Here is a 139,051-nt window from a genome sequence, read left to right on the forward strand (position 1 = left end):
TGTTATCGCTCCAGCCCTCAATGTAAAATCATTCCATGTAAAATGAAGTTAGAACTAATATAGTCAAAATATAAAAGTTAGAACTAATATAGTCAAAATATAAATTCTGCAAAAAAGTAGTATCTGGAAAATTGGATTTTATAGGGAAATTGTTCCCTCAAACACGGACATGGAAGATAATCAGTTAATAATATACTAAATAAAATATTTTTGTATAACAAAAAAAATTTGAGAGGAGACAAAGAAGGAAAGAAATGAAGGGGTATAGAAGAAAACAAGAACAAATGGATTAACAGGCATCAGGGCTTCAGTTATACCAGTGATATGAATGAGGGTTATAGCTTATATCAGAAACACAGATTCAAAGAACTGAAAATGTGAGATGTAAACTGAAGTCACTGAAACTGTAACTTGCCTGTCATGTTGACAGGCTGTGGTGGGGTGGAACTGGTTTGGGGAAGGAATCTGGGCACACTGGTTGAGGGATTGGTGTTAAAAATTACTGCATGACTAAAATGCAACTATCAAAATCTTTGTAAATAATGGTTCTTTAATAAATACTTAAAAATATATGTGTAGGAAAACGGCCTGACCCCCCTGAGACCTTGACCGGGAGTTGAACTCAGGTCTGGGGATTGACTGCTGAAACGCGGTTATTGAGCACAAGGAACACCTTTTACCGCCCAGATCTGGGAACGACCCTCCGTCTTGTGTCTCTTCATTAGCAGTTTGATGCACCAAGATAGTTAACAAGTTAACTAGTAAGTGATTGCGTGAAATTGATGATAAAGGAGGAAATATATTATGTGACTTACTGTAATAGGATAATTGCCTTATTAATAGTAGGAAATTGCTTTTTGATTATGGAAAATATATTTAACTAATGATAATTTGGAATAAAGACACTGCATGCTGGACATGTAGTTATCAGTCCCTTCCTGAGCGCACTGCGTTGTCCCAGGTCCTGTGTCCTCTTGAGTTGTGACATGTATGTATAAATATAAGATGGTCTAGGGAATGTGAGAGAATATTTTCACATCATAGATCTGATAAGAAGTCAATATACACAGTATAAAATAACATATCTACACACAAAAATAAAAGCAGAACTTTAGACTTTAAATGGGAAGAATTATTGAGTAAACACTTCTCCAAAAAGGATATAACAATGGCCAATAGGCATATGAAAAAGTAATTAAATATCATGAGAAAAATGCAAATTTGGATCAAAATAAGAAATGCAGTTCTGTGAGAATCTTAACCTAATAAGAAGTACTGGAGGGGGTATGGTGAAAAAGGAACCTTCATACACTGCTGAAGTAATATGAATTAAAGCGACCATTTAGAAAATATTGTGTAACTTCCTTGAAAAGCACTTTGGGGTATCTATTTATATAATTTATAAATATTAACAGAAAGGTTGCATGTTTACTGTAGCATTACTTATAATGTGGAAACACTGTCCTTGCCTAAAGATAATTAGAAAATGTATGTGCATTGCCTTTGTATAATGGGATATATAAACTTAAAAATAATAAATTTTGTCATTTAGAAAAACAGACATAAAATGATAAAATGTAAATGAGTGGAGGAAATTGTGTTAGTAAAGTAAATCACAATTTAAAAAGCTATTAGATTCTCTTATCTATGTATCAAATTTTAAAATATATATCTTATTTACAGATAAAACAATATAAAATGATAGTTGTAATTAGTAAATAAACTAAGGTTATTCAAGGAAAAGAAATGAGAAGAGAGATGAGGTGGTTTGGGCAACACAAGTGAAGTCATTGAAAAGCAGTATACATTTTTAAAAGAGTAAATTACATCTCTCAGATTAATATAGTATATGTAAAATATTTATTTATAAAAATAAAACACATGCACTAAGACCCTAAATCCTAGATTGTCACTCCCTTTAGAAAATAAACAGATGCACAATAGTTTTGAATCTATACAATAAAATATATATTGCTAAACATTTATTTTTAGAAAATTAAATTTTAATTGTTTTATTTTTATTTTAATGCTCTATATAACTGACTTTACAGAAATGGAAAATAGTTTTGTTAGAAATAACTTTTACATAGAAAATTTATAAAGTGTTTATCTAAATTAGGAATAGGTTTAGCGTTAACCACAGAGATTATACATTGTAAGGTTTTCTAAAATTGCTAAGTGATTCAGCACTGTGTGATTTTTGTCAGAGATTCACCCTAAATACATATATGGCTGATATAATATGTAATGTATGTCTATGAAAACCTGCAACATAGCATAAGATAAACAAAATTTATATTTCTTTGGGGGGTTGATTTTTGTTTGAAGGATACATATGGCAGTGCTCAGGGGTTACTCCTGGCTCTGCACTCAGAAACTACTCCTAGCGGTAGTCTAGAGATTTGGGGGAGGGGAGCATAACACCCATCGATGCCCAGGGGTTATTTCTGGCTCAGCACTCAGGAATTACTCCTGGTAGTGCTTGAAGTATCATATGTCGGGTTTCAAACGTGGGTCAGCTGTGAGTAAGGCCCCTCACGAGTGGCTCTCTGGCACAGCCATGGCCCCAGAGGTACATGGACCTAATTCAGAACCCAGCAGCTTTGGGAAGAAATGTGAATGGACTAAGCCCCCCACTCCAGAAGGGAAAGGGTGCCTGTCTCTTCTGCCTTTTTCAACCCTGGTGGCAGGGTGGCCTTGCCTCAGAGCTTACTGAATAGTCAGGTATGAGCCGGGGGTGATGGGGCAATTGTGGCCTCATGGGATGGAGGACGGAACTGGCACGTCCTTCCCACCATGCTGAGACCACGAGTTGCCCCCCAACGAGCAGTTCTCTGGCAAGGCCATGGACCAAGAGGCACACAAACCAATCTCAGAACTATGCAGCTTTTGGCAGAAATCCCTCCAAACTTAATTAGTAAAATATCAGAAATCCAAAATCGCTAACCTTCATAGATACCCTGTACTATCGCTTCAGTCCTGGAGATTATTTGGGATTCCAGGAATCAACCCAGGTTGGCCACATGCAAGGTAAATGCCCTACTTGGTGTATTTCTTAATTTAAAATTATTTGTATATTCCTGTTTACTGTCAACTCTATTGCTTCTGTAGTGACAGGTAATTTAGTTGCAAATCTTGAATGTGGCTCAAGTGATAATGTCTTGCATCTATATTGCCTGGTTTTGATCTCCAACAAAGCATTGCTGCACCCTACCACCTCTCATCTTTTTATTGAGCACTCAGTCTCCTGAGCAACACATTTGTAGCCATCACAATAATAAGATATTAATATATATAATTTCTAATTGTTTCAATTTTGGGAGAACTATAGATACTTATTGTTCTGTATTTTTAAAACATTTCTAAAAAGAATATCCTGTTCAACAGGATGATTCTTTATGATTTATACATGTATTAAAATCAAAAATTATGAGACCCAAATTCTAGCAAGAAAAACTTAAAAGATGCTTGTCAAGATGGCAGACTAGGGGTGGGGGATAGTGCAGAGCACCTGGGAACTTTGATGGAGATACATTGAAAGTGGTGCTGGGAATGACGCTGAAACTCTATATCTAAAAATAAACTATGAATAACTTTATAAATCATGGCGCTTTAGTAAAATAACACTTCAGAAAAATGGCTAGAAAAGAAATTGGAAAAGAAATGATGCTATTCTTAGAACTACCTTCAACTGAAATATTTGTGTGTGAGTGTATGCCTTGAAACAAAAATAATGTAGATTCAAGAAGTATCCCCAAAATCAAGTGATACTTCACATCAGGAGAGAAATAACTGATCATGATACCCCACTAAAAATACTGAGTGCAAGATGATGCCAATTCCTGAGACTGAATAAGTGAAACCCAGGTTCGATTCCTCTCCCCCTCTCAGAGAACCCGGCAAGCTACCGAGTGTATCTCTCCCGCACAGCAAAGCCTGGCAAGCTACCCGTGATGTATTCAATATGCCAAACACAGTAACAACAAGTCTCAAAATGGAGATGTTACTGGGCCCGCTTGAACAAATCGATGAACAATGGGAGGAAAGTGCTACAGTGGTTCCTGAATGAGTTGTGAGAAGCTAAATTATACATAAAATTCTGTATAAAAATTCCGCATAAAGTTTTCTTAGATGAATTGCTATATGAGTTTTGCATGTGCAAATGAGATGAGGGGAAGGTGTGCAGAGAAAAAAAGGTTCTGAGTGAATTTTCATATGACAAGGAAGAAATTTCTATGTTAAATAAGCAGAATGAAAGGAGAAATAAGAGATATAGGTGTGCTATAAGAATTATTAATGTATTTAAAACACAGAGAAGTACAAGAAAGAATAAGATGAAAACTCAGTATTTAAGCTTGCATAGTAATGGAGGTTTCTCTAGAAATATTGTTTTTCAAATTAGAAAAAGAAATAAATTAAAACAAAGATTTAAAAATTATAATGGTCAATGTCACAGTATATTTATAAATTTTTACAGATTGCTCTTTCTATTGATCTCTACTGTCGTACAATGCACACACACACACACACACACACATACATAGACATACGCACACATTCATCCACATAGTGAAAGATTTTTACACTTACCTGACTTAATCACCACCATCTGAAATAAGAAAATCCTTTCTTCTGAGGATACACAAGAAATCTCTCTCCCTCCCTCTCTCTCTCTTTCCCTCTCTCTCTCTCACTCTCTTTTCTCTCTCTCCCTCTTCCTCTCTCCCCGCCCCCTCTCCCTTCTGGTGTGTTTTGGGCCACCTTCTAAGTACTCAAGTTGTCACCAAGATACTCAGGTCAAACCGCTTAGTCTTAATCTGCCCATTCATGAAACCAAAAGGGATATGAAAGTAATTCAAGGATATAGACTATCAAGAAGAAAATACTAGAATGAACTTTGTTCGTTCCAATTATATGATTGTAATAAAGATTTCATTTGACCATCATGTTGATTATTACATTTATATGTTTATATAAAGACATGAACTCACAAACATTGAAGAAAACACTCTGAAGAATGACTGTCATTCTTTATATTTTATTGATATTTATTGCTATTTTAAAGACAATTATAGAGACCTAAATTAAGCACTCTTAACTTATCTTTCCTAGGGTTGGATCCCTAGGTGGGATTCTCAAGCAGTGTTGAGGTGATACAGGGGTCATTCCTACTAAAAATCTATTTGCAGGGCAGAATTCCAATGATAATGCCAAGGATTTAGTACTGCTCAGGCCCTCAGCAGCACTAAGGGAACTTAGTGTTTCCTGAGTCACTAGGGGAACATGTGGTTCCAGGGATTGAACAGAGCCTCATGTACACCATCCTTTTGAGTTACCTCACCAGCCTTAAAAATGCAAATTTCAATAACACATATATACATATATTTGTCATATATATACATTTATATGACGCTGTCTCATTTGCCAAGGTGTCGAAAATCAGATGGGCTGGTCATGTAATGAGATTTAAAGACGACCGTTGGACTAGAGCTGTTACTGATTGGATTCCACGGGATGTCAAGAGACCGCGTGGCCGCCCACCTACCAGATGGTCAGACTTCTTCGTCAAGATCATGAACGATCGGTTTGAGGCCCTTCATGTTCCCGGAGCGAACAGATGCCATTGGGCTACACTAGCACGCGACAGGGACAAATGGAGACGTTACTGGCGCCCGCTCGAGCAAATCGACGACTAACGGGAAGTTAAGTGATTAAGTGATTAAGTGATACATTTATATGTACATAAACATACGCTACCAATTCATGTTTTTAAATTTAGCTTTACTAAACCTGTGCTTATTGGAAAATCAACTAAGCATGTTGAAATAAATTAATATTACTTTAATAACATGTCTCACGATGGAGACATTACTAGGCCCCCTCGAGCAAATCGATGAACAACGGGAGGACCGTGATGACCGTGATATGTATCATCATAAATAATTATAGCCTATCCATGCAAAATTTACTTAGGATATCACAAGATTTTCTCAAGAATACCCTTATACATGGTTGGAGATATAGTACATCTGGTAAAGTGCCCAACCTAGGAAATGTTGTCTGCACTTTTTATGATTCTTTGATGGCTCACCATAAATGATCCCTGAGTACAGAGCCAGAAGTGAATTCTGAGAACTTCGAGGTATTCTCCTAAAACAATAAACAAGTTAAAAAAAATCCAAAGAAAATATTCATACATTAAATTATCTTAGTGCATAAAACTTATTTATAATTTTTAAGTATTTTTTATTTGATAAAGTAGTTCACAATATTTCATTACATTTAATATTCAAACACTAACTCCACCACTATTACAGCTCCCCACTGCCATATTTCGGGTGTTTTCATCCCGAACCCCAATCCCTGCCCCAAAGCAGAATCAAAATAACATATTTTGTATTGTTTGTTATGAAAACCCGCTAAAAATGTTACAAAGAAGTATTCTTAGAGGAAAGTGGGTGAAGATTGTTATCCAGGGTAATTAAGCCCTTCTGTAAGAGATCACTAACATGTGTTAGAGGTTAAGCCTTGTGTGCTTCATATATATATATATATATATATATATATATATATATGTATATATATATATTTATGTGCTTCATATATATACATATATATATGTATGTATGTATGTTGGAGCAATAGCACAGCAGGTAGAACGTTTGCCCTTGCACACAGCTGACCCAGGTTCGATTCCTCCATCCCTCCCAGAGAGCCTGGAAAGCTACCGAGAGTATCTCACCCGCACGGCAGAGTCTGACAAGCTCCCCATGGCATATTCTATTCTATATGACAAAAACAGTAACAAGTCTCACAATGGCGATGTTACTGGTGCCCGGTCAAGCAAATCGATGAAAAAATGGGAGGGCAGTCTACAGTGAGCTCTCTCTCTCTCTCTCTCTCTCTCTCTCTCTCTCTCTCTCTCTCATATATATATATATATATATGTAAAAAGATATTTCCCTCCAATATTGGTTGCCTCCTACTTTGAACCCAATCAAAAGTGGTGTGGTACTCTCAGAGTATAGGGTAGGGTGTATGGTATGAAGTGTCCACGAGGCTCGACCCAAGCGTATGGAGTGCAGCCATGAGAATGGCGGTGGTTAAGTTCTGGAGGTTTTAAGCTGCCAGGGCTGGGTCCCTTGAGATGAGGAGGGATCTCACCCACCCCACTCTGGGGTGCCCTACGTGAAACAGTCTGGCAAGTGTCCTGTGGTATGGTTGTGGTGAGCATCATGTTATGCTTATTTAGAATTTGTAATGGCTGCTGGGCACCAGGAGCAGGAACCAATGTACAGGTCCATTATTCTGTGTCCCAGAGTCTAGCATCATGCAGCCGGGTACACCGTTGCTGTTCTCCAAATTCCTCTGAAAAAAGAAACCCTGGCCCTCAAACTTTTCTGTTTAGTCCAACAATTGTTCTAAGATAGACTTCCCTGGCTGGTACTATCCAGGACCTATCAGAATAAGACCCCAGCCATAGCTCATTCATGAGCTACAACTTCTCTGCTCTCATCTGCTCTTGTCACCCATTCCACCTGCAGAGACAGAAGCTGGCTTGGTGGAGGAAGCAGTACTGTGAAAGTGACTCCTCTTGCTTCAGTTTTGGCAGTGATTTCAACATCCAAGATCTCTCCTTGTTTTTCACTCAGTTCCATTCTGCAAAAACAGACAAAATTCCCACAGGCCCAACTATATTCTCAGTAATTAGCTCAGGTGTCTCTCCTGAGCGAGAGACTCTATGGAATCTTATCTTTGCTGTGGCATCATGGGACCACATCTCCAAGTACCACCAATATACATCTTTTTGAGTGCAGGTAGTCATGAAAGGCTGAAGAAATAAAGGTTCATGAATTTTTAGTTCTCTGCTAGCTGGGGCCTGAGACTGTGTTGCTTTGCATATATCTTTCAAACCAAGTCTCTGTTGCCTCATTCTGGGCCTAATGAGCCTTATGATTGGTGGAAGGGATTTGAATAGCTACTCACTTTTTAGTAAATTGTGTTTTCATTAACTTCAATCTTTCAGATCCCATAGGCTTTTAACCAAATTTAATAGATGTATTAAAGTTAATTCCTTGTATTTTAGTAAAGATTCCAATTGGTCCTATAGACTCTTATTTCCTCATATTGATGTCACTTTTATGAACCTTTTGGTAATTATGTAAAACATTCCATGATTGTGGATATCCTATAGAAGTCTCCCTGTCATGTGAGAGATTTAGAAGTATTAGCAAGAAAAGTTTCCAAGCTGCCTTCTCCTCATGATTTTAGATAATATGTGTAAAGAAAAATTTTAGCTGAGAAACAAGGAACTGTGAGTTTTATATTATACAGATTTAGATTAACAAAGATGATTAAGAACATAATTTTATAGTTTTTCATGCACAAGAGATAATAGAAGGTAGAGTTTCTCTAAGAACATTTTCCTTAAATAAATTTAAGGACTTGAAGAAAATTGTGCTTTGCAACACACACTATCATTATGCCCTAGTGAAATTGTTTACATTTCATTGAACTTATAAGCTTAATCATTTTTTATAGGGGTTACACCCAGCAGTATTGAAGTGGGGATGGGGAAGGAGTGGCACTACTGTTCTGACCTTTAGTTTTTGGACTTGTGCTCTACTAATTGAACTATTTTCACTGCTCTTAGTTAATTACTAACTGTTCAGACTAGAAATATCAAAAAATTTAAAAAATCTAAGGCACAATGTGATATTAATGACCTACCATGAACATTTTATTAAGTATATCATGAATTTCTATTAAATAACAACTGTAATTCTAGAGTTTTCCAAAGGGTGATATTGAGTTCTGCTAACTGCAATAATAAAAGTTGATTTAGTAGGAAAGTCAGGGGAAGGTCAGAAAAATTCATTCATGACAAAAGAGTCTCTGGATTTCTTCATTTTAAATTTAATCTAGTTTGATAAAGAAACCAGTCTCTCATTTTATAATTTAAGGCTTTGCTTAAATAAGCTATATCTATATGAATTGTTTGGAATTTCAGTTAATTTCCCTTTTTATGCTTCAGATTTTCCATTTGTATTTTTTTTAACTTTGACACTCCAATTTGACCTGGCAAGTATCAATTAATTCATCACACCTCTCAATGAAGCAGGTCAAAAAAATACCAGGACATGAAGATTTTCAGATAAGTTCTATGATCTCAAAATTTATTCCTAACAAAATAATTCAATCCCAGCAACCAACAGAAGATGGTTGTGTTCATCTCTTCTCGTGCTCCAGGAACAATTTTCTGAATAATTAGCTTATTTTAATTTTAGAGTTTTTTTGCAAAGAGTTAAAAACTAATAAACAGTCAAAAGGAAAACAGAGTCAAATTTACTAAGCAAATACTAGTCAACAGTGGACTAATAAAAAGAGTAAATAGATTAACAGAGTTAAATATGTCTTCATGATCCCTTAAATTTATTGGTCTTATGGATCATACTTTAGATGTGATTGATGGAGAATATTGGTACATATTTTCTAAGATTTTCAAATTTCCCATTTACATTTGTTTTCCATGAATTATATATTGAGTAAAATAGAAAGGAGACTTTTTTTCACTTTCTTCCTCTCTTTGATCTCTTCTAGTTATGTTGTTGATCTTTGAACGTACTACTTTAGATAATATAAAATGTCTTGCTTAGATTTTATTACCTGGATAAACATGGTTACAGCTGCAATTTGCCTCAATAAAATTGACTTTGCATATCTATGTTGGAACAAAACTGGTTAACCTTTGTTGCCTAGATTATGGAGTTTAAAAGGGCAAGTTAAATTTTTATTGCTGACAAAGTAATTGGATTCAGTGGATTCAGAACCTTCTTATCTGATTCAGTGTTGAAAATTGAAAGAATATACTAGAGGTTTTATAGCAATAAAGTTATGTATAGATTGAAATATTTTAATGAAGAAATAATATAATTTAAAATATTTTAAAAATAGATATTAAGAAATTTTAAATAGAATGTTTTGGTGAAAATGGCTAGAGGAACAATTAATCACCTGGAATTTCAAATAGAAACCAAGAAATGGATATAAAGGGGTAAGAAGAGTTCTCAGAAAACCTGAGCACTGTAGCACTGTCTTCCCATTGTTCATCAATTTGCTTGAGCAGGCACCAGTAACGTCTCCATTGTGAGACTTGTTGTTACTGTTTTTGGCATATCGAATACACCACAAGGAGCTTGCCAGACTCTGCCATGCAGGTGGAATACTCTTGGTAGCTTGCCGGGCTCTGAGAGGAACAGAGGATTTGAACCCGGGTCAGCCGTGTGCAAGGCAAATGCCATACCTGCTTTGCTAACGCTCCAGCCCCAGAAAACCTTAAGAGCAAATATTTATGTAATATATATATATATATATATATGTTAAAGTTATATCCTAGCATGTGCTCTGTCCTGGAGAATGCTCCAGGTATACTAGAGAAGAATATGTATTTTAGTTTTTTATTGTTAATTATATAATTGTCATGGTTAATTCCACTTTTTCCCATTCCTCTTGTATATTTACTGATATTTTTCCCATTAATTTGTCTAATAGTAAAATCAGAATGGTGAAGTCTCCCACTATTAATGTGTTTTGTTCAATGTGTTTCTTTAGGCCTTTGATCAGGATCTTTATAAATTTTTTCACCCCTTCATTTGGCATAAAAAATGAATTTGGTTGATAAAAGTCAATAATTTATTTTTCCTATAACCAAAAACATTGTGCCTGTCTACTTTCCTTGGATTGAATGCAATTTGATCTGACATAAATAAGGCTGCACAGGGCTGGAGCGATAGCTCAGCAGGTAAAGCGTTTGCATGCAACCAACCCGGCCAACCCAAGTTCAATTCCTCCCTCCCTTTTGGAGAGCCCGGTAAGCTACCAAGAGTATCTCGCCTGCACAGCAAAGCCTGGCAAGCTACACGTGACATATTCAATATGCCAACAAGTAACAAGTGTCACAATGGAGACGTTACTGGGCAAATTGATGAACAACAGAAGAACAGTGAGAGTGACATAGTATTCTGAATATAATACTGGGGCTGGAGCAATAGTGCAGCGGGTAGGGGGTTTGCCTTGCATGTGGCCGACCCGGGCTCAATTCCCAGCATCCCATATGTTCCCCTGAGCACCGCCAGAGGTAATTCCTGAGTGCAGAGCCAGGAGTAACCCCTGTGCATTGCAGGTTGTGACCCAAAAAATAAAAATAAAAAAATAAATAAGGCTGCCCAACTTTTATTTTTTACCATTGACTTGCATGATTCTTTTTTTTTTAATTGTTATTAGTGAAACACCATGAGGTACAGTTGTAGACTTACAAATTTTTGTGCTTGGGTTTCAATTATACAATGATCAAATACCCATCCCTCCACCAGTGCCCATTTTCCTCCACCACGGGACCCAGTATCCCTCCCACTCCCCATCCCCCCACCCAACACTGCCTCTGTGACAGAGCATTCCCTTTTGTTCTCTCTCCTTTTGGGTGTTGTGGTTTGCAAAAGAGGCATTGAGTGACAATCATGTTTGGTCTATAGTCTACTTTCAGCAACTTGCATGATTCTTTTTTTATTTTTTATTTTATAATTTTTAAAATTTTTTTCAACTTTTTACTGAATCACTGTGATAGACCATTTCAAAGCTGTTCCTGATTGAATTTCAGTCATACAGTATTTCAACACTCATATCTTCACCAGAGTACATTTCTCAGCCTGAGTGTCCCCAGATTCCCTCCCATCAACCCCCACCCCACCACCCCTTGCCTGCATCTGTAGCAGTCACTTTTCTTCTCTATCTCTTTCTTTATCCTTTTGGATGTTTTGGTTTACAATACTGATACTAAAAGGTTATCAAGAATATTCCTTACCTACTTTTAATTCTTGTCCATCATGATAATTCCCACCTCTATTGTCATGGGGGTCTCTTCTCTATGTTACCTACCGTCAGCCCACACACACTTGTGGTTAGATCCAACCATTGACCAGTACTCCTTACCCCTGTTTTCCCTATCCAGGAATATTAGTCTTCTAGTATAGATAATTTTATATACCACAAATTAATGTGGTCATTCTATATCTGTCCATTTCCTTATGAATCATTTCACTCAGCATGATATTCTCCACTTCCATCCATTTATAGGCAAATTTCATGACTTCAGTTTTCCTGATAGCTGTATAATATTCCATTGTATAGATGTGCCATAGTTTGCTTATCCATTCATCTGTTCTTGGGAACTCAGGTTGTTTCCAAATTCTGGCTATAGTGAATAGTGCTGCAATGAACATAGGAGTGCAGATGATGTTTCTGCTCTGTGTTTTTGGGTACCCAGGGTATATTCACAGAAGTGGTATTGCTGGGTCAAATGGGAGCTCAATTTATAGACTTTTGAGAAATGTACATGTTGTTTTCCAAAAGACGTGAAGTGATATCTAATTGTTGTTTTGATCTGCATCTCTGTGATGATTAGTGATGAAGAGCATTTTTAAATGTGATTTTTGGCTATTAAAATGTCTTCTTTTAAAAAGTTTCTGTTTATTTCATCACCCCATTTTCTGATAGGATTGGATGTATTTTTCATATACAGTTAAAATAGTGACTTGTATGTCCTTGATATTAACCCCTTAACAGAGGGTACTGGGTGAATATCCTTTCCCATTCTAGAGACTATCTTTGTATCCTGGTCACTGTTTCTTTTGAGGTTCAGAAGCTTCTTAGTTTAAAATAATCCCATTTGTTTATATCTGCTTCCACTTGCTTGGTCAGTAACGTTTCTTCTTTGAAGATACCTTTAGCTTCAACATCGTGGAGGGTTTTGTCAAACTTTTCTTCAATGTATCTTGTTCATTCTGGTATGATATTGAGGTCTTTAATACATTTTGATCTGACATTTGTGCATGGTGTTAGGTAGAGGTCTGAACCCATATTTTTGGATGTAGCAATCTAGTTTTGCCAGCACCATTTGTTAAAGAGGGTTCCCTTGCTTTACTTTATATTTCTAGTTCCCTTATCAAAGATTATATGATCATATATTTAATGGTGTATTTAAGCATATTCAATGTTATTCCGTTGGTCTGTGGATCTGTCTTTGTTTTAATACTATATTTTAATTATTACCTCTTTGTAGTACAGTTTGAATTTGGGGAAGTTGATGCCTTCCATATTTTCCCCCCAAGAATTGCTTTAGCTATTTGTTGGGGCTTTCATTCCATATGAATTTCAGGAGTGTTTGATCAATTTCTTAGAAGAATATCAAAGGTATTCTTATAGAGATCACATTGAATCTGTATAATGCTTTGGAGAGTATAGCCATTTTGACAATGTTAATCCTCCCAATCCATGAGCAGCAGATGTGGTTTCATTTCCTCATGTCCTCTTTTATTTCTTAAACTAGAGTTTTGTATTTTTCTTGATACACGTCCTTGACCTCCTCAGTTAAGCTTATTCTGAAGTACTTGATTTTCTGAGGCATGACTGTGAATGGAATTTTTTTTCATATATCTTTCTTGTCATTCCTTATTTGCATATAGGAAATCCATGGACTTTTTGAGTATTCATTTTATAGCCTGCGACTTTATTAAACAAATTTGTTATATCCTGGAGCTTTTTGGTAAAGACTTTAGGGTTCTCTAAGTATGGTATCATGTCATTTTCAAATAGTGAGAGCTTGATTTCTTCCTTTCCTATCTGGATGCACTTAATATCTTTTTCTTGACTAACTGCTATGGCCAGAACTTCTAGCACTATATTGAATAGAAGTGGTGAGAATGGACATGTTCTCTTTTCCCCTTAGAACAAAGGCTTTTAGTTTCTCCCTATTGAGAATGATGCTTGCTGTGGACTTGTGGTAGATGACTTTGACTATATTGAGGAAAATTGCTTCAATGCCTATTTTACAGAGAGTTTTCATCATAAATGAGTGCTGGATCTGTCAAATGCTTTCTCTGCATCTATTGAAATGATCATATATTTTATCTTTTCTTTTATTAATATTATGGATTATGTTGATTGACTTGCAAATGTTAAACCATCCTTACATCCCCAGAATGAATCCCACTTGCTCATGGTATATGATGTTTTTGATGAGTTGCTGCATTATACTCACTAATATTTTGTTGAGGATTTTTGCTTCTGCGTTCATCATCCTGTAATTTTCTTTTGTTGTGGTTTCTTTGTCTTATTTTGGTATTAGGGTTATGTCTGCCTCATAGTAACTGTTTGGGATTGTTTCTGATTATTCACTTTCCTGTAAAAGTTTGAAAATCACTGGCAATAGATCCTTTTTAAATGTTTGGAAGAATTCGCTAGTGAAACCATCTAGACATGGACTTTTGTTTTGGAGAAGACTTTTAATTACTGTTTCAATTTTCTTGATAATGATAGGTCTATTTAGGTATTCCAAATCTTCTTGGTTCAGTCTTGGGAGGTCATAGAAATCCAGAAATTTATCCATTTCTTCAATTTCTCTTTTGCCACACAGACTAAGTAATCTCTGATGATCTTTTGAATTTCTTTGGCTTCTGTTGTGATGCCCCCCTTTTTATTTCTGTTTCGTTTTAATAGGGCACTCTCTCTCTTTTCTTGTTATTCATGCTGGGGGTTATCAATGTTGTTTTTTTTAATGAATCATCTTTTTGTTTCAGTGATCTTTTAGATTGTTTTATGGGAATCCACCTTGATTTCTGCTCTAAATTTTATTTCTTTCATCCTGCCTGTTTGGGGCTTCTTTTTTTGTCATTTTGTAAGATTGTAAGCAATGAAGACAAGTTATTTATGTGGACCTTTTCTTCCTTCCTGATAAATGTTAGCAGAGCTATAGATTTTACCCTTTACACTGCTTTAGTTTTGTCTCAAAAGTCCTGGTAGCCCATGTCATCATTCTCATTTGTTTCCAAGTATCTTTTGATTTCTTCTTTGATTTCCTCTCTAACTCATGGTTTTTCCGCATTCAGATGTTTAATTTCCAGTTGTTTTATTTGATTCTCCATTTCTGTGTGTGATCAACATCTATCTTCAGTGCATCATGGTATGAGAAGATCATTGATACAGTTTCTATCTTGCTGATTCTAATGAGGTGTGTTTTGTGGTCCAGCATATGGTTTATCTTGGAAAATGTTCCATGTGCACTGGAAAAGAATGTGTATTCGGTTTTTAAGATATGAAAAGCACTGTATACATCTACCAGCACTCTCTCTTCCATTTCTTCTTTCAGAGCCAGAACTTTCATACTAAGGTTTAGCCTCGTTGATCTGTCAAGAGATGACAAGGCACCGTTGAAGTCTCTGAGTTCTATTGGGTTGCTACCAGTGTACTCCTTGAAGTGTATTAGCAATTGTTTTATGTATTTTGCTGGCCCTTCATTAGGTGCATATATGTTTAGGAGTATATATGTTTTTGCGAGGAACGCTAAGAGAGAGATAGCCACAAAAAGACGACTGTCATTGAAAACTCTTGAGCTTATTCGCCAACGTGGTTTGGCGTATACCTCAGGCAACCGCAAGCGAAAATCCGAGCTCACAAAGCAATGCAGAGATGCCATCAAGGAACTCCTCAAAGAGAGTAGAGCAGAAGTACTGGTAGATGTGGCAGAAGCTGGGAAAAGCATTTGTAATGCCCGCCTGTCCTTCGCCAACTGCAAAACCAAGATGACTGCCCTCTGATGTCCTGATGGATCTATCACATCTTCCAGAAGGGCAATGGAGAAGATTATTCATGACTTCTACTAAGATCTCTTCTATAACCATGTCCACCTGCCCACATACCAAATTCCACAGGATGGATATGTCGTTCCCAATGTTCTCCCTTCCGAAACCCAATATGCCATTTTGTCAGTAAACAAATGAACAGCAGTCTCCACAACCACCCAGGTCAGTTTTCCCACCGCCTCTTGAACCCGGGACGTGGATTTCACTGTGCAAGCCCCAAGGCATCCCCCGGACGCCGGGAGACAAAGCAGCTCTGAGCCTCTCTGCCTCTCCCTTTCCGCCGCCCAAGTCCAGCTGGTCTCTTCTCCCCACCCAGTCTTTACTCCCCGGACACACACCAGGTATCCGTGGGGGGGTGGCCACTTTAGTAGTGGGCGTGGCTTTTAAAAGTGGACGAGACCTAATTTCCTGCGGGCCAATGCTCACGCGGCCGCAAGTACTTTACTCAAACCAAGACATCTAAGTCCTACACCTACACACAAACATGAAGAAACAACGCAAATCCCCGCCACAGGGAGACGACGAGGAAACAAGTACAGAAGCCTCAGTAGGTGCTAGCCACCTTAGGGACCTCTCTGACAAAGAATTCAGATATGAAGTCATTAAGATGTTCAATCAACTCAATGAAACAGACAGATATCCAGTAAATTGAAAGAGGACATGAAAGAAACAATTGATCACACAATCGACAAAATACAGCAAGAAATAAGAGCGGAAATTGGAAAGCTTCTCACAGAAATGGCACGGATCAGAGATTCCATAGATGAAATCAAAAACTCACTCTGTGCCCTCAAAAAATGAATGACCACAGCTGAGGAAAGAATTAGTGAGCTGGGAGATCAGCTGCACCAAGCCAACATGCAACAACAAACAGTGGCAAAGGACCTCAAAATAGCTCTACAGAGAATCAGAGTCCTAGGAGACGATTCCAAAAGAAACAACATTAGAATCATTGGACTACCAGAAGCTCAGGGAAAGAATCCCAATGAAAAAACCAATCATCGCTGAGAAATTCCCAGAGCTCCACAATACACCCATTCAGAGTCAAGAAGCCCAAAGGGTGCCAGCTAAAAAAGACACTAACAGAAACACTCCAAGACATATTATAGTTAGAATGATCTATGCTGCCGATAGAGACACAATACTACAAGCAGCAAGGGCAAAAAAAGAAATAACATTCAAAGAAGCACCCCTTAAATTCACAGCAGACCTATCAGAGGAAACCCTCCAAGCCCAAAGGCAATGGCGAGATACAGTCAAAAAACTCACTGAAATGAATGCTTCACCAAGAATACTCTATCCGGCTAAACTCTCACTCAAAATCGAAGGAACGGTACAATATTTTCTAGATAAACAGCAGCTCAGGAACTTCATAGACTCAAAACCAAACCTAAAAAAGTACTAAAGGGGCAGCTCTAAGACAAGACAAACCCTACAACCACAACACACCCTTACAGAAAGATGACACAAAACCCCATTACCATACTCTCTCTCTCAATGTCAAAGGTATAAATTCACCATTTAAGAGACACAGAGTGGCAAAATGGATACAGAGACAGAACTCAACATTCTGCTGCCTACAAGAAACTCATCTCAACACTCAGAGCAAACACAGACTCAAAGTTAAAGGATGGAAAACAATCCTGCAAGCCAACAGCTCCTGCAAAAAAGTTGGGGTGGCCATACTAGTATCCGACAACATTAATTACATCTTGAAAACGATTTGCAGGGACAGTGAAGGCTATTCTCTCTTCATCAAGGGATACGTACAACAGGAAGAAATCACACTCTTAAATGTATACGCACCTAATGAGAGAACAGCTAAATATTTAAAACAACTGGTAACAGATTTTAAGGAGGACATTGCTAGCAACACAATAGTACTTGGAGACTTCAACATCATCTTATCACCTCTGAAAGGATCAACAAGAACAAAACCCAGAAAGGAATCATTTTCTTTGAAAGAATAAATATAAGAGAAAGGGCTTATGGACCTATAAAGGGCTTTACACCCCAAAAAAGAAAGAATACACATTCTTCTCCAGTGCATATGGAACATTTTCCAAAATAGACCATGTGCTAGGACACAAAACATACCTCAACAGAATCAGGAAGATTGAAATAGTATCAGCCATCTTTTCAGACCATGATGCACTGAGGATAGAAGTGAGTCACACACAGACACGGAGAACCAAATCAAACACCTGGAAATTAAAAAATTCAATGCTGAACAATAAGTGGGTCAGGAACGAAGTCAAGGACGAAATGAAAAATTCCTGAAAACAAATGAGAATGAAGACACGAGCTACCAGAACCTATGGGATGCAGCAAAATCCGTATTAAGGGGAAAATTTATAGCTATGCAAGCATATATTAGGTATATAGAAAGGATGCACATAAAAAACTTGACCTCACAACTCAAGAACTTAGAAAAAGATCAACAGAAAGAGCCTAAATCAGGCAGAAGGAAAGAGATCATAAAACTTAGAGCAGAAATCAATGACATGGAAACCAAAGAAACAATCTGAAAGATCAATGAAACGAAGACCTGGTTCTTAGAGAAAATAAACAAGGTAGATAAACTGCTAGCAACACTCACAAAGAAACAGAGAGAGAGAACCCTAATAAACCGAATCAGAAAGGAGAAGGGGGCTATCGCAACAGAAACCAAAGAAATCCAAAAGATCATCAGAGACTACTTTGAAAGTCTGTATGCCACGAAACAAGAGAATCTAGAAGAAATGGACAAATTCCTGGACTCCTATAATCTACCAAAGCTGAATCAAGAAGATCTGGAGTATCTGAATAGACCTAGTAACATCAACAAAATAGAAACTGTAATCAATAGTCTTCTCAAAAACAAAAGCCCAGGATTTTACACCCCAAAAAGAAAGAATACACATAATTCTCCAGTGCACATAGAACATTTTCCAAAATAGACCATTTGCTAGGACACAAAACATACCTCAACAGAATCAGGAAGATAGAAATAGTATCAGTCATCTTTTCAGACCATGATTCACTGAGGATAGACTAGCGAATTTTTCCAAACATTTAAAGAGGACCTACTGCAAGTCCTTCTCAAGCTTTTCCAGGAAATTGAAAAAACGGAAACTCTCCCAAACAGTTTCTATGAAGCCCATATCTCCTAATACCAAAAGGAAACAAAGACACCATGAGAAAAGAAAACTACCGGCAGATATCCCTGATGAACACGGATGCGAAGATTCTCAACAAAATACTAACAAATAGAATTCAACTATTCATCAAAAAGATCATACACCATGACCACGTAGGATTCATCCCAGGGATGCAAGACTGGTTTAGCACTCGGAAATCAACATAATCCACCATATCAACAAAAGAAAAGACAAAAATCATATGATCATATCAATAGATGCAGAGAAAGCATTTGACAAGATCCAGCACCCTTTTATGATGAAAACCCTAGCCAAAATGCGGATAGAGGGGACTTTCCTCAATTTAGTTAAAGCCATCTACCACAAGCCTACAGCAAGCATCACCCTCTATAGCGAAAAACTGAGAGCCTTACCTCTAAGATCAGGGTGAGACAAGGATGTCCACTCTCTACACTGCTGTTCAATATAGTACTGGAAGTACTTGCAATAGAGATTAGGCAAGAAAAAGATATTAGGAGAATTCAGGTAGGAAAGGAAGAAATCAAGCTCTCACGATTCGCAGATGATATGATAGTATAATTAAAGAATCCTAAAACCACTACCAAGAAACTTTAAAAAAAAAAATAGGCTTGTATAGTAAAGTAGCAGGCTATAAAATCAATACCCAAAAGTCCATGGTTTTCCATATGCAAACAGTGAGAGAGAAGAAAGTGACATGAAGAAAACAATCCTGTTTACAATTGTGCCCCAGAAAATCAAGTACTTAGGAATTAACCTTAACTAAGGAAGTAAAGGACCTGTACAAAGAAAACTGCAAAACACAACTTCAGGAAATAAAAGAGGATACAAGGAAATGGAAAAATACCCCCTGTTGATGGATCGGGAGAATTAACATTGTCAAAATGGCAATATTTCCCAAAGCACTGTATAGATTCAATGCAATCCCTATTAGGATACTCAAGACATTCTTCAAAGAAATGGAGCAAACACTCCTGAAATTTATATGGAACAATAAGCCCCCACGAATAGCTAAAGCAATTCTTGCGAAAAAGAAAATGGGAGGAATCAACTTCCCTAACTTCAAATTCTACTACAGGGCAGTAATAATTAAAATAGCATGCTACTGGAACAAAGGCAGAGCTGTAGACCAATGGAAGAGGGTTGAATATACTGACATCTCCCCCCAAGCATACGAGCATCTAATCTTCGATAAGGCGGCAAGAAAAGTGAAGTGGAGCATGGAAAGCCTCTTTAACAAATTGTGCTAGCAAAACTGGACAACTACATGCAAAATACTGGGCTCAGATCTCTGCCTAACTCCATGTACGAAAGTAAGATCTAAGTGGATTAAAGACCTCAACATCAGACCGGAATCCATAAGGTACATTGAGGAAAAAGTTGGCAAAACCCTGCATGACATTGAAGCTAATGGTGTCTTCAAAGATGTCACACAGCTGGCCAAGCCAGTGAAAACAGAGATAGACAAATGGGACTATCTTAAACGAAGAAGCTTCTGCACCTCAAAAGAGACAGTGACCAAAATAAAAAGCCAGTCTACAGAATGGGAAAATGATATTCGCCAAATACACATCAGATAAGGGGTTGATGTCAAGGATTTACAAAGTACTGGTTGAACTCCACGAAAAGAAAACATTCAATCCCATCAAAAAATGGGGGGATGAAATGAATAGAAACTTTCACAAAGAAGAAATCCGAATGCTAAAAGGCACATGAGAAAATGCTCCACATCATTTATCATCAGGGAGATGCAGATCAAAACCACAATGAGATATCATTTCACACCACAGAGACTGGCCCATATCCACAAGAACAAAAGCAACCAGTGCTGGCGCGGATGTGGTGATAAAGGGACACTCCCTCACTGTTGGTGGGAATGCCGACTGGTTCAGCCCTTTTGGAAAACAGTATGGACAATTCTCAAAAAATTAGAAATTGAGCTCCCATTTAATCCAGCAATGCCACTCCTGGGAATATATCCCAGAGAGGCAAAAAAGTATAGCTGAAGTGACATCTGCAATTGTCTGTTCATTGCAGCACTCCTTACAATAGCCAGAATCTGGAAAAAACCTGAATGCCCGAGAACAGATGACTGGTTAAAGGAACTTTGGTACATTTACAGAATGGAGTACTATGTAGCTGTTAGAAAAGACGAAGTCACGAAATTTACATACAAGTGGTACTACATGCAAAGTATCATGTTAAGCAAAATGACTCAGAAAGAAAGGGATAGACATAGAAAGATTGCATTCATCTGGGGAACATAAAGTAACAAAATAGGAGACTAACAAGCAAGACTAACCGAGATTAGTACCAGGAATTTTACTCCATGGCTTGGAGGCCAACCACACATATTAGGGGAAAAGGGAGCTCAGATAGAGAAGGTAACACTAAATAAAGGTGTTGGGAGGATCCTCCCAGATGGGAGAATTATGCGGAATGTAAACTATAGACTAAACAATATTGTTACCCATTGCCTCTTTTGCAAACCACAACACCCAATAAGAGAGAGAGAACAAAAGGTAATGCCCTGCCACAGTGGCAGGATGGGATGGGGGGTGGGAGGGATACTGGGATCCGTGGTGGTGGGAAATGGGCACTGGTGGAGGGATGGGTATTTGATCATTGTATAATTGAAACCCAAGCACAAAAATGCGTAAGTCTGAAACTGTACCTCATGATGTCTCACTATTAAAAAAATGTTTAATAAAAAAATTGTTATGTTCTGTGAGAATAAAATGTCTTGTTATCTCTGTAAAAAAAAAAAAAGAAGAAGAAACGAACAGCACCCAGCCCAGCAAGGTCAGACCTGAACACCTGAAGAACCTGCCATCAGTACTCATCAATATGCTGGCTCACCTCTTCACACCCTACCTGTCTGAATGCAAGGTTCCATCCCAATGGAAAACCAGCAGGACTGTACTACTGTACAAGAAGGGAGACATCCACGATATTGGCAACTATCACCCAATTTGCCTATTGTCTATCATCTACAAGCTGTTCACTCGAGTCATGCTGAATAGGATTGGCAGAACACTAAATGAAAGATAACCATGCAAGCAAGGAGGGTTCCGAAAAGGATTCAACACCATCGACCATATCCACACGATAACCAAGCTCAATGAGATTTCTCGGGAGCTCAAGATGCCACTCTGTCTAACATTCATTGATTTAAAGAAAGCCTTTGATTCTGTTGAGAGGGAAGCAGTCATTGAAGCCCTAGCCAATCAGGGTATTCAAACTCAATACATCAGGATTCTTCATGAACTGTATTACGGATTCACTACCAGGATCTCACCATTCTACAAAGAAGTAATCATCGATGTCAAGAGAGGGGTTCGGCAGGGTGATACCATTTCAGTGCCACCCTTGAGAACATCATGTGATGACTGGAATGGGAAGGAATGGGAGTAAAGATAGATGGTCGGCAACTACACCACCTCTGCTTTGCTGATGACATTGTTCTAATAACACCAAACATTAGCCAAGCGGCACAAATGCTGGCCAACTTCGACCGTGAGTGTGGAAAGGTCAGACTACAGCTGAATCTTATGAAGACAATGTTTATGAGAAACAGCCTCGTTCCTGATGCTCCATTCGCTCTCAATGAAATGACCATCTCCAAATGCAATTCATTATGTGTACCTAGGTCAAGAAGTCAACATGACAAATGACCTGGCACCTGAATTGCGCATGAGGAAGAGAGTGGCTTGGAAGCCTTCAAGAACGTCGAAGAAATAACTAAGAGGACGACGAACTTCCGGTTCCTGGCACATCTCTTTGATTCCACTGTTTTTCCTGCATTAACATATGCCTCAGAGACCTGGGCCCTACACAAACAGGATGAGAACGCTATTTGGGTCTCCCAAAGAGGAATCATAAGAGCTATGCTTGGAATATCACGTTTCACTCAAATGAGAGAAAGAATCCGAAGTTCCTACCTCCGTCGACGATCAAGAATCAGGGATGCTGTCTCGTTTGCCAAGGCGTCAAAAATCAGATGGGCTGGTCACGTAATGAGATTTGGAGACGACCATTGGACTAGAACTGTTACTGACTGGATTCTATGGGACTTCAAAAGACCGCATGGCTGCCCACCTACCAGATGGTTAGACTTCTTCATCAAAATTCTGAACAATCGGTTTCAGGCTCTTCATGGTCCTAGAACGAACAGATGCCACTGGGCTACACTACAGCACGCAACAGAGACAAATGGAGACGTTATTGGTGCCCACTCGAGAAAATCGATGATTAATGGGAAGTCAAGTGATCAAGTGATGTTTAGGAGTATGATTTCTTCCAGATGTGCATATGCCTTGATCATTTAAAAATGGCCTTCACTGTCCCTTCTAATGTGTTTCAGTCTGAAATATATGTTAGAATACTATTATGGCCACCCCGTCTTTTTTCAGGAAGTTGTTTGCTTGAAGGATTATTTTCCATCCTTTGACTTTGAGTCTGTTTACTCTGACTGTTCAGATGCATTTCCTGTAGTCAGCAGAATTTATTTATTTCAATCCATTCATTTCAATCCGTTTTGCCACTCCGTGTCTCTTAAGTGGTGCATTTGGATCATTGGCATTGAGTGAAATTATTGTCATGGGGTTTTGTGCCATCTTTCTATAAAGGTTTGTTGTGCTTGTAGATGTTTTTATTGTCTTACAGTAACCCCTTTAGTCCTTCTTTTAAGGTTGGTTTTCAGTCTATGAAGCTCCTGAGCTGTTGTTTATCCATGAAATAGTGTATTATTCCTTCGAGTTTGAGTGAGAGTTTAGCCAGACGAAGTATTCTTGGTGAAGCATTCATTTCATTGAGTTTTTTTCACTATATTCTTCCTTTGTCTTCGGGCTCAGATGGTTTCCTCTGATAAGTCTTCTGTAAACCTCTGTAAACCTAAGAGAGTTCCTTTGTATATGATTTTCTTCTTTGACCTTGCTGCTTGCAGTATTGTGTCTCTAGCTATGGTGCTTGTCACTCTGATTATGATGTCTTGAAGTCTTTTTGTTAGGTTCTCTTTTATCTGGTACTCTTCAGGTTCCTTGGATCTGGATGCCTACATTCTCCAAGGGCACTTCTCAGCAATATCTATATATGTTTCTACTTCGTTGGGGTTGCCTCCCTGTCCTTCTGGTAGTTCCATGATTCTTATGCTGTTCCTCTTTAAGTCATCCCCTAGGTCTCTTATTCGCCCAAAGCACTATTTTGAGGTCTGTTTCCATTATGTCTTGTTTCCTATATGATTGATGCATCTCATCTTCAACCTCACTGATTATGTCTTCGGCTGTTGTCATTCTAGTGTTGAGGGCACCCACTACCAAGAGTATCTCGCCCACACGGCAAATCCTGGCAATTACTCGTGATGTATTCGATATGCCAAACACAGTAACATGTCTCACGATGGAGACATTACTGGGCCCACTCGAGAAAATCAATGAACAATGGGAGGACAGTGACACCTATCGCCAGTGACACCAAATTCTTTATTAATGGAACTTCTGTTTGTAGCTTTCTTATTTCTGCTCTCATTTCTTCCTGTACTTATTGGCTGTCTATTCCACTGTTTACTTCATATCCTCCTTTAATTTGTTGGATGCCTCTTCCACTGTTTCTTTGAGCTGATTCAACATCTTCAACATTTCATCTCTGAATTCTTTATTAGAGAGATTGTATTTGTGGGTATTTCCTGTTGAATTTTCTGTGCTCTTTTCTCCATCCACTCCTCATTGGAGCAATAGCACAGTGGGTAGGGTATTTGCCTTGCAAGCAGCCAACATGGCTGACCCGGGTTCGATTCCTCCGTTCCTCTCAGAGAGCCCGGCAAGCTACCGTGAGTATCTTGCCTGCACAGCAAAGCCTGGCAAGCTACCCGTGATGTACTCAATATGCTAAACACAGTAACAATCGTCACAATGGATATGTTACTGGGCCCGCTCGAGCAAATCGATGAACAACGGGAGGACAGTGACAGTGACAGTGACTCCTTGTTGTGGGAATTTGCGCTGTTTCTTCATGTTGCTGTAGTAGTATGAAGGTATATCCCTCCAGTTCACTATCAATTTCTTCTTCTGGCTATGAGGGAGGATTCTGGATGAGCTTGATCAATGGTGGTCTCCTTTTTCTCCTTCAAGAATACTAACTTCCTCTTTCGTGCTCCTATGTGACTTACGTGAGACCTCTAGTGAAGCTTCAGGGGACATGTCTTTTATATTAGACTTGTTCAGATTCTTGTGTTCACCATTAGTTTGGTGAATTTGGGGAGTATTTTGATTGGAGTAGGCTAGGAGATTACTGGCCTAATGTGTTTGAGATAGCCAGGCTGTCCTCATAAGTATTAGTAATGAAGGTTTCGATATGAGTCCAAAGTTTTGGAAAAAGGGAAAATAACTTCGGCCACAACCCCCCTCACTGTAATACCTGTGGGGGAGTGTCTGCATTGGAGAAGGGTCTTGTATTAGAACTGCACCAGTTCTACTTCTGGTGCACCTCCAAAACTGCAGGGGTTCCCTCTGGCATAGGTGCTCATTCGTGTACCTGGGCTGAGGAGGAGAGGTTGTAGTTCCTTGTAGCTGCTGACTGAGCACACTGCCCTGGAGGTGTGTGGTTATTTTCTATCCTTTCACTCTAAGTTTATATTTATTTTGTTAACTTGTTTCCTAAAAGCAGAAAATAGATTTTGTTTCTTGATCAATCTAAGTGCTCTATGCATTTAGTTGGAAGATTTTAGTCTATTAATATTAAGGATGATTATTGATACACAATTTTTTCATACTTTTTCTAAGCTGATTATTGTTGCTCATTGGTGTTTGTGGAAGATCTTATTAGTTTTTGCAGGCCTGGATTACATATAGCAAATATCTTGAGTTCTTGGTTGTCAGAGAATATTTTTGTATCTCCCTTTAGTCCGAATGACAGCTTTGCTGGATAAAAGACGAAGGTTGAAATCTTTTCTCTTGCAATTTTGAATATGTCATTTCATTGCATTTTTGCTTATATGATAGCTCTGTTGAAAAATTGATGTTCTTTCCTTTATATTTTATATTTTGCTTATGTTTTGTCACTTCAAGTAATTTATCTGTGTTCTTGCTGTTTTTATTGCAAGATATTTTTATGTATATTTTTCATTTCAGCATATTTTTCTTGGTACTCTTTGGTCCTCCTGAATCTGTGCACTGATATTACACCACATTTTGGGACATTTTCAACTTTTATCTCTTAAAGTTGTCTTTCTTCCACTTCTTTATTTTCTACTCATTCATTTATATTTTTCAAGTACTGTACTGAGAAAGGAGAGGCTGATAAAATCTCAGGGCCGACCTAGACTGCCAAAACAAAGGACAAAAATGACGAACTGTACTTTCAATGCATGTACGCTGGCATCATATGTATTCATCGAGGACCTGATGGTGCAAGCGCGAAAGATCAAGTACAACATCTTTGGTCTGACCGAGACAAGAAGGCATCAATTACATCACGCCATTTTCGACACTGGGGAAGAACTTTTCCTTGGAACATGAGATAAAAGAGGCATCGGTGGTGTCGGTGTCCCTGTCAACATGAACTTGGCCATAAACATTGATTCATTTGAATGCCTAACAACCCAAATCAGACGATTTCACTTGAATAGATGTGACTCACTGCTGGCAGTTTCTATCTTCATTGTCTATGCACCAACATCCAATTATGATAAAGGAGAAATTGAGAAGTTCTACATGGAACTGAAGTTCTATAAAGAAGACCACGCTTTCTACAAGATCATTGTTGGTGACTTTAATGCCAAGATAGGACTGAGAAGATCAGCCAAAGAACTCCACATAGGGACCAATGGCCTAGAATGGTGAGAGACTGAGTTCATCATGTCGACCAAGACAATCCATGGTAACTCACAGTACCAGAAGGCCGAATCTAAACGTTGGACATGGGAGTCTCCCGGTGGACGGTTCCACAACGAAACTGACCACATCATATTCAATCGATGGTTTTGTGTGACCGCTGTCACTGTTGTCCCAAAATTCTGAGCGGATCACAATCTCCTTCATGCAAAATTCTACTTCACAGAACAGGGAGAAAGGGCTGCAAAGCTTAAGAAGAGAACTCCCAGAACGACCACCAACTGGGATCTCTTTAGAACTATTGTGGCAACATGGGAAGATGCTGTTGTTGACAACATTGACAAGGAATACGATCGACTGGTTCAGCACCTCCATGATTGTGCAAAGAATGCCGAGAAAGAGATAGCCAAAAAAAAGACCACTCTCTTCAAAAACTCTGGAGCTCATTCGCTAATGTGGCTTTGCCCAAGCCTCAGGCAACCACAAGGGAACGTCCCAGCTCACAAAGCAGTACAGAGAAGCCATCAAGGAAGACCTCAAAGAGAGAAGAGCAGCAGTGCTGGCAGATGTGGCAGAAGCTGGGAAAATCATTCGCAATGCCTGCCTGTCCTTCGCCAACTATAAGACCAAGATGACTGCCCTCCGATGTCCAGATAGATCTATCACATCTTCCAGAAGGGCAATGGAGAAGATTATCCATGACTTCTACTCGGATCTTTTTGATAGCCACGACCACCTGACCACATACCAAATTCCGCAGGATGAATATGTCGTTCCCAACGTTCTCCCTTCTGAAATCCGACACGCGTTTCATCGGTAAGGAAGTGCACAGCACCTGGCCAGACAAGGTCAGACCCGAACACCTGAAGAACCTGCCGTCAGTACTCATCAATACACTGGCTCGGTTCTTCACATGCTACCTGTCTGAATGCAATGTTCCATCAAATGGAAAACCAGCAGGACCATACCACTGTACAAAAAGGGAGACATCCACAACATTGGCAACTATCGCCCGATCTGCCTGTTGTCTGTCATCTACAAGCTGTTCACTCAAGTCATCCTGAATAGGATTGGCAGAACACTAGATGAATGACAACCGTGAGTGTGGAAAGGTCAGACTCCAGCTGAATCTCACGAAGACAATGTTTATGAGAAATGGTCTCATTCCTGTCTTTCCATTCACTCTCAACAGAACGACAATTTCTGAATGCAACAGTTATGTGTACCTAGGTTGAGAAGTCAACATGACGAATGACCTGACACCTGAGTTGCACAGGAGAAAGAGAGCAGCTTGGAATGCCTTCAAGAGCGTCAAAGAAATAGCTAAGAGGACAAAGAACCTCTGGCCCTGGCCACATCTCTTTGTTCCACTGTTCTTCCTGCATTAACATACGCCTCAGAGACCTGGGCCCTACAAAAACAGGATGAGAACGCTATTCAGATCTCCCAAAGAGGAATCAAAAGAGCTATGCTTGGAGTATCTTGCTTCACTCAAATGAGAGAAGAATCTGGAGTTCCAATCTCCATCGATGGTCAAGAATCAGGGATGCTATATCATTTGCCAAGGCATCAAAAATCAGATGGGCTGGACACATAATGAGATTTGGAGATGACCCCAGGACTAGAGTCATTACTGACTGGATTCTACGGGATGTCAAAAGATCACGTGGCCTCTCACCTATGAGATGGTCAGACTTCTTCGTCAAGACCCTGAGCTATCAGTGTGAGGCTGTTTGTGTTCCTAGAATGAGCAGACATCGTTGGGCTACATTAACATGCAACAGGGACAAATGGGGACGTTACTGGTGCCTGCTCGAGCAGATTGATGAGTAATGGGATGTCAAGTGATCAAGTGATCAAGTCCTTCTTATTGTTGCCCATTAAATATTTTGGTATAGATTTTATTAAATATATTCTCTACAAATTTTCACCCTTCAAATTGAACTTCTAAATTGATATTTATGCAATTTAACAATTATGTAGCCTCAAATATCTTTTTTACTCAAAATCACTTTTTTAATTATTTAGTTTAATTACTGTGTATTCAAGTTTTTTCCAAAATCTATTTGTGATTAATGTTCATTATCAAAGCATGATAGTATGAGAGAATAGTTTATAGAATTTTTATCTTCTTGTATTTTATGGATATATGTTTTCTGACACAGCATGTTTTCTATCTTTTAGGATATTCCTAATGCACTGGATAAGAATATTAACTTTTTGTGTTTAAAGGACCCATTAAGGTGCCCTGGAGGGGTGTGGTGAGACCCCTCTGCACCCCAAGGGACCTAGCCCCAGCAGCCGAAAACCTCCAGAACTCAACCGCCACCCTACTCACTACTGCTCTCCACACACTTTGGCCGAGTTTCATCCATGAGTAAACCTATTCCTGAGCCGCGCAGCTGCATTCCAGGCCGCTCGACAGTTCATACCACACCACTCATACTCTAAGAGTACCACACCACATTTGATGGGGTTCAAAGTAGGAGGCAATCTTAGAAGGAAATATATATATGTATATATATAAATATATGAGCACATGAGTCTCAACCTTAACAACATGTTAGTCATCTCTTATAGAGGGATTAATGGCACCTACATGAAATACAACAATATTCACACTCTTTCCTCTAAGGAAAATTTTTTGTGGTATTTTCAGTGGTTTTCATAAAAACATCAGTGTCCTCCCGTTGTTCATCGATTTGCTCAAGCGGGCCCAGTAATGTCTCCATCATGAGACTTGTTGTTTGGCATATTGAATATGTCAAAGGTAGCTTGCCAGGCTTTACCGTGTGGGTGAGATACTCTCAGTAACTTGCAGGGATCTCCGAGAGGGATGGAGGAATCGAAATTGGGTCGACTAGGTTGGCTGCATGCAAGGCAAATACCCTACCCACTGTGCTATAGCTCCAGCCTGCTATTGTGTTGCGAACAATATCTTCCTTATGTCTAATAGCATTTGCTTAAAAATTTTGATGGACCCTCATTAGCTGCAATTATGTTTAGGTGTGCGAGGTTTTGGTGTATTAAAGAATTGATTTTAAAGTAATAATCACTGTATATATACTAAAGGGGTGCAGCTCTATATCTCTCACTGCCTGTGTTGGGTAGTCTTGCACCACTTCCCCTACTCTGGGGAGGCTGACGGCGAAGTGTGGATGAAGGAGGAAATGAGGGCCAGGCTGGTTGGTGTCAGTTGCAGTTTATTCTCCATTCTCTTCTGATTCTCCCTCTGCTTCTGCCCCCCACCCATGCTACTTCGTTCTCCTTCAGGATCCCACTTCATTCTCCTTCTCCCTCACCCAGCCCACTCTTACAGCCTAGTTAAATCCCAAAGCATGGGAGGTTGGGGTAATAATTACACATAGGTATGGTTATACAATCAAGAGAGGTACAATCCTTCCCTCAGGAGAAGATTCTTCTAGGACAAATACTCATTCAGCAGGATGACTCACCTAAGAGTGGAATCCCATGGTTGTGTTTCTCCTCTCCTTGTCCAGAAAATACATAAACATTCATAATATTAATCATTTTGTATGGACACAGTAAGAGATACATTAAGCTTATAGGAATACTCTCTTGGGGCTATCTCACTATAGATCTTAGACTACAGTGCTCAGGCCAGATTAGTCTTTCCTAACCCTAGCAGGGTCCTTATCTCGTCATTACTTTTTGGATAATGACAGTATTTTTCTATGACCATGATCTTAGCTTTTAGTTTAAGTATTGTGGTGCTTTGGCCTAGCCCATTTTTATGCCAAAGTAGCTCACAGCTTGCCCTTGGTCCATACGGTCCCTCATTGGGCCCCTGCTTTTGGGATACTAGGAACTAAGAGCAACTGAGGCTTAAATCGAGTAAACAGATGCCCAGGAGTGAATATTATTTGGAGTCAACGAACTCCTAAGTTACAAAAGCATAATATTTACTGTCTTCCTTTGTCCATACAAAAGGTACATTGCTTTAAAGTAAACTATTCAAAAGATATAAGGACAGGAGAAAGGCAATATTAACTTACAATACAAACTCAGTGTCCTTAGAAGGATCTGACCTTACAAGTTAACAGAGTCTGATTACAGGGAAAAGATGATAGACAAGTTGGAGAAGAGAGCACAGAGAAGTAACAGATAAGCACGGAGGAATAGAAGTAACTCGGGAGCACTGTTATGGGTGTAACCCGATAAACCTAAGCTCCCTGTGGCAAGGGAGAAAGTATAAACCAATGTTTTCCTACAGTCACCCCGCTTGTGGTGCTTTATAAATTTAAATTGTCTAGATTTTTATTTGACAGTTTTATTAATTTTGAAGTATCAAAATTGACTTATGTAACTTAAAAAGAAACTATGGAATTTAAGTGGAACTATCCTCACTTTTTTTACGTTGTTTAGCTACATTTTGTGCAGTGGGGTATGCTCCCAAGTAGAGATCAGGGATTGTAGGAGTTATTCTGGGCTCTACTTAGTCCACCAGGCAGGAAATCTAGATGCTAGTAGTAGCAACCTGGTCCTATTTTTTTTTCAACTATGCTGGAGCAATCAAGATCTCACCCAGAAATTATTTGCTGTCTTCATAACTACACCCAGTGATGTTTGGGATGTCATGCAATGCAGGGATTAAACTTGGGATCTTGAAAATCAAGGCTGGTATGCCACTTACACTGAATTTTCATAATTCCTTTTAAAGGTACAATGTTTTTGGTTGTTTATTTTGGGCTAATTTTAAGGAAGTCTCTCAAGTGGTACTCAAGAACCTCCAGAATAACTCCTGGTAGGCCTTTGGGATTGCACCAGGTAATGCATGTGAGAAATGTAGTGCTGGAGAGCAAACTGGGGTCACAAGATAAAAGGCATATGCGCCAACTACTGCATGATCTCTAGCCTTAATATATGATATTATTTTCTGGAACCAGATATTTTTTCTTATATGTGTATGCATATAATATATATATATATTATATATACATATATATGTATATATACAGTACCATCTCTAACCTAACAGATTAACAGATTGTGGCAAATTTTCTACTTAGAACCAGTTTTTCTGGACTTTGTTTCTACTGATTTTTTTATATTGTATTCTTTTATTCTGACATATTCTATTGCATTTCTAGTTTGGATTCTAAGGATTCTCTCTTTTTCCATTTGTCAGTCTTGCTAGTGATTTATTAATCTTGTTTAGTTTCTGAATGAACCAGCTCTTGATCTCATTAGTATTTTGTATAGTTTTTAGTTCTAATTTATTGATTTCTAATTTACTGATTTCTATAAAGAATAAAACTAAGTTTTATTATTTCCTTTTCTTGCCTACTTGGACTTCTTTTATTAATCATTTTCCAATTTCTTAAGCTATACAGTCATGTGGACCTTATCTTTCTTCCTGATGAGTTCTATCCCCTTTTCTCTTTGCACCACTTTTGCTTTGTCACACAATTTCTGTTAGTTCATATCCTAATTCTCATTTGTTTCCTGAAATCTTTTGATTTACTTTTTGACCTACTGGTTGTTCAGTAATAAGATTTATAAATTTCCATATGTTTAAGTTACGTATCCATTTCTCTTTGTGAATAATTTTGGTTTTCTGTGCATCATTTTTGAGAAGATAGTTGAGAGAATTTCGTTCTATGTTTTCTTTGTTTTGTTTTTAGAGGCACACCTAGTGGAACTCAGGACTTACTCCTGGCTCTGTCTTTAGGGATATCTTCTGGTGGGCTCAGGGGATAATATGGGATGTCAGAGATTAGACCCAGTTTTACTGTGTGCAAGGCAAAAGTCCTTTCTGCTGTATCAATGCTCTGGGACATAGTTCATATAATTTCTATCCTTTGGACTTTATGGAAATATCTTTGGTGTTGCAATATGTAGTATACTTGGAAAATGTGCATTGGAGAAGAATGTAGATTTAGATTTTGGTGGATAGCACACACACATCTTTATCTTTGTATCTATGTCTTTTTATATCCATTAAGTTCCTATCTTTCATTTATTTCTTCAATTGTAGTATTTCCAGTCTGAGTTTTATCTGGTTAACTTATTGAGAGGGGTAAAGTAGTGTTGAAATTTCCAATTACTAGTGTACTGCAATGCTCTTTGAAATATACTAGCAGTTCTTTTAAGTATTGTGTTGGTCTCTCATTAGGTGATTATAAGTTTAATTGTACAATATCTTCCTGGTGTACATATCCTTTGATCATTAAGAAATGACCCTTTCTGCCTCTAAGAATAATTTTATGCCTGAAGTCTATGACATCTGATATTCCTACAGCCATTCTTGCCTTTTTGAGGAAATTGTTTGCTTGAAGAATTCTCTTCTAACCTTTGAATTTGAGTCCGTATTTCTCTGATTATGAAAATATGTTTCTTGCAGGTAATAGAATGTTGGATTTAATATTCCTTCCACGCTACCTGTCTGAATGCAAGGTTCCATCCCAATGGAAAACCAACAGGACTGTACTGCTGTACAAGAAGGGAGACATCCATGACATTGGCAACTATTGCCCGATCTGCCTATAGTCTGTCATCTACAAGTTGTTTACTCGAGTCATCCTAAATAGGATTGGCAGAACACTAGATGAAGGACAACCATGCGAGCAAGCCAGGTTCCGCAAAGGATTCAGCACTATCGACCATATCCACACGATAACCAAGCTCATTGAGGGTTCTCTGGAGTTCAAGATGCCGCTCTGTCTAACGTTCATTGATTTAAAGAACGCCTTTGATTCTGTTGAGAGGGAAGCAGTCATTGAAGCCCTAGCCAAACAGGGCATTCAAGCTCAATACATCAAGATCCTCCATGAGCTGTATTATGGATTCACTACCAGGATCTCACCATTCTACAAAGAAGTAATCATTGATGTCAAGAGAGGGGTTCGGCAGGGTGATACCATTTCACCAAAACTCTTCAGTGCCACCCTCGAGAACATCATGCAATGACTGGAATGGGAAAGAATGGGAGTGAAGATAGATGGTCGGCAACTACACCACCTCCGCTTTGCTGGTGACATTGTTCTAATAACACCAAACATTAGCCAAGTTGCACAAATGCTGGCCGACTTCGACCATGAGTGTGGAAAGGTTGAACTGCAGCTGAATCTTACAAAGACAATGTTTATGAGAAACAGCCTTGTTCCTGACCCCCATTCGCTCTCAATGAAATGACCATCTCTGAATACAACAGCTATGTGTACCTAGGTCAAGAAGTCAACATGACAAATGACCTGGCACCCGAGCTGCACAGGAGGAAGGGAGCGGCTTGGAATGTCTTCAAGAGCGTTGAAGAAATAGTTAAGAGGACGACAAACCTCTAGTTCTGGGCACATCTTTTTGATTCCACTGTTCTTCCTGCATTAACATATGCCTCTGAGACCTGGGCCCTACACAAACAGGATGAGAATGCTATTCGGGTCACCCAAAGAGGAATTGAAAGAGCTATGCTTGGAATATCACGTTTCACTCAAGTGAGAGAAAGAATCCGGAGTTCCAACCTCCGTCGATGATCAAGAATCAGGGACGCTGTCTCATTTGCCAAGGTGTCAAAAATCAGATGGGCTGGTCATGTAATGAGATTTAAAGATGACCACTGGACTAGAGCTGTAACCGACTGGATTCCACAGGATGTCAAAAGATCGCATGGCCGCCCACCTACCAGATGGTCAGACTTCTTCATCAAGATCATGAATGATCGGTTTGAGGCTCTTCGTGTTCCTAGAGTGAACAGACGCCATTGGGCTACACAAGCACACAACAGGGACAAATGGAGACCTGACTGTCGCCCTCTCAAGCGGATCGGCAACTAACGGAAAGTCAAGTGATCAAGTGATCTGTGTTTCTAACTTGGTCTTGATATTGTCAATAAATGTTATATACGATATTGAATAACATCAAATTCTATTTTATTTAATCACATTTTATTAATTTTCTGGTTAAGGTGAAAATTAAAGTGCAATAGTGCTGATTTTTGTTGAGACACGGGTATCATAATAAATCTTAATTCTGTGCCTTTATCTACACCATTAAAATTTACAAAAAAAAAGAAAATTTAACATTACCCTGGTCATGGGTAATTATTAAAAATATGCAGTCACTCCTCATATTTATTCTATTATATATTCCATAGTCAAGTGTTCATTGACTAAGAAGTAATTAAGATGATATGATACCTGAGACTCACAAATTAATCTCAGAACTGAGCAGGTTGATTCAGGGATGTCTCTAGATCGTGCGCCAGGATTATTTCACCAGGGCACCTCAGATGGGAGCAGGCATTGTCTTTCTCCACCTGCACCAGGTGAACCCTCAAGAAACCAAAACCCGTCATGCTCCTGGCTGACATTTACAGGCTTGTCCTGCCCTCCCCCCCCACCCAAGAGACTAAATCCACTGAAAAACCCAGGTATGCAGGACTAGTGACTGAAAATGCCACATGGTTTCGGAACTGGCTTGTACCTTCCCATCTTCCTGCCCCTCCCTGGTCCTGACTGTCACACCCACGAACTGCAGGTGCTATTTAAGCCCATTAATAGCCATGATCGAGAGACTCGCAAATGAATCTCAGAACTAAGCAACTTGCTGAAGGGATAACTCGGAATCCCAATTATTTAAAATTTTACGTTCCCAGGAGCGAGCAAATGCCGCCACATGATATCTCTTACTTTTTTTTCTCTTTTTTGTTGAATCACTGTAAGGTAGACCCTTACAGACATCTTATACCACTCATAACAAGCAATACAGAACAAATTATCTAGCATCTGCCTGTGGGGCAGGCTTGAGTGATGGTGGGAAATTTCAAAATAATGTTGGTGGAAAGGTGGTAATGGTGGTGGGACTGGTGTTGAAATATTGAATTCAATCAATTATTGTGAACAACTTTATGAAAAAAATTTAAAATTAAATAAAGAAGCCATGATATCTATGATATCTAAGAGTGCCCTGCTTACTTAAATATGCCAGACAAAGAAAAAAATGAGATATTTCTGAAGAAAGAAAAACTAACTGAAGTGCAACAAAAATAAAATTCTGGAATACAAGACCAATTAGTGGTTCTCAGAAGGAAAGGCAGCAATTAGTGGATAAATTAGGGTGAAAATAATAATTTTATAGTCAGAAATAAATTTTATATATTGTTTTGGCTTAGGGGTCAAATGGCAGAGATCAGGAGTTTCCCGAGGCTCTATGCTCTGGAATTACTCCTGGTGGGCTAAGGGGACTTATGAGAGGCCAAAAATTGAACTCAGATCAGCCATGAGCAAGGCAAACTCAAAAGTGCCTTACCTGCTGTACTAACTTTCTAGGCCCTAAAATTGAATTTTCAATGCTTAATTTAATATACCTAATAAGATATGTTGATAATCAATGGCATATACCTGAAACATGTTATAATACCAAGATACATAAATCTATGTATGAATGGAATGAACAGGGTGACAGAGTTCATCATGTTGACCAAGACCATCCATGGTAACTCACAGATCCAGAAAGCCGAATCTAAATGTTGGACATGGAAGTCTTCTAGTGGATGGTTCCACAACGAAACTGACCATATCATATCCAATCGACGGTTTTGCCTGACCGATGTCACTGTTGTCCCAAAATTCCAAACGCGATCGGACCACTGCCTCCTTCGTGCAAAATTCTACTTCATAGAATGGGGAGAAAGGACTGCAAAGCTTAAGACGAGAACTCCCAGAATGACCACCAACTGGGAACTCTTTGGCTCTGTTGTAGCAACATGGGAAGATACTGTTGTTGACAACATTGACGAGGAATACAATCAACTGGTTCAGCACCTCCATGATTGTGTGAGGAATGCCAAGAGAGAGATAGCCTCAAAAAAAAAAACACCTGTCTTCGAAAACTCTTGAGCTTATTCGCCAGCGTGGCTTGGCGCATGTCTCAGGCAACTGCAACGAATGTCAGACCTCCCAAAGAAGTGCAGATAAGTGATCAAGAAAGACATCAAAGAGAAAAGAGCAGCAGTGCTGGTAGATGCTGCAGAAGCTAGTAAAAGCATTCGTAATGCCCAACTGTCCTTCACCAACTACAAGACCAAGATGACAGCCCTCCAATGTCCTGATGGATCTATCACATACTGCAGAAGGGCAATGGAGGAGGGCAATGGGCTATTCATGAATTCTACTAAGATCTCTTTGATAGCCACGTCCACCTGCCCACATACCAAATTCCTCAGGATGGATATGTCGTTCCCAACGTTCTCCCTTCTGAAATTTGACAAGCCATATTGTCGGTAAAGAAACCTAGAGCACCTGGTCAGGACAAGGTCAGACCTGAACACCTGAAGACCTGCCATCAGTACTCATCAATACACAGGCTCAGCTCTTCACATGCTACCTGTCTGAATGCAAGGTTCCGTCCCAATGGAAAACAAGCTGGACCATACTACTGTATAAGAAGGGAGACATCCACGACATTGGAAACTATTGCCTGACTGCCTATTGTCTGTCATCTACAAACTGTTCACTCAACTCATCCTGAATAGGATTGGCAGAACACTAGATGAAGGACAACCATGTGAGCAAGCGGATTTCCAAAAAGGACTCAGCATCATCGACCATATGCACACAATAACCAAGCTCATTGAGGTTTCTTAGGAGTTCAAGATGCCACTCTGTCTAACGTTCATTGATTTAAAGAAGGCCTTTGATTCTGTTGAGAATGAAGCAGTCATTGAAGCCCTAGCCAAACAGGGTGTTCAAACTCAATACATCAGGATCATTCATAAGCTGTACTACGGATTCACTATCAGGATCTCACCAGTCTACAAAGAAATGATCATCGATGTCAAGAGAGGGGTTTGGCAGGGTGATACTATTTCACCAAAACTCTTCAGGACCACCCTCAAAAACATCATGCAAGGACTGGAATGGGAAGGAATAGGAGTAAAGATAGAGGTTCAGCAACTGCACCACCTCCACTTTGCTGATGACATCATTCAAATAACACCAAACATTAGCCAGGCAGCACAAATGCTGACCGACTTCAACTGTGAGTGTGGAAAAGTCGGATTATAGCTGAATCTCACAAAGACAATGTTCATGAGAAAGAATTTTGTTCCTGACGTTTCATTTGCTCTCAACGAAACTACCATCTCCGAATGCAACAGTTATGTGTACCTAGGTCGAGAAGTCAACATTATGAATGACCTGGTGCCTGAGTTGCGCAGGAGGAAGAGAGCACCTTGGAATGCCTTCAAGAGCATCAAAAGAAATAGCTAAGAGGATAAAGAACCTCCAGCTTAGAGCACATCTCTTCGATTCCACTGTTCTTCCTGCATTAGCATATTCCTCAGAGACCTGGGCCTAAGAAAACAGGATGTGAACACTATTCAGGTCTCTCAAAGAGGAATCAAAAGAGCTATGCTTGGAGTATCTCACTTCAATCAAATGAGAGAAAGAATCTGGAGTTCCGACCTCTGTCGATGGTCAAGAATCAGGGACGCTGTTTTGTTTGCCAAGGCGTCGAAAATCAGATGGGCTGGACACGTAATGAGATTTGGAGATAACCGCTGGACTAGAGCCATTACCGACTGGATTCCACGGGACATCAAAAGATCGCATGGCCGCTAACCTATGAGATCGTCAGACTTCTTTGTCAAGATGCTGAATGTTGGTTTGAGGCTCTTTGTGTTCCTAAAACTATCAGATGCCATTGGGCTACACTAGCACCCTACAGGGAAGAATGGAGACGTTACTGGTGCCCGCTCAAGCAAATCAATGAGTAACAGGATATCAAGTGATCAAGTGATACATAAATTATGAAAAGGGGGATGAAACAATGTTTCTTCAATATAATACTAATATGCGTAAAGTTATTAAAATCTTTTGGAAGATTTATATTTCACATCAATGTGGATAATTTTACAAATTCTATTAATGAATATACACTGAAAATATAACAAGTTCACAGCAACTTTATATAAAATATAAAATAATTTGATATAAATTAAGTCTATTGATAAAATCTTAGGTCTATTTTATACATAAATTCATGCAAAATCATGATACTGTTATATTATATGTGCATTTCATCACATAAAATTTAATCAAAGACATCTCAGAAATAACCTCTAAAGAAGTTGTATTTTGGTCATTGTTTCTTTTGAGGTGCAGAAGCTTCTTAGTTTAAGATAGTCCCATTTGTCTATCTCTGTTTTCACTTGCTCGGCAAGTGGTGTGACATCTTTGAAGATATCATTAGCTTCAATGTCATGGAGGGTTTTGCCAACTTTATCTTCAGTGTACCTTATGGATTCCAGTCTGATGTTGAGGTCTTTATTCCATTTAATCTTACTTTTGAACTTGGTGTTAGGCAGAGATCTGAGCCCATTTTTTGCATGTTGCCATCCAGTTTTGCCAGCACAATTTGTTAAAGAGGATTTCCTTACTCCACTTCACATTTCTTGCTCCTTTATTAAAGATTAGATGATCATATGTTTGAAGGGAGATGTCAGTATATTCAACCCTGTTCCATTGGTCTGCAGCTCTGCCTTTGTTCCAGTACCATGCTGTTTTAATAATTACTGCTTTGTAGTAGAGTTTGAAGTTAGGGAGGTTGATTCCTCCCATTTTCTTTTTCGCAAGAATTGCTTTAGCTTTTCGTGGGGGCTTATTGTTCCATATGAATTTCAGGAGTGTTTTCTCTATTTCTTTGAAGAATGTCATGGGTATCCTTATAGGGATTGCATTGAATTTGTACAGTGCTTTGGGAAGTATTGCCATTTTGACAATGTTAAGTCTCCCGATCCATGAGCAGGGGATATCTTTCCATTTCCTCGTGTCCTCTTTTATTTCCTGAAGTAGCGTTTTGTAGTTTTCTTTGTACAGGTCCTTTATTTCCTTAGTTAAGCTGATTCCTAGGTACTTGATTTTCTGGAGTACAATTGTGAACGGGATTTTTTTCATGTCACTTTTTTCTCTCTCACTATTTGCATATAGGAAAGCCATGGACTTTGGGATATTGATTTTATAGCCTGCAAATTTACTATACAAGTCTATTGTTTCTAGGAGTTTCTTGGTAGAGGTTATAGGGTTCTCTAAGTATAGTATCATATCATCTTCAAACAGTGAGAGCTTGATTTTTTTCTTTCCTACCTGATGCCCTTAATATCTTTTTCTTGCCTAATCGCTATTGCAAGTACTTCCAGTACTATATTGAACAGCAGTGGAGAGAGTGATGATCCTTGTCTCATCCCTGATCTTAGACAGAAGGCTCTCAGTTTTTCACCATTGAGGATGATACTTGCTGCAGGCTTGTGGTAGATGACATTAACTATATTGAGGAAAGTTCCTTCTATACCCATTTTGGTGAGGGTTTTCATCAAAACGGGTGCTGGATCTTGTCATATGCTTTCTCTGCATCTATTGATATGATCATATGGTTTTTATCTTTTCTTTTATTGATATGATGGATTATGTTGATTGATTTTCGATGTTAAATCGTCCTTGCATCCCTGGGATGAATCCTACTTGGTCATGGTGTATGATCTTTTTGATGAGTCGTTGGACTCTATTTGCTAATAGTTTGTTGAGGATCTTTGCCTCAGTGTTCATCAGGGATATTGGCCTGTAATTCCCTATCTTTGTGGTATCTCTATCTGCTTTTGGTATCAGGGTGATATTTGCTTCGTAGAAACTGTTCAGAAGTGTTTTTGATATTTCAATTTCGTGGTAAAGGTTAAAGAGGATTGTGAGTAAGTGCTCTTTCAAGATTTGGTAGAATTCACTGGTGAATCCATCTGGGCCAGGACTTTTGAGCTTGGGGAGACTTTTTTTACCATTTCAATGTTCTTGATAGGGATAGGTCTGTTCAGGTATTCCAGGTCTTCTTGGTTCAGCTTTGGGAGTCTATAGGAATCTAGGAATTGATCCATTTCCTCGAAATTTTCATGTTCCATGGCATAATGCTTCTCAAAGTACTCCCTGAGGATCCTTTGAATTTCTGTAGTTCCTGTTGTAATGACCCTCTTTTCATTCTGATTCGGTTTATTAGGGTTTTCTCTCTCCCTTTCTTTGTGAGTTTTGCTAGAGGCTTATTAATCTGGTTTATTTTCTCGAAGAACCAGCTCTTGGTTTCATTGGTCTTTCAGATTGTTTTTTGGGTTTCCATCTCGTTAATCTCAGCTCTGAGTTTTATTATTTCTTTCCTCCTATTTGAGTTGGGCTTCTTCTGTTGGTCCTTCTCCAAGTTCTTAAACTGTGAGGTTAGGTTACTTATGTGGGCTCGCTCCTCCTTCCTGAGGAATGCTTGTAGAGCTATAAACTTTCCTCTTAACACAGCTTGTGCTGTGTCCCATAAGTTTTGGTAACTGATCAATCAAAAAATAAAAAAGAAAACTTCAAGACTTAGAAAGTTTTGCTGTTGAATTTGACTAAACGTTTAAAGAGGGACCAGAGCAATAGTACAGCAGGTAGAGCATTTGCCTTGTGTGTGGTCTTCTTTGGTTTGATCCCTGGCATCCCATATGGTCACCCCCCCCACCCTCGAGAACTGCCAGGAGTGATCCCTGAGCACAAAGTCAGGAGTAACACCTAAGAACAGCAGGGTGTGGCACAAATAAAAAACCTAATGTGCTGCTATCTTTATAGGTAATGTGTACCCTTTCAAATTAACATTTTTGTGTTTGGGAATAAATGCCAAGAAGTGGTATTGCTGTCATATGGGAGTTCTATATCTCTTTTTGGAGTGATCTCCATATTGTTTTCCATAGAAACTGAAACAGACAACGTTCGCACCAGTAGTGAATGAGGGTTTCTTTCTCGCCGCAACCCCGCCAACACTGGATGTTTCCAGATTTTTTGTTATATGCCATTCTCATAGGCATAAAATTATACTTCAATTTTATAATTTATTTATCTATTTATTTATTGAATCACTGTAGGAAAAGTTACAAAGCTTTCAGGTTTAGGTCTCGGTCATGCAAATATCAAACAAATTTCCCTTTACCAATACTTATTTTTCACCACGAAGAATCCCAATAAACCCCCACCCCCACCCCTCCCAATGCCTGTGAGGCAGATGAATTCTAGTTAACACTCTATCTACTTTGACTAGATTCATTGTTTCGATAAAAGATGCACCATTATTATTTAGAGTTTACCCACCCAAATTAGACCTGCTGAAAAAGCATTGTGAAATGATTTGCTTTCTACAGCTGGGTTCAAGAATTAAATAGTAAAGTGGCAGGCTATAAAATCAATACCCAAAAATCCATGGCATTCCTATACGCAAATAGTGAAAGAGAAGAAAGTGACATCAAGAAAACAATCCCATTCACAATTGTGCCCCAGAAAATCAAGTACCTAGGAATCAGCTTAACTAAGGAAGTAAAGGACCTGTACAAAGAAAACTACAAAATGCTACTTCAGGAAATAAAAGAGGACATGAGGAAATGGAAAGATATCCCCTGCTCATGGGTCGGGAGACTTAACATTGTCAAAATGACAACACTACCGAAAGCATTGTATAAATTCAATGCAATCCCTATAAGGATACCCATGACATTCTTCAAAGAAATGGAGCAAACACTCCTCAAATTTATATGGAACAATAAGCCCCCACGAATAGCTAAAGCAATTCTTGGGAAAAAGAAAATGGGAGGAATCAACCTCCCTAACTTCAAACTCTACTACAAGGCAGTAATAATTAAAACAGCATGGTACTGGAACAAAAGCAGAGCTTCAGACCAATGGAACAGAGTTGAATATACTGACATTTCCTCCCAAACATATAATCATCTAATCTTTGATAAGGGGGCAAGAAAAGTGAAATGAAGCAGGGAAAGCCTCTTTAATAAACTGTGCTGGCAAAATTGGACGGCTACATGCAAAAAAGTGAGCTCAGATCTCAGCCTAACACCATGCACAAAAGTAAGATCAAAATGGATTTATGACCTCAACATCAGACCAGAATCCATAATGTTTATTGAAGACAAAGTCAGCAAAACTTTCCATGATATTGAAGCTAATGGTATCTTCAAAGATGTCACGCCACTGGCCGAGCAAGTGAAAACAGAGATAGACAAATGGGACTATCTTAAACTAAGAAGCTTCTGCACCTCAAAAGAAACATTGACCAAAATACAAAGACAGCCTACAGAATGGGAAAGGATATTCACCAAACACACATCCGACAAGGGGTTGATATCAAGGATATACAAGGTACTGGTTAAACACCACAAGAAGAAATCACCCAACTCCATCAAAAAATGGGATGAGGAAATGAACAGAAACTTTCGCAAAGAAGAAATTCGACTGGCAAAAAGGCACATGAGAAAATGCTCTACATCACTAATCATCAGAAAAATGCAGATCAAAACCACAATGAGATATCATTTCACACCACAGAGACTGGCCCACATCCACAAGAACAAAAGCAACCAATGCTGGCGCGGATGTGGCGAGAAAGGGACCCTCCTTCACTGCTGGTGGGAATGCAGGCTGGTCCAACCCTTTTGGAAAACAGTATGGACGACTGTCAGAAAATTAGAATTTGATCTGCCATTTGACCCAGCTATAGCACTCCTGGGAATATACCCCAGAGAGGCAAAAAGGTATAGTCGACGTGACATCTGCAATTGTTTGTTCATTGCAGCACTCTTTACAATAGCCAGAATCTGGAAAAAACCTGAGTGCCCAAGAGCAGATGACTGGTTAAAGAAACTTTGGTAAATTTACACAATGGAGTACTATGTAGCTGTTAGAAAAGATGAAGTTATGAAATTTACATACAAGTGGTACTACATCGAAAGTATCATGTTAAGCGAAATGATTCAGAAAGAGCGGGATAGACACAGAAAGATTGCATTCATCTGGGGAACATAAAGCAACAAAAAGGGAGACTAACACCCAGGAATGGCTGAGAGTAGTACCAGGAATTTTTCTCCATGGATGGAAGGCCAGCCACACGTTCTAGGTGAAAAGGAAGCTCAGATAGAGAAGAGAGCACCAAATAAAGGGTGTTGTGAGGACCCTCGCAGGGTGGGAGAAGCATGCTGAAAGTAGTCTATAGACCAAACATGATTGCCACTCAATGCCTCTCTTGCAAAACACAGTACCCAAAATAAGAGAGAGAGAACAAGGGGGAATACTCTGCCACAGAGGCATGATGGGACGGGGGGATGGGGGGTGGGGGGGATGCTGGGATCCATGGTGATGGATGACGGGCACTGGTGGAGGGATGGGCACTTGATCATTGTATAACTGAAACCCAAGCACAAAATTTGTAAGCCTATCACTGTACCTCATGGTGTTTCACTAATAAAAAAAGAAAAAAAAAAGAATTAATTGATGTCGTGCGGCCACTATTGTGGCCGCGCGGTTTTGGATTTCTACTATTTTACTTATTAACCCTGGAAGTATTTCTACTGAGAGTCAGATAATTAAGAGATTGGTTTCTGTGCTCTGGGGCCGTGGCCGTGCCAGAGAGCTGCTCGTGGGGGGCAACTGGTGACCTCGGCAGGGCATGAAGGACGAGCCGGGAACGCCCCCCTTCCCATGAGGTTTTAGTCGCTCCATCACCACTGGCTCATACCTGGCTCTCCACAAGGCTCCCATGTGGCTGCCATCTTTCTTTCCAGAGAGGAGTAAGTAAAAGCCCTCCCGTTGATCATCAATATGCTCAAGCAGGCCCAGTAACGTCTCCATTGGAGACTTTGTTGTAACTGTGTTTGGCATATCGAATACATCACAGGGAGCTTGCCAGGCTCCGCCGTGCAGGTGAGATACTCTCGGTAGCTTGCCCGGCTCTCTGAGAGGGGCGGAGGAATCGAACTCGGGTCGGCCATATTGGCTGCGTGCAGGGCAAATGCCCTACCACTCTGCTATCGCTCCAGCCCAGAGAGGAGAGATACTTCAATTTGATTGCTTTTTGTTTCATTTCCCTAATCTCCTATTGACCTTTTGCACATCTTCTTTAGGAAAGTGTCTATCATCTCCTCACCCCATTTTTAGGTGTAGTTGTTGATTTTTTGTTGTTGAGTTTTATGATTGTTTTATAGATCTTAAACATCAGCTCTTTACCTGATGTATTATTGTATGCAAATATTTCCATTCAGTTGGATGGCTCTTTATTGTAGATTGGATTCGTTTGCTGGACAGAAGCTTTTAAATCTGATGTAGTCTCACTTATTTTTGTTTTTCTTTTCTTTTCTTTTCTTTTTTTGCCTCTGTGGTCTTCTGAAGTCAATTTCCTGGAGAGTTCTGCTGAAATTTTCTTCAGTGTGTTTTATGAATTCTGATCTAATATTAAGGTCTTCGATTCATTTTTATTTTACTTTTGTGAATGATATGAGGTACAAATCTAATATTTTTCTTTTTTCTTTTTATACATATAATTATCCAGTTTTCTCGGTACCATTTATTGAAGATATTTTCTTTAATAAACATTGAATGCTTATCTCCCTGTCCATAAATTTACTATCCATAAATTGGGGATTCAACTGAGAATTCTCAATTTTGTTCTATTGGTCTGCAGATCTACCTTTAGTCCAGTACCATGCAGTTTTGATTATTATAGCTTTGTAGTATAGTTTAAATTGGGGGGACTTCTTCTTTTTCTTAGGACTGTTTTGACAATTGGAGTTTTATGGTTCCATACAAATTTTAGTAGAATATGCTCCAAATCTTATAAAAACATCATTGTAATGTTAGTGGTTATTGCACTGAATCTGTATAATACTTTGAGTAGGCCAGTCATTTTGACAATGTCCATTCTTCCCATCCATAAACAGATAGTGTCTTTTTATTTCCTGGTATCCCCTTCTACTTCTTTCAACAGTGATTTATAGTTTTCACTGTATAAGATTTCTACCTATGTTATTATATTGATTACCATTTGATGCTTTAGAGCACTATTTTCAAAGCGATAGTCTTTAAAATTTCTTTTTCTCATAGTTCATTATCTATGTACAGAAATTCCATGAATTTTTCTGTGTTAATTTTATAATTACTATATTACTGTATTGGTTTTAAGATTATTTTACTGGAGTCTTTCTTTTTAATGTAAACTTAATGTAATAGTTTCATTAACTCTCAATTTTTATTTATAGAACATGATATTAAAATAAACCTCAGTTACAATAAAACAAAAGTTACAAACAATTTGAAGAGAAACACCATGAGGTGCATAATTCAATTAGGAAAAAATTTAATTTTTAATTATATTTTTTCATATTAGCTGGAAATAATGTTTAGAATTTTAATATATAGTATTATGTCATCTGCAAATAGTAATGGGTTGACTTCTTCATTCCCAATTTGGTTCCCTTTTATATCTTACATCTTTTCTTATTTCCTTTTGCTGTAGCTAGGTCTCCCAAAACTATGTTGAATATGAGTGGTGACAGTGAAGAATGATCTCACTTATCTTTGGTATATGTATTGTAATAAAAAGTGGTTGCCTAGATTACCCTTGACCCGATTGTTTATAAAAGAGAAGAACAGAAAACAAAAGAAATCAAGGGTGGAAGAAGAGAATGGGAAGTAATGGGTGACCAGGCATCAGTTATACTAGTTTATATGGATGTGTGGTATAGCCATATATCCAAAACACAGTCTCAACAGTGAAAACATGAGATCTAAGCTGCAGCCACTAAAACTTTGTGATGTACGTGTCAAGTTGACAGGCAAGGATAGGATGGGGGTTGTGGGTATGAAGGGAATATGAAAACACTAGTGGAGGGAAGTTGACACTGGTGGTGGAGTTGCATTGAAATACTATACGCCTAAAACTCAGCTATCAATAACTTTTCAAATCACAGTTATTTAATTAAAATAAATAATAAATATTTTTCTTTTAAAGAGGAGTGGTGACAATGGACATCCTTGCCTTATGCCTGATCTTAGGGGAAAAGCTTTCAGTTTTTCATCACTTAGGATTAGTACATTGTCAGTGATATGGAAACAACCCAAATGCCCAACTGTGGATGAATGAATCAAGAAGTCAGAACTAAATCATGCAATTTTCTGCAACATGATGGACTAACGGATGTCATGCTGAGTGAAATCAGTATAAAGAAAAGGAATGAATACAGAATGATGCCTCTGATATGTGGGGCTTAATGATACACAGCAAGCTAGCAACAGAGTGCGAAAGGGAACACAATGGGACAAATGATTCACACACTGAGCTTGGTGGGGAGGAAGTTGAAAGAGAGGAGCTATAGAGCCCTTGAGAGAAGGAGGTGGAACACTAATATGGATGTGGTGTTGTAATTATGTACACAGGAAACTATAATTTACAGTATATGATAAATCCAAAACCTCAATAAATGCTAAAAATGTTTAGAAAAAAATAAGGAAGCACTAATGCTAATTTTTCTCAAACCACTCCATGGATATGAGGTTAATTTTTCCAAATGTAGTCTAGGAAGCCAATAGCACCCTATTAGGAAAGCCAGTTAAGCATATTACAAGAAAACTGTAGATCAGGGCTGGTGCAATCACTCAGTGGGTAGGACATTTGCCTTGCAAGTGGCCAAGCTGGGTTCGATTCCCACCATCTCATATGGTCTCCTGAGCACCACCAGTAGTAATTCCTGAGTATGTAAGTCAGGAGTAACCCCTGTACATTGCCAGGTGTGACCCAAAAAGAAAAAAAGAAGAAGACTGTAGATCAAAATTCTTGATAAATAAGCAAAAACATTAACAAAAACATTAACAAACAACTCAAGATCATATTAAACTATAGAAACACCATGACCAAGTGAGATTTATCCTGGGGGTAAAGTACAGGTTCAGCATATGAAAATAAATAAGTATAATGCACCACTTTCCAAAAATAAACTATGAAAACAAAAGTATTATCTCAATAGATCCCAAGAAAAAACACAAAATGCAGCATCCTTTCATGATAAAAGAAAATCCTACAACAGATCAGGTATAGAAGTAGTAAAGGCCCTAAGTATTTACATATATATCAGAATATAATAAATCCACTTACAGATTCATTGCAACCTCCGTAAATACACCAATAGTATTATTTACAAAATAATGCCTTCAGCAGTAGAATGACTACAGCTGAAGACAGAATTAGTGAGCTTGAAGATGAGCAGCAGAAATCGTACAGGCAACAACAAACAATAGGAAAAGATCTCAAAATAACTATAAGGAGAATCAAAGAGTTAGGGGATGACACCAAGAGGAACAACATTAGAATCATCAGAGTACCAGAAGGACAAGAAAGCAACTCAAATGAAAAAGCCACAGTCAAAGAAATCATTGCTGAAAAGTTCCCAGAGTTAAGGAATGCAGACATCCAGATCCAAGGAGCCAGAAGGGTGCCAACTAAGAGAGACCCCAATAAAAACACTCCAAGGCATATCATAGTCAGAATGATGGATGCCATGCATAGAGACACAATACTGAAAGCAGCAAGGTCAAAGAAGGAAATCACATACAAAGGAGCACCCCTTAGATTCACAACAGACCTATCAAAGGAAACCCTCCAAGCCCGAAGACAATGGTGGGATATAGTGAAAAAACTCAATGAACTGAATGGCTCACCGAGAATACTTTATCCAACTAAACTCTCACTCAAACTTGATGGAACGATACACCATTTTGTAGATAAACAACAGATCAGGAACTTCATAGACTCAAAAACAAATCTAAAAGAAAGATTAAAGGGGCTCCTGTAAGATAAGAAGGAAAACACTTATAAACACAACCAACCCCTACATAAAGATGGCACAAAACCCCATGACAATGATCTCTCTCAATGTCAATGATCTAAATGCACCAACCAAGAGACACAGAGTGGCAAAATGGATCCAGACACTGAAACCAACATTCTGCTGTCTACAAGAAACTCATCTGAACATACAGGGCAAACACAGACTGAAAGTTAAAGGATGGAAAACAATCCTGCAAGCAAACAGCTCCCTCAAAAAAGCTGGGGTGGCCTTACTAGTATCCGACAACATAGATTTCAGGTTGAAAAAGATTACAAGGGACAGCGAATGCCATTTTTATTTCTCAAGGGATATGTCCAAGAGGAAAAATCACCTAATGAGGGACCAGCTAAATACTTAAAATAACTGTTAACAGATTTTAAGGAGGACATTGCTAACAATACAATAATAGTTGAGACTTCAACATCGCCTCATCACCTCTGGATAGATCCAAAAGAACAAAATTCAGCAAGGAAACACTGACTTTGAAATAAGAAATATAAGATAAAGGGCTAACAGACCTATAAGGGATTTACACCCCAAAAAGAAAGAATATACATTCTTTGATAGTGCCCACGGAGCATATTTTAAAATAGACCACCTGCTGGGTCACTAAATGTACCTCAATAGAATTAGGAAGATAGAAATTGTATCAACTATATTTTCAGTCCGTAATGCACTGAAGACAGAAGCTAATCACACACAGACACAGAGAACCAAATCAAACCCCTGGAAATTAACTCAATGTTCAACAATGAGTGGGTCAGGAAGGAAGTCAAGGAAGAAAACAAAAGATAACTAGAAACAAATGAGAACGAAGACATGAGCTACCAGAAACTATGGGACGCAGCTAAAGCCATGTTAAAAGGAAAATTCATTGTTTTGCAAACATTCCTCAGGAAGAAAGAATGAACCTACATAGATAACTTGACTTCAGCTCAAGATATTAGAAAAAGACCAACAAAAGGAACCCAACCCTGGCCCAAGGAAAGAAATAATAAAACTTAGAGCAGAAATTAACGACATGGAAACCCAAAAAACAATCTGAAATGTCAATGAAACCAAGAACTGTTTCTTTGGGAAAATAAACAAGATTGATAATAAACCACTAGCAAGACTCACAAAGAGAGAGATTAAAAAAACCCTAATAAACTGAATCAGAAATGAAAAAGGGGACATCACAACAGAAACCAATGAAATTCAAACATCACCGGAGAGTACTTTAAAAGTACGTATGCCCCGAAACTAGAGAAACTAGAAGAAATGGATAAATTTCTGGATTCCTATAATCTCCCAAGATTGAACAAAGAAGACTTGGAATACCTGAATAAACACATTAATATCAAGGAACTTGAAACCGTAATCAAAGATCTTCCAAAAAAGAAAATCCCAGGCCCAGATGGATTCACTAGCGAATTCTTCCAAACATTTAAAGAAGACCTGTTGCCAGTCCTCCTCAAACTTTTCCAGGAAATTGAAATAAACAGGAACTCTCCCAAACAGTTTCTATGAGACACATATCTCCCTAATACTTAAAGCAAACAAAGACAACATTAACAAAGAAAATTACAGGCCAATATCTCTGATGAACATGGATGCGAAGACCCTCAACAAAATATTAACAAATAGAATCCAACAACTCATCAAAAATATCATACACTACAACCAAGTGGGATTCATCCCAGAGTTGCAAGGATGGTTTAACATTTGGAAATCAATAAATATAATCCATCATAACAACAAAAGTAAAGATAAAAACTATATGATCATATCAATAAGTAAGTAAGTAAGTAAAGGCCCTCCCGTTGATCATCGATTTGTTCGAGCGGGCCCAGTAACATCTCCATTGGAGACTTTTTGTTACTGTGTCTGGCATATCGAATACGTCACGGGGAGCTTGCCAGGCTCTGCCGTGCGGGCGAGATACTTTCAGTAGCTTGCCAGGTTCTCCGAGAGGGGTGGAGGAATCGAACTCGGGTCGGCCATGTTGGCTGCATGCAAGGCAAACACCCTACCGCTGTGCTGCCGCTCCAGAAAAAGCATTCAACAAGATCCAACACCCGTTTATGATGAAAACTCTTACCAAAATGGACTTAGAAGGAACTTTCCTCAAAATTGTCAAAACCATCTACGACAAACCTATGGCAAGCATTATCCTCAATGTGGAAAAAACTATGGGACTTCCCTCTAAGATCAGGGCAAGACGAGGATATCCACTCTCAGCACTTCTGTTCAATATAGTACTGGAAATACTTGAAATATTTGTTAGGCAAGCAAAAGATATTAAGGGCATCCAGATAGGATAGGAATAAATCAAGCTCTCAATATTCACAGATTATATTATAATATATCTAGAGAATCCTAAAGCCTCTTGCAAGAAATTCCTAGAAACAATAGACTTGTACAGACTTGTACAGTCGCAGGCTATAAAATCAATGCCCAAAAATCCATGGCCTTCCTATACGCAAATAATGAGACAGAGGAAAGAGACATGAAAAAAGGAATCCCGTTCACAATCGTGCCCCAAAAAATCAGAGACCTCAGAATCAGCTTAACTAAGGAAGTAAAGGACCTCTACAAAGAAAACTACAAAACACTACTCAACAAAATAAAGGAAGACATGAGGAAATGGAAACATATCCACTAATCATGGATAGGAAGAATTAACATTGTCAAAAAGGCAATACTCCCCATGGCACTATATAGATTCAGTGCGACCCCTATAAGGATACCCATGAAATTCTTCAAAGAAATAGACCAAGCACTTATAAAATTCATTTGGAACAACAAACGCCCACAAATAGCTAAAGTAATTCTTGGAGAAAAGATAATGGGAGGCATCACCCTCCCCAACCTCAAACTCTACTAATAAGCAGTAACTATTAAAAAAGCATGGTACCGGAGCAAAAGCAGAGCTGCAGACCAATGGAACAGGGTGGAATATCCCTACACACTACCCCAAATGTATAAACATCTAATCTTTGATAAGGGAACAAGAAATGTGAAGTGGAGCAAGGAAAGCCTCTTTAACAAATGGTGCTGGCATAACTGGACAACCACATGCAAAAAAAATAAGGCTTAGACCTCAACTTAACACCATGCACAAAAGTCAGATCAAAATGGGTTAAAGACCTCAACATCAGACCAGAATCCATAAGATACATTGAAGACAAGGTCGAAAAACCCTCCAGAATATTGAGGTTAACAGAATCGTCAAAGATGACATGCCACTGACCCACCAAGTGGAAACAGAGATAAACAAATGGGACTATATTAAACTAAAAATCTTCTGCACCACAAAAGATACAGTGACCAAAATACAAAGACAATCTACAGAATGGGAAAGGATATTGATCCAAGACCCATCCGATAAGGGATTGATATCAAGGACATACAAAGCACTGGTTGAACTCCACAAGAAGAAAACATCCAACCCCGTCATAAAATGGTATGATAAAATGAACAGAAACTTTGTGAAAGAAGAAATTCGAACGGCTAAAAGCTACATGAGAAAATGCTCTACATCACTAATCATCAGGGAGATGCAGATCAAAACAGCAATGAGATATCATCTCACACCACAGAGACTAGTCCACATCCAAAAGAACAAAAGCAACCAGTGTTGGTGAGGATGTGGTGAGAAAAGAACTCTCCTTCACTGCTGGTGGGAATGCCGAATGATTCAGCCCTTTTGGAAAACAGCGTGGACGATTCTCAAAAAATTAGAAATTGAGCTCCCATTTGACCCAGCAATACCAATCCTGGGAATATATCCCAGAGAGGCAAAAAAGTATAGTCGAAATGACATCTGCACTTGTATGTTCATTGCTGCACTGTTCACAATAGCCAAAATCTGGAAAACACCAGAAGTGCCCGAGAACAGATGACTGGTTAAGGAAACTTTGGTACATCTACACAATGAAATACTATGCAGCTATTAGAAAATATGAAGTCATGAAATTTTCATATAAGTAGTTCTAAGTGGAAAATATCATGCTAAGTGAAATGAGTCAGAAAGAGGTACAGACGTAGAAAGTCTGCACTCCTCTGGGGAATATAAACCCAAACAGAAGGGGAGACGAACACCCAAAATAGTTCTGATAAGTACCAGGAGATCTGCTTGGAAACTGGCAACAGATGCTGGGGGAAAAGGCAGCTCAGATAGAGAAGGGAACACCAAGTAAAGGATGTTTGGAGGACTCGCTTGAGATGTGAGATGCGTTCTGAAAGTAGACTATAGACCGGACACAATGGCCACACATACCTCTATTGCAAACCACAACACCCTAAAGAAAAGAGAGAGCAAAAGGGAATGCCCTGCCACAGAGGTAGGGCTGGGTAAGGGGGATGGGGGGGGGGGGGGTAGGAGGGCTACTGGGTTTATTGGTGGTGGAGAATGGGCACTGGTGAAGGAATGGGTACTCGATGATTGTATAACTGAAACCCAAGCACTAAAGTTTGTAAGTCTACAACTGTACCTCATAGTGTTTCTAATGTACCTCATGTGTGTCTGGGTCTGGAGCGATAGCACAGAGGGTGGGCCATTGACTTGCACACGGCCCGGTTTGATTACCATCATCCCATTTGGGTCACACAACATGCAGTAATACAATGAACTATTTTCTAAAATTTTTTACTAGAATTAATAATGCCTTGTCTTGATAAGTCACAGATTATAGCTATACTATCTCATTTTATACTAATAGTTTCCAATATTTATTAACCACTTACTATGTAGCATGCATTGTATTATGCTTTATTATCTATTCCTAAATAATATTATTTCTATATAGTATTATTTAATCCTCATAACACATTAAGTGTGTAAGTAAAGTTGTCCCCATTTTACAAATAGGAAAATGAAATTTGCTCATCAGCTAATTGAGGGTTCTGAAATCCAGATTTGAACTAGTCTGTCTCTAAAGACCATGATCATTAAACATTTTTCTTGAATCTTTAAATAACTGTGAAATGAGAAGAGCAAACTATAGGGAACGTGAGTTCTTGAAAATGAATGGTATCCCTAGAATGGTACCTAGTTTGATGCCAAAATCAGATGTTCTGACTCAGCTTTAAAATTCAATATTTTTTTCTACTTCTACATATTACAACAAGTTTCACAATTTGTAGTGAGAAGTTACTGGTGCCCGCTCAAGCAAACTGATGAACAATGGGAGGACAGTGCTACAGTGCTACATATTAAACATTAGGCTATTTCAAAGTATATCATGACTCTGCTTTATAGCATAAATTCACAGTTTTCCTGGATATTGTACTCCATTTTTATAAACTTTTTTTTCCTCTTTGGGTCACATCCGGCGATGCACGGGGGTTACTCCTGGCACATGCACTCAGGAATTACTCCTGGTGGTGCTCGGGGGACCATATGGGATGCTGGGAATCGAACCCGGGTATACTGCGTGCATATAGCACAATCACTGTGCTCCAACCCCCATTTTTTTATGTAGGCATACTGCTATTTATTCAGCCACTGATTAGGCTGATTGAATTTTGCATGAACTCCACCTTACTTCATCCCCCCATTTTTTATAATTTTATTTATTGAATCACCACGAGAGCAGTTACAAAGCTTTCGGATTTAAGTCTCGGTCATACAATGAGACACCTGTACCTGCACTAGTGCCCATTCTCCACCACCAAAAACCCCAGTATGCCCCCATCCCACACCCTCCCCCTACCAGTGGGTTAGATGATTTCCAAATTACTCTCTCTATACTTTGAGTACATTCAACATTTTGAAACCACACCCACCATTATTTTTGGTATTTTATCCCAACACTCAGATCAGCAGAAAATGTAACAGTAGACAATTTGTTTTCTATTGCTGGTCATGAATAACATATGATGTCGTGTGACTGCAGTAGTGCAATTTTGAAATTCCAAAATTTTGACAATTAAAAAAGGTAAAGGTAAAGGCCCTCCCGTTGATCGTCGATTTGCTCGAGCGGGCCCAGTAACGTCTCCATTGGAGACTTTGTTGTTACTGTGTCTGGCATATCGAATACTCTCGGTAGCTTGCCGGGCTCTCCGAGAGGGGCGGAGGAATCGAACTCGGGTCGGCCATGTTGGCCGCTTGTAAGGCGAACACTCTACCCGCTGTGCTATCGCTCCAGTAATTTCTGGAGTAATTTCTTGCCAAAACCTGCTAGGTTCTGAGACTTGTTCCTGAGTCTCTGGGATCATGGTCATTAAGCAGCTTAATAAGGAGCCAAGGAGGCTGTTTCTGTGCGGTGACTCATGGTCTTATTGGGACGGGGAGGAAAGGGCCGGCTTCGCCCCCATCCCATGAGGCCCCACGTGTCTTGTCACTGAGGAAGATGGCGGCCACTGAGCCACCTAGAGGGAGCAGGCAGAGGGACAACACATTTTTACCCCTGGGGTAGCCCAGCAACAGTAACCTCCTGCGTGGCCCACACGCATTTCTGCCAAAAGCTGCTGGGTTTCGAGGTTGGTTTCTTAGACTCTGGGATTGTGGCCATTAAGCAGCTTGATCAGGAGCCAGAGAGGCTGTTCGTGGGAGGCGACTCAGGGTCTCGTTGAGATGGAGAGGAAAGGGCTGGCTCCGCCCCCATCCTGTGAGGCCCGCGTGTCTCATCACTGCAGGCCCAAACCTCACTGTCGAATGGCCTCTGGCGGATGGTGGCCACCGAGCCACCAAGGGGGAGCAGCAGGAGGGACAACACCCTTTCTTCCCTGGGGTGGCCCAGCAACAGTAACCTACTGCATGGCCCACACACATTTCTGTCAAAAACTGCTGGGTTTCGAGATTTGTTTCTGAGTCTCTGGGATTATGGCTGTTAAGCAGTTTGATCAGGAACCAGAGAGGCCTTGCCTCCAAGTATCTAGCTGAGCTGGAGGTGGTTTGTGGGTGTGTCTCCCACATACATAACTTTTGGCCATTTACTTTCTTGGTAAACTTTGCCCCAAGTTTTTGGGGTCTAGCCAAAGGCACAGCAGCAATTTTGGGGTATCTGGAAGTCTGAAGGCACCATCAGGCTGCTGATGCACTCGCCTCACAGGTACAGATTGACCTGCTGGCGGCACCATACCCCCAAGCTCCCCATTTTTAATAAATTTATAGAACTAAATCACATAAAAATAGAAGGAAGAAGAAATAGAACAAGGAGATAACAAATTCAGGTTTATTATATCACAAAGACATTGAGACATAGAAAATTTGACTTATCTACAAATGATTAAAAAACATGAAATTTATTTAAGTAAACATATATCAAAAGAAGCAGCCTAGAGTACTGGTTAAAACTAAATTCTAGTGGGATCAAAGTGATAAGCGATAGGGGCTGGAGTGATAGCACAGTGGGTAGGGCATTTGTCTTGCACACAGCTGACCCAAGTTCGATTCCCAGCAACCCATATGGTCCCCTGAGCAACGTTAGGAGTGATTCCTGAGTGCAGAGCCAGGAGTAACCCCTGTGCACCACCAGGTGTGACCCAAAGAGCAAAAAAAAAAGTGATGAGTGATAAGCCTAGCATGCAGTCAACAGGGATATGATTCATGGCAACCCCATATGGTCCCCTGAGCCACCAAGACTAATTCTCTGAACACAGCCAATAGAAGCCCCAAACACCACCAGGTATGGCCAAAACAAAATAAAACAAAACAAAAACCTAAACTCTAAGAGTCTCACTACTCAGGTTCAAATATAGCTCCAATAACTTTGATAATAATCTTCTTCATTTAAACATCCCAGGCTTCTGTTCTTTCATCTGTAAAATGAGGACCATAACAGCATTCAGCCCATCAAATTTTTGTGAGGATTAAATGAGTTAATGCTTATCAAGTTCCCAAAACAACAAATCCCTAGTTTATAAGAAACAATAAAAGTCACATGTATTATTTTTATGTCTGCATAATGATATATGTACTGCAACAAAAAATATTTGAGCTTCCTTTTTAGTTTTTGGGAGAGTGGACACACACCCAGTCATGCTCAGAACTATTCCTCACTCTATGCTCAGGAGTGACTCCTGACAGGACTTAGAGGACTATACATGGTGCTGGAATTCCAACTGGGATCTGCTGCCTGCAAGGCAATCACCTTATCTCCTATACTATCTCTCTAGCCACTTGAGTTCTTTTGTTTTAAGAAACAAATATTCTTTCCACCATTTTTGAAAATCTTATTTCTTTTCAGGATATATCTTACTTTTAGCCATTAATCATTTCTATTTAATTATAATATACTGAACTAATATCAGTTTATATTTATCACTTCATTAATCTTTTAATTCATTGAAAAGAGTCTTGGATATCTGCATACGTTCCACCATTTTTTTCAGGAAAATTTATATTATTATCTATTTCTCAGTTTTAAGACAAACAAAGAACATTTTGGGGGGGAATGTAGTAATAAAGAAAAATACCTGGTATATGCATCATACACTTTTGTTGTCTTCAGTTTTATATCCAGGTTGCAATAACAAAGACTTTACAAAACAAATGGATTCCAAAGCCGAGACCCTAAAAAGTGGAAACAACTTAAGTTCTCAAAGTAGGGAAAAAGAAAGCAGGACAGCAGTTTCATTGACAGATTCTGATAAATTTTTGACACCAATAAAAGAGAGGCAATAGGCAAAGCTAAAATAGTTGAGTTGAAGAAAGATGAGATAAGAACAGAGGCAGATGGTAAGAAAAAGAGAAGTTCTAGAAAACTAAAACAACAGGAAGCCCAAGGAGAGGGGGGTGAGTCTGCAATATTAACAGGACAGAAGACCCATTGAAAAAGGAAAGAGGCCAGAGTTCAGGAGACCCAAGAAAAGGAGAGTGAGGTCAAGATACCAAAAGAATCTAACTCTCTGGAAAAGGAACATGAGACTGGAATACCAGAAGAAGAAGAGGTCCAAGGAAAGAAGGATGAAATCAAGAGATCAAGAAGATCTACAATTCTGCAAAAGGGCCATGAGACTGGAATACCAAAAGGACAAGCATCCCAAAGAAAGGAGGGTGAGGCCAAGATTCCAAAAGTATCTAAAGTTCTGAAGAAGAACCATGAGGTTGGAATACCAGAACAGGAGACCCAAGGAAAGGAGAGTGAAGTCAACATATCAGAAAGACAGGGATCCCAAATAAAAGAGATTCAGTTCAAGAAACCAAAAGAATCTCAATCCCAGAATGTGGGAAGCCAAGAGCCCTCTCATAGACCCTGGCCATGGTTCCCATGTTAGGAACTTCTTGGGACAGACATTGGTGACAGTCTCCCAGGACTTCCTGATCTCAGTTGATACCTGATCTATAGCCACACATCAGGCTGACAGCTTATCTGGCCTTATCTATAGCAACCTCCAGGATGCATCTACTCCCTAAGACCCTTTGATATACAAATGTAAAGCTCAGGATGCACCTGCTGCTACAAGACCCTTTGATGTACAAATGTCTACCTTGAATGTTAGGTAAAGCTCTTGTTGCTGACCTTACCATATATGGTTATATTGCTTCTGCTCCTGACTGAGCTGCCCAGACCCTATATAAACAGCCTGTATCCCTCAATAAAGCCTGTCCCTTTTTCTGTTTCTAAACTGTACTCTGTCTCTTGTGTCTCGTGTTCATTTGGTTGGTCCCTCCTTGCACCATCGGATCAATCCTCGGGCCACCTCCGCGGGCCAGAGAGTGGTTACCGGGGCCCCCTGCACCAGAAAAAAGAGAATGACACTGGAATGCCCAAAGAACAGGAATACCAAGGCAAGAACAGTGAAACCAAGATACTGAAAGAACAGATAGCCCATGAAAAGGAGACCGATATACCAAAAGGACAGAAGGGCCAGGAGAAAGGTAATACAACAGGAAATACAAAAGGACAAGAAGCCAGAGAAAAGAATGTTGAGGTCAAGATAGCAGGAAAACAGAAAGGCCAATAAAAGAATGAAGCCAGTACACAAAAACAACAAGAATCCCAGGGAAAGAAAAGAAAAATTTCTGAGGATAAAGGAAAACAAGGCTTCTGAGGATAAAGAAAAGGAAAGAAAAGGAACATTCAAAGAATGGTACAGCACAAAAATGATGATATAAACAAGATGATGAAGAAAAGGACACTGTTAAAGAAAATGAGGATAAAGTTAAGGATAAGAAGTTAAGGATAAACATGCTGAAGGGAAGAAAAACAAATAAAGAAGTATCCCAAAAGGTGGAAGAGTAGATAAATAAAAACCCTTAAAACAACTGAATATTATGATTCTCGTCCTCCAGATACATGTCAGATTGCAACAATTGCCTAACTGGATCATAACTACAGAATTCCTTTATCCTATAATGTACAGTGTTTTGGAAGTTTCTCCATTTTTAGACCCCATAAAAAACCTCAGATTCTAAATGTTTCTCTTATAAATTGCTACTTATATTCCTAAGTCAAAGAAAGAGTAAATGTTTCTGAAAGAAAGCATTTTTATTTTGTTTTATTAATTGAGATTCTGTAGCTTACAATACTATTTTTTTTTTAATTTTTAGTAGTGAAACACCATGAGGTACAGTTATAGACTTACAATTTTTTGTGCTTGGGTTTCAGTAATACAATGATCAAGTACCCATCCCTCCACCAGTGCCCTTTCTCCGCCCCCATCAATGCCAGTATTCCTCCCACCTCCCAAGCCCCATTGCACCCTGCCTCTGTGGCAGGGCACTCTTTTTGTTCTCCTCTCCTTTTGGATGTTGTGGTTTGCAAAAGAGACATTGGGTGGCAGTCATGTTCGGTCTAGAGTATACTTTCAGCATGCATCTCCCCTCCTGGGCAGATCTTCCCAGCACACTTCATTTGGTGCTCCCTTCTCTATGTGAGCTGCCTTTACCCCTAGAGTGTGCAGCTGTCCTCCAAGCCATGGAGTAAACCTCCTGGTATTTATCACAGCTATTCTTGGGTTTTAGTCTACTATTTTGTTACTTTATGTTCCCCAGATGAATGCAATCTTTCTATTTCTGTCCCTCTCTTTCTGGCTCATTTCGCTTAGCATGATACTTTCCATGTAGTACCATTGTATGCAAATTTCATGACCTCATTTTTTCTAATAGCTACATAGTACTCCATTGTGTAGATGTGCCAAAGTTTCTTTAACCAGTCATCTGTTCTCGGCCAGTCAGGTTTTTTCCTTATTCTAGCTATTATAAACAGTGCTGCAATGAACAAACAAATGCAGATGTTGCTTCGACTATAATTTTTTGCCTTTCCGGGGTATATTCCCAGGATTGGTATTGCTGGGTCATATGGGAGCTCAATTCCTAGTTTTTTTGAGAATCATCCATAGTGTTTTCCAGAAGGGTTGAACCAGTCGGCATTCCCACAAGCAGTGAAGGAGTGTCCCTTTCTCGCCACATCCATGCCAGCACCGGTTGCTTTTGTTCTTTTGGATGTGGGCCAGTCTCTGTGGTGTGAAATGATATATCATTGTGGTTTTCATCTGAATATCCCTGATGAATAATGATGTAGAGCATTTGCTCCTGTGCCTTTTAGCCATTCAGATTTCTTCTTTGAGAAAGTTTCTGTTCATTTCGTCACCCCATTTTTTGATGGGGTTGGATGTTTTCTTCTTGTGGAGTTCAACCAGAGCTTTGTATGTCCTTGATATCAAACCCTTATAAGATGTGTATTTGGCAAATATCCTTTCCGATTCTGTAGACTGTCTTTGTATTTTGGTCACTGTTTCTTTGGAGGTGCAGAAGCTTCTTAGTTTAAGATAGTCCCATTTGTCTATCTCTGTTTTCACTTGGGTGACCAGTGGCATGACATCTTTGAAGATACCTTTAGCTTCAACGTCATGGAGGGTTTTGTCAACTTTGTCTTCAATGTACCTTATGGATTTCGGTCTGATGTTGAGGTCTTTATTCCATTTTGATCTTACTTTTGTACATGGTGTTAGGCAGAGATCTGAGCCCAGTATTTTGCATGTAGCCGTCCAGTTTTGCCAGCACCATTTGTTAAAAAGGCTTTTCTTACTCCACTTCACATTTCTTGGTCCTTTATCAAAGATTAGATGATCATATGTTTGAAGGGAGATGTCAGTATATTCAACCCTGTTCCATTGGTCTGCAGCTCTGCCTTTGTTCCAGTACCATGCTGTTTTAATTATTACTGCTTTGTAGTAGAGTTTGAAGTTAGGGAGGTTGATTCCTCCTGTTTTCTTTTTCGCAGGAATTGCTTTAGCTTATTGTTCCATATAAATTTCAGGAGTGTTTGCTCCATTCTGTGAAGAATGTTATGGGTATCGTAATAGGGATCCCATTGAATTTGTACAGTGGTTTGGGGCGTATTGCCATTTTGACAATGTTTAAATTTCCTTGATGTTAATAGGTCTATTCAGGTACTCTATATCTTCTTGACTCAGCTTTGGGAGATTATTGGAATCCAGGAATTTATCCATTTCTTCTAAGTTCTCTTGTTTCATGGCATACAGACTTTCAAAGTAGTCTCTGATAATCTTCTGAATTTCTTTTGTTTCTGTTGTGATACTTCCATTCTTATTTCTGATTCGGTTTATTAGGGTTCTCTCTCTCTCTGTTTTTTTTTGTGAGTGTTACTAGTGGTTTATCTATCTTATTTATTTTTTTGAAGAACAAACTGTTGGTTTTTATTGATCTTTCGAATTATTTCTTTGCTTTTCATGTCATTTATTTCTGCTCTACGCTTTATGATCTCTTTTCTTCTGTCCGATTTGGGCTTCTTCTGTTGATCCTTTTCTAAGATATTGAGCTGTGAAGTCAAGTTGTTTATGTGCATACTTTCTTCCATTCTGAGATGTGCTTGCAGAGCTAGGAATTTTCCCCTTAATGTGGCTTTAGCTGCATCCCATAAGTTCTGGCAACTCGTGTCTTAGAATCTGTTAGCAGTTGTTTTAAGTATTTAGCTGTTCCTTCATTAGGTGCATATACATTTAAGAGTGTGATTTCTTCCTGTTTTACGTATCCCTGGATGAAGAGAAAATGGTCTTCGGTATCCCTTGTAATCTTTTTCAACTAGTATGGCCACCCCAGCTTTTTTGAGGGAGCTGTTTGCTTGCAGGATTGTTTTCCATCCTTTAACTTTCAGTCTGTGTTTGCCCTGTCTGTTCAGATGAGTTTCTTGTAGACAGCAGAATGTTGGTTTCAGTGTCTGGATCCATTTTGCCACTCTGTGTCTCTTGGTTGGTGCATTTAGACCATTGACATTGATAGAGATCATTGTCATGGGGTTTTGTGCCATCTTTATGTAGGGGTTGGTTGTGTTTATAAGTGTTTTCCTTCTTATCTTACAGGAGCCCCTTTAATCTTTCTTTTAGATTTGTTTTTGAGTCTATAAAGTTCCTGATCTGTTGTTTATCTACAAAATGGTGTATCGTTCCATCAAGTTTGAGTGAGAGTTTAGTTGGATAAAGTATTCTCGGTGAGCCATTCAGTTCATTGAGTTTTTTCACTATATCCCACCATTGTCTTCGGGCTTGGAGGGTTTCCTTTGATAGGTCTGCTGTGACTCTAAGGGGTGCTCCTTTGTATGTGATTTCCTTCTTTGACCTTGCTGCTTTCAGTATTGTGTCTCTATGCATGGCATCCATCATTCTGACTATGATATGCCTTGGAGTGTTTTTATTGGGGTCTCTTTTAGCTGGCACCCTTCTGGCTCCTTGGATCTGGATGTCCGCATTCCTTAACTCTGGGAACTTTTCAGCAATGATTTCTTTGACTGTGGCTTTTTCATTTGTGTGTCTCCCTGTCCTTCTGGTACTCTGATGATTCTAATGTTGTTCCTCTTGGTGTAATCCCCTAGGTCTCTGAGTCTCTTTAGAGCCATTTTGAGGTCTTTTCCCATTGCTTGTTTTTCCCTATGGAATTTCTGTTGCTCATCGTCAAGCTCCCTGTTCCTCTCTTCAGCTCCATTTATACTCCTGCTAAGGGCACTTACTGAGTTTTTAATTACGTCTACTGAATCTTTTATTTGTGACACTTCTTTTTGTAGCTTTTTTATTTCTACTCTCATCTCTTCCTGTATTTTCTTGACGATCTGTTCTATTGTTTCTTTCATTTCTTCCTTTAGTTTTCTGAATAACTCTTTCATTGATTCTTTGAGTAGATCCTTGAAAATCCTCTGCATTTCATCCTGGAATTCTTTATCGAAGAGAGCATAATTTTGGATAACATCAGTTAAGGATTCGGGATTCCTTTCTTCGTATTCTCCTTGTAGTGGAGATTTGCGCTGTTTCTTCAAGTTGTTTTGGTTGTCTAGAGGTAGAACCCAGAAAGTTACAGGCACTGTTCCCTCTTATCGTGGGAAAGGATTCTGGATAAGGTCGATCGATGGTAGTCACCCTTCTCCCTTTCTAGAGTCCTACCTTTTCTCAGTCAGGCATTATTCTTTGGATTATAACGGGCATTGAGTGAAGCTTCGGAGGAGGTGCTCTTTAATATTGAGCTTGTACAGCTTCTTTTGTACTATACCTTTGTTAGAATTGGAGTAGGCATGAACCGAGACCCATCTCGCGGAAACAAAGCTGAACGGCTCCGAGCACTCTCCTCATTCAAACAGGTACTGCCCGCGCCCTGGGCCAGGGACTCTTTCTGGGCATGCGCAGCTAACCTGATCCCCTAGAACAGCCATTTTTCCCCCTGGATCTGCACGGGATGGGGAAATGAGACCGATCTCGTGGAAACAAAGCTTAACGGCTTCGGGTACTCTCCTCATTCAAACAGGTACTGCCCGTGCCCAGGACCAGGGACTCTTTCTGGGCATGCGAAACTAGCCTGATTCCCTAGAATAGCCAGTTTTCCCCCCGGATCAGCGTGGGACGGGGAACAGAGGCCCATCTCGTGAAAACAAAGCTGAATGGCCCCGGGCACTCTTCTCATTCGAACAGGTACTGCCCGGTGCCCAGTGCCAGGAGCCCTTTCTGGAGCCAAGGCCGCTAATGTGGCAGCAAATTATTCTTCCACTACATATCCCATAGGAACCATAAGTTACCCTCTTAGATGGAACCTTCCCTAGGTTAGCTAAACCACTAGAAACACATTAGCCAAGAACTCGTTAAGCCTATCTCAACTCACTCTGCATATCAAGCAGAATATAACAGTAAACATGAAGGACTAAAACACACTGGTCACATTGGTAAAGCAACACAAAAGCCCACCAAACTTTCTTATTGAAGAGGCTATCCCAGAATACACCAACAGTACTGTAGTGTTGGACAACCTCTCTGACAAGGAATTCCGAAGGGAGCTACTTGGGATGCTTAGGGAACTAAAAGAAACAGTGGAAAGCAATGCCAATAAAAGACAAGAGAATTTGAAGGCAGAAATGAGGAAAATGCAAACAGAAATGTCAGACCTGAAAAACCTGGTAGGTGAATTGAAAAACTCAGTGGAAGGCCTCAGAAGCAGAGTAATAGCTGCTGAGAACTGAATCAGTGAGCTCGAAGATGAAGTTCAGAGACTCTCCAGAAAAGAGCAGAAAATGGAAAAGAGACTCACAATTCGGGAACAGGTGGCAAGAGAAGATCGTGATGAAGACAAGAGGGGTAACATAAGAATTATTAGAGTCCCAGAGGGACAGGAAGAAAACCTTGATGAAGAAGAAACTGTCAAAGACATCATTCCTACAACGTTTCCAGAGCTGAAGAAAACTTGTAACCACATTCAGGAGGCCTGAAGTGTACCAGCTAGAAGAAATCCGAATAAAAATACCCCAAGACAAATCCTGATCAAAATGACAAAAACCTTAGATAAAGACAAAATTCTGAAAGCAGCAAGATCGAGGAAATAAATCTCTTACAAAGGAGCATCCTTAAAATTCACAGCTGATTTTTCTTTTGAAACCATCATGGCCCGGAAACAGTGGTGGGATATAGTGAAAAAACTCAATGAAATAAATGCCTCTCCAAAAATACTTTACCCAGGGAGACTCTCATTCATAACAGAAGGAACAACACACAGTTTCACAGACAAACAATAGCTCAAGAACTTCATAGACTCAAAACCATGGTTACAAGAACAACTAAATGGGCTACTTTAAGGGAAGACAGGCCCCTCAAATACACCAAATTTCAACAGAACAATGGGACAAAACCCCATAACAATAATCTCTCTCAATATCAATGGGCTAAACGCACCAATTAAAAGACATAGAGTGGCAGAATGGATTAGAAAATTGAACCCAACATTCTGCTGCCTACAAGAAACACATCTCAATAGTCAAAGGAAACACAGACTCAGAGTCAAAGGCTGGAAAACAATACTACAGGCAAACAGCTCCCATTAAAAAGCTGGGCTAGCCATCCTAATATCAGACCACATCGATTTCAGAGTGAAGAAGGTCACAAGAGACAGTGAAGGTCATTTCTTACTGATCAAAGGTTCTGAACAACAGGAAGAACTTACAAAAATAAATGTATATGTACCTAATGAGGGACCAGCAAAGTACTTAAAACAACTACTCATATTCTTGGAGAAAGACATCAATAGCAACACAATACTAGTGGGAGACTTCAACACCGCTTTATCGCCTCTTGATAGATCAACAAGACTCAAGCTTAGCAAGGACATACTTCATCTGAGGGAAACAATGGAAGAAAGGGACTTAGTAGATATATACAGGACACTTCATCCACAAAAAGCTGAAGACACATTCTTCTCAAGCGTACATGGAACATTCTCCAAGATAGACCACATTCTGAGCCACAAAACATACCTATATAAAATTAAGAAGATAGAGATTGTATCAACAATCTTCTCAGACCATAATGCGCTGAAATTAGAAGTAAATCGCACACGCAAACAGAAAACTAAATCAAACACCTGGAAATTAAACAGTGCACTACTGCACAACGAATGGCTTAGAAAGGAAATCAAAGAGGAAATCAAAAGATACCTAGAAACGAATGAAAATGAGGACACGAGTTACCAAAATTTATGAGACACAGCAAAAGCTGTGTTAAGAGGAAAGTTTATAGCCCTACAAGCATACCTCAGGAAAGAGGAGCGAGCCCACATAAATAACCTAACCTCACAGCTTAAAAGCTTGGAGAAGGACCAACAAAAGGAGCACAACCTGAACAGGAGGAAAGAAATAATAAAACTCAGAGCAGAGATTAACGAGATGGAAACCCAAAAAACAATCCGAAAGATCAATGAAACCAAGAGCTGTTTCTTCGAGAAAATTAACAAGATCGATAAGTCTCTAGCAAAACTCACAAAGAAGGGGAGAGAGAAAACCCTAATAAACCGAAACAGAAATGAAAAGGGGGTCATAAAAACAGAAACTACAGAAATTCAAAGGATCCTCAGGGAGTACTTTGAGAAACTTTATGCCACGGAACATCAAAACCTCGAGGAAATGGATAAATTCCTAGACTTCTACAGACTCCCAAGGCTGAACCAAGAAGACCTGGAATACCTGAACAGATCTATCACTACCAAGGAAATTGAAATGGTAATAAAAAGTCTCCCCAAGCACAAAAGTCCTGGTCCAGATGGATTCACTAGTGAATTCTTCCAAATCTTTGAAGAAGACTTACTCCCAATCCACTTTAAGCTTTTCGACGAAATTGAAATATCAAAAACACTTCCGAATAGTTTCTACGAAGTGAATATCACACTGATACCAAACGCAGAGATGCCACAAAGAAAGAGAATTACAGGCCGATATCCCTAATGAACACAGATGCAAAGATCCTCAACAAACTACTAGCAAATAGAATTCAACTACTCATCAAAAAGATCATACACCATGACCAAGTAGGATTCATCCCAGGGATGCAAGGAAGGTTTAACATTCGGAAATCAATCAACATAATCCATCATATCAACAAAAGTAAAGATAAAAAGCATATGATCATATCAATAGATGCTGAGAAAGCATTTGACAAGATCCAGCACCCCTTTATGATGAAAACCCTAGACAAAATGGGTATAGAGGGGACTTTCCTCAACATAGTTAAAGCCATCTACCACAAGCCTACAGCAAGCATCATCCTCAATGGGGAAAAACTGAGAGCCTTCCCTCTAAGATCAGGGATGAGACAAGGATGCCCACTCTCTCCACTGCTGTTCAATATAGTACTGGAAGTACTTGCAATAGCGATTAGGCAAGAAAAAGCTATTAAGGGCATTCAGGTAGGAAAGGAAGAAATCAAGTTCTCACTATTCGCAGATGATATGATAGTATACTTAGAGAATCCAATAACCTCCACCAAAAAACTCTTAGAAACAATAGACTTGTATAGTAAAGTTGCAGGCTATAAAATCAATACCCAAAAGTCCCTGGCTTTCCTATACGCAAACAGTGAGAGAGAGGAAAGCTACATGAAAAAAACAATCACGTTCACAATTGTGCCCCAGAAAATCAAGTACTTAGGAATCAGCTTAACTAAAGAAGTAAAGGACTTATACAGAGAAAACTACAGAATGCTACTTCAGGAAATAAAAGAGGACATGAGGAAATGGAAGGATATCCCCTGCTCATCGGTCGGGAGACTTAACATTGTCAAAATGGCAATACTTCTCAAAGAATTGTACAAATTCAATGCAATCCCTATAAGGATACCCATGACATTCTTCAAAGAAATAGAGCAAACACTCCTGAAATTCATATGGAACAATAAGCCCCCACGAATAGCTAAAGCAATTCTTGGGAAAAAGAAAATGGGAGGAATCAACCTCTCTAACTTCAAACTTTACTACAAAGCAATAATAATTAAAACAGCATGGTACTGGAACAAAGGCAGAGTTGCAGACCAATGGAACAGAGTTGAATGTGCTGACATCTCCCTTCAATTATACGATCATCTAATCTTTGATAAAGATGCAAGAAATGTGAAGTGGAGTAAGGAAATCCTCTTTAACAAATGGTGCTGGCACTCTGGAGAGCTACATGCAAAAAAAATGGAATCAGAACTCTACCTAACACCATGTACAAAAGTAAGATTAAAAGGGATTAAAGACCTCAACATCAGACCAGAAACCATAAGGTACATTGAAGACAATGTTGGCAAAACCTTCCATGACATTGAAGCTAATGGTATCTTCAAAGATGTCACACCACTGACCGAACAAATGAAAACAGAGATAGATAAATGGGACTATCTTAAACTAAGCAGCTTCTGCACCTCCAAAGAAACAGTGACCAAAATACAAAGACAGTCTACAGAATCGGAAAGGATATTCAATGAATACACATCTGACAAGGGGTTGATATCAAGGATATACAAAGCTCTGGTTGAACTCCACAAGAAGAAAACATCCAAGCCCATCAAAAAATAAGGCAATGAAATGAAAAGAAACTTTCTCAAAGAAGAAATCCGAATGGCAAAAAAGCACATGAGAAAATGCTCTACATTATTAATTATCAGGGAGGTGCAGAGCAAAACCACAATGAGATACCATCTCACACCTCAGAGACTGGCCCACATCCAAAAGAACCAAAGCAACCAATGCTGGCACGGATGTGGTGAGAAAAGGACCCTCCCTCACTGCCCGTGGGAATGCCGACTGGTTCAGCCCTTTTGGAAAACAGTATGGACAATTCTCAAAAAATTAGAAATTTAGCTCCCATTTGACCCAGCAATACCACTCCTGGGAATATATCCCAGAGAGGCAAAAAAAGTATAGTCGAAGTGACATCTGCACCTGTTTGTTCATTGCAGCACTCTTTACAATAGCCAGAATCTGGAAAAAACCTGAGTGCCCAGGAACAGATGACTGGTTAAAGAAACTTTGGTACATTTATGCAATGGAGTACTATGTAGCTGTTAGAAAAGATGAAGTCATGAATTTTACATACAAGTGGTACCACATGGAAAGTATCATGCTAAGCAAAATGAGTCAGAAAGAGAGGGATAGACATAAAAATATTGCATTCATCTGGGGGACATAAAGTAACAAAATAGGAGATTAATACCCAAGAATAGCCACGATCAGTACCAGGAGGATTACTCCATGGCTTAGAGGCCAGCTGGGCACTTTAGGGCAAAGGGCAGCTCAGATAAAGAAGGGAGCACCAAATAAAGGGTGTTTGGAGGATCCTCCCAGGAGGGGAAATACATGTTGAAAGTAGACTATGGACTGAACATGATTGCCACTCAATGCCTCTTTTGCAGACCACAACACCAAAAAGGAGAGAGAACAAAAGGGAATGTCCTGCCACAGAGGCAGGGTGGGATGGGGGGATGGGTGTGGGGGGGATACTGGGATCCATGGTGGTGGAAAATGGGCACTGGTGGAGGGATGGGTACTTGATCATTGTATAATTGAAACCCAAGCACAAAAATTTGTAAATCTAAAAAAAAAAAAAGAAATTGTAGTAGGCGAGTGGAATATTGTTGTATTGTAGTAGAGGTGGTCAGAAATTTTTGGTTGGTGTTAGGTAACAAAGGGTGGAAAGAAAGTCCTGAGTGCTTGAATTGGGAAATATAACTGCAGCTACCCACCCTGGAGAAGGCCACGCCCACTTCTGGGGAGGCCACGTCCCCTACGTAGTGGCCACGCCCCATCCTGTCCAGAGGTCACTCCCACCAAGGAACCTGGAATGGAGGGGTCAATGAGGCAGATGGGGAGTCCCCCGGCGCTCTGGCCAGTGTCCCCCAAAGCGGCCTCTGATTGCCTGGCAGAGGGTGTCCCATTGGGCAGGAAAAGGCGTGCGGGGCTCGGGAAGTAGGAGCAGTCCCGGCTCCCCCTATCCACCTGGAATGGAGGGGTCGATGAGGCAGATGGGGAGTCCCTCCTACAATACTATTAATAACAGTTTCTCATGAACATAATTCCAACACCACACCAATGTACCCATCTTCCCCTCCCAAGGACCTGAACATCTATTGTGTGAATCAGTTCTCCCATTATATTACTTTTGGACCTTTATTACTACCTTATTGTGTAATTTTAAATCCCACATATTAGAAACCATTCTGTAGACCCTTTCCTTCTAATTAACTTCACTCGGTAGAAGGTTTCATCATTGTATCTATCTATTGAAACATCATCTATACCACTCTTTTCTCCTTGGAGCTGTCAATCCCCTTTATGTTCCCATTATAAGAGGTTTATAACTTGTTTTATAATGTCTATCTAAACTATATTTTTACAATTAGATTTTTTATTCTAAAAATACTCGTGTGGGAGCAATGGGTTAACAAGAATCAGAGCTTCAGTTATACTAGAGATATGAGTGAGGGATATAGGTTTATATCCAAAACACAGATTCAACAAACTGAAAACACGAGATCTAAGTGGAAACCATTGGAACTTAGTAATGTGTCTATTGAGTTGACAGGTGGGAATGGAGTAAGGGTTGGAATGAAGAGGGAATCTGGTAACATGGATGGAGTGAAGTTGACTCGTGGAGGAATTGGTGTTGAATTATTGTATGCCTAAAACTCAACTATCAGTAAAAGGTAAAAGGCCCTCCCATTGTTCGTCGATTTGCTCGAGCAGGCCCAGTAACGTCTCCATTGGAGACTTTGTTGTTACTGTGTTTGGCATATCGAATACGTCACAGGGAGCTTGCCAGGCTCTGCCGTGCAGGCGAGATACTCTCGGTAGCTTGCTGGGCTCTCCGAGAGGGGCGGAGGAATCGAACTGGGGTCGGCAATGTTGGCTGCGTGCAAGGCAAACGCCCTACCACTGTGCTAAGAGCGATAGCACAGCGGGTAGGGCGTCTGCTTTGCACGCAGCCAACAACTATCAGTAACTTTTCAAATCATGGCTCTTTAATAATAAAAAAGTTTAAAAAATTCCCTCCAAGAAGATAGAATTCTACTCTAGACTACTTTGAAACTCAAGTGTCAGCATCATCTCCTCTTTAGATTTCCAGTCAACTGACTTGCTTTCAATATTTTGAACTTCTCAGTTTCCACAATTACTTGTCTCTTTGCCCTCTGGCCCCTACAGCATTAGAGGTATAAGTAGTATGAATGACTAATTACCCTAAAAATTAGATCATAAAGCTCTTGACCCTGAGTGAAAAGAATATAGCACATATGGAGATAAATACTGCATACATATCATCCCCACTGATTATGTCAAATTTATTTATATGAGGGTGGTGGAAATATAATTAGAAAATGTATTAAACAAAAAGTGCATGTATATAATATATTTGCTTCTTGTGTCTTAATTCCTTGCAGAAAATATGTAAAAGGTAGAGTATAAAAAAGGCAAAAGTACATTTCTTTAAAAATTAAAACACTAAAAACACATATGCACATTACATAAATAAATTACTCAGTTGCAGAGCTCTGACTTACATTTTTCTGTATAGAAAATATATACAGAATTTAGGGACATGCCTAAATTCTATACAAAATTGCTAGAACAATGGTTTTCAAACATTAGGCACAGCAAGAGGAGGTACTGTTGATATACTAATTAGATTATCATGCCAAAATGAAACCACTATTTGTTTGGGTTTTTTTTAATGAATCACTGTGAAGTACAGTTACATACTTACAAACTTTTGTGCTTAAGTTTTAGTCATACAATGATCGAGTGCCCATCCCTCCACTAGTGCCCATTATCCACCATCAATGTTCCCAATATTCCTCCCACCACCCCCACCCCTTCCAACCCTACCCCAGCCTCTGTGGCATGTGCATTCCCTTTTACTCTCTGTCTCCTTTTGGGTGTTGTGGTTTGCAATACAGGTATTAAGTGGCCATCGTGTTCAGTCTATAGTCTACCTTTAGCACTCATCTCCCATCCTGAGCAGGCCCTCCAAGCATCCTTTACTTGGTGGTCCCTTCTCTATCTGAACTGCCTTTTCCCCTAGCATGTGAGGCAAGCTTCCAAACCGTGAAGCAATCCTCCTGGTACTTATCTCTACTCTCCCTGGGTGTTAGTCTCCCATTCTGTAACTTTATATTCCAGAAATGAGTTCAGTCCTTCTATGTCTGTCCCTCTCTTTCTGACTCATTCCACTCAGCATGGAGGAATCAAACTTGGGTCGGCTGCATGCAAGGCAAACACTCTATCTGCTGTTCTATGGCTCCAGCTCCTCATGTAGCCTTAAACATCAAAAAATACAAAAACATACAGATAAAACAAAGCTGTTCTGTGTGATCAGTGAAACAGGCTGCACAGCTTATGGAGTAAGTTTATACCATTCAGGGCATTTGAGAGGCCAAAGAAACCCAGACACGAAGAAAAACTCCAAGAAGAAAATATCCTCTGTCAGAGCACAAAAACAATGAGAAAAGTAAGTTTATGTGTAAAGTCCTATAATGCAAACAAATATGTTCTCTGCTAAGGTTGCTTTATCATTTAACAATTTTTGGCTTGTCAAATAGGCATGGTTGGGACTTACATTTTATTTTCAAAGCCTTTTAAATATGTGTTGCATGAACTGATGTCGGTCAGAGGCACTAATAAGAAACAAGACACGTGAGAGGAATATAGAAGCATGGAGGACCAAGACTTGCTTAGGCTCGAGGCCAAGAGTGATTGCCAGAGACCTCCTTTTATTTTATTTTCTTTTTATTTTCACTTAATCACTTAACTTCCCATTAGTCGTCGATTTGCTGGAGTGGGCGCCAGTAACGTCTCCATTTGTCCCTGTCGCGTGCTAGTGTAGCCCAATGGCATCTGTTTGCTCCGGGAACAGGAAGGGCCTCAAACCGATCGTTCATGATCTTGACGAAGAAGTCTGACCATCTGGTAGGTGGGCGGCCACGCGGTCTTTTGACATCCCGTGGAATCCAGTCAGTAACAGCTCTAGTCCAGCGGTCGTCTTTAAATCTCATTACGTGACTAGCCCATCTGATTTTCAATACCTTGGCAAATGAGACAGCGTCCCTGATTCTTGATCGTCGACGGATGTCAGAACTCAGGATTCTTTCTCTCATTTGAGTGAAACGTGATATTCCAAGCATAGCTCTTTCTATTCTTCTTTGGGAGACCTGAATAAAAAGGAAGACCTTTTTATTTTATTATCAACTAATCAACAAAGTAGATTGTCAACTACATCTGAATGATTTCATCACGGCAGAAGAAATTATTAACAGGAATTTTGGAATTTGGGGGCACAGATTAAACATATCTCACAAGGACGCCAAAGCATACATTGTCCTGCCGTGTCCATGAAACAAAAAGCTACAATCTGGAAGGAGAAATGCACTCAGGCATGTAGGCTTCGTAAGTCATGACTTCCTTGACCCTGTGGTAATAAGTGGGAGAGAATGTTTACATTTAAAAGCTAAGTTAGGTCTGAGATAAGTGGGAAGGAGAGGACTGCTTCTTTGTATTGCTAGGAGTTAAAGTAAGGCCAAGGCAGCTGAGGAAGACTTGTTAACCCTTTCCAGATTGGTTGGACTCACAAGCTTTAGCTTGCCCACTTAATGTAAAAGTGGGGTCCTGGATCTGCTTTCTGCTTGCAGGGAAGCTTCCAAGGACTCATCCTAATAATCTGGCTAGGCACAATTTGTCTTGTGTGTGTGTGGCGGGGGGGGAGGAATGGAGATTAAGGTTTAAAAAAGACCACAACATGAGTCATATATGTTATAGATCACTTGATCACTTGACATCCCGTTACTCATTGATTTGTTCGAGCGGGCGCCAGTAATGTCTCCATTCATCCCTGTCGCGTGCTAGTGTAGCCCAGTGGCATCTGCTCGTTCTAAGAACATGGTAAAGGGCCCTCCCGTTGATCGTCGATTTGCTCGAGCGGGCCCAGTAACGTCTCCATTGGAGACTTTGTTGTTACTGTGTCTGGCATATCAAATACTCTCGGTAGCTTGCCGGGCTCTCCGAGAGGGGCGGAGGAATCGAACTCGGGTCGGCCATGTTGGCCGCTTGTAAGGCGAACGCCCTACCCGCTGTGCTATCGCTCTAAGAACATGAAGAGCCTCAAACTTATCATGCAGGGTCTTGACAAAGAAGTCTGACCATCTCGCAGGTGGGCAGCCACACAGTCTTTTGACATCCTGTGGAATCCAGTTGGTAACGGCTCTAGTTACGTATAGTTACATGAAATCTCATTACGTGTCCGCCCATCTGATTTTCGACGCCTTGGCAAACGAGACAGTGTCCCTGATTCTTGACCATCAATGGAGGTTGGAACTCCAGATTCTTTCTGTCATTTGAGTGAAACGTGATACTCCAAGCATAGCTCTTTCGATTCCTCTTTGGGAAACCCAAATAGCGTTCTCACCCTGTTTATGTTATAGATGAAGCCATAAAATATATTTTTTGGATCTGAATAATTCAATGGGTAAGGTGATTGACTTGCATACAGCCAACCCACGTTCCATTCCTGGTGCTCAATATGGTCCCCAGAACCCAGATGATCCCTGAGCTCAGTGCCAGAGTAAACTCTGAACACCAGTGTTGAAAAAGAATTCATGACATCTTTTATGGAAATTATATTCCTGGGAGGGAATACAGACTAAAAGCCATAAAATTAATTCAGAAAGGACTTATTTTCTGCATACATGCATATGTTATGCACCACTATTCACAGTAGCAAAAATCTGGGGACAACCCAAGCACCCAAGAACAGATGACTAGATAAAGAAGCTATAGTACATATACACAATAGAATACTACTAGCCTGTAGTATTGATTCTCCTGAAGCTGTTGTCCTAAGCTACTGTGCCCAAGTAGAGCTCAGATGAGCTCAGGGAGACCTGGCTCCCGGGTGCTGTCACACAGCCACGTGACCCAGGCAGGTCTCTTCCTCCTGCTGAGTTTCTGTTCCTCAGCAGTGAGGTGGGAAAGTAATACTCTCCTCAAGGAGTGTAGGATAATTCATATAATGTTCAGAGTGAAATGGTCCAAAGTTATTAGAGGACTCAAATCCCTCCCAGAGATCCCTGGAACCTTGATTACCTGGCTTGCATGGCTGTAGAAGAGTGAGTAATTTCCTCCAGGACATTGACTGGTTCTGCCACATGGCCAGCACTGCTACTAGCTCTGTCCTCATTCAGTGCTTGTGGCTACCAAGGTACATGCCTGAGAGACTCTGGGCAGTTGTGTGTGCATTTGTCATCTGTACCATAAGCAGTATGACTGGAACCCAAGGGACCAGACCCTACATATTCCCCAGTCATCTATTCATTGTCCCTCACGCCTTTTTTCTCTCCACTATTCCTTTATTTAAGAACAGTGGAATCCTGTATTAACATATGCCTCAGAGACCTGGGCCCTACGCAAACAGGATGAGAACGCTATTCGAGTCTCCCAAAGAGGAATGGAAAGAGCTATGCTTGGAGTATCACGTTTCACTCAAATGAGAGAAAGAATCTGGATGGTCAAGAATCAGGGACGCATTCTCATTTGCCAAGGCGTTGAAAATCAGATGGGCTGGACACGTAACTGATTTGGAGATGACCACTGGACTAGAGCCATTACCAACTGGATTCCACAGGACATCAAAAGATCACGTGGCCGCCCACCTACAAGATGATCAGACTTCTTCCTCAAGACCCTGAACGAATGGTTTGAGGCTCTTGGTGTTCCTGGAGCGAGCAGACACCATTGGGTTACACTAGCACACAACAGGGACGAATGAAGACGTTACTGCCGCCTGCTCGAGCAAACAGGATGTCAAGTGATCAAGTGAAGTGCTCAAAGTAACAGAATGGGAGACTATCACCTAAGAATAGTATAGATAAATACCAGGAGGATTACTCCACAGCTTTGATGCCAGCCTCAAATGCTGGGGGGAAATGCAGCTCAAAATGAGAAGGGACCACCAAGTAAAGGGTGCTAGGAGAGCCTATTCGGGATGGGAGAGGGGTGCTGAAAGTAGACTACAAACTGAACATGATGGTCATTTAATATCTCTATTGAAAACCGCAAAACCCAAAAGAGGAGAGAGAACAAAAGGGTGGGGGATGGGGTGTGAGTGGTGGGAGAGACGCTGGGACTATTGGTGGTGGAGAATTGGCACTGGTGGAGGGATAGGTACTCGATCATTGTATGACTAAAACACAAGCACGAAAGTTTGTAAGTATGTAACTGTACCTCATGGTGATTCATGAAAGAAAGAAAGAAAGAAAGAAAGAAAGAAAGAAAGAAAGAAAGAAAGAAAGAAAGGAAGGAAGGAAGGAAGGAAGGAAGGAAGAAAGAAAGAAAGAAAGAAAGAAAGAAAGAAAGAAAGAAAGAAAGAAAGAAAGAAAGAAAACTGTGTTCTAGACTACTATCAGCCCTGAATCGTTTCAGGGTCCTGGAGGCAGTACTTCACCCCTTGGGAAAGCACTGATCCTCCCTGCCAGCCTTACTCAACACAGCCACCTCCACAACCCCTGCCCAGCTTGCTCTTATACACAGACTACAGCACCTTTACCTCCCCAGTCCCCAGCTGCAGATTGGACTGCTCTGTTGCCCTTTTATTCATAGCATCTGTGAATTAAAAAATGAAAGATTGATCACTGCTTCACACACAAATAAGGCTGTAAAACTAAAAAGGAGAAAATTATTTTTTGATAGCTGACTTTTAAACATAAATGTCTCACTGGACAATTGTCAGTCACATTCTCCTTCCCAAGGAGAATCTTACTCCTCTGAGATTCCCAAGTGGATACAATGGCTGGGAGAGCAGAGTAATCTCTAGAGCCAAGGGCACCGCACATGATCAGGAGCTCAGGGCCCATTCAGAAGAGACATGGACGCACAGCATGGACTCACCTACCAACCCTGCGGTGGGTAGCTGCAGGAAAAGCAGGAAGACCAGCGGGCAGAGCACAGGACACGGGGAGCAATGCTCCATCTCCTCGGGGCTGGGAAGAGACAGAGGGAGGAAACAGCCAGGACCAACAGGCAAGGCAGGGCACCCAGAGTTCTGGGCCTCTGGAGGAGAGCAGGGCTTGGGCTGGACACCCCTTCAGGAGAGAGCATCTCCTCCTGGCTCCCCTATGAGGGCAGGGACCCTCACATACCCTGATGTCAGCTCAGACCTCTCCCAGGTCTCAGAGATCACCCCACTGCAGAGACTCACCATCAGCTTGAAAAAATGTTCCCCTGTTCTCCATTCCTTTCCCTTCCCTTCCCTCCCCTGCCATCCCCTTCCCTTCTAGTTCTTTTCCTTCCCTTGCCTTTGCTTGCCTTCCCTTCCATTCCCTCCCCTTTCCATCCTTTCCTTCCTAGTAACTTTTCTTTCCTTTTCTTCATACCCTAACAGCATGCCCAGTGCACCCCACTGTACCCAGGACTTCTTGTCAGCATTTGAGCCCCAGGAAGAAACCATCCTCCATCTCTCCATTGTCACACACCATCTGTGACTCAGGACAGAAACCCAGAAAGGTCCTCACCATGAGGGACAGACCAGTTCCAGCTAGTGTCTCTCAAATGCCTAAAATAAGCTCAGTACAGACAACAGGGCGATGCTCCTGTTGACTTGTTCCTCTCACCTGCATTTCAGTCCCACCCCGGACCCTGCTGTGAGAAACCCAGGACATGACTCTGCACTCCACTGGAGCTGTCAGGTCACACCCATCTGACACATGATTCCTTTTCCTCCTACCTTCTGTGTGCAATCTGGGGAGCAGGCAAGAGTCCCAGGAAGGACAGGTTCTGGGAGCCGAGAGCTGAGTGTCCCGGACTCTCCCTCACTCTCTGCTGTCCACATAAGAGATTTCCTACCTCAGGTTTTCCACCCAGAAAATGGGAATAGTAATATCATATGCTTCCCCAAATGAACTGATATTTGTAGACTCTTTGCATTTACTAAGATCAGGGCTTACACAGAAAAGGCCACTTATAGCCCCATTATGGGTGACAGTGAAATAAAGTAAAACTCTCAATGTCTCAGTCCTGGTCCTTTTTCCAGTCACACTTTTCTGGAGCCACACGACCAGTTCCCCCAACCCTACATCCTCTTCCTCCACCTCATAGCCATATGCTCACCACTTAAGTCCTCCTGGACAAATGTCCTTTGAGGACAAATATCCTCAAAGCCAACATACCTACTCCAAAGTCTCTTCAGGAATATTTTGATATGCAACAGCTTGAGAAGAATCAGGAAGCCAGTGACCCCAAAATCTACCTGTAGACTTTCCACCTGCAGTCAGCTGCTCAGAGCCCCAAACCTGCTTCTGACCCCAAGGATGGGTATGCGAGACCCCTCATGTCTGAGAGGCAGGAGGCTCCTGGGAGGGTGAAGCACAACCTGGTGTAGGTTTCTGGGTGTCCGTAGAGACCCAGGCTAGCACTGCCTAAAATTGTTCCTGGACAGCCAAGTCTACAGCATTCTGGCTCCTTCCTCCGTTTGAAAGTGAAAGCGACAAGATTCATTCCAAAGAGACTGGTTATCTGGGAGGTTATCAGGGAGGAAAGATCAGGACCAAGGCACGGAGGAGGGTTGGCCCAGGTACTTTGAAACAACGCTTCAAGGTCAGACAGACATACAAACATTTGGTGAACAACCACTGCACTCCAAATTGATTTGCTCCAAGACCTCAGCATGAGGAACTGTGTGTGGCCCAGCCAACGTTGATGCTTTTCTAGGCAGAGCTGTATCTGTACCACAGACTCCAGACCAAAATCATCTCCTATAGGTGACACAGCACACTACCTGCCTGTCTGTGCAGTAGCTGCTTTTCTTTTCCTCACAGCAGAGGGCGCAGAAGTCCTCACAACCAAGCTGCATGCAAGGGTGTTAACCAGGGTTTCAATTTTCTTTTCTTTCTTTCTTTTTTTTTTTTTTTGTTATACATATAAAAGAAATTATTTGAATAAATCACCATGAGATACAGTTACAGACTTACAAACTTTCATCATTGCGTTTCAGTCAAACAATATTCGAGTAATCAGGGTTTCAGATAGGCTCTCCCCTAACCTCATTTAACCTGGCACAACAGAGGCCTTTTAAGGGAGTCCCACCTACTCCAGCCCCTCCTCGCCAGGTTCATTCTCCTCCCAAGCCTGTGGCCTTCTCTAGTCAGCTTAGATCTACTCTCTTACTCGTTTCCTTGAGAGATTACCCTGCTCAATCACTTGTAGGTCTCCTCTCTGGCCGCTCCCCATTGTTTTCCCAGATGCTCCCTCCTAATATGCACCAGCACATGCTCAGCTGAATTTGGGGCTCTGTGCTCTCCACCACTGCTGTGATGTGTGTTCATGTGAGGAGCATTTGTGGAATCCACTGAAGGAGGCACTTGTTAGTCCTGCTCACGGAACACCATCTACTAATCATGCCACGCAGACTCCCTCACATTGGCTGCTCAGTCCTGTCCAAAATCAGAAAATAATATTGTCCATCAAAAAATAAGTTGTTAGCGCTGATCTAAATAAATCAGACTCTAAATAAATAAATAAATCAGACTCTGGGTGACACAGTGATGCATCATCTTCTGTTTTTCTTGCTACCTCCAATTCAGTAAATGATCAGATCTGCATACACACTTGGCCACAAGGTGGCAGCAGGGCCTGAAGGAGCCTGGAGAGACCCACCTGGCCCCTTCCACCGGCCCAGTCCCTCTTTCTGGTTGACACCCCCATAGGTGCTGCAGGTTAACTCTGCTAACCTCTCTGGGACCTGCTGCTTTGGGAGTGTTTCAGATGCAGAGAGATGACAACTGGAAAATCACATTCTCTTTACAGGGAATGGCTGGAGTGGTAGCACAGCGGTTGGGCGTTTGCCTTGCGCAGTTAGCCTGGCCAAGCCAGGTTCGATTCCTCCATCCCTCTCGGAGAGCCCGGCAAGCTACCGAGAGTATCTCGCCAGCACAGCAAAGTCTGGCAAGCTACCTGTGACATATTCAATATGCCAAACACAGTAACAGGAAGTCTCACAATGGAGATGTTACTGGGCCCGCTCGAGCAAATCGATGAACAACGGGAGGACAGTGTGACAGTGCTACAGTGCTCCTTCCCATGGTCTGTAGGTCACACATATCTCAAGTTGAGAATCACACTCAGAGATGTGTAGCAGCACACCCACAATCTTAGATAACAAGGCTGGGTTCAACAGAGTCACCCAAGCCAAGATGAGTATATTTGAGCATACACTAGCAACTATTAACAAGTGTTATAACATAAATACAACATTTATGTTAATATTATATTATATATTGACATAAATACAAATACAAAATTAAAAGAGACAAGACTAAAGCTTTTGTAGAAAATGATTTAATATGTTTTGTTTTTTAATGGTGGGGAATAGGTAACATCCAGTGGTGCTCAAGGGTTACGCTTGACTCTGCACTCAGGGGTCACTTCTGGCAGTGCTCAAGAGACGCCCAGGATCAAATTTGGGGCTGGCCACATGTGTAAGGCAAGCCCCCTACCTGCTATACTATCGCTCCAACCCAGAAGTTATGTTTTCCGCATCCCCTTTACTGTTAAATTTTTTGATTCCCCCTGAGGGTGCAGTCCTAACCTAAGGTGCCCCATTAGAGTTCAGCTGTAATTTGGGGGGCATAGCTCCCTGGATGCTGTCAACACAGCCACATGACCCAGGCAGGTCTCCTCCTGCTGAGCTTCTGTTTCTGATCTGTGATGTGGGAAGGTAAGACTCTCCTCAAGAAGTGTAGGAAAATTCATGTAATGCTCAGAGTGAAATGGTCCGAAGTTATTAGAGAACTTAAATTCCACCCAGGGACTCCTGGAACCTTAATGGCCTGGCCTGCATGGCCATAGAAGAGAGAGCAAATTCCTCCAGGCCATTGTTTGGGTCCCCCACATGGTGAGCACTGGTACTAGCCCTGTCCTCATTAGGTGCTTCTGGCTACCAAGGAACCTGCCTGAGACAATCTGGGCAGTTGTGTGTGCATCTGTCATCCGTACCATAAACAATATGGCTGGAATCCAAGGGACCAGCCCCTACATATTCCCCAGTCATCTGTCCATTGTCACTCACCCTTTATTTCTCTCCATTATGCCCTTATTTACTCTTTTCTTTCTTTTTATTTCTCTTTCTCCCTAATTTGGAGAAGTATTTGGGGTAGAGGGTGTCCTCCCAAGCAGTGCTCAAAAGACACGAGTGTTCCTCCCAGAGACTCTTAGCCAACCAGACAAGTAGTTCCGTGTAAAGGTGCTGCTCAGCCCTTTGATGCTGGGGTTACCTGGGTCATCCTGAAAACTTGGGGGAAAGCATTACAATGCTGGAGATTGAACTGGGCTTGGATGCATATAAGGCAAGTGCCTAAAACTCTGTACTATAAGTCTGGCCCCTAAATCTTGAAACATTTTATGATGGTCTTTTGCCCAGGTCTCACTCCTATTCCTTTACATATCATGCCAGGTCTCCTCACTTCCTCTGTGTGAGTTCAAAAAGTGTGGGTGCATGGGACGCATGCATTTGGTGGCTGAGAACCGTTCTTCCCCCCAGCCCATGGTGACAGCAGATGAAGGAATGGAGAAAATGGAAAAACAGGCTGGTTCATAGTTAGGGACAATTGATTCCATTCTCATTCTTCTCTCTTACAGTGTAGTTATTTCTCCTTTCTCCTTCTTTTCTCTTATAGAGTAGTTACATAGAAAATATGAAGTGTGTGGGTGGGGAGATTGAACATTATCATAACAACAAACAGATGTAAAGCCCTCCCTTCAGGGGATGTTCTCCTAGGAGATTAACTCAAAGACAAAATCTTAACTGGAGGTTCAGCACTCTAGATTACCAGGAGATCCATTCAAGGGTGGAGTCCCATCTAGGGCATAATGCTTTCTCCTTTCCTTAGCTAGTAAACAATCATAGTAAATATTCTTATTGATATTTCTAATCATTTGCATGAACACAGTAAGAGATATACTAAGCTTAAAGCTTCCTGGGCACATCTCACTATATATCCTAGACTACAGTCCTCAGGCCAGGCTAGTTTTTCCTTATTCCAACAGGGTCCATCAGTTACTTCTTTTGGGGTCAGAACAGAGTTTGTTCCATGACCTTGCTCTTAACTGATTATATTTCTTATGTTGCTTAGCTTGTTCCTTTTCTTGCCAGGGTAGCTTACAGCTTGCCCTGGGTCCATCCTTGTTTCTTACCAGTACTCTCTTTTGAAGAGTGTTATGAAGGAAGGACAAATGAGGCTTAAGTCAAGTAAATATGATGGATGCTAGGAATAAATATTATTGAGTTACTTAACTCCCACATTACAAAAGCATAGCATTAACTGTTTTCCTGTGTCTATACCAGTCTTCTGCCCCCGCGCCTGGGTGTTCCTTCCCGGGGCCCCTTGGAGGGGAGCAGGTTGAGCTTTCCTCCCCGCCCCGACCAGGGCTCCGGCAGCCGAAGACCTCCAGGACCAGCCACCACCATGCTGAGACCACTCTCCGCACACATGAAGGTACTGGCAGAGGGACAAAGCCACATGGGTTCCGGGGCCGAGACCTCCAAGCCTACTTGGATTGGAGTCGAGCATCTTCCACCCAGATCCTCCAAATTCCAGTAGGCAGGGGTCACACCCACCACCTGGCCCCCTGGCGCCATGTAATCCCATCAGCGGCCAAGACTCAGACTATAAAATCCAGATCCTGGAACCGCGCGGCCACATTCGCGGCCGCGCGACATCTTATCAAAACTTTTTATTTTATGACATCTTATTGTCTCATTCCTACTTTGGACAAACTTGCAGGCTATCGAATGTAGCCTGCCCACAGGGCAGAGTCTGGCAAACTCCCCGTGGCGTACCAAATATGCCAAATACCAGTAACATTGATGGGTCTCATTCTCCTAAAGAGCCTTGAATATAATCTCAGGGCTAGGATGAAAGAGACGTTACTGGGTCCTGCTCGAGGCAATCAACGAATAACAGGATGATGAAATGAAAAAAATGAAAATACCAAAAGGGCATTGTCAAATCATACAAGGGACATAAAGGAAAGAGAAAAGCAACAAAACATTATTAGTGTCTGATGATGGACTGGAGCAATAGCACAGTCAGTGGGTAGGGTATTTGCCTTGCATGCAGCCAACATGGCCGACCCGAGTTCAGTTCCTCCGCCCCTCTCGGAGGGCCTGGAAAGCTACCAAGAATATCTCGCCTGTGGCAAAGCCTGGGAAGCTACCCGTGACATATTCAATATGCCAAACACAGTAAAAAGTTTTACAATGTTACTGGTCTAGCTCGAGAAAATCGATGAACAACGGGAAGATAGTGAAAGTGATAGTGTCTGATGGAATTGGGTGTGCCTCAGGAGCACTGTTGGTGGGAGTAACTCAATAAACCTGAACTCCCTGCAGGAGAAGCAAGGACAACCAGTGTTATCCAGCACTCTGGAATCCTGAGAAGCACGGTGCAGTGCCCACTCAGGATGTTCAGGGACAAAGACCGGGGTTGGGAAAGGGCTCTCAGGCAATGTCCAGGAGGGACTGGGAAGACTCCTCCTGCTAGTGACAGAGCTTTTAGAAGTTCTGGCGCCACCTTGGGTTGGGCATTTCAGACACTTTGGTGTGGAGACTGAGCCTCAGCTTTGAGTCGTGTTCCTTGGGGAGGTGTACGCACAGGGGCTTAAAGGAAAATATTAACCCAATAATTACAAGGACAATTTGTATTTCATCAAGAAACATGAGTGAAGCATGGAAGCATTAAAGCAATAGGAGTAGGAGTCTGCAACGCTGGAGACAAACAGTGGTGGCTGCTCTTCACTGTCATCCCTGCCCCCAGTTCCTTGTGTCCCTTCCAGCCTTCTTAGGACACATTCTCTGGGCCTGGCCTCTGCTCCTCTCTCCTCCCAGAAGGAATTCGGGGCTGGCACTCAGGGCAAGGTCTGCTTTCAGGGCAGGATTGCAATCCTAGGCAGGTCTGAGTCCAAGGTCCCCTTCCTGCTCCCCTTCCCCCTGAGTTGAGAGGAGCTGGGCCAGGGCGGGGCAGTAGGGAAGGGCAGGGCATGCAGGATGCCCCTCCCCCTCCGTGAGGTTCTGGTGGAATGTTCCTGCATTACATGGAGGACCCAGGCCTGTGCATTCATCTCTGTTTGCATTTGTGACAGCCAAGAACTGTCAACACAATTGAGGTAGTGCATCTGGTGGGTATCGGTAAAATTAGATTCACTTCCCTCCATCTTTTCATTTCCTTATATCAAAATTCTCTGTAGGATAACATTGGTTTGTCCTTTCTCCCTTGTCATAGGGAGCTTGGCTTTATCGGGCTACACCCATCACAGTTCTCCAGAGTCATTCCCATTCCTCTGTGCTTATATGTAACTTCTCTGTGCTCTCTTCCCCAACCCGTCTATCACCTTTTTCCCTTAATCAGACTCTGTTAACTTGTAAGATCAGATCCTTCTAAGGACACCGAACTTGTATTGTAAGTTAAGAATGCCTTTCTCCTCTCCTTATATCTTTTGAATAGTTTACTTTAAACAATGTCCTTGTTGTATGGACAAAAGAAGACAGTTAATATTATGCTTTTGTAAATTAGGAGTTAATTAACTCCGAATAATATTCACTCCCGGGCATCTGCTTTCTTGACTTAAGCCTCAGTTGCCCTTAGTTCCTAGCACCCCAACAGCAGGGTCCCAACAAGAGACTGAATGGACCAGGGCAAGCTGTGAGCTACCCTGACATCAAAATGGACTGAGTCAAAACGCCACAATAAGTTAAGAGCATGGTCATGAACAAATTCTGTCATGATCCAAAAGTAACAACGAGATTAGTACCCTGTTAGGGTTAGGAAAGACTAATATGACCTGAGCACTGTAGCCTGGGATCCATAGCAAGATGCCCCAAGGAGAGCAATCCTATAAGCTTAATGTATCTCTTACTGTGTCCATACAAAATGATTAATACTATGAATGTTTATATGTTTGTTGGACAAGGAGAGGAGAAACACACCCATGGGATTCCACTTTTGCATGGGTCGTCCTGCTGGATGAGAATCTGTCCTAGAAGCTTCCCCTGAGGGAAGGACTTTACCCCTACTGATTGTGATCACACCTATGTGTAAGTCCCAACTCCTCATGCTTTGAGATTTAACTAAGGAGGTAAGAGTGGGCTGGGAGAGCCAGAAGGAGAATGAAGTAGTTTGGGTGAGGAAGAAGCAGGAGGAGAATCAGAAAAGAATGGAGATGAAAATGGAATAAATTGCAACTGACACCAACCAGCCTGGCCCTCGTTCCTTCCTTTGTCCACCCATCACCATCAGCCTCTCCGGGGTGGAGGAAGCAGCCCGAGACCACCAAACACGGGCAGTGAGAGAGATAGAGTGCCGTGGACCATTAGTAAATACACAATTCTTCTCTTTTACCTTAGGCCTTGAGAAATCTCCCCACTGTGTAGGATAACATTGGAATGTCCTTTCCCTTGCCGCAAGGAACTTAGGTTTATTGGGTTACAACATTCACAGTGCTAACGAAGCACTCCCATTCCTCTGTGTTTATCTCTAATGTATCTTTGCTCTCTTTCACAACCAGTTAATCACCTATTTCCCCTAAAGAGTACCTATGGCTTGTAAGGTCAAAATCCTCATCAATATCTGATTTTGTACTTGTAAGTGAAATATTGCTTTTCTTCTTCCCTTATGTCTTTAGTTTACTTCAGAGTAATGTCCTTTTTGTATATACACAGGAAGACAGTTAATGCTATGCTTTTGTTACTTGGGAGTTAATTGACTCTGAATAATATTCACTCCTGGCATCTGTTTTCTTGATTTTAGACTCAGTTGCCTTTAATTCCTAGCAACCCAAAAGCAGGATCCCAACGAGGTACTGAATGGACCAGGACAAGCTATGAGCTACCCTGACATCAAAATGAGCCAGACCAAGAGCCATAATACTTAACTATAAGTTAAGAGCACAATCATTGACAAATTCTGCCATGATCCAAAGAGAAACAACTGGACAAGGACCGCACTTAGGATTAGAAAGGGCTTATCTGGCCTGAGCACTGCAGTCTGAGATCTATAGCAAGATATCCACAGGAGAACCACCCTATAAGCTTATTGTATCTCCTACTTTGTCCATACAAAATGACTAATATTATTAAGAATAAAAATTAAGATTAATGTTTAAATGGTTGTTGGACTAAGTAAAGGAGAAACACATCCCTAGATGGTATTTTGCCTCTAGGCGGATCATCTTGCTGAGATGAGAATTTGTCCTAGAAGAAGCTTCCCCTAGGGAAAGACTTTATATCTGTCGATTGTATACCACACCTACGTTTAATTGCTACCCCAACCCTTCATAATTTGGGAATTTAACTAAGGCTATAAGAGTGGACTTGAGGAGAATCGAGAAGGATAAAGGAGGAGTATGGGAGTGGGTAAGACTGGAAGGAGACAGAGAGAGAGACGAGATTGGAATAAACTGCAATTGATCACCAACCAGTCTGGCCCTCATTTCCTCCTTCATCTGCCCATTGCCATCAGTCTTCCAGGATGTGGGAAGAGGCCAAGACCACCAAGCTCAGGCGGCGATAGAGCACCATGACTTGAAATTCATTTTTGAATACACACCACTGAGCAGAAATATCTCAACAGGTGTTACTTGATGCCAGTGGAGTGTGGACTGGAAGCTATTGGATTCTTTACTCATTAGGCATCTTTTGGAGACTTTTTCCTGTCTTATGTTTTTTCGAAGGATCCACGTTGTTAATGATCAGGGGCTACAGTGCAATGCTCAGGGGAGGCTGCAGTGCCAGAGATCAAACCTGAGCTCCATCAGACAAAGCATGCACTCACCCATTAAGACATCTCCTGACGCATTACTTAGCTTTGAATTAAGATTAACTTCCTGCTCAGGAGAGATAATACAGTGGCTAAGGTCCTTCCCTTGCATGCCGTCACCCTGGTTTGAAACCATGACACCACATATGGTCCTCTGAGCAGGTGTGATCCCCAAGTACAGAGACAAGACAAATCCCTGAACACTGCCAGTGTGGTCCAGAAACAAACAAAAAATTAGGTCCCCAGTATCCCTGAGCCAAAGCGAAATAAACAGAAATAGACTAGGTGATGACACAGTAGGGTATATGCAAGGGACACCCAAACAGTCCTGGCTTTTCTCAGAACCATACTGCTTTTGACCCATATTCTATCTAGAAACTAAGTCATTCCCATGCAAATAAGACAACAGATAGGGGAAGCCAGGGAGGCCACAGAAAGGGATGGGATATTTTCCCACCAGATTGATAAAGCACTAAAATATCCAAGATCACTTATAACACTTTGGTGGTAGTGGTGTGCAGTAACTTCCTACATAATTACTATACATTCTGACATTATGATCATATTAACTACACTCTAATAAAAATATAAAATTCAAAACTATCTCAAGAAAATTGAGACAGATGGAAATTACTCAAGACAGTAATATCTATTTTTAAAAACCCACAACCAACATCATACTCAATAGCAAAACACTTAAGTCTTCACCCTGACATAGTCACAGGACAAAAATACCCACTTTTACTACTGCTATTTAATATATTCTTGGAAAGCCTTGACACAGAAATTAGATAAGAAAAATAAATCAGACCGAGGCCCCGGTGGAATGCCTGGCTGGGAGAAGCCCCACCAGCTCCAGGAATACAAGAAGTGAGCACCAATCCCTGCGCTGGCCCTGAGGTGACCCGCCGCTCCCTGCACAGGTAACTTGGCCAGTGGGCATGGCCACCAGGGAAGCGCTCATGTGGCTACAGTTATTTTTCTCTTTCCCAGCATTTTGGACTCACAGCTCAGCCTCAACCTAATTCTGAAGGAGTCATCCTGGCTCTCCCAACCACATTAGGCCAATAGTCTACTGGCCTATTCCAATCAAAATACTTCCAAAAAATACCGAAATAACAGTGAACACAAAGTATTAAACAATCTCAATGTAAAAGAGCGCATCCCCTGATGTGTGGCCCACATAAGGCACAGAGGAGCATCAAAGGGGTAGTATTCTTCATGGGGAAAATAGAGACCACCATCCACTGAGTCCGTCTAGAATCCTCCCTTGAAACGAGTGGTGGTCACTGATAGTATACTGAAGGGACCCACCTCTATATTACCACAGCATCATAAAGAAACAACACAGATCCCTCCCATGAGGAGTGGATTAAGAAAAGAGCCCTGAAGCCTCAAAAGGAAATTTCCACAAATATAATCTCTCAGACAAAGAATTCAGTGATTGGGGCTGGAGAAATAGTACAGCGTTTCCCTTGCAAGTAAGGCGTTTCCCTTGCACGTGGCCACTTGGATTCGATTCTCAGCATTCCATTTGGTCTCTTAAGCACCTCCAGGAGTAATTCCTGAGCGCAGAGCCAGCAGTAACCCCTGTGCATCTCCAGGTAGGACACAAAAAGAAAAAAAGAAGAAATCAGGTATTAAATGATGAGGATGTTCAACGAACTCAAAGAAACAGTGGAACTAGCATCTAATAAATTGAAGAAGTACATGAAAGAAACAGTGGAACATACAGCCAAGAAAATACAGGTAGAAAGGAGAGCAGAAATAAAAAAAAGCTACAAACAGAAGTGTCACTAATAAAGGAATCAGTAGATGAAATAAAAAATTCAGTGGGTGCCCTCAACAGTAGAATGACTACATTCGAAGATAGAATTATGAGCTTGAAGATGATTCAAGCTCACAGGCAACTACAAACAATGGTAAAAGACTTCAAAATAGCTCTAGGGTGAATCAGAGATCCAGGGGATGAATCCAAGAGGAACATCATAAGAATCATCAGAGTACCAGAGGACAGGGAGGCAACCCCAACGAAAAAGTCATAGTTAAAGATATTGCTGAGAACTTCCCAGAGCTGGAGAATGCAGGCATCCAAATCCAAGGAGCCTGAAGGGTGCCAGCCAAAAGAGACCCCAATAAAAATATCATAATCAGAATGATGAGTGCCATAGATAGAGACACAATACTTAAGCAGCAAGGTCAAAGAGGGAAATCACATACAAAGGAGCAACCCTTAGATTCACAGCATACTTATAAGAGGAAACCTTCTGAGCCCAAAGACAATGGTGGGATATAGTGAAAAAGCTCAATGTAAAGAACGGATCACCAAGAATACTTTTTCTGGCTAAACTCTCACTCAAACTCAAAGAAATGATACACTATTTTATGGATAAACAACTGAGGAATTTAAACTTAAAACCAACTTTAAAAGAAGGACTAAAGGGGCTACTATAAGATGAAAAAAAACCATACAAGCACAACAAACTTCTACAAAAAGATGGCACAAAATCCCATGACAATAATCTCTCTCATTATCAATGGTCTAAATGCATCAATTAAGAGACACAGACTGGGAAAATGTATTAAAAAACTCAATACAACATTCTGCTGCCTACAAGAAACACATCTGAATGGTCAAAGCAAATACAGATTCAAAGTTAAAGGATGGAAACAATTCTGTAAGTAAACAACTCCCTCAAATATGCCAAGGTGGCCATACTGTATCCAACAACATAGATTTCAGGCTGAAAAAGATTAGAAGGGACAGTGAAGACCATTTTTTAATAATCAAGGTATATGTACAACAGGAAGAAATCACACTACTAAACATATATTCACCTAATCAGGGACTAGCTAAATACTTAAAACAACTGCTAATAGACCTCAAGGACATTGGTAGCAATACAATAGTAGTTGGAGACTTCAACACCACCCTATCACCTCTTGATATATCAACCAAATTAAAACTCAGCAAGGAAGTACTGGCTTTTAATGAGGAAATGGGAGAGAGAGGGCTTTATTGATATACAAATTGATGTATACAGAGCCTTTTCTTCCCCAAAAACCGAATACACATTCCTTTCCAGTGCACATGGAACATTCTCCATGATGGTCACAAAACATACCTCAATAGAATCAGAAAAATAGAAATGGTGTCAACTCTTTTTTCAGACCATGATGCACTGAAGATAGAAGTTAATCACACACAGAAATAGAGAATCAAATCAAACTACTGGAAATTAAACACTCAATGCTGAACAATGAGTGTGACAGAGAGGAAATCAGAGAAGAAATGAAAAGATACCTGGAAACAAATGAGAATGCAGGCATGAGCTACTAGAACTTGTGAGATGCAGCTAAAGAAGTGTTGAGGGGAAAATTTATAGCTCTGCAAGCATTTCTCAGGAATAATCTGATTTAACAGCTCAAGATCTTAGAAAAAGTCCAACAAAAGTAGCCCAAACCAGGCAGGAGGAAGAAAATAATAAAACTTGGAGCAGAAAAATAATGATATGGAAATCAAAAAAACTATCCAAAAATCAATTAAACCAAGAGCTGGTTCTTTGAGAAAATAAACAAGATTGATAAATCACTAGCAATACTCACAAAGAAAGAGAGAGAGAACCCTAATAAAGCGAATCAGAAATGAAAAGCGGGACATCACAACAGAAATCAAAAAAATTCAGAAGATCATCAAGATTACTTTGAAAGTCTATACACTATAAAACAAGAGAACCTAGAAGAAATGGATAAATTCCTTGACTCCTATAACCTCCCAAAACTGAACCAAGAAGATCTGAAATACCTAAATAGACCTATCACCATCTAGGAAATTAAAACAGTAATTAAAAATCTTCCCAAAAACAAAAGCACAGGTCCAGATGGATTCACTAGCGAATTCTTCCAAACATTTAAAGAGGACTTACTGCCAGTTCTTTTCAAGCTTTTCCAGGAAACTGAAGAAATAGGAACTCTCCCAAAGAGTTTTTATGAGGCACATATTACCCTAATACCAAAAGTCAACAGAGACCCCACCAAAAAAGAAAATTACATGCCAATATACCTATGAACATGGATGCAAAGGTCCTCAACAAAATATTAGCAAATAGAATCCAGCAATTCATCAAAAAGTTCATACACCTCGACCAAGTGGGATTCATCTCAGTGATGGAAGGTTGATTTTAACATTCTCAAGTCAATCAACATAATCCATCATATCAATAAAAGAAAAGACAAAAAACATATGATCATATCAATAGACGCAGAAAAAGCATTTGACAAGATCCAGCACCCATTTTTGATGAAAATGCTTACCAAAATAGGAATTGAAGGAACTTTCCTCAATATAGTCAAAGCCATCTATCATAAGCCTATGGCAAGCATTATCCTCAATGGGGAAAATCTAAGAGCCTTCCCTCTAAGATCAGGGACAAGACAAGCATGTCCACTCTCACCACTACTATTCAATATACTACTAGAAGTACTTGCCATAGCAGTTAGGCAAGAAAAAGACATTAAAGGCATCCAAATAGAAAAGGAAGAAATAAAACTCTAACTATTTGCAGATGAAATGATGATATATTTAGAGAACCCTAAAGCCTCTACAAAAAAAAAAACTCCTAGAAACAGTAAATATGTAAAGTCGCAGGCTATAAAATCAATACCCAAAAGTCCATGACTTTCCTATATTCAAATAACAAGAGAGAAAAAAAGTGAAATGAAAAAGGCAATCCTGTTCACAATCATGCCTCAAAAAATCAAGTACCTTGGAATCAGCTTAACTAAGGAAGTAAAGGACCTGTACAAAGAAAACTACAAAACAATATTTCAATAAATAAAAGAGGACACTAGGAAATGGAAACACATCCCCTGTTTATGGATTGGTAGAATTAACATTGTCAAAATGGCAATACTCCCCAAAGCATTATACAGATTCAATGCAATCTCTCTAAGGGTACCCATGACATTCTTCAAAGAAATTGATCAAATACTTCTGAAATTGATATGGAACAATAAGCGTTGACAAATAGCTAAAGCAATTCTCGGGAAAAATCAGATGGGGGACAGACGTCACCTTCCCCAACTTCAAACTGTACTACAAAGCAGTAATAATTAAAATTGCATGGTAGCACTGTAGCATTGTGTCCTGTTGGTCATCGATTTGCTTGAGCAGGCACCAGTAACATCTCTATTGTGAGTCTTGTTACTGTTTTTGGCATATCGAATATGCCACAGGGAGCTTGCCAAGCTCTGCTGTGTGGGTGGGATACTCTCAGTAGCTTGCCAGCCTCCCAAGAGGGACAGAGGAATCGAACCTGGGTTGGGCACATGAAAGAAAAACGCCCTACCCACTGTGCTATTGCTCCAGTCCAACATGGCATGGTATTGGAACAAAAACAGACCCATAGACCAGTGTAAAATGGTTGAACATCCTTACACATACTCTCAAATATATGAGCATATAATATTTGATACTGGAGTAAGAGATGCAAAGTGGAGCAAAGAAAGTCTCTTTAACAAATGGTGCTGGCAAAACTGGACAGCTACATGCAAAAAATGGGCTCAGACCTCTACCTGACACCATGCAAAAAAGTAAGATTAAAATGAATTAAAGACCTCAACATCAGACCAGAATCCATAAGGTACATTGAAGAAAAGTTTGGCAAAATTTTTTATGACATTGAAGCCAAAGGTATCTTCAAGGACGAAACACCATTGACCAAACAAGTGGAAACAGAGTTAAACAAATGGGACTATCTTAAGCAAAGAAGTTTCTGTACCTCAAAAGAAACAGTGATCAGAATACAAAGACAGTCTACAGAATGGGAAAGACATTTACCCAATACCCCTTGCTTGGATAAGGGGTTGATATCAAGGCTATACAAGGCACTGGTTGAACTTTACAAGAAGAAAACATCCAACCCCATCAGAAAATGGGGCAACGAAATGAACAGAAACTTTCTCAAAAAAGAAATTTAAATTGCCAAAAGACACATGAAAAAATGCTCTTCATCACTAATCATCAGGAAGACGTAGATCAAAACAACTATGAGATATCATCTCACATAACAGAGACTGGCACACATTCAAAAGAACAAAAACAACCAATGTTGACTTGTATTTGGGGAGGAAGGGACACTCCTTCACTACTGGTGGGAATGCCAACTGGTCCAGCTTTTTTTTGAAAAAATACAGACATGTCTCAAAAAACTAGAAATCGAGCTGCCATTTAACCCAGAAATACCACTTCTGGGAATATATTCCGGACATATGAAAAAGTACAGTAGAAATGACATGTGCACTGGTATGTTTATTGCAGCACTATTTACAATAGCTGGAATCTGGGGGGAAAAAACAAGTGTTAGAGAACAGATGACTGGTTAAAGAAACTTTGGTACATCTACGCAATGGAATATTATGCAGCTGTTAGAAAAAAAATGAAGTCATGAAATTTGCATACAAGTGGATCAACTTGGAGAGTATCATGTTAAGTGAAATGAGTCAGAAAGAGAGGGACAGACATAAAAGGACTGCACTCATTTGTAGACTATAAAGTAACATAAGAGGAGACTAACACCTAAGGACAGTTAAAATAAGGGTCAGGAGGACTACCCTACAGCTTGATAACTGTTCTCATGTGCTCGTAGATGCATGTTGAAAGTAGATTATGGACCAAACATTATGGCTGTTTTTTACCTGTATTGCTAACCATAACACCCCAAGGACAGAGAGAGTAGAAGGGATTGTGCCTGCCACAGAGGCGGGAGGTAGGAAGGGGTGGTGGTGGGAGGATGGATACTGGGAACATTGGGGGTAAGGAGTGGGCCCTGGTGGAAGGGTGGGTACTTTAATATTGTTTGACTGAAACACAAACATGAAAGTCTATAGGTCTGTAAATTTATTTTATGATGATTGATTAAAATTTTAAAAATTTTAAAAAGAAATCAAAGAATCCAAATTAGAAAAGAAAAAGTCTAACACGCTGATGGCATGATAATATCCACAAAATCCACAAAAGACACCAAAACACCACCAAAAAATTCTAGAAAAAAATTAATCAATACAGAAAAGTAGAAGGATACAAAATAAATACACAAACAATTGTTGTGCTTCTATACACAATGAACTAGAACAGAAAGCTATCAAAAAGTACTTTACTTAAAATAATGTTTAAAGACATTAAATACCAATGGATCAACTTAACAAAGGATATGAAAGAAATAGAAGAGACCAAGATATAGAAAAATATTCCATGTTCAAGAATTGGGAGGTGTAATATTTTCAAAATATTTATCCTGACTAAAGCACTAAACATATTAAATAAAATTCTTATTAAAATTCCAACATTCCTCAAGGAATCAGAACAAGCACTACTAAAATTTGTATGGAAACATAAAAATAGCTAAACCCGTTTTGGAAAAAATAAGTTGTGAGATATCAAATTCCCTGATTTAAACTCTACTATGGAACTATAGCAATTAAAGTATGATGGCACAAGACTAAATATGAGATGACAGAACAATGGATCAGAACTGGGATCCCAATGATAAATTCTCAGCTATCTGGGCAGTTAACCTTTGAATTAGATGCCTGAAGTGCAACAAGAAAATTTCTTTAATAAATGGTGTTGGGAAAATTGGATAACAACTTGTAAAAGAATAAAACTGGATCCAGAGAATTTCTCTGTTGATGGAATGTTATTCCTGCTACCCAATTTCTCAGGGAGTTGTGGAATTCAGGCTGGGCCAAGGATTTGTTCTTTGCAGAAATAAAGGAAAGCAGTTCTAACCTATTCTCAGGTTCCTTATCCTCGGCTCTGCTGCCTAACCTCACAGGTGAAAAAAAATCAAAATAGTGATGTAAGAAAGTATATTTGGGAAGTACACAGAAGAGAAAGAGTTTAGAACTTAAGGGAATATTCAACCATTCCCAGATTGGAGGGAGTCAAGTACACAATCCTCAGCAGAGATGCAGACAAATGCCCAAGATGGAGAATACAGCAGAGAGCACAGGCTCAGGGAGAGATTCTGGCCTCCTCTGGAGATGGAGAAATGAAGCCTTTTTCTCCTTCAAGTTACTTTATACACAGATTTCTCAAACTAACCCCTAAATTCTCATTCTAGGATGGTTACCAAGAGGCAGAGCTTGGATCTCTTGGTAGTCTCCCTTGATATTATTACAGTTCCTGCAGTCTGAGCCACTCCCCTCAAGGGATCTAGTAATTCTCTGAAAATGAAGCTCTGTCTCTTAAAACTTTTCTGGGCTTCTCAGATGTATCCTATAGTTCAAAGGCCTTTATCCCTCTATGCTGGTTTTGGTTCTCAACAGTGTCTTCCCCTTTAATAAAAGCTCCCTATTTTCCTACAACAAAATCCCTTATATCAAAAAGGTACAAGTTAAATATAAGAGGGAAAGATGTGAATAATATAATAAAATTATTAAAATTCACAAAGGCACCCCAGATACTATTGCTGTAGAGTCTTAGAGTGGGGGGAAATGATTCAGAAGAATGTGGGAGTTTCCATCACCCTTTCCTACATACTATGAGTGGGTCCAGTGCCTCCTACAAACTACATCACAGTTAAGAGGTTGTTATCAGTCAGAGTCCAATCAGAAGAGAGAAACCACCTAAGTCATTTGAAGAGGAAAAAACTGATATAAAGAATTATTAACTAGTAGCAGAATCTCCTGACCCCACACCAGGCTGCCTTCACTGGGACACCTTGGAGAGGGTAGAATTGAGTTTCCCTGCCCTCCCCAAGCAGAACCCCAGCAGCCAAAAACCTCCTGAACCCAGCCACAGTCATGCTCAAGGTCACTCTCTACATAATCGGACAAGCCTCACCCATGAAGGAACCAACAGAGGAACCCAGGTATGAGGGGCCCATGGTTGAGATCTCCAACCTGCTTGGTTCGGAACTGGACCTCCTCTACCCAGGTTCCCAGTTTTCCAATAGCTTGGCAGTCACACCCACAAACTGCCCCTCAACCTCCTCCCCCTCCCCCCGCGCCATGTAATATCAACGGCCAAGATCTAGAGACTATAAAATAAAGCTCCTGGAAGAGAGCGACTCAGTATTTCCTGGAGCATGTGCCCACATTCATGGCCAGGCAACCTCTTATACTCTAGCCCACTGATGTAACTAAAGTAGTACACGTGTGTTTGGTTTTAACATACTTGCTTGTATTCTTGTATTTATGAGCTTAAATGGCCCCAGAATGAAATATAACAACCTTTACACATTCCCCCTTTATTGTAGGAGGAAAATGCTCGCTGGTTGGGTGGGTGCTTGAATATTATCTGTAATGAACTATTGTGAACTACTATATGAAAATAAAATGTATAAAATCGGGGAAAAAAAGAATTATTAACTAGTAAGAGATAGTTTTCTACTAAACAAAGCAAAGAAAGCTTGAAAGAGCACAGAAATATCAGGTGTGGGGAGCAGATACTCCCTCTAGAGCTAAGGAAGAGTCTTCCAATGAAGGGAGAACTTTATGAGATGACACTTAAATTGAAGAATATGGAGCTTTGGCCTGGGGAAGGTCATGAAATTCACTATTATGCCACAGACCAAAGGTGCTGGGCAGAAGCCTACCCCTGTTAATTGACAAGATTCACTCTGGATAACAACTTATGTCAGTGTGAGACATATCCATTAAAAGAGGGGAAATAACAGGCCTTCTGATCACACTGGCATCACATCTGAGGTTCTGGAAGAAAAGTACCAGAACTAGAAGACAAGACATTTCCTCATCTTGAGGCAATCAGACAGATAGGAGAAGGCCCAAGCAATAAAATTTCTGAGAATTAATAAATCCAATAGCTTTGAAGCTGCAAAAATTAAGGCCTAGGCCTGATTAAATCTTCCTGGCATCAGTGATAGACCCTGAGGAGGTTGGATCCCACAAACTTCAGCAGACAGAGGCTGCAACTAAGGTCCTGAAAGGATATTTGACACCTGAATGACCCCCTCCTCCGCCAGAGAAACTCCAGACTTAAACAACACCTTAGCAACCACCCTAGCAATGAACTCTTACCTAGCTAGAAATCCCCACTTAGGGGCAGGTTGTAGGAACCCTACAAAAATCAACTTAAACAAAGGAAGGCCTCTCCATGCTGCCTGAGCCTGTGTGCTGCTTGTGCCCTCCTGGCCAAACATATGTGGTGTCTGAGCACATGTGTTACCAGCATTCTATTGAGATGTGTAATGAGGTTTTCTCCATCTTTGGAGAAGCCCAACTTCGCCCTTGAGTGTGTTTCTCTCTTTCTCCCTTTCTCTCCCTCCACCTTCCTAAAAGCCTCCAAATAAAATCTGTTTTTACTTCATTGCTCATCTACTTCTGAAATTCCTTTTTGAGAGGAAGACAAGTACCTATATACTCTGGGTAAGGCCTAGGGCTGACTCTCCTTTTCTGCAAAGAGCAAATACTCCCTCCATCTTGAAACCAGACCTTCCCAGCTGGTCCCCAGGTGGCAGTGGCAGATCAGGATAAAGTGATCTTCTCTCTCTTCTCTGCCTCACATAAGCCATCCAAGGGGGCCCACCGACTTCAATTTGTGATATGAGTGCCCTATGCACATTGCTGACAAAACCTAACAATTTCAGATAGCAGATAGGAAACAGTTACAACATCACACAGCATGGCACTGCAGGGGAGACCCAGTAGAGGCTGTTAGTTGATAGGAGGCACCGCTTTGTCCACTTAGTCTCTACACACATTATTTACATGCATTTTAATTTCATAACAACCTTACATTTTCTATGCTTCTGTGTTTTTGTTTTTGTTTTGTTTTGTTTGTTTGTTTTTTTGGTGTTGGCAATCAAATCCAAGGTCTCATACATTCAAGATAAACACTCTACCACTGACCTACATCCCTGACACCCAGCACAACATTTTCACCCATCAAGACAAAGTTTACCTTACAAATGAAACATTTCTCACCTGGCAGGGTCCCTGCCTTGCATAGAGTCAACCCAAGTTCCATCCCCAGCACCTAGTATGGTCTCCTAAGCACCACCAAGAGTAATCCCTGTCACTAAGTCAGTAATGGTTGGAGAAATCGTTTGTGAAGGGAGATGTGTGCTGAAAGTAGATAAACAAACATGATAGCCTCTCAGTATGTATATTGCAAACCATAATGCCCCAAAGTAAAGAGAAAGTATGGGGAAATTTTCTGCCATAGAGGCAGTGGGAAAGGCTGGGAAGGGAGTGGGATACTAGGGACATTGGTGGTGGAAAGTGTGCACTGGTGGAGGGATGGATGTTCAATCATTGTGTATGACTGAAACTCAAACATGAAAGCTTTGTAACTATATCTCAAGTTATTTATTGCCTTGCATATGGCCAACCAGGGTTCAATCCCTGGAATCCCAATGATCCCAGGATAGTTCCTGGGTGCAGAGCCAGGAGTAAGCCCTGAGCATCGCTGGGTCTGGCCTAAAATGGAAAAAAAATCTTTGCTAGTAAAGTTAAGTCTTCATCCACTGCAGCAGAGCAAGACTGCAGTCACACCGGGCTCACTCAGAGGCATTTGGAATAGGGTCTGCAGTTCCTGGAAGAGTCACCAAGAAGGGGAGGGACACTGATGGGGACATGACCTCAGGGTTTCAACCAGTAATGGAGATTTGGGCCCTGGGGGAACACCATCAACACTAGAGTCTGAGCTCACAGGCTCCTCCTGAGAAAAAGGAAAACTCTTAATGTGCACAGGGAGCTCAGGCCCACCCACCACGGAGCAGATGGACAGGGACACATCTCCTGAATAAATCATAAAGTACGGAAAGAGGGTGCCAGAGAAGGAAGTCTGAGAGAAGGAGAAAATGTGGGAGCCATTTGTCATGTTATAGAAGGAGACATCCCCTTCCTCAGGGTCCAGGAAAACCCCCACCCTGTGGGGAAACTGACGAAGGGACAGAGCAGTCAAAGGAGTAGTAAAAGCCTTAAATCCATCTTCAGAATTCCCCACAACCCAGAACCCCTTGTGTGGAGATTCTTGGTACCAGCCTGTCCTTTTCACATCTTCTCTACAGACCCCCAGAGCCCAAAGGCTTCTGTCTCCTTTCCTGATTTCCACCTCCCAGCAACAGCGTCCTGATGTGATGCCCTCAAGGCCTAAGATGCTACATCTGCCTTCTGATTCCCAAGCAGTGTCCTTCAAGGTCAGACTTGCTTTCTTCTGACAGACAACAATTCCAGGACTGGCAGATCCTGGATCCAGAGTGACAGGCCCTGCAAAGAGAGGCACCAAACATGCAAGGCCTTCAGTATAATGGAGCACACAAAAACTCACCCCATATACTTAGGTGCATGGGAGACAGGGGTACAAAACCTCCTGAGATGAGGAACACAAAAGCTTATAACCTTTTAAGGGAAAGAAACCAAATACTGATTTTGTTTAGAAATTAGGTAAGTCACAAGGCCACTGAAAGCTAGTTGGACTCCATGATCTGAATGAAGTATCTTTAGCTTCAGTATCAATCATACAGCTGTATAACTATCACCACCACAGCCCAGCCATGTAGTTTCTCTATCACACAGAGACTGATAGAGAGATCAAAAGCTGTGGGAGGAGCAGGAGCACCCAGAAAGAATATAAAATCACTCACAGTTCTGGAACATGTCCTTGCGCCAATCTACAAGAAAACCATTATTCATATGAGAGATTTGTATACATATCAGAGTTGACTAGTATTTTTCTGAAAGACTATAATGAATATTATGAATGTATTCCAATATGATGTTTTGGAAATATTCAATGATTTCCTAGAGAGAGAGAGAAGTCATCATGCTGCAACATTCCCATGAAGGCAAGCCATAACGCTTAATACTCGGGGATACAGCTCTCAGGATGGGAGACATTTTTTGCATCTATAGAGATTTTCCTTATACCCTTTTACTTATTAATGTAAATAATGTATTATCTATTGTTGGATATTAACCCTAAGTGTTTTAGGCTTCACCAGTGAATTGCCCTTTTTCCCCCTTCCAGAGACGTTTGTAGCACCCTTGCTAGCATCCCTAATGTAGTTAATTTATCTTTAACCTTTGTGTTGGATATTAACCCTAAGTGCTCTAGGCTTAAATTCAGTAAATTGCTCCCTTTCCTCTTCTCTGAGAAGCTTACCATGTCTTGCTAGCATCCCTAATTTAGTTAAGGTCTATCTTTCACCTTTCCTTTGTATTTTAACTCTCATTGTCACAGTTCCCCAAGTCAGTTTTGATTACTTAAAAGCCAAAAGTTTCTGGTAATTCTGAACATTGTATTTGTTCTGCTTTGTATTTGAAGTGCTTCATATTTGTACCTGCTTTTCTATTTTCCTATAGCCTTTCTATATTTTACTATAGAGCAATGTTCTTTGGTAAACACACAAAGACCACTAATGCTATGTGTTCCTAATATTTGGGAGTTAACTGACGCTGAACTATATCTACTCCTGGGCATAATTACTTGGTCATAATTACTTGACTCAGGCTTCCATTTCTGTAGTTCCTAACACCCCAAAAGGGAAGTCCTGTCACAGGAGCGAGTGGCAAAGCTAACCCAACATTGAAATAGGACATTCTAGAAAGCATAAATGCATGATCTTAATGCAAGTTGTTATGGGTTAAGAGACTGGATTCCGAAGGGGAAGGACAAGCTCAACTGGCCTAAAGACTTTGTCTGGGATTAATGGTAAAAACCTTGCTTGCTCTCAGAGCCCCTTTCTCTCTGTTGGTCCCCCTTCTCTCTGTTGTGGAGGCCTGGGGAGGTGGGGAGGCAGCTTTTCACCACCAAACTCACACCCATCACAGCAGCAGCTCCCCCCCCCCGGCCACATTTTACTTTGTGAACTAACAATCTATAATAAAATAGCGATAGCACAGTGGTAGGGCATTTGCCTTGTGCGCAGCCAGCCCGGCCGAGCCGGGTTCGATTCCTCCGCCCCTCTCAGAGAGCCCAGCAAGCTACCGAGAGTATCTTGCCCGCATGGCAAAGCCTGGCAAGCTACCCGTGACATATTCAATATGCCAAACACAGTAACAGTCTAAAAATGGAGACATTACTGGGCCCGCTCGAGCAAAATCGATGAACAACGGGAGGACAGTGTTTGTTGACAGTGTTTGTTTAACATAAAAATATTTCTAACATAAAACCCATATTCCTTTTGTAAGATAAAGCATACTTTTATACTTCTATAAACCTATTTAAATCGTCCATTAAAATTTTCTCTAAATCTGTTCTCCTCCCTCTTACTAAATTGTGTGTTAGTGGGATTTATCAATTTCCTGTTAATTTTAAAATGTTAGCACAGAATTACTCTTACTATTTTTAAAATTTATATACTTTACCCAAAAAAGATACTTTTGGGGGGAAAATAAATATTTCCAACTTATCATTGATTTACAATTTTGTGAAATTTCAGTAATTTAGATTTATTCATTTATATGTGTTTAGGTGTCACCAATTTCACAAACTTTTAAAGGGATATCTTTTATATATGGGATATATAATCAAAATATAAGGGGGGGAATAGCCAAAAATATCAGAACTGGAGATTTTGTCTGAGGAAAACTGAGCTTCCATGGGAGCAGGGATGATGAGGAGGGCCTTTAGGACACTGGGGAGGGAAGGGGGCAACATAGTACCCTACTGATGGCTATGCTGCTGGAATGATGACTGCATGAAAAGTATAAATAACAGTATTGTAAATCCCAGTGATTCAAATAAAATGGCTTTCTAAATAAAAGGAAAAATTCAAATGTTGTACTGGAACATAAAGACAGCCAGAGAGCAACCCAGCCATACAGGGAAATGGGAAGTTTTGTGTCAAGAGAAGGAAGCCAAATGCCATATATAACCAGAGACAAGTGACCCTGACCATGGATTCCATCCTGAGGTTAAGTAGAGGCAACCAAAAAAGTCACCAGACAGTTTTATGGAAGCTACCCCTCCTTCACTAACACCAACACAAAGATTTTAATTAAATCAAGAAAGCACCTACACACTTTATAATCAGTCCAGCCCCAATTTTACATTTTTATGTAAAGTGTAAATGATATTATCACAAAATTTTAAAACTTTTTATTTATTATAGGAAACCATGATGATTACCATATAAAACTTCAAGTACAAAAAAATGCAATATATGTTAGCTACCACAGTTGAAAAATTATTTATGTAAATGAGATAAGCCTATACTAAATTAAATCATATTAATTTCTTTATAGGTTAAAATTATAGTAATCAATCATTACAAATTAACTTTTGTAGACTTTTTTCCTAATAATTCCATTTGCTGATCCTTTAAGTTTTGTAGGAGCAGCAATATGAAATAGATTTGTTATATGCCTTCCAAGAGGGTCAGGAGGGGGTGTGAGGGCGCCTGGGAGCATTAATAGAGAGAAGGAGACACTGGTGGTAGGATTGATGTTGGAACATTGTATACCTGAAATAACTCTATAATAAGCAACTTTGTACAACATAATGTCTTAATAAAAATTATTTTTATAATGTATGCATGTTAGGGGACAGAGAAATAGTACAAGAATTAAAGTGCATGCTTCACCTATGAAAACCCAGCACTGTATGGTTTTCCAGGCAACACCAGGTATCTGCCTGGAGGTCCCCAAATACTGCAGTGGTAACCCACCAGGCCACCCACAAGACCTAGACAGCCCCATGTCCTCAGACCCTCACACTGAGTCACTTCTGATTGACCAAGAGATGTCCCTGGTCCTCATGAGCTTGGTGAGCTTGGTAGTCCCTAATTAATTAATTGATTTAAATTGTGTTCTTTAACTCAGCAGACACGGAGAAGATAAAAGACAGCAATCTGATATTCATTTTTGTCAAACAAATTCTGAAAATGAGTCATGTACTTTAATGAAGTTACCTCAGGCTTCTCAAGATCCTTTACCCAATGGTTCAGCCCTTCCTTCCCCTTCTATCCCTGATAGCAACGTGAAACATCAGAGCAGAAAGGCCTCTAACATACTCCAAGAACACACCCAGGACAGTCTTTCTGTACACGAGGAGACCCACGCCACAGTCCTGCCCCAACTATACTAAAAGGTGAAATGTTTCACTATCATTCCAAGTCCATTTTTTGGTTTGATCCAAATGATTTAAAAATAAACTAATCTTTATTGAAATCTTTCAAGGAGCTTGCAATGAGTTGATTACAGTTATTTGACTGACTGACCTGGGTTCAAATAAAGAATTCTACTAAAGTTGGAGAAAGAGAGAAAGACAGAGAAAGAGACAGAGACGGAGATAGAGGGAGATTTTGAAAATGTTCCATATATTCCTGTCACAAATATACACATAGAATTTGGCATATGACTTCAGGTCTTTCATATAAGAAAAAACTATATGAAAGTCCTGTAGCCTCAAGTCCCCCCAGAGGTTCTGAACCTAAAATTCAGAACACAGAACCTAGGTTGCATTAATTCTTAGCCACTTAAAGGAATCAACCCAACTTGCATGAGGAGTCAGACCCCGCTAAAACAGAGGATCAATATTCCAGAGGATCGGGGGAGGGGGAGGAATAAAGAAAAACAAAATTGATGATAAAGTGATTCAATTTTCATTAAAAAAAAGAATTCAGAATCCATAATTAATCAATTTATTAACAAGACCTGAATCCTGAGCAGGCAGGCAGGATTTCTGGAATCAGCAGACCTGAGCTACATAGCTACCCTGCTGCAGTGTCCGCTGCACTGACACTGCCCCACCCCCTCTAGGAAGCAACACTACAAGGAGCTTTCCAAGGGGGCTGCTCACCGGAACTACCTGCAGTAGACAAGGGTTAGAGGAGGCAGATCTGTGTCCCCAAGGACAGTCCCTGCAATCTTCAGATGGAGGCTACAAAAATGACAGGAACAACAGAAATACCAACCCCTTCCTGCCATGGTGTTCTTGGGTACAGAAGGGGAAAGAGTGAGACTGGGGAGGAGCCACAGGACACTCAGAGCACCTACCTGCATACAGATGGGCCTTTCTCCAGGCTGAAAGGGAACACAGAGAGCTCAGTCAAATCAGCCTGCCAAACCCAGACTCTGGCCCAGCACCTGTTCTGTCCTCAATCACAATATTTCTGATCTGTGCTCAAAGGGGGCACACTGGAGAGAGGGGAGCTCCTGCCCTGTACACCCAGCAGGGTGCTGAGTCCCACTGCTGTCCCTCTGCTTCTTTGTGACTTGGCAGTCACTTAGCTGCTGAGTGTCAGATCCTGAAAAATGCCTTTTCTATCTTCACTCACTTTTTTCACTGAGGGTTATAAACTGTACTACATATTCAATTATTTTAAGGAACATAATATAAATTAGGGCATTGTTTTGGTGACACCAAATATAACTAACAGGATGTCATCAACAACTGTAGTCAACGATTGTAAGTGCTTTATACAGGGCTGGAGTGATAGCACAGCGGTAGGGCGTTCGCCTTACAAGCGGCCAACATGGCCGACCCAAGTTCGATTCCTCCGCCCCTCTCGGAGAGCCCGGCAAGCTACCGAGAGTATCTCGCCCGCATGGCAGAGCCTGGCAAGCTCCCCGTGACGTATTCGATATGCCAAACACAGTAACAACAAAGCCTCCAATGGAGACGTTACTGGGCCCGCTCGAGCAAATCGACGATCAACGGGAGAGCCTTTACCTTTACCTTTAATATAAATTATTCGATAGCTCATTTTAAAATGTTGCTATTATACCATTTTTTCTAGCAAAAATAGTTGAGAAATAACTTGAAAGAGGAATAAATAAGGACAGGGAAGGACACATTGTTGGAGATCTGTGGGACAGAATAGTCTTTCTCGGTCTTATATAAAACATCACTATTCTGGTGGGACAGAGAAAGACAACAGGAGTTAAGGTGTTTGCCTTGCATGAAGTCACCTCTTGCTATATCCTGGCAAATGATATCCTGAACACTAGCAGTAGTAGCCCTCAGCACTGCAGGTATGGCCCAAACCTCACTCGAACTCTCCCCAAAAACAGTACTATTCAGCATATTGAGAGAAAATCTAGCATATTCCCACCCTGCTCAGCCTAGTTACTATGGCCCCAATCACTGTAGGTTCAGCACTTTTAGGCACTGGAAGGAACAGAATTCCCCTAAGTAGTGTTTTGGGGCTAGAGCGATAGCACAGCGGGTAGGGTGTTTGCCTTGAAAGCAGCCAACATGACTGACCAGAATTCGATTCCTCCGCCCAAGCCAGGCAAGTTACCGAGAGCATCTCGCCCACACTGCATAGCCTGGCAAGCTACCCATGACGTATTCAATATGCCAAACACAGTAACAGCAAGTCTCACGATGTTACTAGGTCCAGTCAAGCAAATCAATGAACAACGGGAGGACAGTGACAGTGACAGTGTTTTGGGGACAGGAGCAGAAGTCACATGCCTAAACTCAAAATTCCCATTTAGTTTTCTGGCTCCTACAGTGCTTTCAGAGCAGCTTCTTCTGTTTCTAGATAAAGAGTAAGAACTAGATACCCTGAGGACTAGAATCTTGACAATGTAGGGAAAGGGACCACAGATGAAAGAGACTACAGAGGTCTCTGTGACAGCCAGGTCACCAAGTACTGGGTGGGACAGCAGCCCAGGTCTGGGAAAGCATGTGGGCCAGGTGGGGCTCTCCGCAGCTTCTGCTTCAGCTCAGGGAAGGGGACCCATTCCTGCCCCAGAACACACAGGCAGAGAAACACCTGGGCACAGGTAGGACAGAAGACACAGGACACCTGAGGCGTCACTCACCAGCCAAGTACTCAGTCTTCCTCTGATCTGAAAGACAAAAGAAACGGGTGAGCTCAGAACCACGAGGCCCACAACCAAGGGGACCCAGGGAGTTGAAGAAAATGAAAACTCAAGAGATTTTTCCAGATCCTGCACAAGGCTGAGTGATGTAGGGCAACCAGGAGAGAAGAGGGGAGGGCAGATGAGCTCCACATCCACCCAAACAGAGCTCCGACAGCTAAAAACCTCCACACTCCACAATCGCCACCATGTTCCTGGCCCTACTCCACTGCTCAGATGAGACTCATTCAGAAATTTATCCACTGAAAAACTCAGAGTTTTATGACTGAAATCTCCAGGCTTTCACGGAATCAGGGATGGCTACCTCCCACATCTCCCTGTAGTCACACCTGCACCCCAAGGCCACAACCCAGTGAAAAATTTTAATTCAGCTGTATACCCCATTAAAAAAATGGACTTTCTGGAGCATGCATCCACATTCATGGCCATGTGACATCTAAACTCCTGATCACTTGATCACTAGACATCCTGTTACTCATCAATTTGCTCGAGTGGGCGGCAGTAACGTCTCCATTCATCCCTGTCATGAGCTAGAGTAGCCCAATGGCATCTGCTCGCTCCAGGAACACCAAAAGCCTCAAATCATTCATTCAGAGTCTTGATGAGGAAGTCTGAACATCTCATAGGTGAGCAGCCACGCGTTCTTTCGATGTCCCTTGGAATCCAGTTGGTAACAACTCTAGCCCAGCTAGTCTTCAAATCACATTACGTTTCCAGCCCAACTGATTTTTGACAAACAAAACAGGGTCCCTGATTCTCGATCGTTGACAGAGGTCAGAACTCCAAATTCCTTCTCTCACTTGAGTGAAGCATGATACCCCAAGCATAGCTCTTTTGATTCCTCTTTGCAAGACCTGAATAACGTTCTCATCCTGCTTTCAAAGGGCCAAGGTCTCTGAGGCATATGTTAGTGCAGAAAGAATGATGGAATCAAAGAGATATGCCTGGAGCTAGAGGTTCTTCATCCTCTAGCTATTTCCACATGCTTGAAGGCATTCCACGCTGCTCTCTTCTTCCTGCACAGTTCTGGTGCCAAGTCATTCGTCATGTTGAGTTCTCTACCTACGTACACATAACTGCTGCATTTGGAGATGTTCGTTTTGTTGAGAGTGAATGGAACGTCAGGAATGAGACTGTATCTCATAAACATTGTCTTTGTGAGATTCAGCTGCAGTCTGACCTTTCCAAACTCACGGTCAAAGTCGGCGAGCATTTGTGCCACTTAGCTAATGTTTGGTGTTATTAAAATGATGTCATCAGTGAAGCGGAGGTTTTGTAGTTGCCAACTGTCTATCTTCATTCCCATTCCTTCCCATTCCAGTCATTGTATGACGATCTCGAGGGTGGCACTGAAGAGTTTTGGTGAAATGGTATCACCCTGTCAAACCCCTCTTCTGACATCGATGATCACTTCCTTATAGAATGGTGAGATCCTGGTAGTGAATTCGTAATACAGCTCATGGAGGACCCTGATGTACTGAGTTTGAACGCCCTGTTTGGCTAGGGCTTCGATGACCACTTCAGTCTCAACAGAATCAAAGGCCTTCTTTAAATTGATGAACATTAGTCAGTTTGGCATCTTGAACTCTCGAGAAACCTCAATGAGCTCGGTCATGGTGTGGATATGGTCGATCGTGCTGAATCCTTTTCAGAACCTGGCTTCCTCACATGGTTGTCCTTCATCTAGTGTTCTGCCAATCCTATTCAGAATAACTCAAGTGAACAGCTTATAGACGATGAACAACAGACAGATCAGGCGATAGTTGCCAATGTCATGGATGTCTCCCTTCTTATACAGTAGTACAGTCCTGCTAGTTTTCCACTGGGATGGAATCTTGCATTCAGACATTTAGCATGTGAAAAGCCGAGCCGGTGTATTGATGAGTACTGATGGCAGATTCTTCAGGTGTTCATGTCTGACCTTGTCTGGGCTGGGTGCTGCACACTTCTTTACCGATGAAATGGTGTGTTTGATTTCATAAGGGAGAACGTTGGGAACGACATATCCATCCTGTGGAATTTGGTACGTGGGCAGGTGGATGTGGCTATAGAAGAGATCCGAGTGGAAGTCATGAATAATCTTCTCCGTTGACCTTCTGGAAGATGTGATAGATTCATCAGGACTTCGGAGGGCAGTCATCTTGGTCTTATAGTTGGTGAAGGACAGGTGGGCGTTGTGAATACTTTTCCCAGCTTCTGTCACATCGGCCAATATTGCTGCTTTTCTCTCTTTGAAGTCTTCCTTTATAGATGCTCTGCACTGCTTTGTGAGCTCTAATGTTAGCTTGTGATTGCCTAAGGCTCCCACCAAGTCACACTGAGAAATGAACTTGAGAGTTTCTGAAGATAGGAGTCTTTTTGTGGCTTTCTCTCTCTTAGTGTTCCTTGCACAATCATGGAGGTCTGAACCAGTCAATTATATTCCTTGTCAATGTCGTCAACAAGGCATCTTCCCACGTTGCTGCAATAGTGCCAAAGAGCTCCCAGTTGGTGGTCATTGTGGGAATAGTCTTCTTGAACTTTGAAGCCCTTTCTCCCCACTCTGAATTTTGCATGAAGGAGACGGTGGTCTGATCCTGTTTGGAATTTTGGGACAACAGCTACATCAATCAGGCAAAACTGTGGATTGAATATGATGTGGTCAGTTTCGTTGTGGTACTGTCCACCGGGAGACTCCCATGTCCAACGTTTAAAATCAGCCTTCTGGAACTGTGTGTTACCATGGATGGTCTTGGTCGACATGATAAACTCAGAAAGTCTCTCAAGCTGTTCGTTCTATTCTAGGCCATGGATCCCGATGTGGAGTTCTTTGGCCAATCTTCTCGGTCCTATCTTGGCATTAAAATCACTGACAATGATCTTGTAGAAGGTGTGGTCTTCTTTATAGAACTTCTCCAGCTCCATGTAGAATTTCTCAATTTCTTCACTGTAGTTGAATGTTGGTGTGTAGACAATGAAGATAGAAACTGACAGCAATGAGCCACATCTATTCAAGTGTAAGTATCTGATTCAGGTTGTTAGGCATTGAACGAATCAATGCTCATGGCCAAGTTCGTGTTGACAAGGACACCAACACCATCAATTCCTCTATTGTTGCATGTTCCGAGGAACAGTTCTTCTCCAGTGTCAAAAGTGGTATGATGTGGTTGATGCCTTCACATCTCGGTCAGACCATTTACATCGTACTTGATGGCACTTGCACCATCAGGTCCTCGATGGATGATTCCGATGCCAGTGTACGTGCTTGGAAGTACAGATAGTCATCTGTACTTTCATCTCCTCATGGGCGGACCTCCATTAACAATGGCTGCCTCACTCCAGGCCGCTTTCCGGACAATCAGGACGAGTCCCACGCATGAGTGAACTCCTATGGAGCCCAGATAATGCAGAACTTTGTGACCTTAGACTCTGGGCTCAACAGGGCCCAGGAGCAGAGACCCATATGAGACTTCTTATTCATTTTCAATAATTACCACACCATACTCAATGGGTTAAAAATATGTTGTGAACCATATGCTTTACCGCCTCTTCCTGACAGGGGGTGGTAACGATACTGACAGGCGAAGAGTGATCCAGCAGGTGCTGCAGATAGTTACAACATCCCAGTCGACCAAAAACTTGAATTTGGTAGGCCAGAAGCACCTGTAAGGGCAATTGGAGGCCGCTCTAAAAGCCTCCACCCCTCTCAGAGAGCCCGGCAAGCTACCAAGAGTATCCTGCCCGCATGGCAGAGCCTGGCAAGCTACCTGTGGCGTACTTGGTATGCCAAAAACAGACATTCCCCTGACCCTGAAAGAGTCCCCAATACAGCAGAGTTAAGAAGGACGAGAAGGAGAGGCTGATAAAATCTCAGGTCCAAACTAGGTTGCCAAAATGAAGAAAGACTAGAATCTGAACTCTACACACTGATAAACCAGGAGTAGCACACAAGATTGGATGAATTGTAACATAGAATCCAACCAATCTCGATTAACAAAATATAAACACAGAAGGTTTAACTTGTAACAACATTTTAGTAATCTCTTATACAAGAGCTTAATGGCTCCACGGTGAGATAGAACAATCTTCACTAACTTTCTTCTAAGGAAATATTTCAATCTTTTTTTAACAAATTATTTTTAGCAAGCAATATTAAATAAATTATTAACGACCTACTATGGGAGCATGTTTAAGAGGTGGTTGAGAAACTTAGAAATCATGGTGGTGGGGAGGAGTAATGGTGGTGGAATTTGTGTTGGAATACTTAATGTTTGTAACAAATCATCATGAAAATCTCTGTAAATCACAGTGTTTATATAAAGTGTAAGGGGAAAGTTTTAAATACAAAAAAAGAAAAACTCACCCAAACTTGCCTGCAATTCACCTAAAAGAAAATGTAAAATGAAAGCATGAATTCCCTTACTTAAGGAATGAAAAGACTGTGGGCCAGCAGAATGTACCAAAAAAGGATATCTGTATCTTTTTAAATTTTTTATCAAAGCACCATGATTTTAAAAAGTATTCAAAGTTGAGTTTTAGACAAACAATGTTCTAGCACTGATACCACCATCAGTGTCAACATTCCTCTACTAATGTTCCCTCCCACACCTCTCACCCCAGCCTAACCTCTTGACAAGTACCTTTGTAAGTTCAGTTGTTAAATTTAGGGTCTCATGATTTGGGCGCTGCTGACTCTGTGGCTTAAATATTAAGCTCTATCATTCCTTAACACCACCAATACACCTGAATCTCCTTAATCCCTGTACCCCATTGTTTCTCATCTGTGTCTTCTTCTCCCCTCCTCCCTTTTTCTCCCCATACTCTGAACCTAAGGGTGATCTAGGAATTCTCTTATAAACCTTTGCATTCGCTCATCCAGTAATTCTAACTACCACATATAAGTGATGTCATCCTTTGTTTATTCTTTTTTTCTTTGTCTTACTTCATTTAACATGGTGTCTTCCAGTTCCACCCATGTAACCATGAATTGCATATTTCATAATTGTTTACTTCTGCATAGTATTCATATATATCTGCCATAGTATTCATATATATCTCATAGTATTCATATATATATATATATATATATATATATATATCCTTCAGGATCCACTGATCTGTTGTTGGACATCTAGGTTAATTCCAAATCTTAGCTATTGTATTTAGTGTTGCAATGAATAATGGTGTGCATATGCCCTTCTTTTTTTTTAATTTTATTGAATCACCATAAGATAGTTACAAGCTTTCATATTTGAGTTACAATCACACAATGATCAAATGCCCATCCCTTCACCAGTGCACATACCCCACCACCAATGTCCCCAGTATACCACCCCTTTCCCACCCTCCCCCTGCCTCCATGGCAGACAATATTCCCCATACTCTCTCTCTCCTTTTGGGCATTATGGTTTGCAATACAGACACTGAGAGGTTATCATGTTTGGTCCTTTATCTACTTTCAACACACATCTCCCATCACAACCGATTCCTCCAGCCATCATTTTCTTAGTGATCCCTTCTTTATTCCAGCTGCCTTCTCCCCTCCACTCATGAGGCAGACTTCCAACTATGAAGCAATCTTCCTGGCCTGTGTATCTACTATCCTTAGGTGTAAGTTTCATGGTATGTTGTTTTATACTCCACAAATGAGTGCAGTTTTTCTCTGTCTGTCCCTCTCTGACTCATTTCACTCAGCATAATACTCTCCATGTCTAGCCATTTATAAGCAAATTTCATGACTTCATCTCTCCTAACAGCTGCATAGTATTCCATTGTGTAGATGTACCAAAGTTTCTTTAACCAGTCATCTGTTCTAGGGCACTTGGGTTGTTTCCAGACTTTTGCTATTGTGAACAGTGCTGCAATGAATATAGGTACAGATGTCATTTATACTGTGCTTTTTTGCATCCTCAGCATATATTCCCAGAAGTGGTATTATGGGGTCATATAGAAGCTCAATTTCTAGTTTTTGAAGGACTTTCCAGCATATGTTCTTCTGAATGAACATTTTTCTGTTCTGGAGATAAGTACCAAAGATTGGAATTGCAGCTCAATTTTAAGTTTACTGAGAACTCTCTAAATTGTTTTCCATAGGGGTTGAACCAGATAACAATCAAACCATCAATGAGTTCCTTTTTCACATCATTCCTGCTAACTCAGATTGATACCATCATTGTTGATACGTACCATTCTCACTGGTGTAATCTGATATCTTTTGACACCATAGTTTGGATTTTCCTAATACCAAGTGACAATGAGCATTTTATTTTCGTGTGCCTATTGACCATTTATTGGTCTTCCTCAGAGAAGTGTCTGTTCATTTCTACTCTCAATTTTCTGACAGGGCTTTTAGATTGTTTCGGTTTGGGTTGTTCTTTGTGAATACTATTTATATCTCATATAACAGCGCTGGATATCTGAAGTGTTGAGTGCAAATGATTTCTCCTACTCAGCTATCTTTTAGTTTTAGCTCATGTTCCTTGTCCCATAATGAAACTTTTTAGTTTAATAGAGTTCCATTTGTTTTGTTCTGATTTTATTCTGATTCTATAGTTTTTGCCAAGGAAATCATAGCATTGAAATATCACTTGAGGTCTAGATTTTGGAATTTTCTGCCTATAGTTTCATCAATGTATTTTATAGATTCAGATCTAATCTCAAGTCTTTGATCCACTCTGAGTTGACTTTTGTGTAAGGTTTAAGATATGGGCCCATCTTTAATTTCTTACATGTGGTTATCCTATTCTCCCCCAACACTATTTGTTTCAAAGCCTATCTTTGTTCCATTTCATGTTTTCAAATCCTTTGTAAAAAATTAACTGATCATATATGTGGGTGGTTGTCTAAGGAGTCCTTCTTTATTCCAGTACTACACTGTTTTAACCACTATGAATTTATAGCATAGCTCTAATATAAGTAATGACATGCCTCCCAGTCTCTTATTTTTCACCCATCTGGGACTCTACAGTATTCTGGGGACTTGTGGGACACCTGCCCTGAGTTTCTGGAGCTGGAGTCCTGGACTCTAACCCACAGTCCTTGGGCACTGACTGGCACACTCCCAGCCTGGGCCTGTCCTGACTTACCTATAGCCTTCAGTGCTGCCCTCTTTGCCTGCTCATCCTTCTCCTTATCTGGGTGCATCTTCTCTCGTTGCTGCCTCTCCTGCACCTTTATGGAACGTTCTCTCCAGGTGTAATAGGCAGCACCAAGGACCAGGAACGTCAGCAAGGTAACACACACCACAAAGACCAACTTCCATGGAGAGTCCTTGGGGAAGAAGGGCTCTGTGGCCCCCGGAGATCCCGTGAGGGCACATCCAGGACAACCCAGCCCAGCAACCCCAGGAATGCCCGCCTCCTCCCTCCAGCTCCCCAACCCATACGGGAGAGGGCAGCAGAGTCCACCTGGAATGAAAATGGCCATGGCCTTCTCCTGGCCCAGGATGGGGTTGAGGATGGAGCAGGTCACGTTCCCCACAGCGCTGTCTCTCACCACCAGCACCGCCTCCACGCTGAACAACCCCTCAGCGTCCTGGACCTGGGTCTCCGAGAAGGCCAAAGACTTCCCCCCGCTGGAGTCTCGCCACTGCACATAGGGCTTTGGGAACCAGCCCGCCGCCCTGCACACCACGCGGACCCCATCCTCCTCGGGCCCTGTGATGTGCACCTGGGGGGCAGAGTTCACACCTGTGTGGGAGAGGGAGAGCCGAGAAGGCCAAATTTGAGCATGCACACAAGCCCTGGAGCCAGGCTGCATCTGTGCTGTGTGGGAGACCACTTTCCTTCCCCCACACTCTGGGGACAGCAGCTGCCCTGTCTATGGGCTAATGGGACACGGGGGGGGGGGGGGGGGGGCGGGGAGAACTTCTCCCCAGATTTGCAGGAGAAAGGCCCAAGGACTAAACAGAATAGGAAGAGGAATTTCCTCTGGATTCCATCCTCATCCTCCATTTTCCTCATACATCTTCCAAGGCATCTTCTTCCAACCCAACTGCCTCTACTGATAAATCACTTCAAAATCGTGAGAGCCTGATCCTGAACTTCCCTCGAATCTCCAAATATGTTATTATCATTACCAGGATTCCTCTCATATACTTCTCTCTTTTTTTAATTTTATTGAATCACCATGAGATAATTAGAAGCTTTCATGTTTGGGTTACAATCACAAAATGATCAAATACCCATCCCTCCACCAGTCCACATTCCCCGCCACTGATATCCCTGCTATACCCTCCCTTTCCCACCTTCCCCCTGCCTCCATGGCAGACAATTTGCCCCATACTCTCTCTTTACTTTTGGGCATCATTGTTTGCAATACAGACACTGAGAGGTCATCATCTCATATACTTCTCAGTCAAAATTCTAGAACGGACCAATAATATAGCTCAAAGGATTAGAGCTCATGCATAGCATGCATTTGGTCCCAGATTCAATCCACATGCCTCTCCAGCACCACCTTGCCCTAAAGGACCTGCAGCAGCTCTGTGGGAACTCTGAGTTCTGTGGCACACAGTTCTATGCCACAAAGCACTGCCAGAAGTGCCATGGAACACCAAGGCAGGAGTAGCTCCATCTCATGGCTCAGCTCCATCTATAACATATAAGGAAAACATCCCCAGTTCTTCCATCCCCTTTGTATCCTGTTTATCTCTTCCTCAGATATGATAGTGCCTACATGCATTGCCTCTGGTTTCAGTCACGTGGTTTGAATGGACCACTGAGAGAACCTCTGCATGTTTTTTCTGTGGGTGAGTGTCTGTGCCTTTCCTCTGCCCTGTGCTACCTTAAGAACAGTGAGGACTGACCAGCTCTCCTAGATTAGGCAGCTTAAATAAACCCAGCCCAGGCATCCTGATGGCCTTTCCATCTGTCTATAAGATTCAATAAGCCTAGCTTTGTAAAAATTGAAAATTTATTCTGTCTTTACCATCTCCTAGTAGATTATGATTGTATCAAATTCTGGTTCATAATTATTTAATTATAAAAGTGTTTTCTTTATTCACTATGTGAAGAGAATATCAAGAGAGGGAAATTATCTTTTCAATAAAATATTCCCAACATATATAGGAAAGCCAGGTATGAGCTGGCGGTGACTGGGCAACTGCAGTCTCATGGGAAGGGGGACGGTACCAGCTCGTCTTTCACGCCCTACCGAGGTCACGAGTTGCCCGCCATCAGTGGCTCTCTGGCATGACCATGGCTCTAGAGGCAAAAGGACTTAATCCAAAGCCCAGCAGATTGCGGCATAAAAGTGAATGGACCATGCGTTAAACTACAGCACCATGCCTCCCCGGGAGGGAAAGGGTGTTGTTCCCTTCCGCCTTTTTCCCCCGCTGGCAGCAAGGTGGCCACTGCCTCAGAGCTTATAGGAAAGCCAGGTATGAGCTGGCGGTGACAGGGCAATTTCAGTCTCATGGGAAGGGGGACGGTACCGACTAGTCCTTCACGCCATACCGAGGTCATGAGTTGCCCGCCATGAGTGGCTCTCTGGCACAGCCATAACACCAGACACACAGAAACCAATCTTGTAATTATCTGGCTCTTTGCAGAAATCCAAAATCGCGGCTGCATGACATTATATGATTCTCATAACCAGCTATAGAAAACAAGCATTTCACAATGCCTTTTCAGCAATTCTGATTGTTGGGGGGGGGGGGGGAATTATAAACAATAATGGTGCATCTTTTGTCGAAATAATGAATGTAATCAATGTAGAGAAGAGTTAAGTAGAAATCATCTGCCTCACAGGTATTGGGAGGGGTGGGAGGGGTGTATATTGGGGTTCTTGGTGGCGAAAAATGAATACTGGTGAAGGGAAAGGTGTTTGATAATTGTATGACTGAGACAAACCTGAAAGCTTAGTAACTTTTCCCACAGTGATTCAATAAATAAATATAAGAAGAAAAAAATAAATAAAATTATGGGGAAAAAGTAAGGTGGAGTTCATGCCCAATTCAATCAGCTAATCAGTGGCTGAATAAATAGCAGTACTCCTACATAAAAAAAATTCCCAACATAGCCAATGATGTGTGAGAAAAAACCCAGTTAATATTAGCAAGGGGCCAGGATGATAGCACAGTGGGTAGGGCATTTACTTGCACAAGACCAACCCGGGTTATATCCCCACCATCCCATATGGTCCACCAGTGCACCACTAGGAGTAAACCATGAGTGCAGAGCCAGGAGTAACCCCTGAGCATTGTCGGGTGTGACATATATACATGTACATATATACATATCTGCATATATATAATTAATAAAATTCAGATTTTCTGAATTGCAATAAAAACCTGAATTAAATCAATGACTGTAGCTCTATGTCAATGAAATTTCACAATGTGTTATTCAGCATTAGAACAGCAATCAGTGTGACACAGGATTGTCAATATTCTTAACAAACAGACAAGACTCTGGGAGTCTTTGAAGTCCTCTGTCCCCCTTTATACCTCCTAAATTGAATAAATATATTCACTCAGTAAGTTCTCCTTTCTAAATATTACTCCTGCCATCCTCCTTTCTCCCTATTATCACTGAGAGGTCAGGCAACATCCTGTCCATCCCATAACTGCACTTCTTGCCCCCAACCTTGCTGGCCCACCCATTGATCCATCATCCTCACAATTGCCCAAGGGAATAAAGCCACCTCTGTATCCAAATTCTAACACAATCTTCACTACTCCACCAAAACCATTCCAACCTCTCTACTTGCCCTCAACATCCACCACCTACACACCATAAGCCCAGACCAATCTCAGATTGACTAGACTCACTGCTATTAACCACAGTGCCCATGCTTTATGTGCCCCTGCTGTTCTGTCCATCCTCCTCAAGACCTATTGGGAAACTTGTCTATTAAACTCAGGTACCTGCTCAAGAAAACATTCAAAAGCTTTTCTAAATGTCAGAGGAAGCAAAAGTCAACTCTTCTTGGTCTCCACTTACCAGAAACGTCTTTTAACTCTTACAACCCTGATGATCTTGTATGCCCAAACACTCTGGGTGCTCCCCCTTCTCTACACACATCCCCCCATATCCACTTGATTAAATCCCTATTTCATTCCCTTTTGCTCAGATCATCAAAAGATACAAACTGAGCCTCTATATAATACCAAAGACTACCCTCCCTATCTACCCAATTAATCCACTTCCACTATTCTACCTGCTCTTTTTCTAAAAACTTCTTAATATTATCTCAAATGATATATTGCCTTATTTATTTGTTTCCTCTTGAATACAAAACTCACAAGTGTGTATTTGCCATGGACAATGACTTATACCAGGTGATCATAGCATGGTCCTGCATTCAGGAGTTCTGTATTTAGCTGAAATAAATGAATGAGAGTCTTTGTCTATAAAAAAAAAGAGACTAATTGCCCTGATCCCCGAGGTTTTATTTAATATCCACCTTCAAGGATTCTAGAAAGAAGATAAAGTCACCTACCTACCACCTTCAGCTCCAAACCAGCTTCTTCAAAGAAGCCTTCTTTCCTGAAGAAGCAGGTATACTTTCCAGCATCTGAAACCTGGACCTTGTGAATGTGCATATTACCCTCCCCCTGCGAAAGGAGGCCCGTCTCCAAGGAGGTTCGCCCCCTGTACTGGGCCAGCTGCTCCTTCATCTCTTCTTGATGGTTTTGGTAGATGTATACAGCTTCTGAGAGCTTAGAACGGAACCACCTCAGCTCCATGTTTTCAGCATTCATGGCCGGGAACACACGACAGGGCAGTTTAATGTTGTCTCCCACCACTGCAATAATAGGGTCCGAGGGGCCAATCACCAGGAACTCTTCTGTAAACACAAACACAGAGAGAACGACTGGGGAGATGCATGCCCAGGACAAGAGACACACCCACAAAATAGGAGCCAGGAGAGCTGGAGCAGGTCCTGATAAGAAGACCCCAGGCTGGAGGACTGAGTAATCATGACTCTGAATCCTAATAAGGTCTTCTGTCTGCTTTTGTGACCCATAAATTATGACAAAGAGAGTTCTGCCTACGTCCTCTTCCCAGCAGAGCCTTTATATAGGGGTCCATGGGTCTGAGATCGAGTGAGTCTCAGTCTTTCACCTGCATCAGAAGCACCACGAAAGCAATCAAACAAAATACTTGGTCCCAAACCCAATGGAATAAGTAAATCTGTGCATGACCAAGTGTACACATGAAGAAAGTAGTTGTGGCATACAGAGCACACACATTGCAGAGGATCACAGCTATAATCTGGCCAACCCAGGACAGAATAAAAACTGGAGCTGAGGAGATGGCTCTAAAGTCTCAACAACATGCTTTATATGCGGAAACCTGGTTTAATCCCAAACTCCACAGAGTCCTCAAAGTGCCACAGAGGATGTCTCCTGAGTATTGCAGGTATTCAAAAAAAAAAAGAAAATTATTTTTAAAAATGGTTGAAGTGTGGGAAAGAGAAAGTGTCAGGGTTATAAAGGTGTGCTCGCCTTGCATGTGGCTGACTCTGGTTTGAACCCTGGCACCCTGTATGGTTCTTCAAGCACTGTCAGGAGTGATCCTTGAACAGAGTCAGGAATAAACCGTGAGCACCACTGGGTGTGAATCAAAAAATTAAAAAATAATAACAGGAATGAAAAGATATAAAACGATCAGAGGCCACACCTGCAGTCAGTGTGGAAGCCCTGACCTCACAGCAGGAACGTCCCACTCCCACACCTAGCTTGGTCATTTGTGTTCATGCCTTTCTCCTCTGTATAATTATACCTACTAAAATCTAGAGTTAATTGAGTGGTGGAAAAACTCAAAAAAAATGGTAGTGGGAAGGTGTAATGGTAGTGGGATTGGTTTTGAAATATTGAATGCAATCAATTACTGTGAATAACTCTTTGAAAATAAAATTTAAAAAAACTAGAGCTAAATATCATTTCATTAAACGTCTGCCTCACTCTGTCACTCATAGGAGCCCAAACACTGCTTGTTTGGAATCTCCAAACAAGGAGGGTCTCCAACCTGTTGCCCCTTCTAAGCCTCTTAGCCTTCCAAGGCATGGAATGACTTGGCAGGAGCAGCCTAGAATCTCTGTGTCTCTCCTTTCCCCCTCCCACTACCTGAAGCCCTTTCACCTGAGCTAACCATGTCCTTCCTGCACTCCAAGCCTTGTGATGGCTCTGGGGATCCCACATCGCCCACGACCCCATTGCAGTGAACACCCAGTCTCCAGGCACCATCCAGTTCTGTCCCTCTGATCACTCTGCCCCAATCACTGTCCTTAGATACAAGGACAGCTTTGCATAGACCATTCCCTCTGTTGAAGCTCACTTTCGATGGAGACCCTCATACGCTCTGCCCCACCTCATCCAAATCTTTGCTCCTATGTCACTATCTACACCAGACATTACCAAATTTATTCAGCCACTACATATTTTCAGAATATTGTTAATTACACAAAGACCCTGGAAAATTACCTTTTTAGGCTAAATTCATAAAGTTGTTTTCCAGACTAGTATCAGCCCCTGAATAGGTCCAGCATCCAGGGGACGGTACTCCTCCTTTTTGGAAAGCACTGATCCTCACTGCCAGCCTTATTCAACAGAGCCGCTTCCACACACACCCCTGCCCAGCCTGCTCCTATGCATGGACAACAGCACCTTCCCCTCCCCTGTCCCCAGCTGCGAATTAGATTGCTCTGTTCCCCTTTTATTCACAGCATCTGTGAATTAAGAAATGAAAATTTGATCATTACTTCATACACAAATATAGCTGGAAAACAAAAGAAGGAGAAAATTACTTTTTGACAGTTGATGTTTAAACATAAATGTTTCACTGGACAATTGTCAGGCACATTCCCCTTACTATACGATTAAGTGACTCCTCTGAGATTTCCAAGTGGATACAGTGTCTGGGAGAGCAGAGTAATCTTTAGAGCCAAGGACACCGCACACAGTCAAGAGTTCAGGGCCAGTCAGGGGAGGCATGGAAGCACAGCACAGACTCACCTAAAGACTCCGCGGTGGGCAGCTGCAGGAAAAGCAGGAAGGCCACTAGGCAGAGCATGGCGGGTGTGGGAGACCAACGCTCCATCTCCTTGGGGCTGGAGAGAGACAGAGGGAATAAACAGCCAGGACCAACAGGCAAGGTAGGGCCCCCCAGAACTCTGGGCCTTGGGAGGAGAACAGGACTCAGGCTGGACAGTCCCTCAGGAGACAGCATCTCCTCCTGGCTCCACTGTGAGGGCTCCACACAGCCTGATGTCAGCTCAGACCACTCCCAGCCTCTGAGATCAGCCAACTGCAGAGACTTAAGGTCAACTTGAGAAAATGTTCCCTTGCCTTCCCTTTCTTGCCTTCGCTTGCCTTCCCATGCCTTCCCTTGCCTTCCCTCCCCTTCCCATCCTTTCCTTTCTCTTTTCTTTCCTTCCCTTCCCACACGAGCAGTATGCCCAGTGCACCCCATTCTACCCAGGACTTCTTGTCAGCACTTGGGCCCCAGGAGGAAACCATCCTCCATGTCTCCATTGCCACATACCTTCTGTGACTCAGAACAGAAACCCAGACAGATCCCCACCATGAGGGACAGACCAGCTCCAGTTAGTGGCTCTCACACCCCTAATGTGGAAAGCCTCAGTACAGACATCACCTTCCTCAAGGCAATGCTCCTGTTGGTTTGTTACACTCATCTGTATTTCAGTCCCACCCCTGTTCCTGCTGTGAGGGACCCAGGATATGACCCTGCACTCCACTGGAGCTGCCAGGTCACACCCAGCTAACACATGATTACTTTTTCTCCTGCCTTCTGTGTGCAATCTGGGAACAGGCGATAGTCCCTGTAAGAACAGTTTCTGGGGGCTGAGAGCTGAGTGTCCCAGATTCCCCCACTCTCTGTTGTTCATATAACAGATTTCCAGCCTCAGTTTTTTCACCCATAAAATGGGAATAGTAATATATGCTTCCCCAAATGAACTGACATTTGTAGTCTCATTGCATTTACTATGATCAAGGCTTACACAGAATAGGCCACTTTCAGCCCCAGTACGGGTGATGGTGAAATAAAGAAAAACTCTCAATATCTCAATCCTGGTCCCATTTTCACTCACACCACTCTAGAGCCACATAATCGGTTCCCCCAAATCCTACTTCCTTTGCCCCCAACTCATAACAAGTTGCTCACCACTTAACTCCTCTTAGACGAATGTCCTTTGAAGACAACTGTCCTCAAAGCCAACATACCTGCTTCAAAGTCTCTTCAGGAGCATTTCAAAATGCAACGGCTTGAGAAGGTTCAGGAAGCCAACAGTCTCCAAATATGCCTGTAGGCTTTCCACCAGTAGTCAGCTGCTCAGATCACCAAATCTGCTTCTGGCCCCAAGACTGGGTGTCCTCATGTCTGAGAGGCAGGAGGCTCACAGGAGGATGAAGCACAACCTGGTGCAGGTTTCCGGATGTCTGTAGAGACCCAGGACAAGCGCTGCCTAAAATTGTTCCTGGAAAGTCAAGTCTGCGTTCTGGCTCCTTCCTCCGTTTGAAAGTGAAAGCAATAAGATACATTCACAAGGGACTCTGCCCTGCCCTGTGGACAGGCCATCTGGTTATCAGGGAGGAAAGATCAGGACCAAAGCACGGAGGAGGGTTGGCCCAAATACTTTGAAACAATGCTTTAAGGTGTGTCAGACAAACATAAACACTTTTGGTGAACAACCACTGCTCTCCAAATTGCTTTGCTCCCAGATCTCAGCATGAGGAACTGTGTGTGGCCCAACTAATGCTGATGCTTCCCTAGGCAGAGCTGTATCTGTACCACAGACTAGGACCAAAATGACCTCCTGCAGGTGACACAGAGCACACTACCTGCCTGTCTTCGCAGTAGCTGCTTCTCTTTTCCTCACAGCAGAAGGCGCAGGAGTCATCAGAACCATTCTGACTGCAAGGAGGTTAACCAAGGTTTCAATTTTCCTCTTTTTTTCTCTTATGCATTTTTTAAAAAATTTTAATTGAATAATCACCGTGAGATACAGTTACAGACTCACAAACTTTTGTAATTGCATTTCAGTCAATGTTCGAGTAACCAGGGTTTCAAATAGGTTCCCAACCACCTTCATTTCACCTGGCACAGCAGAGGTCTCTCAAGGGAGTCACACCTACACCAACCCCTCCTTGTCAGGTTCATTCTCCTCTCAAGCTCATGGCCTTCTCTAGTCAGCTTAGATCTCCTCTGTTGCTCGTTCCCTCAAGGGATTCCCCTACTCAATAACTTCTAGGGCTTCTCTCTGGCCACTCCCCATTGCTCTCTCAGATATTCCCTCCTAATAGGCACCAGCACATGCTCAGCAGAATTTGGGGCTCCCTGTTCTCCACCACAGCCCTGAGGTGTGTTCATGTGAAGAACGTCTGTGGAATCCACTGAAGGAGGCACTTGTTAGTCCTGCTCACGGAAGAGCATCTGCTAATCATGCCATGAAGACTCCCTCACACTGGCTGCTCAGTTATGTCCAAAATCAGGAAACAACATTGTCCATCAAGAAACAAGTTGGCCTAAAAATAAGTCAGTCTCTGGGTGGACACAATGATGCATCATCTTCTGTTTTTCTCACTACCCCCAACTCAGTAAATAATCAAGGAGCTCCATACACACTTGGCCTCTAGGTGGCAGCAGGGCCTGAAGTAACCTGGAGAGACCCACATGGCCCCTTCTACCACCCAAGCACCTCTTTCTGGCTTACCCCCACTAAGTGCTTCAGGTTAACTCTGCTAACCTCTCTGAGGTCTGCTACATTGGGAGTGTTTCAGGTGTAGAGAGATGACAGCTGAGTCCCACTGATAGTCACATACTGCTTACAGGATATTTTTGCTTTTCTCCTTTCCATGGTCTGTAGGCCACACACATCTGAAGTTGAGAATCACGCTTAGAGATGTGGTAGTAGCACACCCACAATCTCAGGTAACAAGGCAGGGCTCAATAGAGTCACCCCAGCCAACATGAGTATATTTGAGCATACACTAGCAACTATGAACAAGTGTTGTATACATTGTAACATAAATACAAATACTGCATTAAAAGAGAAAAGAATAAAGCTTCTGTAGAAGATTCAATAGTTTTCTTTTTAATGGTAGGGAATGGGTCACATCTGGTGCTCACGGATTACTCCTGACTCTGCACTCAGGAGTCCCTTCTGCTGGTGCTCAGGAGACCATACGGGATGTCCAAAATCAAATCTGGGGTTAGCCCACATCCACAAGAACAAAAGAAACCAGTGCTGGCACGGATGTGGTGAGAAAGGGACCCTCCTTCACTGCCGGTGGGAATGCTGACTGGTTCAGCCCTTTTGGAAAACAGTATGGACGATTCTCAAAAAATTAGAAATTTAGCTCCCATTTGACCCAGCAATACCACTCCTGGAAATATATCCCAGAGAGGCAAAAAAAGTATAGTAGAAGTGACATCTGCACCTGTTTGTTCATTGCAGCACTCTTTACAATAGCCAGAATCTGGAAAAAAACCTGACTGCCCAGGTACAGATGACTGGTTAAAGAAACTTTGGTACATTTACACAATGGAGTACTATGTAGTTGTTAGAAAAGATGAAGCCATGAAATTTACATACAGGTGGTACTACATGGAAAGTATCATGTTAAGTGAAATGACTCAGAAAGAGAGGGATAGACATAGAAAAATTGCATTCATCTGGGGAACATAAAGTAACAAAATAGGAGACTAACACCCAAGAATGGCCGAGATTAGTACCAGAAATTTTGCTCCATGGCTTGGAGGCCAGCTACACATCCTAGGGGAAAAGGGAGCTCAAATACAGAAGGGAGCACCAAATAAAGGGTGTTGGGAGGATCCTCCAGGATGGGAGAACCATACTGAAAGTAGACTATAGACCAAGCATGATTGCCACTCAATGCCTCTTCTGCAAACCACAACAGCCAAAAGGAGAGAGATAAGAGGGAGGAATGCCCTGCCACAGAGGAAGGGTGGGATGCAGGGGATGGGTGTGGGAGGGATACTGGGATCCATGGTGGTGGGAAATGGGCACTGATGGAGGAATGGTATTTGATCATTGTAAAATTGAAACCCAAGCACAAAAATTTGTAAGTCTACAACTGTACCTCATGGTGTCTCACTAATAAAAATTTAAATTTTTTTTTTAAATTTTAAAAATCTGGGGCTAGCCACATGTGTAAGGCAAGCCCCCTGCCTGCTGTACTATTGCTCCAACCCAGAAGTTATGAAGGTATGTTTTCCACCTCCTCTTCGCTCCTTGATTGAGGAGCAAACTACAACTGAGGCTTAAGTCAAGTAAATATGATGGATGTCTGTAGGATAACACTCTTTTGTCCTTCCTCAGGTAGCTTAGGTTTGCCAGGTCACACCCATCTAAGAACACTGAACTTGTATTGTAAGCAATGTCCTTTCTGTGTGGACACAGGAAGACAGTTAATATTATGCTTTGTAACTTGGGAGTTGATTGACTCCGAATAATATTTACTCCTGGGCATCTGATTTCTTGACTCAGTTGCTCTTAGTTCCTAGCACCCCAAAAGCAGGGTCCCAACGAGGGACTGAATGGACCCAGGGCAAGCAGTGAGCTACCCTGGCATCGAAATGGGCCAGGCCAAAGAGCCACGATACTCAACTATAAGTTGAGGGCATGATCATGGACAAATGCTGTCATGATCCAAAAGTAAGTAACGACGAGACTAGGACCCTGCTGGAGCTAGGAAGATTAACCTGGCCTGAGGACTGCGAAATGTATAGTGAGATGTTCTCAGGAAGAACCAAACTAAATTTATATCTCTTACTGTGCTCATACAGAATGACATTGCTAGAAATATTAGAAGTAGATTTATTAAAACTATTTAAGTAGATTACTAACTGAAGGAAGAACACACCCTTGTTGGGATCCCACCCTTGGGTGGATCTCCTAGTAATCTGAAGTAATCTCTGTAGATGAGAGGAGTGGTCTTACCTCTCTTTGTTGATTCATCAGTATTCAACCCACCTTTATGTCACCGCCTTATGTGACTGCTATATAAACTAAGACATAAGCTCGGAAAAGGGGAGAGAGAAGTGAGAGATCTCGGGCTCCAGAGATCCAGAGTCAGAGCCAGAAGGAGAGAGCTTCCAAGACTGGGGCCCAGGAGAGAAGGAGGCAGAGAAAGACAGGAGTGAAGAGGATTGGAATAAACTACTATTGATATAGACCGGCCTGGCCCCCGTTTTTTCTTCCGTCTGCCCTTGGCCAACAGCCGTTCCCATCCAGGCCACACACAGTGGCTCAAGAGCACCGAACGCAGGCAGTGAAACAGTGCCGTCCAGTGAGCCCGTGAACATACAACCTTCAGCGTGATAAGATTTTACAGATGTCCATCACTACCAACACAATAGTACTTGGAGACTTCAACATCGCCTTATCACCTCTGGATAGATCAACACGAACAAAACCCAGCAAGGAATTATTGGCTTTGAAAGAAGTAATAGAAGAGAAAGGGCTTATGGACTTATACAGGGCTTTACACCCCAAAAAGAAAGAATACACATTCTTCTCCAGTGCGCACGGAACATTTTCCAAAATAGACCATGTGCTAGGACACAAAACATACCTCAACAGAATCAAGAAGATAGAAATAGTATCAGCCATCTTTTCAGACCATGATGCACTGAGGATAGAAGTGAATCACACACAGACACGGAGAACCAAATCAAACACCTGGAAATTAAACAACTCGATGCTGAACAATGAGTGGGTCAGGAACGAAGTCAAGGATGAAATCAAAAGATACCTGGAAACAAATGAGAATGAAGACACAAACTACCAGAACTTATGGGATGCAGCGAAAGCTGTATTAAGGGGAAAATTTATAGCTCTGCAAGCCTATCTTAAGTCGATAGAAACGATGCACATAAACAATTTGACCTCACAGCTCAAGACCTTAGAAAAGGATCAACAGAAAGAGCCTAAATCAGGCAGAAGGAAAGAGATCATAAAACTTAGAGCAGAAATCAACGACATGGAAAACAAAGAAACAATCCGAAAGATCAATGAAACCAAGAGCTGGTTCTTCGAGAAAATAAATAAGATAGATAAACCACTAGCAACACTCACAAAGAAACAGAGAGAGAACCCTAATAAATCGAATCAGAAATAAGAATGGGGATATCACAACAGAAACTAAATAAATTCAAGAGATCATCAGAGACTACTTTGAAAGTCTCTATGCCACGAAACACGAGAACCTAGAAGAAATGGATAAATTCCTGGATTCCTACCATCTCCCAAAGCTGAATCAAGAAGATATAGAGTACCTGAATAGACCCATTCACATCAAGGAAATTGAAACTGTAATCAAAAGTCTTCCCAAAAACAAAAGCCCAGGCCCAGACGGATTTACTAGCGAATTTTTCCAAACATTTAAAGAGGACCTATTGCCAATTCTTCTCAAGCTTTTCCAGGAAATTGAAAAAACAGAAACTCTCCCAAACAGCTTCTATGAAGCCCATATCTCTCTAATACCAAAAGGAAACAAAGACACCAAAAGAAAAGAAAACTACAGGCCAATATCCCTGATGAACACGGATGCGAAGATTCTCAACAAAATACTGGCCAATAGAATACAACAACTCATCAAAAAGATCATACATCATGACCAAGTGGGATTCATCCCATGGATGCAAGGATGGTTCAACATTCGGAAATCAATCAACATAATCCATCATATCAACAAAAGAAAAGATAAAAATCATATGATCATATCAATAGACGCAGAGAAAGCTTTTGACAAGATCCAGCACCCATTCATGATGAAAACCCTTGCCAAAATGGGGATAGAGGGGACTTTCCTCAATATAGTTAAAGCCATCTACCACAAACCTACAGCAAACATCATCCTCAATGGGGAAAAACTGAGAGCCTTCCCCCTAAGGTCAGGGACGAGACAAGGATGCCCACTCTCTCCACTACTGTTCAATATAGTACTGGAAGTACTTGCAATAGCGATTAGGCAAGAAAAAGATATTAAGGGCATCCAGATAGGGAAAGAAGAAATTAAGCTCTCACTATTCGCAGATGACATGATACTATACTTAGAGAACCCTAAAACCACTACCAAGAAACTCCTAGAAACAATAGGCTTGTATAGTAAAGTGGCAGGCTATAAAATCAATACCCAAAAATCCATGGCATTCCTATACGCAAATAGTGAAAGAGAAGCAAGTGACATCAAGAAAACAATCCCATTCACAATTGTGCCCCAGAAAATCAAGTATCTAGGAATCAGCTTAACTAAGGAAGTAAAGGACCTGTACAAGGAAAACTACAAAACGCTACTTCAGGAAATAAAAGAGGACACGAGGAAATGGAAAAATATCCCCTGTTCATGGATGGGGAGAATCAACATCATCAAAATGGCAATACTTCCCAAAGCACTGTACAAATTCAATGCAATCCCTATAAGGATACCCATGACATTCTTCAAAGAAATGGAGCAAACACTCCTGAAATTTATATGGAACAATAAGCCCCCACGAATAGCTAAAGCAATTCTTGGGAAAAAGAAAATGGGAGGAATCAACCTCCCTAACTTCAAACTCTACTACAAGGCAGTAATAATTAAAACAGCATGGTACTGGAACAAAAGCAGAGCTGCAGACCAATGGAACAGAGTTGAATATACTGACATTTCCTCCCAAACATATAATCATCTAATTTTTGATAAGGGGGCAAGAAAAGTGAAATGGAGCAGGGAAAGCCTCTTCAACAAACTGTGCTGGCAAAATTGGACGGCTACATGCAAAAAAGTGGGCTCAGATCTCTGCCTAACACCATGCACAAAAGTAAGATCAAAATGGATTTATGACCTCAACATCAGACCAGAATCCATAATGTTTATTGAAGACAAAGTCGGCAAAACTCTCCATGATATTGAAGCTAATGGTATCTTCAAAGATGTCACGCCACTGGCCGAGCAAGTGAAAACAGAGATAGACAAATGGGACTATCTTAAACTAAGAAGCTTCTGCACCTCAAAAGAAACATTGACCAAAATACAAAGACAGCCTACAGAATGGGAAAGGACATTCACCAAGTACACATCCGACAAGGGGTTGATATCAAGGATATACAAGGTACTGGTTAAACTCCACAAGAAGAAATCACCCAACCCCATCAAAAAATGGGGTGAGGAAATGAACAGAAACTTTCGCAAAGAAGAAATTCGAATGGCAAAAAGGCACATGAGAAAATGCTCTACATCACTAATCATCAGAGAGATGCAGATCAAAACCACAATGAGATATCATTTCACACCACAGAGACTGGCCCACATCCACAAGAACAAAAGCAACCGGTGCTGGCGCAGATGTGGCGAGAAAGGGACCCTCCTTCACTGCCGGTGGGAATGCCGGCTGGTCCAACCCTTTTGGAAAACAGTATGGACGACTCTCAAAAAATTAGAATTTGATCTGCCATTTGACCCAGCTATAGCACTCCTGGGAATATATCCCAGAGAGGCAAAAAGGTATAGCCGAAGTGACATCTGCAATTGTTTGTTCATTGCAGCACTCTTTACAATCGCCAGAATCTGGAAAAAACCTGAGTGCCCAAGAACAGATGACTGGTTAAAGAAACTTTGGTACATTTACACAATGGAGTACTATGTAGCTGTTAGAAAAGATGAAGTTATGAAATTTACATACAAGTGGTACTACATGGAAAGTATCATGTTAAGCGAAATGAGTCAGAAAGAGCGGGATAGACACAGAAAGATTGCATTCATCTGGGGAACATAAAGCAACAAAAAGGGAGAGTGACACACAGGAATGGCTGAGATTAGTACCAGGAACTTTGCTCCATGAATGGAAGGCCAGCCACAGACTCTAGGTGAAAAGGAAACTCAGATAGAGAAGAGAGTACCAAATGAAGGGTGTTGTGAGGGCCCTCCCAGGGTGGGAGAAGCATGCTGAAGGTAGTCGATAGACCAAACATGATTGCCACTCAAAGCCTCTCTTGCAAAACACAGTACCCAAAAGAAGAGAGAGAGAACAGGGGGGAATACCCTGCCACAGAGGCAGGATGGGACGGGGGGGGGGATGAGGGTGGGGGGGATGCTGGGACCCATGGGGATGGATGACGGGCACTGGTGGAGGGATGGGGACTTGATCATTGTATAACTGAAACCCAAGCACAAAATTTGTAAGCCTATAACTGTACCTCATGGTTTTTCACTAATAAAAAAAGAAAAAAAAATTATAAATAAATAAATAAATAAAATGAAAAGAAAAAAAAAAGATTTTACAGATGTCCAGAGTAAATATTATTCAGAGTTAATTAACTCCCATGTTACAAAAGCACAGCATTAACTGTTTTACTGTGTCTATACAAAAAGGACATTGCTATACCATACAAAAGAGAATGGAAGGAAAAGGAAAATCAATATAGCATTATTAAAGTCTGATGGAATTGGGTGTGCCTCAGGAGCACTGTTGGAGGAAGTAACTCAATAAACCTAAACTTCCTGCATGAGAAGCAAGGACAAGCCAATGTTATCCAACACTCTGGAATTCTGAGAATCACGGTGCAGCTCCCACAGAGGAGGTGCAGGGACAAGCACCGAGGTTGAGAAGGGACTCTTAGGCAATGTACAGTAGGGACTGGGCAGACTCCTCCTGCTAGTGAAAGAGCCCTTAGATAGTCCTGGCACCACCTTCAGTTAGGCACTTCAGACGCTTCAGTGTGGAGACTGAGCCTCAGCTGGGAGGTGTGTTCCTTGAGGTGGGGGGCGGGGGGCGGGGGGGGGCTGTGCGGCACAGGAGATTCAAGTAAAATATTAGCCCACTTATTACATGGACAATTTGTGTTTCAGCAAGAAACCCGAGTGAAGCTTAGAAGAGGGAGCAGGAGTCTGAAGCTCTGGGGAGACAGTGGCGGTTGCTCTTTGCTGTCCTCCCTGCCCAGTGCACCAGCGTCCTTCCAGGCATCTCAGGAAACCTTCCCTGTGCCTAGACTCTGCTCCTCTCTCCTCCCAGGAGTCCATGGGCTGACACTCAGTGCAAGGTCAGCTTTCAGGTCCAGATTGCCATCCTGAGGCAGGTATGAATCCAAGTCCAAGGTCCCTTTTCTGCTCTCCTTTCCCCTGAGTTGAGCGGGGGGGGGGGGGGGGGGGGGGGAGAGGGGAAGAGGAGATGGGCAGCGAGGGAGGGCGGGCCTGTAGGGTGCCCCTCCCCCTTCGTGAGGCTCTGGTTGAAGTTCCTGCACTACATGGTGGACCCTATGCCTTTCTCTCTATTTGCATGTGTTACAGCCAAGGACTACCAACACAATTGAGATAGTGCATCTGGTGGGTATCAGTAAAATTGGATTCACTTCCCTCCATCTTTTCCCTTCCTCATATCAAAATTCTCCTTTTTTACCTTAGACCTTGAGAACTCTCCCCAATGTGCAGGATTGTCCTTTCTCCCTTGCCACCGAGAGCTTAGGTTTATTGGGTTACACCATTCACAGTGCTTCCAAGGCACTCCCATTCTTCTGTGTTTCTCTTTAACTTCTCTGTGCTCTCTTCCCCAACCAGTTAGTCACCTATTTTCCCTAAGCAGTACCTGTGACTTATAAAGTCAAATTTCTCATAAATCTCTGTTTTTGTATTTGTAAGTGAAATATTGCTTTTCCCTTCCCTTATGTCCTTTTCAATAGCTTGCCTCAGAGCAATGTCCTTTTTGTACAGACACAGGAAGATAATTAATGGTAGGCATTTGTAACTTGGGAGTTAATTGAATCCAAATAATATTCAATTCAGGTCACCTGTTTTCTCAACTTAAGCCTCAGTCGCCCTTAGTTCCTAGCACCCCAAAAATGGTACCAATGAGGGACTTGATGGACTCAGGACAAGCTGTGAGGTACCCTGGCATCAAAACTAGCCAAATCAAGAGCCATAATACTTAACTATAAGTTAAGAGCATGGCAATGGACAAATTCTGTCATGATCCAAAGAGTAAAAAATGGACAAGGACCCTGCTTAGGGTTAGGGAGGGCTCATCTGCCATGAGCACTGTAGTCTGAGATCTAAGCAAGATGCCACCAGGAGAGCAATTCTATAAGCTTAATGTATCCCTTACTGTGTCCATACAAAATGATTAATACTATGAATGTTTATACGTTTGTTGGACAAGGAGAGGAGAAACACACCCATAGGATTCCACTCTTGCATGTGTCGTCCTGCTGGATGAGAATCTGTCCTAGAAGAAGCTTCCCTGAGGGAAGGACTTTACATATGACAATATTATACTTATCACTTATCACTTAACTTCCCGTTAGTCGTCGATTTGCTCGAGCGGGAGCCAGTAACGTCTCCATTTGTCCCTGTCGCGTGCTAGTGTAGCCCAATGGCATCTGTTCGCTCCGGGAACATGAAGGGCCTCAAACCGATCGTTCATGATCTTGACGAAGAAGTCTGACCATCTGGTAGGTGGGCGGCCACCCGGTCTTTTGACATCCCGTGGAATCCAATCAGTAACAGCTCTAGTCCAATGGTCATCTTTAAATCTCATTATGTGACCAGCCCATCTGATTTTCAACACCTTGGCAAATGAGACAGCGTCCCTGATCCTTGATCGTCGACGGATGTCAGAACTCCGGGTTCTTTCTCTCATTTGAGTGAAACATGATATTCCAAGCATAGCTCTTTCTATTCTTCTTTGGGAGACCTGAATAGCGTTCTCATCTTGTTTGCGTAGGGCCCAGGTCTCTGAGGCATATGTTAATGCAGGAAGAACAGTAGAATCAAAGAGATGTGCCTGGAGCCGGAGGTTCTTCGTCCTCTTAGCTATTTCTTCAACGTTCTTGAAGGCGTTCCAAGCCGCTCTCTTCCTCCTGTGCAGCTCGGGTGCCAGGTCATTTGTCATGTTGACCTCTCGACCTAGGTACACATAGCTGTTGCATTCGGAGATGGTTGTTCCATTGAGAGCGAATGGGGCGTCAGGAACAAGGCTGTTTCTCATAAACATTGTCTTCGTAAGATTCAGCTGTAGTCCTACCTTTCCACACTCATGGTCAAAGTCGGCTAGCATTTGTGCTGCTTGGCTGATGTTTGGTGTTATTAAAAAATAACAATGATCTCCCTTGTTGTATTAAAAAATAACAATGATCTCCAATGTTCTCCCTTCCGAAATCCGACACGCCATTTCGTCAGTAAAGAAACAAACAGCACCCGGCCCAGACAAGGTCAGACCTGAACACCTGAAGAACCTGCCGTCAGTACTCATCAATACACTGGCTCGGCTCTTCACTCGCTACCTGTCTGAATGCAAGGTTTCGTCCCAATGGAAAACCAGCAGGACCGTACTACTGTTCAAGAAGGGAGACATCCATGACATTGGCAACTATCGCCCGATCTGCCTATTGTCTGTCATCTACAAGTTGTTCACTCGAGTCATCCTAAATAGGATTGGCAGAACACTAGATGAAGGACAACCATGCGAGCAAGCTGGGTTCCGCAAAGGATTCAGCACCATCGACCATATCCACACGATAACCAAGCTCATTGAGGTTTCTCGGGAGTTCAAGATGCCGCTCTGTTTAACGTTCATTGATTTAAAGAAGGCCTTTGATTCTGTTGAGATGGAAGCGGTCATTGAAGCCCTAGCCAATCAGGGCATTCAAGCCCAATACATCAGGATCCTCCATGAGCTGTATTGCGGATTCACTACCAGGATCTCACCATTCTACAAAGAAGTGATCGTTGATGTCAAGAGAGGGGTGCGGCAGGGTGATACCATTTCACCAAAACTCTTCAGTGCCACCCTCGAGAACATCATGCGACGACTGGAATGGGAAGGAATGGGAGTGAAGATAGATGGTCGGCAACTACACCACCTCCGCTTTGCTGATGACATTGTTTTAATAACACCAAACATCAGCCAATATTATACTACACCTATGCAATTGCTACCCCAACCCCTCATGGAGTATAACTAAGGCTGTAAGAGTGGGCACAAGGAGGAGAATCAAGGAAGATAAAGGAGGAATATGGGAGAGAGGGAGTGAGACAGGAAGGAGGCAGAGGGAGATGAGATTGGAATAAACTGCAACTGATCACAACCAGCCTGGCCTTCATTTCCTCCTTCGTCTGCCCATTGCCATCAGCCTTCCAGGATGTGGGTAGAGGCCCAAGACCACCAAACACAGGTGGCAAGAGAGCACAGTGGCCTCGATTTTATTTTTGAATATTCAGCATTGAGCAGGAATATCTCAACAGGTGTTACTCAGTGTCAGTGTGGTGTGGACTGGAAGCTATTGTATTTTTCACTCATTAGACATCTTTTGGGGATTTTCCATGTATTACATTTTTTGGAAGGAGGCATAATGTTAATGCTCAGGAGCTACCTGTGCAATGCTCAGGGGAGCATGGCCAGAGATCAGACCTGAGCTCCATCAGCCAAAGCATGCACTCACCCATTGAGATATCTCCGGACACTTTACTCAGTTTTGAAATAAGATTAGCTTCCCCTTGGGGGTATGGTGCTGCTAGCAGGTCAATCTGTACCTGTGAGGCGAGTGCATCAGCAGCCTGATGGCGCCTTCAGACTTCCTGATACCCCAAAATTGTTGCTGTGCCTTTGGCTAGACCCTAAAAAATTGGGGCAAAGTTTACCAAGAAAATAAAAGGCCAAATGTTAGGTATGTGGGAAACACACCCACAAACTACCTCCGGCTCAGCTATATAATTGGAGGTATGGTCTCTCTGGTTCCTGATTGAACTGCTTAATGGTCATGGTCTCAGAGACTCAGAAACAAATCTCGAAACCCAGGGGCTTGTGGCAGAAATGTGTCTGGTCCCTGCAAGGTTACTGGTGCTGGGCCAACCCAGGTGGGAATAGGTTTTGTGCCTTGGCCTGTTCCCCCTGGTGGTCCAGTGGCCGCCATCCTCCAGAGGTTTGGCCCATAGTGACAAAACTTGTTGGGCCTCACAGGATGGGGGGGAGGCAGGCCTGTCCTCGCCACCCCAACGAGACCCCAAGTCATCGCCCATGAATGGCCTCTCTGGCTCCTGATCAAGCTGCTTAATGGCCATGATCCCAGAGACTCAGAAACAAATCTCAAAACCCAGTGGCTTTTGGCAGAAATGTATCTGGACCCCACAGTAGGTTACTGTCGCCGGGCCACCCCAGGGGGGAAAGAGTGTTGTCACTCCGCCTGCTCCCCCTTGGCGGCTCAGTGGCCGTCATCCTCCAGAGGCCATTGGACAGTCAGGTCTGGGCTCGTAGTGACAAAACTTGCTGGGCCTCATGGGATGAGGGTGGAGCCGGTCCTGTCCTCCCCACCCCAATGAGACCCCAAGTCATCGCCCTCGAACGGCCTCTCTGGCCCCTGATCAAGCTGCTTAACGGCCATGATCCCAGAGACTCAGAAACAAACCTCGAAACCCAGCGGCTTTTGGCAGAAATGCCTCCGGACTTCACAGTAGGTTACTGTCGCTGGGCCACCCCAGGGGAGAATGGGTGTTGTCCCTCCACCTGCTCCCCCTTGGCAGCTTGGTGCCGTTATCCTCCAGAGGCCATTGAACAGTCAGGTCTGGGCTCGCAGTGACAAAACTTGTTGGATCTCACAGGATGGGGGTGGAGCCGGTCCTGGTCTCCCCATCCCAATAAGATCCCAAGTCATCACCCACAAATGGCCTCTCTGGCTCCTGATCAAGCTGCTCAACGGCCATGATCCCAGAGACTTAGGAGCAAATCTCAAAACCCAGTGGCTTTTTGGCAGAAATCCCTCCAGATATAATTGTTAAAATTTTGGAATTTCAAAATCACATGGCCCTACTGCAGTCATGCAACATCATGTGTTAATCATAACCAGCAATAGAACACAAAATGTCTACTGTTGCCTTTTTAGCAGATCTGAGTGTTGGGGTAAAATCTCAAATAATAATGGTGGGTCTGGTGTCGAAATATTGAATGTGATCAAAGTAGAGAGAGAGTAACATGGAAATCACTTGCCCCACAGGTAGGAGGAAGGTGTGGGATGGGGGTATACTGGGGTTTTTGGTGGTGGAGAATGGGCACTGGTAAATGTATGGGTGTTTCATTGTATGACCGAGACTTAGACCCGAAAGCTTTGTAACTGCTCTCACGGTTTTTAAATAAATAAAATTATAAAAAATGAAAAAAAAGTTTAGCTTCCTGCTCTGGAGAGATACTACAGTGGCTAAGGTACTTCCCTTGCAGGCAGTCAACCCTGATTTGAATTCCTGGCACCAAATATGGTGTCCTGAGCAGGTATGATCCCCGAACACAGAGACAAGACAGATCCCTGAGCACTGCTGGTGTTGGCCAGAAACAAACAAACAACAAAAATATTGGGTCCCCAATATCCCTGAGTCTAAGTGAAATGAACAGAAATAGACTAGGTGATGACACAGTAGGGTATAGTCAAGGGACACCCAACAGTCCCGGCTTTTCTCAGAGCCTTACTGCTTTTGACCCATATTCTAGGTAGAAAATAAGCCATTCCCAAGCAAATTAAATAACAGATAGGGGAATCGGAGGAGGCCACAGAAAGGGAGAGGAGATTTTCCTACCAGATTGATAAAGCACTAAGATATTCAAGATCTCTTACAACACTTTGATAGCAGCAGTATGCAGTGACTTCCCTACATCATTACTATAAATTTTAACATTATCATGATCATATTACCTACACTCTAGTAAAAATATAAAATTCAAAATTATCTCAAAAAATTAAGATAGATCGGACATTACTCAAGATTGTAATATCCATTAGAACAAACCCACAGCCAACGTCATACTCAATAGCAAAAAACTAAAGTCTTCACCCTGAGATCAGGTACAGGACAAAAATGCCCACTTTCACTACTATTTAACATATTCTTGGAAAGCCTTGACACAGCTAGTAGGTAAAGAAAAATAAATCAAAGAGTCCAAATTGGAAATAGAAAACTCAAACTAGTCCATGCAGATGGCATGATAATATCCAATAAAAAACAAAAAATGCCACTAAAAAACTCTAGAAAAAAATTAATCACCACAGCAAAGAAGAAGGATACAAAATAAATACGAAATATTTGTTATGTTTCTATATGCAAACAATGAACAAAAACAGAAAGCGATCATAAAGTACTTAAAATAATGTTCAGCACAGAACAGCCATGATCCCAGAGGCACAAACCAATCTCAGAACTCAGAGGCTTCTGGTAGAAATCCCTCTGGACTTAATTACTAAAATATCAGAAAATCAAAATTGCACAGCCGCTGTTGCGGAGGCACCACATCATATGTTCTTCATTATCAGCAATAGAAAACAAATTATCTTATGATGCCTTTTCGGAAGGTCTGATTATTGGGGGGAAATTCCAAATAATAATGGTGGGTCTTCTGTCGAAAATTTAAATGTAATCAAAGAGAGAAAGAGTAAAGTGGAAATCATCTGCCACACACGAAGAGGGAGAAGTGGGAGGGGAGTATACTAGAGTTGTTGGTGTAGAACATGTGCACTGGTGAAAGGATGGATGTTTGATCATTGTATGATGGAAACTTAAATCTGAAAGCTTTGTAACTGTTCTCACAGTGATTCAATAAATAAATAAATAAATAAAATAATGTTCAAAGACATCAAATACCAAAGAATCAACTTAACAAAGGATATGAAAGAAATAGAAGACACAGGACATAGAAAAAATATTCCACGTTCTAGAATTGGAAGAGTTAATATTTTCAAAATATTTATCCTGACCAAGGCACTAAAAATATTTTTTAAAAAATCTTATCAAAATCCCAATATTTCTCAAGGAATCAGAACAAGCACTACTAAAATTTGTATGGAAATAGAAAAATCCCAAAAATAGCCAAAACCATTTGGAAAAAAATAAGAAGTTGTGAGATATCAAAGTCCCTGATTTAACTCTACTATAGCACTATAGTAATTAAAAGATCATGGTACAAGGCTAAAGATGACAGAACAATAGATCAGAACTGGGATCTCAGTGATAAACCCTCAGCTATCTGTGCAGTTAATCTTTGAAGAGGGAATTAGATGCCTGAAGTGGAGCAAGAAAATTTCTTTAATAAATGGTGCTGGAAAATTGGATGACCATTTGTAAAAGAATAAAACTTAATCCTGAAGATCTCTCTGTCAATGAAAGTTATCCCTGCTACCCAGGCTCAGGCAGAGATTCTGGCCACCTCTGAAGATGGGGAATGCAGCCTTTTGCTCCTTCAAGTTAAGTTATATACAGATTTCTCAAACTGGACCCTAAAGTCTTATGCTAGAATGGTGACCAAGAGGCAGAGCTTGGATCTCTTGATGGTTTCCCTTACAGTTCCTGCAGTCTGAGCCATGCCCCTCAGGGGATCCAGTCACTCTCTGGAAATGAAGTTCTGTCTCATAAGGCTTTTCTGGGGAGTATGGTGCTGCCAGCAGGTTAATCTGTACCTGTGAGGCGAGTGCATCAGCAGCCTGATGGCGCCTTCAGACTTCCAGATACCCCAAAATTGCTGTTGTGCCTTTGGCCAGACCCCAAAAACTTGGGGCAAACTTTACCAAGAAAGTAAATGGCCAAAAATTAGGTATGTGGGAGACACACCCACAAACCACCTCCGGCTCAGTTATATAATTGGAGGCATGGCCTCTCTGGTTCCTGATTGAACTGCTTAACGGCCATGATAATGACACTCAGAAACAAATCTCGAAACCCAGTGGCTTTTGGCAGAAATGCGTCTGGTCCCTGCAGTAGGCTACCGGCACTGGGCCACCCCAGGTGGGAATAGGTTTCGTGCCTTGGCCTGTTCCCCCTGGTGGTCCAGTGGCCGCCATCCTCCAGAGATCACTGGACAGTCAGGTTTGGGCCCTCAGTGACAAGACACACAGGGCCTCACGGGATGGTGGTAGAGCTGGCCCTTTCCTCCCCATCCCAATGAGACCCTGAGTTGCGGCCCACGAATGGCCTCTCTGGCTCCTGATCAAGCTGCTTAATGGCCATGATCACAGAGACTCAGAAACAAATCTCGAAACCCAGAGGCTTTTGGCAGAAATGTGTCAGGACCACCCAGTAGGTTACTGTTGATGGGGCACCCCAGGGGGAAAAGGATGCTGTCCCTCTGCCTGCTCCCCCTTGGCAGCTCGGTGGCCGCCATCTTCCAGAGGCCATTGGACAGTCAGGTTTGGACCTGCAGTGACAAGACACGCCTCATGGGATGGGCATGGAGCCGGCCCTTTCCTCCCCACCCCAATGAGACTGTGAGTCGCTGCCTACAAAGAGCCTCTCTGCCTCCTGATCAAGCTGTTTAATGGCCTTGATCCCAGAGAGTCAGGAACAAATTTCAGAACCCAGCAGGTTTTGGTAAAAAGTCCCTCCAGATTTAATTGTTAAAATTTCAGAATTTCAGGGCTGGAGAAATAGCACAGCAGGTAGGGCGTTTGCCTTGCACACAGCCAACCCAGGTTTAATTCTCAGCATCCCATATGGTCCCCCGAGCACCACCAGGAGTGATTCCTGAGTGTATGAACCAGGAGTAACTCCTGTGCGTTGCCAGGTGTGACCAAAAAATGAAAAAAAAAGAGAAAAAAATTTCAGAATTTCAAACTCGCCCAGCCACTACTGCAGCCACGCAACATCATATGTTATTCATAATCAGCAATAGAAAACAGTTGTCTACTGTTGCCTTTTTGGCAGATCTGAGTGTTGGGGTAAAATTCCAAATAATAATGGTGGGTCTGGTGTCAAAATACTGAATGTAATCAAAGTAGAGAGAGAGTAATGTGGAAGTCATCTGCCCCACAGGTAGGGGGAGGGTGTGGGATGGGGGTATACTGGGGATTTTGGTGGTGGAGAATGGGCACTGGTAAAGGTATGGGTGTTTCATTGTATGACCGAGACTTAGACCTGAAAGCTTTGTAACTGCTCTCATGGTGATTCAATAAATAAAATTATAAAAAATGAAAAAAAGTAAGGGGTAGTTCATGCATAAGTCAATCAGGTAATCAGTGACTGAATAAATAGCAGTACTCCTACATAAAAAAAAGCTTTTCTGGGCTTCTCAGATGGGTCCTATAATTCAAAGGTCTTTATCCCTCTATGTTGGTTTTGATTTTAGACAGTGTCTCCCCCTTTAATAGAAGCTCCCTATTTGCTGACAACAAAATCCCTTACATCAAAAAGGCACAAGTTAAATGGAAGGGGGACAAATGTGAATAATGCAATAAATCAGGTTCTTAAAATCAACAAAGGCACCCCCAAATACTATTACTGTAAGCCCTTAGAGTTGTGGTAAATGATTCTGAAGAATGTGGGGGCTTCCATCACCCTTCCCCAAGTATTGTGAGTGGGTCCAGGGTCTCCTACAAGATGCTAACAATTAAAAGGCTGTTATCAGTCAGAGTTCAATCAGGAGAGAGAAACCACATAAGTCATTTAAAGAGGAAAAAACTGATATAAAGAATTATTGACTAGTAAAGGTAGTTTTCTACTAAAGAAAGCAAAGAAAAGTTAAAGGAGCATAGGAATAGCAGAAGTGGGGAGCAGATTCTAGAGATAAGACAGAGTCTTCCAATGAAGAGAGTACTTTAGAAGAGGACCCTTAAATAGAAGAATATGGAACTTTGGCCTCGGGAAGGTCATGAAGTTCACTATTATGTCACAGACCAAAGGTGCTGATTAGAAGCCTACTACTGTTAGCGGCCAAAATTCTCTCTGGAGAATCTATGTCAGTGTCAGACATGTCCATTAAAAGAAGGGAGAGAAGAGGCCTTCTGATCATACTGGCATCACATCTGAGGTTCCGGAAGAAAAGTACCAGTACTAGAAGACAAGTCATTCCTTCATGTTGAGACAATCAGATAGATAGGAGAAGGTCCATGCAATAGAATTTCAGAGAAGTAATAAATAAAATAACCTCAAAGCTGCAAAAATCAAACCTAGGCCTGATATGATCTTCCTGGTGCCAGTGACAGAACCTGAGGAGGCTGAACCCACAGAGGCACAAACTTCAGCAGAGACAGAGGCTGCAATTAAGGACCTGAAGATTAATGACACCTAAATAATATGTACCTCTGCCAGAGAAACTCCAGACCAAAGCACCCTAGCAATGAACTCCACCCTTGGCAAGCTACCTAGCAACTAACTCTTACCCAGCTAAAAATCTCCACATAGGGGCAGTTTGGAGACACCTTCTAAAAGTAAACTTGAAAAAAACGAAGGGTGCACATATGCTGCCTGAGCCCATGTGCTGTTTTCATCCACATGGCCAAGCATATGTGGTGCCCGAGCACATACGTTGCCATCATCTCTCCTCTTGAGATGTGTAGTGAGGTTCTTTCCATTTTGGGAGAAGCCTGACTTCGCCCTTGAGTGTGTTACTTTCCCTCTCACTTTCACTCCCTCCTTCACCTCTTAAAACATTCCAAATAAAATCTGTTTTTTCTTCACTGCTT

General features: G+C 41.4%; 1 protein-coding gene across 1 annotated transcript; it reads right to left on the reverse strand.

Moving 5' to 3' along the window:
• Nucleotides 1-7,484: 7,484 nt before the first annotated feature.
• On the reverse strand, nucleotides 7,485-118,674 carry LOC130036000 (butyrophilin-like protein 1). Its single transcript, XM_056127954.1, has 10 exons — nucleotides 118,617-118,674; nucleotides 116,099-116,446; nucleotides 112,063-112,344; nucleotides 111,742-111,942; nucleotides 109,020-109,040; nucleotides 104,618-104,644; nucleotides 102,842-102,868; nucleotides 98,488-98,514; nucleotides 97,480-98,110; nucleotides 7,485-7,659 (listed from the first exon to the last, which is right to left on the reverse strand). Exons 1-10 carry the CDS (start codon nucleotides 118,672-118,674, stop codon nucleotides 7,485-7,487), a joined length of 1,797 nt encoding a protein of 598 aa, XP_055983929.1.
• Between the last annotated feature and the right edge of the window lie 20,377 nt (nucleotides 118,675-139,051).

Source organism: Sorex fumeus, unplaced genomic scaffold (assembly GCF_029834395.1).
Source record: "Sorex fumeus unplaced genomic scaffold, SorFum_2.1 ptg000063l, whole genome shotgun sequence".
In the NCBI taxonomy this organism is placed as follows: domain Eukaryota; kingdom Metazoa; phylum Chordata; class Mammalia; order Eulipotyphla; family Soricidae; genus Sorex; species Sorex fumeus.

Coding starts and splice junctions, on each gene's coding strand:
- LOC130036000 (XM_056127954.1), bottom strand. CDS start 118,674: ATGCTCTGCCTAGTGGCCTTCCTGCTTTTCCTGCAGCTGCCCACCGCG. Junction 109,041..111,741: donor GGCAGCACTGAAGGCTATAG/GTAAGTCAGGAC, acceptor ATTTTCTTTTAG/GTGAATTGCAGGCAAGTTTG. Junction 7,660..97,479: donor TTACTGGTTGAAACCCTGAG/GTCATGTCCCCA, acceptor CTGTTTTTGCAG/AATGGAACTGAGTGAAAAAC.